The sequence below is a fragment of the Tachysurus fulvidraco genome, chromosome 6 (genome assembly GCF_022655615.1).
Source record: "Tachysurus fulvidraco isolate hzauxx_2018 chromosome 6, HZAU_PFXX_2.0, whole genome shotgun sequence".
In the NCBI taxonomy this organism is placed as follows: Eukaryota; Metazoa; Chordata; class Actinopteri; order Siluriformes; family Bagridae; genus Tachysurus; species Tachysurus fulvidraco.
Genome location: NC_062523.1, coordinates 16,693,828 through 16,820,872, shown reverse-complemented (window position 1 = coordinate 16,820,872; position 127,045 = coordinate 16,693,828). Strand labels below are relative to the sequence as shown.

The following is a 127,045-nucleotide window of genomic DNA, read 5'->3' as shown; positions in this document are numbered from 1 at the left end:
GAGACCTCCAAAGCATGGCAAAAAAAAAAGCCAAAATTGGTCACCTGTCATTTTATAACATGTGTTTTGTCTGAGACCTGTGAAACAAGCAGACTGTATATTTCTGGTAGCATGGTAGCATAATACTATTAGAGGAAAGAGCTATATACTGTACCCTCTTCTACATACATTGGCTACCAGACTTCGTCACTGTCAATGAAAGGACAATTGGTGGCCATTTTTTCCCCTTTGTTTTGTTTTGTTTTGTTTTGTTTTGTTTTGTTTTGTTTTGTTTTGTTTTGTTTTGTTTTGTTTTGTTTTGTTTTGTTTTTGTTTAAATTAGCTCACAATGATGTAGCAAAACACTGTTTCACCCTCAAAATTGATATAACGCTTGTTTTCCTAAAAACCTCATGTTCTTTGAGTTTAAGCCCATAATAAATGCAGTCATTCTACATAAAGATGTCTAAAACCCTTCTATACTGTAGCTAAGCATGGTTTTCTTTAAATTTAAGTTCAGATTTTATAAAAACTATTTGGTCAGTAAATTGCCATTAGCAAAACAGACATAATCCTGATCAGTTCAGTGTGTGTTCAAACACTAACTGTTAAAATGTCAAAACTGTTAAAATGTCAACCAATCTTTGTCAGTATGGTTTTATCATTTTTGTACAAATTTACAATTACGGCACCGATTTCTGTTCAGCAAAAGCTTGTTCCAGAACTACTGTATATTAAAAAATGGCTAAATTTGACCATGTGAAGGGTTTTCCCAGGCCACCAGCCATAAAAGTAAAGCAAGTGTGTGAATATAATGTATTTTATTTCCCTGCATGATTTTAAAACACAAATTCAGCAAACTTTCATATTCTAGGAAAGTACTGGTTGGGTGACACCTGCTAAATGATTTAATTCCAAACTGACTCATTAATGATCACATACAGTCCTCTCAGGGGTCTCATTCACATAATGAGAGCAAAGCACAGAGAAATCTGGATATTACTGCATTCCCAAATAGTCATGGTTCAGATCATGGGTGTCACAGATCCCAGTAAATCAGCCTGACCAGATGGAGCTCCGGGGTGTGTTTTGGGGCCTGGTGCAAAACTCCTCCAGTTCTCTTCCAGGTAGAGCAACATCTGCCTGATGAACTACGTCAGGACTTCACATTCCCAGCCAGGGTATTACAGATTGGGCTGACAACAAAGAACCACATTTATTCCACACTGTTGTGGCCGGATTGTGAAAGTTTATTAATCCTCTGCTGTGCTTTGTTAAAGAGTGAATCAGAGAGGAAGCACTACATGCACTCTTTAATTCAGAATGATCGTTTGTACATGACCTTTTAGTTTCCTGCTTCACTTCTGAGAACAGTTAGTTAGCTCAGTAATTCTGTGCACTGATGATACTTAGCAATCTTGGTCTTCTGAGATGAGGATTACGAATGTAATATATACTTTATGCCACAGCATGGGTCACATCTCTGTTATAATTGGATTGCAAGAGCAGGTCACCATTTTATGAAGTTCACAATCCTACAATCCTGTATTTCTTCCTGTTCTCTCCTTTGTGTATTACAAAAAGTTAGAAAGAACAGTGAATGTTACTGTCCTTTTACAAGGACAATTAGGCTGTAGGTTTAGAAGAAAAAATACAAGATTTTTATATTGATTGTGTTAGCAAAGATAGTGCTGAGTGCACTCTCCCCACTCCTTCGGACTGTGTAACAAAGTCAGTAGGAGTTATCCAATTGAGCAAATATAATTAAAGGCCATTGTGGTTTGTAGTCTTTTTTTTTTTTTTGCTTTTTACTGTGGAAGGATTAGCAATTTATTTGAACTATATTTTTTAAATGAAATTATATATATATACACATATATATATATATATATATATATATATATATATATATATATATATATATATATATATATATATATATATATATATATACACATATATATAAACATCAATAACTCAATAAAATAAAACATTTGAAACTTTCAATTGAAACTTTCAATTTATGTACTCGTGTCCTGTTAGATTAAGTATTAAATGGAGCTTTAACCTTGTAGACTTCTAGAACACAGATGTCATGATGAAAAACTTGTGGTTTATATGAAACACACCTCACCTTCAAATGTACTTTTTCTATAAAAATCTATTTTAAAATGCTTGATATTTTAGACGCTTATTTTTGCTTTCTTTTTTTTTTTTTTAATAAATTCTATTAACAGTTTTTATTGTGTTTTACTGTTAATATAATGACCATTACCATGTATATATAATTAGCCATTTCAGCCCAATATATGTATTTTGAATGATATGGCATTATTTATTTTGTTATTATTATTATTATTATTATTATTATTATTATTATTATTATTATTATTATTATTATTATTATTATTATTACTAGTAGTATTAATATACGTGTTTATATTTAATATTAACGTGATATTAATTTGTAACTTTATAATATGTAGAAAAACATTAGCATGGTAAGAGAACCTGAAGGAAACTCACATATTTTCCTGTTGTGACACCTACTGTTTCTGTGAATAAATTACATCTTAACATTGGGAACACTTCTGTTCTAGTCCTTAATTTAAAGCAATATAAATGTAATTTTGCTGCCCCAATTTTGGTTAATGTTTAACCTGATATAAGATAGAACACTGTGTTGTGCAAAGTAAAAGACCAAATAATATCAGTAGATTAAAAAAGAAAACAGTGTACAATTATGAACATCACTGAATAGAAATGATGAAAAACTAAAACTATTTAAAACTTTTTGGTACGGTGTTAATATTCTATTAAAGATGAAATGTGGAATTTTTATTTTATGAGTCTGGTCTAAAACTTCTGGTCTAAAAAAGATTTCCAGCAAGGGCAATCGATGTGTTTTGTCTGTACACACACAAAAAAAACTGCATTTGTGATCTAAATATGGATATGAAATGAGAGTTTAGGACTATAGCTTTTATTTTCTAGTATTTACATCTAGATATGTTAAATGACGTAGAATATAAAACAGCTTTTGATTAAGACTTCCCAATTTATAGATTGGCAAAAGTAAAGTCTTTAGGTCAAACTTAAAGTCAATAACACTTAATATTTGTTTTAATACCAATTATTAAGTCTACATAGCACCAAGTCTATGAGTCACTGATATCACCCATCTCTTTGTTTCATTTTTTGTGATGTTTCACCAGACTTCAGTCAGCACTTTAGGAGGTGAAATGCTGCTCAATAGGGTTAAGGTCTGGTGATTGACTTGGCCAATCTAAAACCTTACACTTATTTCTCTTGATGAATTGCTTTGTTGTGTTGGCAGTGTGTTTTGTATCATTGACTTGATTCATTTTTGATGCATTTCTCTGTAAATTGTAAGACAGAAAGTTTTTATAGTCTTCTAAATTCATTCTGCTGCTACCATCATTACATCATCAATAAAGTTACATCATCAATAAAGATTAGTGAGTCTGTTCCAAAACCAGTCATGCAAAAACAAATAAACTTGTTTTGGATTATTATTATTTTCAGTTTCTGATCTCAACCCCCAATGTCTTTGCTGTACAGCCAAAATAAATGAATAAATACATAGATTTGTTGTTCCAATATTTTTGGAGGAAACTGTAGAGAAAATTTATTAGTAAAAGTTAATGTTTTATTTATTAATAAAAGTTATATGTAAAGCTTCTTTGGGACAATTTCCACTGTTAAAAGTTTTATACAATTACATTTGAATTGAATTGAAAATGAAATAAGAGGAATAAATGATCCTTTTTTTATAAGCTTTATTTGGGTTTATTAGGATTGTATGTCTAACTTTCCATTAATCTGATTTGTCGTTCATTAACTTCGTCTGAGTGTTAAGTAAACTGTTTTAGAGATGAGAGCTGAGAAACAGGAAGCTTTCAGGTGCCTCACCTGCTTATCCTTTCAGACTGGCTGAATACAGTGGTTTTATTGAGGCAAGTGTTTGCACTGTCAGGTTGTTTATACAGGAATCTGTATTCTTTGAACCTGTAATCTCTTTGGATCAGGTGATGATTTATGACAGGCTGTATTCAGTTTCCACTGAGTTTCAGTAATACTTTGGCAGTAAAATGAACTTGTGAAACACACACAGCTTTGTCTGCTGGCTAATGTCAGCTGCAGATATTGCAAATCTCTTTCACATCTTTCATATAGATTAAACAGTGGCTTCAACACAGTACTCATCTATATTACTCAATTTATTTATTGAGGATTTTTGACTGATCTCTATTCCAATCACTATCGCTGACTTACCGTTTCAGTGTTAAATTGGACATCTGAAATGGCACTAATTTAAATACAGTATATAAAAGTGCACTGGCTAGGGATCAAATTGAAACAGCAGGCAGCACAATTATATAATGCATGAAAAAAAATACATTTAATACATATAAAGTAGATGTCTCTTTACTGTAAGTGTCAAAAAATGTTTTTTGTTTTAAAAAAATCTTATATTAAAAACTGAGCTAGTAACATGATTTGATATATCATGTTGTGTACTTCATATTTAGAACAATAGGTGGCAGATTACAGCAGATTGTGGACTTCCCAGCCCAGGACTTTAGCCAAACAATTGTGACTATAACAAAGAACCTAAAGAATAGCTTATTAAACAACAGTTCACATAAAGAAACCCCATGAAGTCCACATAATAGCATGAGATTCCCAACCTGTACATTTTTAAATAAATCTACTGAATGAAAAAACTATTAATTAAGGCTTTAAAAATTAATCTAAAATATTTTACCCTATAATTATGATAACACCATCATTATACCTTTTCTTTTTCAGGGCAGTATCATTCTGGATAAGTGTTAGGTAGTTCATGGGACACACCCAGATCAGTATTTCTCAGTATTTTCTTCCTCAATACACCATCTGTCATCTGACATAATACTTTCACTCCATTCATCCAAATGAATAATGGAGATTTTACTGTTGATAAATATAGATTTGTATTTACAGAATGAATGGTGTTATCGTGCAGAACAATCAGGTTTAACACTCTGGCATTGTGGAAAACATTCTAGCATCCAACCTGGAGTGTAACACTGTGCCTGAAACAATTTATTTATAATACATTCATGTTCTGTGTTATATTTCTTTTGTTCTGAAACAGCTTTAAAAAGTGGGCACACACACACACACACACACACACACACACACACACACACACACACACACACACACACACACACACACACACACACACACACATACACACATACACACACACATATATACACACAAACGCACACATTTAAATTAAAGCTCAAAATAAAAATGGGTTGGCCATAATTAAATAGATGTAGGTTAGAAATAATATACATAAATAAATACAATAGTTTTTACATATAAGTAAAATGTGTGTGTGTGTGTGTGTGTGTGTGTGTGTGTGTGTGTGTGTGTGTGTGTGTGTGTGTGTGTGTGTGTGTGTGTGTGTGTGTGTGTGTTTGTGTGTGTGTATAAAACATAAACTATTGTGTTATTAATAGCTCCATATCAGTTCCATACTTAGGCTTCATGACTCCAGTGTCTTAATTTTACAGAATGTCTTTCAATTTGCTAATGAGGTTTTGCCTTTAACACATACATTGTCTATGCATTTAAAAATTCCACAGGTTTTTCATCACACCCATGGGCAACAGCAGCAACACAGTCTTCTTAAAGGGTTCTTCTTCCTATATCTGACGGCCGTTTTAAATTTCTCTTTACAAGCCATCACATAGTCCTGAGTCTTCTCTACATTGGCCTGGATATTGTTAATTTGATCTCCTTGCTCTTCCACAAGCATGAAGACATCTAGAAAGAGCTCTCTCAGATCCTTCATGTTGCTCTCAAGGGTGATCAGTTCTTTGTGGCGCTGTTCTATCTCAGATAACTGTGTGCGAGTGATCTTGACATCCACTAAGATGTTCTCATTGAAAACATCCCACTTACCCTGCTCGACCATATTTTCTACTTCTTCCTCTGATACCTCTCGGCCAGAGATTTCCAGCTGCCTGATGATGAACTGCTTGCATTTGGCTTGTTTGCTTAGGAGCGAGTCATTGTAATGACGCATGACCTCCTGGAACCGCCGAAAGAGTGCATCATGCTGAGCACGCTGGATCCTGGCTGTGGCAGCTGATGCCCCCAGTTCAGTCTCAGTGAGCTTTGCCTGCTTTGATAGGGCATCAAGCTTCTTACGTATGTTCTCAGCCTGCAGCTTGATGTCCCGAGTGAGGCTGCTCTCTTTTTTCATGACGCTGAGACGCCGCATGGTGGCCACAAAGTTTCTTTGGTGTTGACTGAACTTCTTAACCTCAGCCTCCAGGTCTTCAAGGCTGTCACGAACACGTTTGGCCTCATCCAGGTAGTTCTCTAGCACAGGCTCGGTCTCAAAAATCACAGCTTGTGGCCAGTGACCAATGAAGGACACTGGCTCATCCTCTTCATTTTGGGTGAAAGAGTGATCTTCATGATTTCCCTGATTTGCTTTGATCTGCAGACGCAGCTCTTCTAAACGATCCTTCATGACTAAAGCTCAGAGAAGAAGACTTTGGACATAACAGGTGATGATGGTGTCGGTGTTCTATAATAGATCAAAGAAGATCTCTGTCAAAGATATGTTCCTGATGATATACATAATATGCAATATATAAATAAAGCAAAGTCTAAACAATATAAACAAATTTTTATATATTTATATGTTTATATTATTGTATTTATGTATTTATATTATTGCATGCATATATATATATGCAAAAGTCTACCGATATTTGTAAAGAAAATTTATATCAAGTCTTTCACTTTCAAAGACTTTTACAAATCTTTTTTTTCCTGTGATGGAATGATTAGAACACATACATTACAACTTATTACAGGTCTTCTAGAAATGTGAAAAAATATGCTAGGTCAAAACACACACACACACACACACACACACACACACACACACACACACACACACACACACACACACACACACACACACACACATTACATACACTCAGGTTTTTCACTGTACAAGCTGTCATCCCATAATAAAAAAAAGGTTGTTTATTTTTGTTTTTGTTTTGTTGCTTAACTCGTTATGCAATCAAAGAACTTTTACTCAAAGCTGTTGTTTCTGGTGACTATAGTGTGTATGCACCATATTTACACATTTAGTTTAGGGGACATTTCTTATTATTTATATTAAAAGAATTTTTTTTTACCTAAAAAGAAACTTCACTGGGATTTTTTTTTCTTACACTTACCTAAGCATTAGTGGTGGAAATCAATAGATTTTTATTACACAACTGAATGGATTATTAGTGAATATTGACTTACTAGAGGGATCTTAAACAGTGAAGACTGATGAATTTTTTCCTGTATGTGTGTAGCTCCTCCAACTGCTTTAGAAGGAATGCTTAGAAACATAAATGTGGGCTTTGTTTTGTTCTCACCTCACGATCTTCCTGTTTAAGAGACCTCCTAATGAACTCTTAAACCACATAAGCCTATTAAAAACATTCTAAAAATTAATGTTCAGTTCTATATTGTTTTGATTAAATTCACTATCACTCTGTCTACAAAGCATTCTTTTGTCAGAGGTAGTGAAAGTACTACAATTCTTTACTCAATTAAATATGCACTTAGGCTTCTTGTCTACAGAAATATACACAGCTTAAATTTCACTCAAGTTAAATTAGAAAACTTTATTCATAAGTGAAAAAAAGTGTATGAAAGGCTATGGCTAAATAACTGAATGTTTATTCCTAATCTTTTGAATGTTAGTTACAACAATAACTCTGCTGAAACCAATGCTAATAGCTAGCTGTTTTAGTTTAGCACAAATAAACGTGTCTTAATAAATATAATATGTAATCATAAAATACAGTCGAAAGTAAAGACTTTTAGGATATATAGTAAACAAATATCAAAAGTATTAGCTGAAAGAAATCTCAAAATACTTTCTCAAAATAACAAACTAATGTACAGTAATAAAATAATTATAGTCTGTCCCAGAGTATATCATCTTCACACTGGTCTGTCGAAATGTTAAAATGTTTGTATTTCAGAACACACATGACATACACATGAAATACAGTATATTTAAATCCTAAATTTTATTTATGGAATAATAAGGTTAAATTCAAGCCTTAAACATAAATTAAAGTGCATGTATATTCTTTTGAATATTTTTGTGGACAAATGAGTTCCTTATCTGTTTAGTATATTTTCTTATTGATTATTTTAATAGAATGAATCAAGAAATTCTCATATAATATGTGTAGCTATTACAATACACCAACATACACAATAGTCTCCCGAAGTAGAAAAAGATATGATGCTTTTGGACATGGTGTTTTGTATTTAATTATATCCTGAATGCCTAGATAAAAAAAATGTCAAAATATAGTTTAATTAATATAATTTAATTGTGTCATATGTATATGATTATATTTAGGATGCAAAATCTTTGTTTCTGCTATGTATCTCTTTTGACAGAAATATTCCCTATCTTTAAACTATTTGGGTTCAATCAGTATTAACTGTATTTGTAAACGTATTTAGTATATAATATTTTATAGGATTTGTTCCTCTCACAGCTTACCTCTTTTGCTGTGCCAGGAGGATTAAATGACGCTGCATCATGAGTCCATAGAGGGAACAGAATATCCTAACACTCTTGATTCTTCAGAGGAATTCAGGCTGAATATAAAGCAACGAACAGGAATAAAACTCCCTCAGCTTCTGTTAGTCTCAGATCCACAGTGCAGACTCCTGGGAATTCTGGCAAAGCTAGTTTGCTACCACACCTACTGTTACAGTTAGAACTTTGTTTGACCAATAGAGAGTGAAGATTTTACCTTGTCTGAAAAAGTAGGAGTGACGTGAATAACACTGCACCGAAAGACCACATGCAGTGTCCTGAACCCAATTCTTGTGCGTAATTTCATTTAAAACAACAAAAAGCTCATTGAACTGATCTGATTACTTCTGACAGCGTCATCAGAATTCCTAGAGGCCGTTGGAGATAGCTGTTGGATTATTCTGTAACAGCCACTAAACACACACTCACACTTTGGGAAGTAGCTTCCACTGATTTCCGTGTTGCTGTATTATTCTGTATTACTGTACTGTAAGTAAATAATAACCCAACATAACCCAAAATAACCCAGTCAGATAGGTTGACTGAGAGTTTGTCTAATCATAACTTTATCTATGATGTGAACCTTTACATAAATTACAATAAGAAAAGAAAAAACACTACAATATGTTGAAAATACTACTGTCATTTTTGTTATTCATTTGGTAAGTAGATCAATTTTAGTTTATTGTTTTTAAAGATTTCTTTCATTAACTATTAGGATTTCTTCAGTAACAACAAAGAAACTAGCAAACTGTAAATGCGAGTGTAAGAAAAGTCTTGTACTACCGTCAGAGCCTTGGGGTTTAAGGAGTGAAAGACCTTGAGAACTCTTTGTCTGATTTGTTCAGGAGTAAAATGTGCTTTCAGAAACATGTTGCTATGTTGTAGTAGGCTGTGGGATTCACACAAGTAAAACTAGCTTTCTAACAATTCAGCAGCCCTAATAAACACAAATAAAATGATGATCCATGCATGATACAGTACATTAGAAAGAAAAAAAAAGCTTTTTCTTTATTCCTGGATAAATGGCAAGAATTAGATTCAAATTCAAAATTCAAATGTATAGCGCTTTTAACAATGGGCATTGTCTCAAAGCAGCTTTACAGAAAAGAAACATAAAACAAAAAGTTAATCTAATGATTAATATAATACAAAAAAAAAATCAAGATTATTATTAGATATATTTAAATGTGTTTGTATTTATCCCAATGAGATCTATCTAATCGTGAATTAGGTCTATCTAAACGCCTGCCTTAGTGCCCCAAAAATATCTTTAAGCTAGTGTTTCAGAATTAGTAATAAACCTAATGGTGCGAGTGTAAATCATATGTGACATTAACAAAATATCCCATGTATTTACAGCTATAAAGTGATATATGAAAGTCTCACTCCTACACACACAGAAAGGCATGAGTCAGAATGGTTTGGGTTAAAAGAACGAAGCGTTTAGAACAAAGACGCAGTATAAGGAAGCAAACAGGAACAAAAAAAGACAGAGGTGATTCAGTCCAAACAAGATATTGTGTATTGTTTCCATCAAATTTCTTATCTTGCCCCAAAAACATGTGTAACAGAATATAATAAGATAAAAATCAGATGTCAGTGCAGTTTGTCTTGAAGACTGTTCTGTAGCTTGCTAAAGATTAAGCATGAAGCGAAGGTAAATAAAGGTGTAACTGAATACAAAACACCATTATAGCACCAACCACAGTGACTCAGTTGTAATCCAAACCTGTAGTCCTCTTTACCTGTTTCCAAGGAATGCAAACAGCAATTTGATCAGGAATATGTATTACTGGGTTGCATTTTAATAAAGACCTTACTAATTTCATATTCAAATCCAAATACCTAATTTGTTTCAAAATTATCATACTGTCCAAATAGCTATAACATTTACGTATGATTGTAATTGTTTCTAAATATTGATATGGAAGGAATACAGTCAGGACAAAAACTTATCTACAGGCTTGGACCCTGGAACCCCACAGAATGAATATTATTCTTAAAACAAAATAATTTTGAATCAGCTGGTTTTATTTTCACTCTGCTGAGTTAATAGAGGAACCTTCATATCTTCTTTCTACAGCACAACACCTCTATATTAATTAGTGATGTATATCTGTTAAGTATATATGCAGTTAATCTTGGGCTGGATATATTTGTATATGAACTGAGTAAACAAAACTCTTTGCGTGACGAAAGTACTGTAGGTATTACACACTGCCCCCTGCTGACCATACTCTAAAAATACCTTGTTAACTCACTGCTGCTGGTTAAAAAAAGATAGAATAGAATAATGATTTTAAGTACATGAGTTCATTTCATTTGTTTATTTTGTAACCCTATATGTGATCTACAATTGACAATATTCAGTCATTCATCTTCAGTATGCACTTCATGTTCAGGATCACAGTGAACGAGGACAAATCACAGGAAGATGGGAAAACATCCTGAAAGACACAACAGTCTATTGTAGGGCAGCACACGGTTTTACACCTTGGGCAGCCTTTCTCCCTATTGTCATGTCTTTTGGAAGTGGGAGGAAACCAGTGAACCAATGGAAACCCATGTAGATATTTTTGAATAAAGAAACAACTAATAGTAATAATCAGTTAATGTATAATGTATAATTTGTAATGTATTCGATCACCACTACACTCCAATATGTTTGAATTCTCAAATCTGATCAATTTTTTTTTATTGTATTCATATGTATAAGACCATAGCTCAGACAATACTTCTAACTTGGGCTCTGCCTCATGTTCTGCTCTTCCTGGGGCAAGTCTTTTTCTCCTCAGACTGGTCCTATTCTAAAAGACACAGAAGCCTGGAATTAAACAGGATTTGTTTTCTTCATAAACTCACTGATATGATGTTATTTACAAAATTCTGTGTTAAAAATAAAAAGTAGAAAAACAGCAATAATAATAAAATAGTAGCAAAAAAAAGCTGATTTATAAGATTATAGTAAAATTATAAAAATTGTACTGGCTGGTCCATTCAGGAAAGGTATTTAGACATGTTACAGGTATACCTGAAGAGATGCTATCTTTTAGACATGGTGTATCAGAGACACAAGATGATAAGCCTGTCAAAGCTTTGGGCTTCCATTTCAGGGTAGTGGTAGTGACAAGTTCCTCCTCTTCTGCATTTCCTTTATCCTGCGGGCCAAAGGTTTAGACTTACACTCTGAACTTAATACAATCCCAAAACTTTCTTTGAAATACATAGATGCTTATGCTTTGACATTATACACACACGCATAATGTTAAAACTTATGAATTTCCAGTGAATGACTACATCTAAACAGATTCACTTAACTCAAACCTTCGAGCAACTAGAGGTTAGTTCTTTCACTTTCACAAGCCCTTCTCAACATGCACGAGGGTAACAGTGCAACTATACTAACGAAAGGCACAGCAACAGACTGTGTTTAAATCATTGCTACAGAACCTTTTCTCCAAAGACTGCAATGGGAATAAAGCGCTCCCCCTTAGGAGGGTAGGAGGAATGCAACTCCATAGTCTTCTTATCCTTAATAGTCCCCTCATTTAGTATTGGCTGGAGTTTCAGCAGGGGGATATGACTTTTATCAATAACATAATAACAGAATCCTTTCACATATTGCATACACACCACTATACCTTCTTTCACTTTAACACACCAAGAACACACACAGGAATTACCTGATCTATCCGCAAATACTCCCCATGCTGCTCACATCCAAAGTCAAATACATACTTCCCTGGACCTGAGGGCTGCAAAAAGCCTTAATAAATAAGAGAAAACGGAAAACAAGTGTGTTCTTTTTAACTAAAGAATTTGCTAAAGAGCCAGAACTTACATGATTGTTTTGAAAGTTGCCTTGGTATCTGTGGTTTAGATGGATGAACTCTCCCACTGACTCCATCTTACCCATAACCCATGTGCCAACATATTTAGAACCTGTATCATGGTATGTGTACACACCTTGCCCATGTCTGTAAAACAAGTAGAGACGGAAATATACTAAAGGTAGCAAATAAATATATTGATTATGCAATTTATAAGAAACTCTTAGGCCAAACTTCACCAAGCAAGTTTTGATATGTCTAAGATAATAATAATATGTTTGAAATCAAGTGTAAATGATAGACCTTTGATGCTGAAGCCACTCCCCATCATAGACATCTCCATTACGGTATGTGTAAACCCCATGACCCTGACGCTTGTCTTCGACCCATGAGCCTAACCCAAAGCAAGACAAACAGACACTTATTGTTCTCCATACATTCACCTTTAAACTCCACACAGGTTTTAAAAAAATAATAGTATAGCAAAGTCTCACCATCATACTTGGAACCATCGGGGTAATAGAAAACCCCTTGTCCATGTTTCATGTTCCTGTAATACTCCCCTATGTATCGAGAGCCATTCTTAAATCTGTAGGTTCCCTGACAAAACAAACGTGCATGCTTACATTTTTTGCACAGACTTTAGATCCGGACAAACGAAATAACATAAATGAACATAAAGAAAGAATTTTTACATACTCTATAAAATATTTGAAATAAAATATTCAAAGAATTCAATGAACATTAATATGCAATATGTATATGTTCGTTTTAAAAAAGATCAAATAGCTGTATTAATACACAGTGCATTTAGTCTGTATGAAACACCTGTCCAGATCTGGTGCCGTGTTCATACATCCCCTGGTAGATGTCTCCATTGGGCAGCACTGCTCTCCCAGCACCATGCCTCTCTCCTGCCTCATTCCGCTCACCTTCATACTCCTTCAAACACACACACACACACACACACACACACACACACACACACACACACACACACACACACACACACACACACACACACACAGAGTTATGCAAACTTTGTGGAGTGTTTGCCTTAATTTCTGTATTATTGTAAGTGAATAATATGAGTCAATGGACAAAATAAAAAACTGGATCTTTTAGTGATGGTCTTCACAAAATAAAAGCTTTTAATTGCAGTTATTTGATTCGAATTCAAATAACTGCAATTAAAAGCTTTTATTTTGTGAAGATCATCAACACATCAGTATCATCACGTTAAGGAGTAGTTTGGTTAAAAAAAAAAAAACACGCTCGCAATGTATGATTAGATTTAATAGAGCACTTTTTCCATAATAACAGGGAAAATGCCCCACGGAACTTGACCTACTTACTCCATGAAAGATTTGCTCGTCTTCAAATTCCTCAGATCCAACCTCCGACATATTTCTCTGTTGCTGTTTTTTAGTTAACAGACTGATATCAGCTAACAAGCTAACCGCAAAGAGCTAGTATTCGTTGCGTCTGCCGTTGCCATGGCAACGTGCGAGGAGCTTTCGAATGTAATAGACATGCGCAATGGCATGGAGACCGTCCTGTTAATTATTTCATATTTATAATCTGCAGTTGGTGGTGCATTAGTGTCAGTTTTGTGTGTTTTTTTTATTTTAGTTTTATTTAAAGCTTCTTCTTCTTCTTCTTCTTCTTCTTCTTATTATTATTATTATTATTATTATTATTATTATTATTATTATCGTCATCATCATCATCATCATCATCATCATCATTATTATTATTATTATTATTATTAATATCGTCATCATCATTCATCATCATCATCATTATTATCATAAAGGTGCAAAGTATTTCAGGAGTGCATTATTTTAGCACTCTAGACAAGTAGTTAATTGCAGAATAGTATAGTTTCGGTAAGTTTAAACATACAAAGGACTTTTACATCTGCCTTCGTCACGGGGCTTGTCATCAGATTTAGAGAACCACGTGACCACAATCATGTGAGGAAATAAGGAAGTGTGAACAAAGTTTCTGCACTGAGAAGTCTAATATGAATCGTGAAACATGACTATCAGATGTTTTTATTTCCTCCCTCTGATCTGTTTCTTCATTTTGAGCAGTTCTGACAATGTTAGTGGAAAGAGCGTTTGGCCTGTTCCTTACAGGTAAGTAACACTGGTTCTGATTCTTATACTGTCTGTTGTTTCCATGGCTACCGCCGTCCCACTGTTTTGCTAAACACATAACGTTTTTTTTTAGACGTGTTTCCAAGGATCTGTCAATACACAGCAAAATATATTTTATATATATTCTATGTTATAGAGTGGAGTGTTCAGAAAAACAAGCAAACAGAAAAAAACTTCCTGAATATTATTATACATTGGATATTAATGTTTGAATTTGTGTGCGTGTGTAAATGACTAGGAGATTCGACCATCGTCCGCCCACTGACCCTTACTGCCAAGCACTTTACCCCTTTTGCCCTACTGGAGACTCAGACGGTCGCATCCCTTCTATGAGAAACAGTGACGTCATTTCCGTGTTTAGACTTCAGACTCCTGTGTGGGAATTCAAATATGGAGATCTTTTGGGGAAATTTGTAAGTTTATTAATAGTTAAAGTGTAATATGATTTATGGTAAAAAAAAAAATGACCATAATAGTGTATTTTAACAGTGTATCTTCTGTTTTCAGCATATAATGCATGATGCCATTGGATTTGCCAACTCAGAAACAGGAAGAAACTATACCATGGAATGGTACGAGCTTTTCCAGCTTGGAAACTGCACTTTTCCCCATGTAAGAGAGAACACAATGGCCCCTTTTTGGTGTAACCAAGGGGCTGCATGCTTCTTTGAGGGAATTGATGATGTGCACTGGAAACAGAATGGAACTCTGGAGAAAGTGGGAGAGATTTCTGGTAAGAAGTTGTACACAGTTTGTGTGAAAATGGTTTTAGTACTATTTTCTAATAATTCTGTGTCACTGTTTTCTGTCATAGGTGAGCAGTTTAATGATCTGGCAAAATGGGTTCAACAGGACAATGACACAGGTATTTACTATGAGACGTGGACTGTGCGGTCAGACCCGGGACCCAACGCAACCACATGGTTCGACTCATATGACTGTTCACAGTTTGTACACCGCACCTATAGGAAATTGGCAGAGCTTGGAGCCAAGCTCTCAAGCAAAACTCAGACAAACTACACAAAAATCTACCTGTATAGTGGTGAACCTATCTACCTTGGAGATGATAGCAGCATCTTTGATCAACCCTCAATGAAAGATCTGGCCACAGCTATCAGAAAGTTTTACCATTCTTTTCAGCCTCACCAGTCAATGCTTCAGTTTATTCTCAGCCTGATGGAAGCCTATAAAAAAGTAGTGCTGGACAAGACTTTCTATTTGTTCTATAACTTTGAGTATTGGCACTTGCCCATGAAGCCTCCATATATCCAAATTACTTATGAAGAAGTTCCTCTGCCATGATGAAGGTGGCCTTGAGTTCTCCTTCCTCATGTAAATGTTATGACAGTTTTGCAGTTATGACTGTGTTACTTGTGATTATAGTCAATGATTTTTTTTACACTTTGACTTGGGTGACAATGAACTCGTGTTCTGTTGTAAATACCACATTGTCTCGATTCAGATTGGTCAGGAAGGGTTCATTTTCTATAAACACACAGCTCAGACAAGTATGCGAGGCAAATCACAGATTTTTATTAATGTGCTCATTTTAATGTTATTGTTTATGTAGCAACAGACTGGGCCTTGTATGGTGGACATTCCATGTTAACACATTTTAAAAATGTCTGCAAGCTTTCTGTAAGGGGAGGTTTAGTTAGCATTTTTGCAAGGAACACACACCCAGTGTAATTGTTTTGAAATTGCCAAGAAGTAAAATTGGGACTAAGCCTTCAGGAAGTTAGGCTTTCTGGTTTCTCAGTAACATAAGCTCCATTTCTTTTGTGTCTTAAAAAGGGATGGTAAGGAATTACATTATTTGTGTTATTGCATTTTCATAACTTTAGCTTTAGAAATAGTAAGTGAATAAGATTACAGTAATACAAAATTAACGTTGGGAGTACAAGAGTTACAGTATCATCCTGTAATAACAATAGAATTTAAGAATGCACAATGAGCCTGAAATTGATGCTAAGACATATCAAGGGACTATCCCACAATTTATGAAATGATTCAGATCTTATAACGTCTTATCAAGGATATCCAATCCTTAATAAGGATCCTTGTCCGGGACTTTCTACATCAGTAGAATTTGAAAGACATCTGAGTAATCCCATAGCGAAGGGGGCAAAATTCCTCATATCCCATGTTTACTGGGTATTTATGGTGATTAAGGTGAGTGATAAACTTGTCACAGACATTCTGCTGCATTAAATGGAACTACAAATACATGAAGTTTGGGGTAATTAATTGATTAATGAATTACAATTTGAATTAAAATACTCCAGAATTAAAAGACTCCAGAAAAATAATGATCTGTGGGCTGTATTACAATGACGGTACACCTAGTATTTTTTTTATTTATTTATGTAACCAATGTAAGCATTTAACTAAAATATAGCCACATTGTACATTAACATTTCAAATAATCTCACAGTGCACAAAAGGACATTTTATATAGTTTATTTTTGTTCAATGCAAAATGTGAAGCAGGTTTGGATGTTGGAATTGACTAAGCACAGGTTCACAACAAAGCCTAGTTTTTATACTGTTTTAGATAAATAGCTTATATACACTGATCAGTCAGAACATTAAATCCACTGACCGGTGAAGTGAATTACACTGATTACACTTGATAATAATGGTCATAACCAGATATCCACAACTGGTGGTCCACTGGGTGGCAATTTATGGCTGATCAGTGTATATATAACCAATGACATCTAATACACTGAATAAGGATATAAGAAACATGAGTCCCTTATATATATCAAAACAGTATTTTGAACAGTAGTTAAATACATACATAATGTTGAGCTTCCCTAATACAAAACAATGAAATCAGGTCAAAGAGCCTGTTAAACTAGTATGTAGGTCTATAAATCTGTTTTGCAAAGTCACAGCTAGAATCTCTATAGGAATCTATAAAACCTGGGTTATGCTCATTTGTTTTTTATACAACAAAAAACAATAACAGATACAATAACACATTTTTATAAGTGCAAACCTTAATTGCTTATCTGCAGCTTACCTCCATCTGTGCTCGCACTTATATTTCTGTAGTTAATGTGATCTCCATCTAAAGTGCCTTTAAACCATTAATACAAACAAATGTCATAATCAATAGGTCCTGATGTTACCCAATAAAAATCTGTTTATGTTATATTATTTAAAAAAGCAGGAAAGTAGTAATTTATCAGACATCACTGCTCGTGTCAGGAAAGTGGCCTCTCACACTGTCTTCAGCACATCTTTAAAACATACACAACTTAACTGACCACATTTCTCTCCTAACATCAACTCAAGATCCAAGTTGTGACTAAAAACCGTAATGACACCTAGTACAAGTAAACATGTCAGGTGAAAAGGAATTTAACAACATAACTGCAGATCAAAAATATTACGTCAAAAATATTGTAAAAATTCCAGACTTGTTTCGGTTAACTGTCACATTTCTCACAGTCTGTGTACAAAGAACAAAACTCATCAGCTTCCTGATTTCCTGTCTCTTAAAAAGAAAGTAGAAAACAATGCTGGGTGATATTATGAGAGAGCCTTAAGATTATGTCACGATGCACTCTTAAAAGATCAGATCACAATAGAATAATATTTATTTATTGCAAACTTACAAAGAAGCAATTTAGTGTTTTTTTCATGTCATTTTTTTTTTCATGTAATGTCATTTTAACAATTATAGATGAATTTTTTTACTTACTTTTCAGTATTTATCTTTTTTATAAATAAAATATTTTAAATATAAAAATATATATTTTATTTTGACATTAAATAAAGTTTAGAGCTAATCAAATGAACTGAAACTCAATGTGAAAGTGTCTTTTGCCTCATGAGACCACTTTTGTTGCCAACAGAATAACTACTACCTTTATCATTTTACATATACCCAGTTTCTATTGTTTATATAAATTAGATTGGATTAGGTTAATAAGATGCAAAGGCAAAATTCCGCATCTAGCATATTACAACAAAATATTAAACATATCTAATGAAATAGTGAAATGTGAAATATCTAATTACATAAATAAACTACAAAGCATTGTACAACTGTTATAGCCATAGTTTCAATAATGATAAAAGCTTATTCTCTTATGATTGTCAGCATATACACAGTGTTAAGTATAGAGAAAAAAAGCCTTATATTTTAATAAAGTGTTTACACCAGTGAAGATGTTTCCTTCCTCAAACTCTTGATTACACTGTAGTTAGGAATACTAAAACACCACTGATAAACCATGCCGTGTTTAATACTACAATATCTCAAATACCAAGGAATCATCTGTAGTACACTTTAGAGTTTTAGAACTGCCTTAAAGGTTAAAGTAATAAGCTTCTTGTGCTGGTAATGAATCCAGTAATCTAATGCTCAAATAAGTCTGCAAGTACCTCACCAGGTAGGCATCATATCTGGGAACCAGACGCGGCCAAGGTGTCTTGAAACCTCCCAGTGAATTTCATCCAGGCTGTACTTGTGGTCAGGGATGAGCACCTCTTCCATGATGGAGAGCTGTGTAAGGCGTCTCCCACACATCCTCACAAACTCCACGAAGGCGCTGCAGGACACCTCACACTCGCCTAGGCCGATGGCCGACAGCTGTGTACAGCGCTCAGCAATGCGAATCAGCTCCTCGTCCAGGGGACGCAAGCCGTTGGCACACACCACCAGCTCCACAAGCCGAGGGCAGTTCATGCCTACGCGCCCGAGCACTTCCTTACTGACCGAACGGCCAAAATAGAGGTGAGTGACGGGAATCTCATCCTGGAAGAAAGGCTCAAACTCATCTTCATACAGGAAGAAGTACATGACCAGGTTGAACTTGGGTGAGTGACGCACCATGGCATCCCAGCTGCTTTTTTTGATGGTGTGAAACTGCTGACCTGGGTTCTCACTCACAACATCGATGCGAAGATGCTCCAGATGCACATGCTTCTCGGAGGAGAGCGCAAGGAGGAGCTCATCACTCAGCAAGTGGTAATTCAATGCCAGCTCCCTCAAGCCATGGCACTGATCTGCGACACACAGGATTCCTGCCCGAGAGGCAGAGTTAAAGGATCATTTTCAAATTCTTTCAACAATCTCTGACATTTTGAAAGGTGAATTAAGTACCTTGTTACATGTAGGGGCCTGTGAAATCCCTTTTACATGGTCAAATTGTGACATATCTATATACTTTTCATCTTTAAAGAAATATAAGCTTCAAGGCACTTCAACAAAAACCTTCAGGTAGAAAACAATGATCAACATTTGATGACAGTAACCACTGTAGCACTAATATTATACTAATATAACAGGAAGTGTAGAAGCCTTTAATTAGAATGACTTGAGTACAGCTGCAGCAGCACATCACTAGTTTCTCACACTGCTCTAGTGTGATCTTTTCCACAGTAACTGTAGTGGGTTTCTCAGCAATAACTTACTTTGGATTTTCCAGAGATTTTCAATTAGATTTAAATAAGGACTCTGGGCTGGCTATTTCATTATTTCAATGTTATTAGCTTCAAGGAACTGCGTTCCCTTGTTTTTTTCAGTGTGACAGGGGGCTTTGCCTAGCAACTGCAGGCTGAATGGGTGATGCATGAAGGGAAAGAACAGATTAATTAAGGTTGATAAACATGTGCATTCACAGTTAGGCCTCGAAGAATACTGAAGTACAGAAATGGCCAGCGCAAAAAAAAAGTTATTGCTAAAAAAAAACCACTACAGTTACTGAACTGTGGAAGAGAGTGAAAGAAGAGTGGACTGAGATCACACCTTTGCAGTGTGAGAAACTAGTGCTGTCCTGTGGCCACAGATGTGCTAAAGTCATTCAAAACAAGGGCCTCTAAACCTCCTTCTCTTTTAGGGCAGCTCTAAACAGTGATCTTGGTTCTTTTGTGCTACAATGGTTACTGTTTTCCACAACATAAAGGTTTTTGATGAGGTGCTTGGTTATTTTGTAAAACTTTCTAGAACAGTGGTATAACCTAATATAGCCTAAATAACTTTGTGGTACTCATCAGGTTCTATAAACAAATAACCTAAGGAAGCTAGGGGAAAAGCCCATTTCGCATAGAAATATGGCAAATGAGCCTCGCAAAATTTGTATGTAAGCAAACCGCTAACGTTTTGGAAAAATATCCTATGGACTAAGGAGACCAAGGTACAGAGTTGTACATGCTTGGTCATTATGCACAGTGGCATGTTGGACAAAAACCAAACACAGAGCAACACCACATACACCTTATAGCAAGTGCCAAAAATTTTATGGAATTATGATGATTTGAGCGTGTTTTGCCAGCGCGGTCCTTTGAAACTTTGAGACAGTGATGAACTCCACTTTATACTAGAATATTCCTGAGACAAATGTGAGGCCATCTGTCCAGCAGCTTAAGCTTGGCTGAAACTGGGTCACACAACAGGACAGTGATCCCAAGCACACCAGCAAACCAACATCTGAATGTCTAAAGAAGGTAAAACTTTAAGGCGTTGAAATCAAAGTCAAAGTCTAGACCACAACCCATAATTACAGGTTGTACTTATTTTTCCCCCTGCTTATGGAATGTTTGTTTACTTTTTGGGGATAATGCTTATGTACTGAAATCATGTTGTGGTTTTTGTTGTCAGCTGAGGTTATTTGTTTTTCAAAGTTGGTAAGGACCACACTTTTCTTATATAATCTGTGGTAAAAAAAAATAGAACTGAAGCAGAGGGAGCAGTTTCTTTTCCACATGACCGTTGGCAATGATTTTTTTAGTTATAATCCAGTATAGTGATGGCCGGTTCGTGAACGAATCGTTCTTTTGAACCGGTTCTTTTTAGTGAACTGGATGAACTAGTTCACCAAATCGGACTGATTCTTTCTAAACAGTTCGTGTCTTGAGTCAGCGCTGATCCACAAGTTACTCACTTTCAGTCATGCCTGACAGCCCCTCCGACTCGAAATAAACTAAAATATCCCGGAGTATATGTAACGCCTATACACTGAACTGAGACATGTTGTGCTGAGAGAACTGTGAGCTCGAGCTGTTGATACTGCGCATGCTTGAATAACTAAACTGATACAGCGAATCATCAGTACACTGAACTGAGAACTGTTTCTTTCGGGCACGTCTGACATACTGAGAACCGAAGAGCTGTTGTTACTGCGGATGCGTAAATCACTGAACTGGTACAGCAACAAACGGAAATGGTTATGATTTAGTGTCTTATCAACGTACGAGTGTTTAACTCAGTTTAAGTTTTTGTAAGTTGATGAAGATTAGTTTATTAACTTTATATCGTTGAGACATCAATTCCTGTACTGGGTGTTTTAGTTGCAATACTTAAATGTAAGAAACGTATTCAACTAAAGTTATGATTACAAAGAACTTTTCAAATGTGTTAAATTGATTGTATTAATATCTGCCGGCAGTGGCGGGATGAAGGAACGTACGTCATGAGTGAATTACGTCATTACGTCAGGACATAAAAGAACTGGTGAGCTGGATTATTGAACTGGTTCATTAAAACGAACTGTCCGAAAGAACGGGTTCTCGGAAAAGAACCGAACTTCCCATCACTAATCCAGTATCATCCATCCATTCAATTCAAATCTTTAAATACATTTATATAAAAAATATGACTACCAGCAGGGGAGACATGGGGGCAGCTGCTCATCTTTAGCAGTTTGAGTGTGTCACTGTTGTTGGCCACCAAGACCTTGAGTGATGGGTCATCAACAGGCGTGTCATCAATCTTGAGTGATGACAGAGACTTGGAGTTGACAAACACAACAGTCAGTGCAGAGATGAAGTGAGACTGTAAAGATTAAAAGAACAAAAATTTAAACATTTTTACAGAGACAAGACATAAAAAACTTCCTTAAGGTTTCTACATGTGTTTACTTTTGTTAACTCCATAAAACTTGGCCGTGCTGTGGAAATGAGACCAAGGGTCTTTATTGAGCAGTTTACAAGCTGAGACAGGATGTTGCAAGCTGCTTCTGCTGATTCTGTACTGCTGTCCACCTGCACACACATTTTGTACAGTGTTACATCGCAAAGCCTAAACAATATCCAGACATCACACCTACAAATTACTTTGTAGTTCCTTTGTTCTAGTATGTCTATGAAGATAAAACTAAATCTGCTAGTCATGATAAAAACACTAAAAGTCTAAACATTCCTCACCTTAAAACTGACATACTGTAAATGATTCGAGTGCTTCTTGATGATCTGCTTGATGAGATCAGGATGAGTGGCCTTCAGGTAAGAGCTTGCAGGTTGGTTGAGCTCAAACTCAAAGCATCTCCAGAGCTCAGGCATGTGAAAAGCTTCATTCCAACCACGGCAAACCTGAGAGGCAAAGGCTCGATCCAGCAAGGGCAAGTACTGAAAGACACGCAGCAGGATCTCCTGTGGTAGCCATGCCCAGGATGAAGCCACATCTTCAAAGTCCTCACTGGGATGTCTAGCTTTCTTACAAACCTCCATACGCTCCTCACAGGATGAGCCACTGGCCTCTTTGTGTCTGATTATTCTTCTTTTCATTCTTAAAATTGAGAACATAAATTAAATGACTCCCACTTTCACTTTAAACAACATCACTGTGCTGCTCAGGTCTGGAACTTGCATGAAGCTTATCCTTCACTACTTTAAATAGATATAGTTGAAGTTAGGTATGAAGTTGTTCCTGTTTGTAAATCGCATCTAGAGAACACTTTGCTGTTATTTTGACACTTAAGTCACACTAAAAAACTTTGGCAAAGCATATCTGGCATTATTGTATTGTACTGTATTATTATGGAATCATTCCACAGCGAATATGAACAGTAATTAAAATGTATATTATGAGAGTCTATTGATTACATTATATGGGTCTATTTATTTATTACTATTGATTAAAATGTATGAGTCTATTTATTACATATATATTATACATATTTATTATAAGGAAAACTGGAATTTTATTATTTAAAATAAAGAAATAAATTTTGCAAATCTCTTCTTTACAATGCAGAACTTACAATGTTGGTCATGTAAAAGATAATGATGGACGTTTAGTCAGCGCGTTAACACCCGACAGCTAACACCCTAATTAATACTTTGACATTTACTCAGTACAAATGTTCCTAGACATTTTGTTGTAGTGCTCGAACTAGCTGGTTACCTGCTTGGTATTTAGTCAGTAGAGAAGAAGTCTTGCTGAATCAGTGAAGATCCGGTGTGATTTAATTCTAAACCCGAGCTCCAAAACATCCAAAACAGCAAGATGTGGCGCATTTGAAGCTAATCATTAGCTAAGATAAATAACTACGTTTTAATTTCTCATTACCGCCTGCAGGTCAGTCTGTCTGTCTCTCGCTCTCTCTCTCTCTGTCTCAGTATGCCTGTGTTTGTCTCTCTCTCTCTCTCACAGAGAGAGAGAGTGTGTGTGTGTGTGTGTGTGTGTGTGTGTGTGTGTGTGTGTTGACCTAATTCCTGCGCTCGACCTACTGTCGCTGTTGATTTTCAGTGGATCACTAAAATGGCGTTGTTGTTGTTTTGTGACGGAGCGCAAGGGATCATGGGAGATGTGTACCTAAATATGAAAATATCCTGCTCAGTTACCGCAACAAACATTTTCAAGTTGTGCTCGTTCAAGTAGAATCAATCAAATACTATAGGAACCATGACGAAGCCATCTGAAAATAAACTATATATTTATATATATGCTTTTATGAACTACTATTCCCACGATGCATTGTAAAGCAATAAGGCATACACATTTAGCATGACAGCGCGCGCACTGATGTAGATTAAATTTGGTTGCATTTTAGCTTATGCTTTGTAAATATATGATGATTATAGTCCTTCTATAGTAGTATGTCTATAATTGTGAATTACTCAATCTTCAAATAAATAAATGTATAATAAATTCTTTACATGTTTAAATGTTCCTCACAATTATATGATGACGTTTTTTGTTTTGTTTGTTTTATTATTACGTTTTTTTTAAAAGACTACAGTAGGGTTCTGTGGCATGGGCTTTACATTGGGTTGTGCAGCAGGAAGTCAGGTTGGCTGCTGCCTGTGTGGTGTTTCACATGTTCTTCATCATGATCTCATGGCAGTAAATAAATGCTACTTTGGCCTAATTCCCTGTCGTCCTGGGCTCCAAGCAGGTTGTAGTAAAGCAATGTTTCATGGTAAAGAATTTCATATACACATATTCCTGCAGCTCCTTGTCAAGTCAAGAAGCTTTTATTGTCATTTCAACCACATATAGCTGTTCTCCAGGATCATGGTGCTACATAAAACAAGGTCCACAAAGCTGCCACTGTTGGGCCCTTGAGCAAGGCCCTTAACCCTCAATTGCATAAATTGAAATAATTTGAGTCTTACTCTGGAAAAGGGTGTCTGCTAAATGCCAGAAATGTATAAGGGCTTAGTAAGTTAATCCTAGCCACATGATGTGCATCTGTGCAATGTTGTATGTCTTGAGATTTTTAGTCCTTTTGTAAATTTCGAAGGAATGTCCTGTTCTTGTTGATTATTTCGGTGTGAACACAGCCACATCCACAATTTAAAAAAAGGTGTTTACTTGTGAATCATTTTTTTTTGTAACTTTTTTTTGTTTTTCTGTTTTTCACATTAAAGGTATAAAAGACTCTGATATGAATTATCTTCATTTTTTACATCACAAATACCTTTTTTAGGCCATTTTAACATGGGCATGTAGACTTTGTTTTTCATATCCATTGTATATTCTGGCTACTAATTAAATTTCTCTAAATATTACACAAAATTGTAACACCTGCATGCCGAGGTTAATTATTTCAGGAGGGGAAAAAAACAGACACATTTGTAATGTACCTTGCAGAACAGAGGATCTGGTTTATTACCACCCAACTCTATCCACCACAGACAATACAGAGCAAATTTACAGGTAGCATTATTTTCTCTTTTACAGCAGCTGTTTTTCACACTTCCACACATTCACACCTCCAAACAAATTCACAATGTCTAATATTCTTTTTAGGTGTGTAGACTGGCCCCATCCCAACGATTTGTGTTCTATTTTTTTACAATACAATAATAGAACATACTCACCTTTTATGGTTTTAAAAAGACAGAAAATGGTTTTGTACCACATTATATCACTGAAGAGTTGAAAGGGTTCCCGTTAACCCCTCACACGTGACAGATGTAGGCCCATCAAATTTTCTGAGCACAAGAATGATGCTATATTTGCCAGGTGAAAACACAGCAGCGTGTCACTGTATAAAAATGTACAGTTGCTTTATTGACATACATTCCATGTTTACAGCTGCAAGATAGGAGGCACACCCAGTATTGCACTTCATTAAAAGTTCTGGCTCAAAACAAAACCCAGAATATCAAACAAAACTGAAGTGTAGAGTAGCAACATCTGAATACACCTATTTTGGATATTATCATTATATACAAGATTAGATAAATCGTACACTATTTTCCTGCCATCATAACATTCTTAACAGTCCATATATATGATCTGAACTGAAGTCTTTTCTGCTAAGCCAAGATGCACTCAACAGAGGAGAATACTGTACAGGATTAGGAAAAGAGTCAGTTTCCATATTGGTACACTTCAGTGATCGGGTGGTGAGCAAAGTTTAAGGGAGCCGAGGGTTACAACGGCTGCATGCAGACACGTCACAAGTTTTATTTTTATTTTTTTTTGTTTTACTATTTCCTGGGTTCTTCAGGGTCTGTTGAGAGAGAGACACAGAATCCCGAAGCACAGTGCTGCATCACTGCTTTATTAAGCCAGACATCCATACATTCCTCTCAGACTGGCTGAAGCAGGAGTCTGCAGTTGCAGGTAAAACAGGGACTCGGACAGTAACGTACAACAAGCCCCATTAGTTTAGAAGGTATGAGCATTTCTGCACACACCACAGCCCAGAGCAAACTCCTCTCCAGTGGGAGGATGCACAACATGCAGGGGACATTCACTCCCCTCCAGCTGTTTACCCTTAGGGCCTGTCAAAGACACAGATATTTCATGACTCAAAATGCAATGAAACTAACAGGTGTACATTTTAAAGGAATTCGAATTTACCTGCAGGGCAATGAGGCAGCTCTTCTTTGGGGATACTGGTCATTCTCTGGAAGTCATCATGACAGGCATTGCAGAAGTGTGTGGTCCCAAAGCAAAAAAACACAGCGACAGAACAGCAGTAACGGCATTTGTATTCAAGAAAGTCTGTTCCATGTTTCGAGCACATCTGCAAAAGTGAAAAGAAAATGAAGGAATCTTCTTAATACAAGTTTGTTCACAGATTCAGGGTGGTCCTTGCATGGTGAATTGCAAAAATTCAGAACCATATATATATATATATATATATATACACTGTATACATATATATCTGTGTGTGTGTATATATGTATATATATATATATATATATATATATATATATATATATATATATATATATATATATATATATATATATATATATATATATATACACTGTATACATATATATCTGTGTGTGTGTATATATGTATATATATATATACACACACACACACATATATGAAACACTAACACGCACACAAAATACTCAACTTACCTGTGCCCTGGACACATCTGAGCATGCGCCACAGATAAGCTCACTGGGGTCATAGTCATCTCCCTGTCCTGCTTCTGCATCACATCGTGCCTCTCCCCCAAAATAAGCCTGCAAAAAAATCAACAGATCAGATTCTGAGCCAACCTGGACAGATGGTTTCTACAATACAAAAATATGAACCTGGACAGGTGACATTAATTTAATTTCATATCTAGCCTTTGTAGAATACTACAAGTCGTGGGGGCAAGTCATGGCCTAATGGTTAGAGAGTCTGACTCGTAATCCTAAGGTTGTGGGTTCGAGTCTCGGGCCGGCCATGACTGAGGTGCCCTTGAGCAAGGCAGTGAACCCCCCAACTGCTCCCCGGGCGCCGCAGCGTAAATGGCTGCCCACTGCTCCGGGTGTGTGTGTTCACTGCTGTGTGTGTGCACTTTGGATGGGTTAAATGCAGAGAATGAATTCTGAGTATGGTTCACCGTATTTAGCCGTATGTCACGTCACTTTCACTTTCACGTATGTCACGTCACTAACTCTGTTCTGTACCTTACACATGTTTTGACTCTGAAAATTGTTCAGTTTTCTACCTTAAAATAATGTGTCTCTGTTTTTACTGTTTTTCCTCGACTGTCAACTTAATTTTGCTACGATGCTGAATGATACATCCACTCAATGACATCAATGGAATGATAAATGAAAGATATTTTTCATTAAAATATTAACTGTATTTTGTAAACTACAAAACAAATCTTGTGAAACTAACCTTTTTGCATTTGTAGCAAACATAGTAAGCATATCTGTTCATAGCGAATCCAGCAGGGTCATTGTAAAAGCGAGCCCCACTCATGGTTATGGCCTCACTCTTGTGCAGCCCTTCATATTCCAGTCTCATTAAAGCTTTTCTCCTCACATCTTCATAGAGCTCTTTAATGGGATCCAGTAGATCTTTGATCACAGAGTGGTTAATTTTGTTCTAGGAATAAAACACATGCAGTAAATGTTAAAGAATAAAGTACACACCACAGAAGACAATAAACTCTTCATACAAACCATGACACTGCTGGTGTGATTACATACCTTACAGATAGGACAGGACATGAAGCCAAATGTTATCCTAGGCCCTAACCAACGGTTTTCCAGAACTCTGCGTGTGCATTGAAGATGAAACACATGACTGCAGTCCAGCTAAAAATAAAGAGATACAAAGAGAGTCATGTTGAGTGTTTAATTTTCAAGAAGAATAAGAACAAACCGCTTGCCATTTGGTGCAATACCTGGATGGCAGGGGCAGCAGACAGAGCCTCGGTGAAACAGATCATGCACATGTCATCAGCGTCCTGTTTCAGACAGCCAGTGTTCTTGTCACAGCCGTGCAAGCAGGGCAAACACAGCTCCTCGTTCTTTACCCCGCCACAAGGGTGACCACACACGTGAGTCTTACTGCAGGCCAGCTTTGCATACTCCTGCACACATAGAAACATGTTGGTTGATAATGTGGTGGTCTTGATGCCTACTGTATATGACAAACACTAGCACAGAAAACTGCCTTCATTATCTTCTGAGAAATGGTCAGATTTACCTGACAGTCTGGGTCTGAGCACACACTCCCCACTGCAGACAACTCCGTGCCATTCCTGGTGCCACAGAAACGACAAGCATCTGAACTGCTTGAAGCCGGTTTACCTGAAACACATGAGCTGGTCAGTTATGGCCACAAGAGTAGATCAAAGAAATGTCCATGAATTAAAAGAAATAGACAAGCTTTTATCAAACAATTTCTATAAATACAGCATAAAACAACAAACAGTATAGGGAGCAGTCACCTGTGTGCTCTCTGAACTCCACCATGGCCTTCATGGTCTTTGAGTCAGCCAGTGCCATGAGCCAGAAGAGTTTGGTTCTTCCACAGCCTTCATGGAGATCAACCTTAATGGCTTCCTCTTCTTCCTTAAACACCTGCAAAAAATTGGATCGACATAGTCTCACAAACAAAGGATTGTAAGAATTCACAGTGTAACTGCACTGTCAGTGTAAGAAATGTAACACATCATTAATATAAAATAAAACTAAATGTTGCTAGATTGTTATGCATCTACACATATTATACACTCGTTTCTCATGTAATTTATGTTCAAAACAAGTCGAGTGACTCAGATTATGTCTGTTAGCAGCTCACAAATGGCTGCTTTGCTAGCATTGTCATATTCACATTTACAGTGCCTTGCAAAAGTATTCATACCCACTGAACTTTTTCACATTTTGACATGTTACAACCACAAACAAAAATGTATTTTATTAGGATTTCATGTGATAGACCAACACAAAGTGGAAGGAAAATGATAAATGTGTCCAATATTTTTTTTACAAATAAATATCTGAATGTGGCATGCATTTGTATTCAGCCCCACTGAGACAATACTTTGTAGAACCACAAGTCTTTTGGGGTATGTCTCTACCAGCTTTGCACATCTAGAGAGTGAAATTTTTGCCAATTCTTCTTTGCAAAATAGCTCAAGCTCAGACAGATTGGATGGCGAACGTCTGTGAACAGCGATTTTCAAGTCTCGCCACAGATTCTCAATTGGATTTAGGTCTGGACTTTGAATGGGCCATTCTAACACATGAATATGCTTTGATCTAAACCACTCCATTGTAGCTCTGACTGTAATGTTTAGGGTCATTGTCTTGCTGGAAGGAGAACCTCCTCCACAGTCTCAAGTCTTTTGCAGACTCTAAAAGGTTTTCATCTAAGATTGCCCTGTATTTGGCTCCATCCATCTTCCCATCAACTCTGACCAACTTCCTTGTCCCTGCTGGAAAAAAGCATCCCCACAACATGATGCTGCCACCACCATGTTTCACGGTAGGGATGGTGTGTTCAGGGTGATGTGTTTGGTTTCCGCCACACATAACGTTTTGAATTTTGGTCTCATCTGACCTGAGCACCTTATTCCACATGCTTGCTGTGTCCCCCACATGGCTTGTCGCAAACTGCAAACAGGATTTCATATGGCTTTCTTCTTGCCACTTTTCATAAAGACCAGACTTGTGGAGTGCATTACTAATAGTTGTCCTGTGGACAGATTATCCCACCTGAGTTACCATGGGCCTCTTAGCCATGTCTTGGTAGGCTTGCAGTTGTGCCATACTCTTTCCGTTTCCGGATGATGGATTGTACAGTGCTCCATGAGATGTTCAAGGCATGGGATATTAATTTATATCCTAACCCTGCTTTAATCTTCTCCACAACTTTATCCCTGACCTGTCTGGTGTGTTATTTGGTCTTCATGATGCTGTTTGTTCACTAATGTTCTCTAACACACTTCTGAGGGCTTCACAAAACAGCTGTACGTATACTGAGATTAAATTACACACAGGTGTACTCTATTTACTAATTAGGTGACTTCTGAAGGCAGTTGTTTTCACTGGATTTTAGTTAGGGATATCAGAGTAAAGGGGGCTGAATACAAATACACACCACACTTTTCAAATATTTATTTGTAAAAAAAAAAATAAAAAAAAATTGACACTTATTGTCAATTGATTTATAATTTTCATTCCACTTCACAATTATGTGCCACTTTCTTTTGGTCTATATCATAAATCCCAATAAAATACATTTTCGTTTGTGGTTGTAACATGTCAAAATGTGGAAAAGTTCAGTGAGTATGAATTCTTTTGCAAGGCACTGTATGTTATAGACTATACTTATAATAAAGTTATAAGTACAATTATGGTCATTAATATCGCTCAAGTTAATATTAGCTTGATGGCAGTCATTAACAAAAATCAAAGTTATCTTCTTAATAGCAATTATCATATATATATATATATGATAATTATCGTTCAAATCCATCAAATTCACATCCAAACCTATTTGCCAGTTTTTAAATATCCATAATAGACGATATAATATTTTTATTTTGAAAGCGTAAGTGTTTATGGGGAATGTGTAGAAAATAGAATTTAAGAAATTGACTTAAGATTGATATGATTTAAAAAAAAATATCAGCTGTATGAGAGCCTATAGCATTTGGTCTTGATTAGCATAAATTCTATGGATCTTCTGCTTCTTGTTATTCATTCCAGTCGTGTTAGCAGGACTGTACCTGTCTCTGGTGGGAGCGAGTACGGCGGTGCAGATGAAGGAAACGGTCACAGTCAGTGCACAGGTTTCCACACACATTACAAAGGATGATGGCTGCAGTTTCACCATCATCGTGATTGTCACACATAGGCTGTGAAAATAAAAAGATTTAGAGTGCTTTAGTAGTATGCAGGATGATAATTACTGCATCTTTGAAGGCTGTTAAAACACAAAGCTTTACCATCTGTTTTTGCTGGCCATCTTTGCCCATCCAGCGGCCTGATGATAGCCGGTCCACATGGTCTTGATCCAGCACACAGAGAGAGGCAAGAGCCAGCCAGAGCTATGCAGAAACAATACACCAGGTATTTTTCACATTTAGTGACTGCTATATAATGAACAGTATTCATATACAGGAAACTCTATGGAGATATTCATTTGAAAATATAGTTTTTCAGGACATATGAGCAGTGAGTCAGAGGGCTCCTTTAAGCCCATGCCTGATGATTCAGTGACCTGGTTTGTGATTAAGTGGTTTAGATGACCTGCTTGCACTGAATAATGAAAGGTTTAGTCATACCCGTGTGGTAGCAATGCAGCGCACTGGTGAGCGGTGCTCTTCCTCCATCTTAGTAAGAGCAATAATGGTCTCAGCAATGGCGTTCTTGGTTACTCTGGACCAGGTGTCTGAGAGATGACCCTAGGGAGGATAATGTATGACTGATGAGCACACAACATCCGAAACCAGTACAATAAAAAAAAAAAAAAAAAATCACAGACAAGAATTGAGTCAAAGAATTTAAAAATGGTTCTTACAGCAGCCATGTCCTTGACCAACTTAATGATGATCTCAGCAATCTGAGGTGGTGTTGAGCCCTTCATCCACCAGTGACTCTCCCCTCGCCTGATGTAACTACTCACCAACAGGCAAACAGCAGGAAAAGGGCACACTTGGCTTACTAAAGCATGAATCAATTATTATTTGACTTTGTTCAGATTTACCATTACAAGCTCACCTGGAGTTGAAAATCATGGGCAATGTAACTGTTGTGACACCTTTGGCTGCTGCCATGCCTGCTATGCCAGCAATTGTGGTGCCCTTGGCCTTGAGTTGTACAGTAAGGGCTTTGGCAATGCATCCCAGGAACATGTCCAGTATCCCCAGCTTGTTCCAGTCACCCTTCTCTGTTGAGTGGATGATGTCACTGATATCTGCTGGTGGCAAAGACTTCACACCAATAACACTGGCCAAGCGCACAGGAGTAACCTCAGGAAGGACCCGTCTGAGCAGTGAGGTCACCTGGGTGATCAAAAGCAGTTATTAGTCACTCTGTTGCAGTGGCTTGCATCATTCTGTGTAAAACAAAGGAACACAAACACATACTATTGTAACATGCTCTCACACAAACATACCTGTCTTTGAACACGTGGCGAGGCTGTATGAAGTAGGGAGAACAGATCCTGTAGTAGGGTGAGTTGCTGAGCCAAGTACTGTCTGCCTACATTGGAGCCACTCAAAGCCAGGACCATTGACAGCAATTCAAAACAGTATGCATCTGAGGAGGCATCATCATCACTGGGCTGCGAGTTGGCATTCTCCTTACTAGAGATGGCATGTTCCCACTCCTCACGCACGCGTGTAGCTTCCATGCGTATCGCCTGCACAATGTGTGCACATACCTAAGGGCAAAAGAACATAAAAGAAACAAAATTTAGCATTTTCTCTTATGTGACAATGCAGCCAAACTGACAAAAGAAAGAATTCAGAATGTTTGTCTATCCACAAATTATATTTCTCATTGGACTCACAAGAGTCATTGTGAGACATTTATCTCTATGATTAATCTCCCTGGATTAGTAAAATGTAATGCATATGTCAATTTTACATCAAATTAATCTTGGCACGCATTACCATAATGCTCAGTCAAATACTGCTGATTGGTTTAACCAGACATCGGCTGCAGGTAGCCCTTTGTCAATTACTAGGGTGGTACAAATTCTGTATATAATTATTATAGAATAAAAATAGTTTTTTGTACTGTTTCTACACTGCTTTCATGCATGACCATAAACGAAAGTGTACAACAGGCTTAGGACTGGCTAAAGATCAGTCATCCTGACATACCTGTTTCTGCAGATTGGTGAGCTTGCTCCTGCTGAATATGATCCCAACCATGTGTTCTTTTAAATCAGCATCAGACGGTGCCTACAAATGATAGTGACAAGAAATCATTAATAAAAGCAACATTGGTGTTTCTTTAATGTAATCTCAAATATTTATTGTCCATGGTAATGGCATAGTATAACGCTTACTTTGTCTTCACCCTCTGGAGATGACAGCAGGTTCTTCTCCTCCTGCTCTGGAGTAGGCTCGGCATCCCCACAAATCAGCTTTCCAAACACCTACACAACAACAGTGCCCTCATTATAAAAATACTGACCCATCTTAAACCCAGGTAGAAAATGTTCTGACATTAACTCAGGAACATGGCATTTCTAAAGAGAATCTCACTAACCTGTGAGGTGATGAGGCGGAAAACACGAAGGGTTTCTGCTTCACAGTTCTTCTGCTGAGCCACGCTAGCTGAGATTTGCCCTGCTATCTTGATGGTGTCCCCCTCCTTCCAGCCAAGCACTTTAACCTGCCTCACCCGCAGTGTGTTCTCAGGACCCTTCATCTCAATCTTGATCACATGGTAGTCCCCACCAGGTAGCTCGCTGGTCACCCAGCCCATGTGCCTCGAGTCCATGTCAATCTGACACAATAAAAATCCCATTGAATAAAACAGGCCTTTAAAAACAGATATCTTACTTTCACGTGAAGCTCTGCTGTCAGTATAACCAGTACAATGCGAGAAGATTGCCTTGGTTATCAGTCACAGAATTAGAGATATTGTTTATGACCTTGGTGGAAGTCATATAAAAGTAGATTCCATCTAAAACAAATGAAATATTTCTGCAGAAGTATTACCAGGATGGTTCATTTTGTGCAGATCGGTATTAGTTACCTGTTTGATTCTGCAGAGGTCTTCCACTGCTTTTCCACAGAGAAATGTAATTGAAGTGACTTTATTCTAAAGGATTTCAAAAGAACAGACAACAAAACTGATAAATGAATGTATCATCTTTATGCTGATTATAACTGTCAATTCTCCAGTCCCACTCACCCCAATGTCACGGGAGTTGTCCACATGCACGGAAACGTAAGTGGCACTGATCCCCTTCACACAGCTGAGGGTGATGCTCTTTGTCTTGTTCTTGTCCTCATCTCCTGACTCCCAAAATGTCTCAGTAGAACCATCTGTCAAGCTGCCAATCATAGCGGGCCGGCTGGATGTTTTTATGTCCATCACACTGGTCAAGTCCTTCAAACAGGTTACCATACACAGCTCCTGCATTCAAAGAAATGGGTTATTACATGTAAACAATATCAGCTTTATTACTGGATTATTATTAGATTTATCTTTGTGTTGAAAATACACCAAATTGTTAACTTCATGTGATACTAAATAAACACAACTCTTGAAGGTGTTACATACAATACAGTTGCAAAAATGGCAAAAGCATAAATGCTTGAAGAGCCCGAGATTGCAAGAATATTATAAGAATATACAGAAAGAATATTACAATAAAATGCTGTTTTGTTACAACCTGACTGATGGCTTCATATCCTGACTGCACGCTGATGTTAAAGCTTTCTTCACTATCTCCATCATCTGATTTGGACAGGATGTTGTTAATGTGATGGAACACATTACTCTGGTGCAGAAACTGATGGTCTGACTGTTTGAATTTGAGACTCCAGCACCTATTTGAAGTTTCAGGATTTTAGTCACACAGAACAACAGATAGGTGCCTGTGTTGCAGTATATTGCGGTGACTCACTTACCTGAGGGCCATTTGCTGAAGGGAACTGCCACCAGGGAGTGACATCATCAGATCAGAGATGGTTTGGAGAAGTCTGTGGAAGGTATGGGGTAGAGGGTGAGCTGCCTCTCCAGCAATGACTATGTCAGAGAGAGGATGCTCGCACACACCCAAATCTTTCTCCTGCAATGAAACAGATCAGGCAGCATTTATACAGTAAGAAAGGTTTGCACTATTCTGGAAAAACATAAGTGCAAGTGAATTCTAAGGCTCTCCTGACATTTGTGCGCTGTAGCCTTACCTGCTCCACTGTGTCTTTACTGCCTTTGTTTTCTTCCTCTTCTTCTTCCTCAGGCTCACATGGAGATGGAGTTAAAGAAGCCACAAAATGCCAGAGGATATCATGGAGAGAGGTGGTTTGAATCACGTTGCAGAGCAGCCAATTAAATGCCTAACAAGAAAGTGATTAAATGAGACTTTGCTAGGAATTCTATTTCATTGCATCATACTATTAATACTGCAAAATAGCAGATAGAAAACAAAATCTTCACCCCCTGTAAAACCAAGATAAATCATTGCAGAACTTGTTTCACCTATGATCAGAAAGGAAGAGTATAAAAAGACCTAATTATAAAGTACTAAGTTGGTAGACTCTTACCAAAGAGAGTGAGTGCTGTAGTTATAGACAAGCAGTTAGCCTCTATATCAGAATAAATGTAAAAAGATCTGACAGCATTTTTCTTGGATTTTATTTTTTACATCACAGAAACCTGTGATGGTTGATAACATGAGTGTGTAGCCTTTTTTTAATATCCATTTTATGTTTTAATCACATATCTGTCTATCACTAACCTCCATAGCAAATACTCTGCAAGCTGATTTGCGCAGAGCGTGTCTCATGGCCACCTCAAGACCCTCTAAATCATGGTGCTGAATGACAAAGGCCAGCACAGGCCACTGGAAATTCCTTTCCCCTTTACTTAGGGAGCCATGCGCTGAGATCAGTCGAGACAGCTCAGGAGAGGGGTGTCTCAGGAGGGAGGAACCCACTTCTATAGAAAACAAAAATACATGTAACACCTATTGCATCAAGAACTACATTTATAGAACATGAATCAGAACGCAGAAGTACCCATAAATGTCTACAAACTCAAAAGGTAATCACAAACTAGAAAGCATTAACAAAGCTTTTTACACCAAATGGCATTTGATGGCACTATAATGTGCACTGTTGGTCAAAGGTGTGTGGATATTTTTTTACTACACAGGAAATGGGTTTATTAAAAAAAAACTCCAATAAAATCGAAGTATGTAATTGGTATTAGTGAAGTTAAAAATTGTTTGTTTCTCTTTATCAGAAAACAAACAAACAAAAAAGAGTAGAGTGAAAAAGGCCTAGATCTCCATCATGAATTAGGCCCTGGCAGCACATTATTATCCCAGTGTCTGAGTCTCTAGATAAAACAAGTGATTCGAGACAAACTCGACAAACTGTTTAGTCCAATCTTAAAGTGACAGACAATATGACAGACAATGAAAACTCTTTCTAAAAACGCTGAAAAAATTATTAATCAATTCAAGACCTTTTGCTTTGTTAAATAACATGTTTATAATTCCATTTATCATTAGTCTTTGATTATGTGAGTATCGCCCACGTGTAAGTTGCTACTCTAAAAAGAATATAGCATAATAGAATAAGGAATATAACCTCTGACTGCCTTACACCAATATCTGAATAATTTTTTAAAGAAAACATTCTTCAAGTTCAAAATTCAGATTCAAATTCAAAGTTCAAACCAGGAGAATGAACACGAAAACTGGTGTTGGTGCTTAGCAAAACTGTACATGTGGCAGAAAGTAAAAGGAGTACCTGCATCTCCACTGTGTACCCTCCGCCTGGGCACTGCCTTAACTCTCGCAGGAGAAGACGAATGCTGTTTATCATACTCCGAAGCCACCACAGAATAAGAGCGTTGGAACACTGTCCGTTTGGCTGTGTCACTGTCCGTGATGGGACTTGTCTCCAGGCTATGAAAACAGTACATGATTTAAACACTCATTTCTGCCTCTGGCAAAACTAGCATAATCATTACCCTAGCTGAAGTTTAAGAAAGCGGCAGTAAAGAAATGTGCTGTTACCTAGGTGGCATGGACTTCATATTACTCTCTGGTTCCTCAAAGACATTGGGACAAGCATCAGGTGTGACAGAGATATAAGGAGCTGGTACTGATGTTGATCTCAGGTAGCGCATCTCATCCTGGAACAGGTTTTCATCCTGGTAGCCTCCAAAATTCTCTGTATGTTGACTGAAACAGAAGTACATTAGATGTTTTAATACATTTTTTTATCAATCAGCAGTTTTTAAGTATATTAAGTGTGAGGGTACAGAGAAAATACAAAAATCTCTCTGGCTGGCTAATTAAAAAAGCAAACAGTGCTGGATGTACCGAGCCAGGGTCTGCAGATACAAGCAGCCAATTTTATTTGGCAGCTCTTCAGAAACTCCCTCCTTCAGGCTAGGTAGGTGTGTGTGGAAGGGTTTGGGTGGGTGATGGCATAACAGGCTTGGCTCGGCTGCGCTGCTCAGGGATAACAGGAACAGGGCATTGGCACGGATCACCTGGTGCGCCTCCATAGTGGGAAGTGCTCGAGGTGTTTTCACCTGCAAAGGCTTCTTCCTGGACTGCTTTACCTGATCCACACAGAAATATGCGCAAAGGTAAAATGTAATTCACAATCATTTGCAAGAGAATAATTGTGCAAACATGTACATATTCAAAAAAATGAAGTTATACCTTTTCTCTAGCTGCGGTTTGTTTCTCTCTCAGGTACTTCTCTCTGCAACGATCACAAACCAGATACCAGGTACTCCCTCCTATGCCACCATCACCACAATTCCCAGCCCATCCCCCACAGAAGTGGCCGATGCTGTTATAGCCCTGACCTCCAGCATAACGCCCACATCCTGAATGAATGGGGAACAAAACACTCACCATATCGCCGTTCAAAGTTTCAAAACAATAATGTACTTAGCCCTCGTAAATACAAAAAAAAAAGAGAGAGACAGAAAGAGAAATATGTACCTGGGTGGGCCTGCCTCATGTGGTAGGTAACAGGGTAAGGATGAGACTCTCCACAAAGCTCACAGATTGTGTCTTTCTCTGGGCCTCCCATAGCCAGCTGCGCCATTTCCCCAAACAGGTTCCCTCTGGGGCGAACCTCGGCTTTCTCCTTCTTTTTCTTCTCCTTCTTTGCCTTCTTGCTGTCTTTCTCACTCTCCTTCTTTTTCAGTATGGCACTAGAACCAGGACTGGGGAAAATCATGTTCTGTGTGGCAGCTTTGATAGTTGCCATAGAGATGTCCTCCCAAAAAGCAACAAGGTGTTGGAGAGTGAGGGGTAGGAGAGACTTTGACCTCATTGTGGAGTGGCTGGTCACTTCATAGGAAGCCTGCTCACCTTTCCCATCCTCACATTTCTCGGGCAAGGGTGGCTCTTTAAGCATAGAGAGAACCTTGTTCTTATTGATGCTGCCCATCTTGGAGATGTCTGGGCCATGAGGTGAGATGTTAAACATGTTGAGGGCAGAGGAGATTTCAAGTGAGTGACGGTTTTTCAGCTTGCTTTCCTTCTCATCAAGGCTCTGCTGGCAGCTGAGCGAGTTGCGTATGGGTGCATGCTCTTTGGTCAGTTCAGGGTTGAACTTTAGGAAGGAGGAGCATGCCATTGCATCATGAACAATGCCCTCATGCCATAGGAAAGCTGCAAAAACGGCACGAGCACATTCAGCCACAGAAGGTGACATGGCCTGCTTGGCAGGCTCAGCATGCCGGGTACTCTCGCCCTTAAAGAGAGGCCCTGATTTGTCCTTTTTGGGCCGCACATGCCTACTTGAGGTCTTGCGGCTGACTTTAGGTGAGGAACGGCTTTCTAATTCCTCTTTGACAGGAGCCTTTCCAATGCTGAAATGCACTTTGGAGGAGCCCTCGTCAGCATTATAAAATTCTGCATTTTCATCATTGGGTTCATCGTTGGACAGCAGAGCAATGGAAGAGCATACTTCAACAACTTCACTGTGAAGGTTCTCCTGAACAACATGAGGAGATGGGGAACAGTTTTCAGAATTGCTGATTCCTGCTTTAGCCTCCTTTAAAAGTTGTTTCTGTTTGGGAGAAGTAGACCTGCCTCTCAGAGGCTCTGTCAGTGGTATTTTTTTCTTTCTCAAACAATCTGGGTCCAGGGTATAGGAGTCAGATTTGGATCGCTCACGAGGAGGGTCTAGATGAGCCTTTGAAGAGGGACAAACTTTCATTGGTAGGTTCTTATCATGTGGAGAGGAGGAGCGTGGGGAGCTGCTGCTAGAGGGACTTGACCTGCCTGAGGTGACAGTCTTCTGTTTCGGTGAGGAAGACCGTGACCCTGGATTTGGAGACTCAGACCGAAGGCCTGGGTTTTTCCCATCAGCCTTTAGAGCCTGCAAGGTGTTGTGGTTGGGTGAATGAGAACGGCTGTGCGAGTCAGAGCGTAATTTACCAGTGTCCGATTTGAGGATAAGAGCCTCGCTGGCAGACAGGCTTTCAATAGTCTTGATCTTGCCCTGTTCAGCAGAGCGGTTGGAGCGGCTGTCAGCTTTAGTTGTGCGGCTTTCCTGATGGTGCTTGCTTGCTGGAGACATTGACCGAGTCACATTTCCTCTTTCACCTGAGTATCATAATAGAATAATAATTACTCAGTTTATGAGCATCCCCAAAAAAGTTTAAGAGTTTAGAGATTTAAGATTTCTGTCTAGAAGGAAATATATAGATTCAATATAAATATGATGCCTGAAAATTAAAAGTGAAAAGAAAGTCAGAAATGACATGGGGGAGGAAATAAAATTTTGTGTTATGATGCACAGGGAACACAACAAAGAATGCACTTCTAATTTGCTCGGCCAGATTTCATTAGGCCAAAGTACTGCAGTCGATCTTACAGTACCAAACCTATTAACTACCTATTCTAGCCCATACCTATAGGGAAACTACATTGTTCATCAAGCAGTGGATGAGACAAAGCCCGTCTCAGAAGTAAGTCTTCAGGTGCTCCTAAAAGGAGGCATGCATTACCCACCCTTTTGTCTGAGAGCAAGAGATGAGAGAGCGGTGCCAGGCCCAGCCACACTGCTTTTGTGCACACGCTCACTTGAAGCAAGGCTGCGAGATGAAGCATCTACAGCGGAAAACAGTTGCAAGGAGAGTAAGCAACAAGATTTAAACCAAAGAAAACAGAGAAGGAGAGATGGATGGGGAGAGAGAGAGAGAGAGAGAGAGAGAGAGAGAGAGAGAGAGAGAGAGAGAGAGAGAGAAGAATCAACAGAAAATGCATGCAAAGAGAAGTATAGAACACTAGGGGAGCGAAAGAATACAGCCACTAGACAAAAAAAAGAACTGATCCCTGGACTGTGAATGACATTCAAGGAAACTGGAAACAAAGTTAAAAAGTAACAAAGCCACTGTTTTACAACAGAATCGATAGTGGCATTTTACTTTAAACTAAATTGCAGAATAATCCTGCCCTGTTAAAACTTGCATTTAAAACATGTTGTTCATGAAAGCAACTGGGGAAAAATGAGACAGGAAAATGAGACAAAGACAGAAAATTTATCATATATTGTGGGAAAACGCAATATGAGGAGCAAAAAAATTATTGTTAGAGCATGACTTGCTAAAGCTAAAAAGGCTATAGGACACGTAGGAAGAAAAATGGCACTTATTGGCATAAACAGCAAGCGGGTATGATGGAAAAGAGGCAGAAGTGCAATGAGCCTAAGCCTGAGTGGAACACAGACATTTAAAAAAAAAAATACAAAAAATATATATGTTATATAACAAAAACAAATACAAAGCCCTGTGCACCTGTACAAGCAAGCACCACCACTGTCATACAGAGGGCCAGACTTACTCAGAAGCTGTGGTTGTGGCTGATGCTGCTGGGAAAGGGAGTGTCCAAATACAAAAGGGCTGTGGACAAGGGAAGAGGGAGGTTTGGCGGCTTGCTCAAATATGGAGGGAGCTGGGAGGAAAGGCCCAGACTGAATGGAATTCAGTATGGCACTCAGGCGGTCACCTGTAATGTGGAAGACAATGGGAATACTATAGCTTTTACGATTGGAACCATATAAAATGTTAAGACTCATCAATGCCCCACACAGGCACATTCACTGGCAAAACAAAAGGGGTGTCAGTGGATTAGTTCAATTATGGGGGATAAGTAGATTCTTTGGGGACAGTAAGTCTGTTTTGTTTTTTTAATCCACACCTCATTTAGTCAGGCCATAGGTAAGGTGCTGGCTTTGGCAACATTGCCTTGGCTGTTCTTTCATCACTCCCAGGGTGAGCACAAATCATGATTGGTTTATACTTATTGGTTCCATTATTGTTATCAGTCTTCAAATAAGACTTTAGAAGCGTTTTATTATAGTCATAGCCTAGATTAACTTTAACTGACAAAAATCTCACCATAAAGTATAATTATGAATGTGCATAAGGCAGTGATGAAGAGTCCATAACACACCATGCCTCTCAGCAAAGGTGTATGGACGCACCACTCAGCAGCAGTGACTGAAAGAAGCACAGCAGGACTCAGGCTTTAACTAAAGTCCTCCACTGAGAGCAAAAGTAGGACACAACTTGGTAGAACCAGACACGCTAAGTGTGCAGCACACAGAATCTTTCCCGTGCATGCAAGGACAATATTTTTTGGCACTGATGTTAGCCACACACAGTAAACATATAAGCATGCAGAACACAGAAAGAAAAGCTAAGACAATGAATGTATTAATGGATCTGAACTCTATTCCCCGAATGTGGCATGACAGTATTCGAGAGTAGCTAGGCTATGTAGTACAAAAACACAGTAACTGTAGGTGACAGTAGGTGATGGTCAGCTGAGATATAAAAGTTGAAGTTGGTTACAGAAGAGAATAAACACTAATTCAAGGTCTCATAGGGAAAAAGACCAATCCTCATTCTGAAGCTCAACATGTACATTATAAACCAAAGACAACAGATTTCTAGTATTGGTAGCTGGTGATGACTGGTGAAGATCCGATCAAAGACTCATTGTAACTGAAGTAATTCTTAAATCTTTATAGCATGTTGATGTAGGCAAACATTAAATTAACAGACAATTGTCCAGATTACTGAGATGTGTTTTGATGAGAAGTAGCTTTGTTCCCAGTGAAATGCAAAACACATGAAAAGACAAAAAAATGTTTAGACCAATACAATATCACAAACTGTTGGCTGTCAAATGAATACAATTTTGGTCTCATTTATCAACCTTTAATTAAAGTAGAGTCTATTTTTTTGTAGGCCCTCTATTCTAAAATATACGGCCAATAAGTTTAGGTAATGCTGATTTTCTTGTGTATGTCGATGAATACCAATTACCTGTAAAGTGTAAAGTGAATTCATAGCACAGCTGATTTATAATTGCTGACAGAAATCCACAAAGGCAACACATACAGAAAGAAATGATAAAATGACTAAAAAGTGCAAGAGCTCCACGTAACAAGATTACTTACTGCAGATCCTTTAATAGTGTGATATATTCTGAGTACTGTATCATATATTTTGCCCTAACTTGTCTTAATTTATGGGTTTGTTGTGGATTGTAGTCATTTTCAGTAATAATGACTGTCTTTTACAAAATGTTTATTTAATGTGTGTGCATTATTGCACTAAACAAACCATTTCAATTTGTCAACGTGATCAGCAGATACATTTGCAGTATTATATTCCAATTTTACACCTCAGTTAGGTTCAAATTGTGAGTCGTTTCATATGTACATATCAACAAATTCTGGAGAATATACAGGATGTATATAATCCAGAATTTATATATCTTTTGTAGAATAAATGATTTACAAATATACGTGTTTGTATCCAGCTTGATAAATGAGGCCCAATGTTTGACAAGAGTGGAAAGTTTTAAAACTTGGTAAATCCTGAAATGTAATGTATTATTTGAAGACAATGTTGGCAGATGACCACATAGTGACACACATGTAATGTAATGGGTGGTATGGGTGGAAGTGTGTTGAATACAAAGCGAGGATTTTCTTGCATACAAGTCCTCATCTAAGCTCACCTTTGTTGTTGGAGAGGCCATAATCAAAGCCTTGTGCCCCACTGCCCATAGTTCTGCTAAAGGCCTGCACTGAGAAGGGGCTGGGGGGAGGAGTCTGAGCACCATGCTCAAGGATAGCTGGCTCTGTTGGAGGAAAAAAAAAAGCCAAAACAGACTCTATTCATCAGCATTCCATGTGACAGATACTTTAATCATTTACAATGGTTCCTTGGACAAGCAAGAATGGGAACTTATTTCTCAACGTCTTGCTTGTGGGTGTGGTTTTACCTTCATCATGACGCAGGTATTGGTTTCCGCCTCTGTCTCTGGCTAGGGACCAAGCCTCTCCCTCATCGCTCTCGCAGAACTCAACCACGCTGTTCTTATCCAGCTGCACCCATGTTCCTTCTGGGTTAACCACCTGGCAGACCAACAACATTATTTCTCTCATCACACACAATGCTCCTGGCCATTACATTGATTGTTGTCACATTGCACTATATATAAAATGATTTACAATAAAGTGATTCATGATTCCACCGGCAGTTAATGTTAAAGGAACTGATGTGCCATTCACTTAGTATCATATCAGCATAGAGCATGCTGTTCTGTTTGGCAAGTGACTGTGGAAGTGCACACTGGAGCAGCAGTGCTAAGTGCACAGTAGTAACTAAAATTTGAAGGGCACTCTGGGACAGCATGACACACCACACCCTTTAGAAAGACTGAGCAGGAAGAGCACATTCAGCCACCTCAAACCATGGAGAATATTTTATATGTTTATAAAGGTAGAAAGAAATACTCCAAGTGGACAGAGGAGGACACTTTAGAAATGACTTTGTGTTTATGAACTTCACGTTCCAGGAGACATTTCTTTTTTTCTTTTCACTTATAGAAGTGATTCAAGTCCATATACTGTCATATATTATATACTGAGCATTCAAAATAGTTGAACTAAAATGTTATTCATTCAGAGCAAGGGCAAATGCTGAAGCCATGCAGGTTTTACTTCTACTTTTATGTGTAAGAATTTCAATATACACAGAATGACCACACATCCACACCAGGAGCTTATTATATATTGTTTCTTTAAAAGGAAATAACAATTTTGAGGGACACGAAGAAGAAAAGGAAAATGCTATTACAGTGACCGCAGCACTGGAAATAAGGCAAGAAATCTGGCAACGTAGTGATTTACTAGCAGCCAAAAGAACACAGGTGGGAGTCCATACCTCGCCTACCGCCTTGACTTTGTTCCCCAGTACTAACATCCCAATGGGGATACCTCTAAGGTTTGGGCAGCTTCTGATGTTGTGACCCGAGGGTCCCGTCTTCACTACCTTATAAAGACCTGGTCCGCCACCCAGGCCAGCCCTGTCCACACTGCACATGGGGGATTCATGGGAAGGGTGGCCATTGGTCTCGCTTATACACTCATCTGACTGGCGCCTGGCCTCCTGCAAAACCAAAGGTGATAAGTCAATCTATGAAGCAAAAAAAAAACATGTACATTACATCACGCTACTTTAAATGGATCTGAATGAAGTGTCTGCATTTAGGCAGGAGTCATATCACTTACAATACTTGCATTGTATGCACTGTAATGAGCATCTACCCATGACATATATGCAAAAAATATCATTAATAGGTAGTCTGTACTGATTAAGTTAAACTAAAATGCAAATTCTGACTTGAACTGAATAAGAACAATGTGTACAAAACATGACTGGCATACCAGATAGTGAGGATGACTATGCACCAGGCATGCCAATCAGCTCCTTTTATATGTAAGACAAAGTGAAATCATGCCAAAATAAAATCATGCCAATGACTTGTGAAATATTAAATCATAATATGTATGTGTTTCTTATGAAACCATCATGTAAATGCAAAATATAGATAACTAGACACACACATTTATTCAACATAGTCTAGTTTGCCATATAAATTATGTTGAATCTTCCTAAACACATACTTCACAAAAATATTCATGCATCTGTGGGACGGCACATTAAATTAACATGATTTTGAGCAGACAAATAAAGACACACAAAAACTGGTGGAAAGCAAAGAAGCAGCAAAGCCAAACACGTGTCCCTCCTTTTTACAACTCACCTGAGGGAAACAAGATAAGGTCGTCCAAGACAAAAAGTCGATATCCCTGACTCCTTGGCTAGCACTAAAGGTATTCTGAGCAACAGATTGTAAGAAAATCAAATCACGTCGGGAATTACTTAAGACAGAAAAGGTGCCGACAGTATGGGTTTTCTTTTTTGGAAAACCGCCTGTTTCCGATGACGTTCCTGAAATTCCCTGCGTTAGGGCTTGTAAGCTATAGGAGTTCAATAATGATCATCTCAAGCTGAATCTAAAAGCTAATTTTAATACATGGAAATTATGAAAATATTTTTAAAAACACATTCTTAACAATCTTCCAAAAAAAGCTGTGGTGTGTCATGCTGTTTAAAATGAGGCTCCTCAAATCCATTAGCAAATGTCCTTTAAGGTAATGACATATTTTCCAGTAAAGCAAGGTTCTGAAAAACAACCATTTCATGGCAGAAAGCCTTCTTTAACTTGAAGTCCCTTTAGCACTTCTCAGTGACCAACCCAGGCTCCTAATCAGTATTTTTCATTTGAAAGTTGACCCAAATATAATTGTCAAAAATACTGAAAAATAATTTAAAGAGCTACCTCAATATTTTCAATGCCTATAGTTTTAATGACAGTTTTTGCAACATCGTTTGTCCAGGCAACATTTTCAGTACACAATCATGTATAATTTACAGTAGAAGCACTCTCCATTTTCAGATCAAAGCTTTATATGCTGCATGCAGTCCCATAATTGTATAGTCCTATAATATAATAGTATGGTCATATAGCAGTATAATATAATTGTATAGCCCTATAATATGTGTATAGTGCTATAATATAATTATATAGCCCTATAGCACTATAATGTAATTGTACAGTCCTGTAATGTAATTGTACAGTCCTATAGCACTATAATGTAATTGTACAGTCCTATAGCACTATAATGTAATTGTACAGTCCTGTAATGTAATTGTACAGTCCTATAGCACTATAATGTAATTGTACAGTCCTATAGCACTATAATGTAATTGTACAGTCCTGTAATGTAATTGTACAGTCCTATAGCAATATAATGTAATTGTACAGTCCTATAGCACTATAATGTAATTGTACAGTCCTGTAATGTAACTGTAGAGTCCTATAGCACTATAATGTAATTGTACAGTCCTATAGCACTATAATGTAATTGTACAGTCCTATAGCACTATAATGTAATTGTACAGTCCTATAGCACTATAATATAATTGTATAGTCCTGTAATGTAATTGTACAGTCCTATAGCACTATAATGTAATTGTACAGTCCTATAGCACTATAATGTAATTGTACAGTCCTATAGCACTATAATGTAATTGTACAGTCCTGTAATGTAACTGTATAGTCCTATAGCACTATAATGTAATTGTACAGTCCTATAGCACTATAATGTAATTGTACAGTCCTGTAATGTAATTGTACAGTCCTATAGCAATATAATGTAATTGTACAGTCCTATAGCACTATAATGTAATTGTACAGTCCTGTAATGTAACTGTAGAGTCCTATAGCACTATAATGTAATTGTACAGTCCTATAGCACTATAATGTAATTGTACAGTCCTATAGCACTATAATGTAATTGTACAGTCCTATAGCACTATAATATAATTGTATAGTCCTGTAATGTAATTGTACAGTCCTATAAGCACTATAATGTAATTGTACAGTCCTATAGCACTATAATGTAATTGTACAGTCCTATAGCACTATAATGTAATTGTACAGTCCTGTAATGTAACTGTATAGTCCTATAGAACTATAATGTAATTGTACAGTCCTATAGCACTATAATGTAATTGTACAGTCCTGTAATGTAACTGTATAGTCCTATAGCACTATAATGTAATTGTACAGTCCTATAGCACTATAATGTAATTGTACAGTCCTATAGCACTATAATGTAATTGTACAGTCCTATAGCACTATAATGTAATTGTACAGTCCTGTAATGTAACTGTAGAGTCCTATAGCACTATAATGTAATTGTACAGTCCTATAGCACTATAATGTAATTGTACAGTCCTGTAATGTAACTGTATAGTCCTATAGCACTATAATGTAATTGTACAGTCCTATAGCACTATAATGTAATTGTACAGTCCTATAGCACTATACTGTACAATTACATTATAGTGCTATAGGACTGTACAATTACATTATAGTCCTATAGCACTATAATGTAATTGTACAGTCCTATAGCACTATAATATAATTGTATAGTCCTGTAATGTAACTGTAGAGTCCTATAGCACTATAATGTAATTGTATAGTCCTATAGCACTATAATATATTTGTACAGTCCTATAGCACTATAATGTAATTGTATAGTCCTGTAATTTAACTGTAGAGTCCTATAGCACTATAATGTAATTGTACAGTCCTGTAATGTAATTGTACAGTCCTATAGCACTATAATGTAACTGTAGAGTAATAGCACTATAATGTAATTGTACAGTCCTGTAATGTAACTGTATAGTCCTATAGCACTATAATGTAATTGTACAGTCCTATAGCACTATAATGTAATTGTATAGTCCAATAATGTAATTGCACAGTCCTATAGCACTATAATGTAATTGCACAGTCCTATAGCACTATAATGTAATTGTACAGTCCTATAGCACTATAATGTAATTGTATAGTCCTGTAATGTAATTGCACAGTCCTATAGCACTATAATGTAATTGCACAGTCCTATAGCACTATAATGTAATTGTACAGTCCTATAGCACTATAATGTAATTGTATAGTCCTGTAATGTAACTGTACAGTCCTATAGCACTATAATGTAATTGCACAGTCCTATAGCACTATAATGTAATTGTACAGTCCTATAGCACTATAATGTAATTGCACAGTCCTATAGCACTATAATGTAATTGTATAGTCCTGTAATGTAACTGTACAGTCCTATAGCACTATAATATAAATGCTACCGCAGTATGTAAGTGTTCTCACAAACACTACCAAAACTCAAGAAATTAGCTCCCTCTAGTGTCTCACTGTTTTTATAAAATTCCAGATTTTTACCTTTGCGGTTCCAATATAACAAATTATAAAATATAAACTATTTTTTGCTTCATCAATATAATTTTGATGCATCATTTCTTTCATGAACCCCCCTTAATACATGACAAGATGTTTTTACACAAGTCACATGTTAATATCTTGAATCAGTCTTAAATGCTTCACAAAGAAACCTCAAACTATTTTCACATAGGAAAAGAAAACCAAGAGACCAATCATTTCACAAGTATATTCCTGTGTTTTTTTTTTGCTTTGACCAATTCCAAGGAAAATAATGCCCTGCAATCTAGCAAAGCATTGTTGCTGCTAACTAAAAAACAGCACTTTATGTTTGTATTTAAATAAAAGATTTCCTTTGACACACATTGATTTTAAGTATGAATGCTTAATAGTGAACCAGTGATTAAAGAGTTAAACATTTTGTTTAACACAAAATAACGTTAAAATACATTTAAAAATATATTACATAGAAACCTAAACACTATTTAAATAATATATGTTTCCCAGACACAGATAATTAATGTTGCTGCAGGATGTCAGCTTCGATTAGACGTGATACATGATGTCTGATCACTGTGTGTACACATAGCTCAGAGATACATCTCATAATGTACACACAGCCATGACATCATGATAGCTGTGCATGATCATAATCAGGGCACTTGTGTAAAACAAGTATGTAAGATATACCTGTGCATGAAGATCAATAAAATGTGTCGCTTCTCTAACAGTCCTTTTAAACGTCATCTTTATTGTTCTAACTGTTTTAATCCTGAACTGATTTGGGTTCATTAGGCAAGGACAGAAACCTTTTCTCTCAGAGAATATGGCAAAACCTTTAACAATAGTGTTTACGAGGAAATTTGGAAGAGATATTTACTATCTTGGTTTATTTTTACAGCCATTTATAATAGATTTATCCTGTCGAAAAAGAACATCCCGGTCTGTAAAAAACAGACTAGACACGTTTAGATGGGGATAAAATCCCAGAAATAAACCAGTAATCATTAAATCACCCACCTCCCCTATGTAGAACTAATGCACACTGAACAGGGCTTTTAACTGCTTCCCCCTAGACAAGTACAGGCCATTACAAGCCCACAACAAGGTTTTAGTGTTAAAACCACTGGAACAAACATTCAATAAATTATTTAGCTGATCTCAAAGTAATCAACATACAATGCTTTTAGGCATTATGTTACTGGATGCACATCAGGCAGAGAACATCACTGTAAACACTGGCACAGTGGTCTAACCTCGAAGGCTTTAAAGCATAACTTCCCATGTGAAATAAATGCCATGGGGCTCCTGCTGTTCTACAAACGGGAGACCTATACTTACATCAACAGGAACCAGGAGGTTTCTGCCCAGATGCTGGTTAAAAGAGAGGCACCAGGCTTCAGTGTACCCATTCATATTGGGAACATACTTCTTTACAGTCTCATCATTCAGTCTGAGCCACACACCATCATCATTGTGGATCTATGGGAAACAAGCAACAGAGCAGAGCCATGCCTTCCTGTAACTGCTAAGAGGCCATTGCGTGATCTTCAGAGGCTGCAAATTGTAAGTGCAATAGGTGCTAGAGTTCTGTGTACACACTATCCTACAGCAGATGGCAGTGAAGAGTTACTATGTATATGAATTTGAAACATTTGCATATATATTGCAAATGCTATTGTGTTCTGTGAAAGCAGAGAGTATCGAGGGTGATTCCTAATTAACATTAAAGAAGGTGCCTTTGGTTAAAGCTGTGGATTAAACTGCAGCCTGAAAGTCACTTGCATGTGTTGAAGCAAAGGAAATGCAAAGAAATGTTTTCACCCAAATTAAAAAATGTAAGCTTTAAAAAGCTGCAGCAATGATTACAGTAGCCTTAATGCTATTTCTGATTTAAGATAAAAGGAGCAAAACATGAACTGAACTGTTATTGTTACTGGTTCATTCTGATTAAAAGAAGATGAAATACAAGAGGGGAAAAAGAAATAAAACATTACAGATAGATTATGTGTCCCTAATCTAGAGTGGTTTACCTCGTCAATGAAAGTGATGGTGCCATTGACTTGGACTATGCCTATTTGTTCGCTCTGCAGAGAGGGGTGACTACGCACACGCAGCCCTGCGCTGTCCTTGGCGACAAATTTGCGCACCTGAAAGGAGCAGACAGGGAGAGAGACGGGGAGAGAGTGAGACAAGCAAGCAGACGACAGGAGAAAGCAAAGCACCTTAGATCACAAGAGTGACAGACAAGAACACAGCAGGGGTATTTAGCAGAGAAAGTGTAGGAAAAGGTTCATTGTCAACACAATATATCATGTTTGAATAAAGATAAAAATCTCAAGCCATGACACCAAGCCTTTTTTAGAGGTTTTAGGAAGAAGTGGGACGCCTAGCAGCAAGGCACAAAAACGATTCTGCTCAGCTGTGTAGCTTGTTTCCCAGTTTAAATTTAATGAAGAAAAAAAAAAAACATTTAAAAATATGTGAAGATATTATTAAGTTTGTAAGACGGTCAAGTATCACTCACCAGTAAGGAATTCATACAAAGAATAAAAAATAGCTATCTAAACAACATTTTGTCTCTATGTGGCCAAACTGATCAGGTCAAGAACTCCTTTGGTTTAACTGCTCTGCTGTTTGAAAGCGGGAATCTCACCTTGTTTGGCTGTGGTTCAGCTTTGGGTTTAATCATCTGTGTCCCAGGAGGAATCATGCCTTTCGGTGGGTCTTTCACTTCAACCTCTAAACCAGCATCTGAATAAAAAACCTCTATTGTCAACACTCACATAAATCTTTTAATGACTGTATAAAGCACTGAGGACATGGACTTAGTACTGTAAAATAGCAAACCAGATTATTCAGAAAATGCCTTTACAGAGCCAGGGTGGGGTGAGGAGGAGGTCAAACTGTACTCGATATCATTGCAGTGGCAACCAAATTGTAACCCCACCAAAGCCTGAATGCACTAATATTTACTAAACTACAAACGCACAAATGACTGGAATTAAAAAAATAATTAAATAATATTTAATCATCCACAATTTATAGGTTGAAGTAAATAAATAAATTAGAGTGGTGACTTTCCCCTTAAGTAAATAAATAAGGAGTGGTGACTTTCCCCTTAAAGTGTCTCATTTTATAACAGGAAAAGCATGGACTGGAAAAGCCAAAAAAAACAGTGTTGTTTAACTTCAACACAGAATAAGTTTTCCATCTGCCTTAAATGCTTGGACTCTGTCATCTAGGGATTCTAAGGAAATGCTGATGTGGCAAAAAATATCAAAGAGGCTCATACCAATTTCAATGCCATCTATGGTGACATGTATGGTGTAAAGCCCAACAGCACCAGGGGTCCAGTTGGCACTGTAGGTGCCATCTGTGTTAGCACGGATGAGCATGTTCTCACTAGGCCTGTTGAGACAAATGCCATCAAAAACGGTACACGATTCAATTAAGAAAGACCTAAATTTTGCATATATTTACCTCTTTGGAGTGGGTGAGGCAAAGCGCAGCTCCTCAAACGAATAATTCTCAAATGCCTATGGATAAAAAGATTCAAATATGAAATATAATGACATACATCTGTTTATGTATTTATTAGTCTTTATATAAACAAAACTGAAGCAGCGAACCTTCATCATGGTGATAGCAATGTAGCGAGCCTCCTTAATGATCATGGGCTCATAAGTGCTTTCCAGTTTTGGTGCTGGCAGGCCACCAAAAGTGAGATCCATGCCTGATGTTGAGTTAGAGGGGCTTCCTGGGAGGCGCTGCAACTTCTTCATGTTGTCCTGCTGAATAGATTTCTTCTGAGACACAGGCACGGCCTTCACCTCCACCTGCCGATCACACAAACAATGTTAATTCCTGAAAAAACTCAAAACCGAAAAATACTCTACTTTTTTTGCATATGGAAGTCCTACCTTCATATTTGGCACATGCACTACATCTCCATATTGGTCTTTGGTCTGCACTACAACAGTCGTTGGCCAGCCACAGCGGATATCATCTTTGTTGAGGATAAGTGATGTCTTCTGAGGGTCTGCATATGAATCGGGCTGAAGCCACCTAAAAATGCAAGGAAAAAGTTTTCATTCTTTCTTCTATCCATTGTATCATTCCTATAATCTCCAGGGCCTCAAGCACTTATTTTTTTTCTGTTGCAAGAAACCAACATTAACAAACCTTTTTTTGTAAATTTTTTAATAATGGGGCATTTGGAAAAAAAAATCTTGCATTGATAGTTTTCTGTTCCAGTTGTTTTAAGATGCTAATTTAAGTTACACAAGGAAAAAGTGATAGAGGAGTGATAGTTTTGCATCATAAAACATGCTCTGATATAACAAAGCAAAATAAGTACGATACATGCTTCGGATATGACCAACCACAAGCACACTAATAAACACTGTACACACTGTTCTTTGCAAGGTGATGTACATTTAAGTACATTTACAGAATTTAGCAGACACGCTTATCCAGAGTGACTTACATTTTTATTTCAGTTTATACACCTGAGCAATTGAGAGTTAAGTGCCTTGCTCAGGGACCCTGCAGTGGCAACTTCGTGGACCTGGGACTCAAACCAATGACCTTCCGATTAGCAGTCGAACACCTTAAACACTGAGCTACCTCATCGCCACGTCCCCATGATGTGCACCCCTAAAGATGCATGCTGATCCCATGAAGCTCATTTATGGCAGAAAAAACCCTGTTTTCTGTAATTTCCTCCAATAGCTCAGTTTAATAGTAATGTAGCTGTGACTGAGGATCAAGTCTCTCCAGTTCCTACTTCACTACCAGGCTGCTCTCAGATGAATGCCATTCACCAATCAGGTCATAACCTGAAGTTACTTTGCCTAAATGTCATCCTTGCCACCTACTCTCACAGATAGAGTTTTTGTTGTACAGAAACCTAGATTTATTTTTTCTCTTATTCCAACACACCCGATCCACCTCATGAGATGCTTGTTTCAGTTTAACAGTGCCTGTTATTATGGCAGCAGTAGGTCTGTTCATTACATAGAGGTGGTGTTTTTGGTTACATAAAGAGTACCATCTTTTAGTGAAGTTTAAAGCTGACCTTGCTAGACGTCCTCCACTTGAATTGGGCACGCAAGTTATGAAGTCTTCCAGAAAGGAGTGTTCATTGCTTTGTAGGTGCAGGGGCAGGTTGCCCTCCAATGCCTCCAGAATAGTGGGTGAGTGGGACAGAGCCAGTCCCTTCCCCAAGATCCCTGAATGTGCTTTGCATACCTGAAGATCAGGGGGGGGGATATATATATATATTATATTATATGGAAAAATGATCAAATTAATTGCAAATGCTGCTATTGAAATACCTGAAGAGATGCTTCCTCAAGAATCTCCAAATCTTCCTCCAGTTCATTTCCTTAAGAACAAGGAGAAATGTACAGCATTTAGAATAAGAATATTGTCTAAAAGGCTAAAATACTAATGCCCTATTCAATTCCCCATCAGTTATATTCTTTCTACCTATAGGTAAAGCTAGGTCCTTCTTCATAAGCGCAGCAGCACAAACACTTCCCAAATAAGCAAGTTCCTTCTCCAGCTGAATGATGCCCTGAAATGCAAGTGTCAAGAGTTTTCATATATATATTTTTGTAATAACATTTATTGTATTTCATATTTAAATTTATTTCATATTACAGATTTGGATTTTCTTTTGAAAATGTACTTAGTAACAGGCTTATAAGAATCCATTACCTCTTCAGAGCCAGGGTTAAACTCGTACCCCACAGCCACACATTTAAATCCATAGAAGCAAGCTTTCTCATCTTTCACATAATCAGATGCTGTTTCCAAGGAGAAGAGGGCCTCATTTCCTTGTATTACAAATGAAAAAAAAACAAAAAACACTTGAGATAATGGTAGCAAACAATTGTTCACAACTATTAACAATTCACAATTGTGAGGCCTATAACATTTTTGAACAAATTTCGAACGTCATGTCATTTAAATTATATTATAATACAAAATAATAGCCCCAAAAAAGGCTACCGCAACACATTCTCTTAAGTATTTTATTAACACCCAGTACATCACACTTATAGGCTTACAAATCAATGTTTTAACAGCTGTAAAATGCTGCACATTTTATTCATTATCTGCACAGTAGCCTTAGGATGAAAACATCTTTTTGAATTGAACACATGAACTCACAGAGAGCAGGAAGGATAGCCTACATCTGAACAACAACATCAAAAACAACAGAATAGCAATCCAACTTACTCTCTGATATTATTTGGTAACAAAATAAAACCCAACCTATCAAATTGATAGGGATCAAGAGCAGCTCCCTTCTTATTTACAATATTGCCAGCAGTAGTTCTAATAGTTTTTAACAGTTTACACACTTCTACTGTGACTTTACTGCTTGTTCTATGTCATGAGTATTTTTAGAGAGCTGTCCTCAAGTGAAAGTTTATTATTTTATGATTTTATTTTTAATTCCTAAATCCAAAAATTACTTACTGATATATTATATTGTTATGTTGTATTGTTATGTTGTATTGTTAATTATACACACATTAGACACATGCCATTAGCTGCACTGTTCTTGCTTTTAAAACCAAAACATTAATAGTGGAGCTGAACTCCTACCTGGAAGTACAAGGACACTACTGGGCCAACCACTGGATCCAGAGAACTTCTTTAGCTCGGTCCAGGCATTGATGGTCTCGTGGGCAAGCGCTTTGACACTTGGGATGGAGAAATGCAGAGTTCGGGTGGGAATAAGAACCCTCAGGACATCTTCTGGCTGAGCTGTTCCACACTGCTGGTCAAATTCAATGGTGATCCAGCGAACACAGTCAGGGAAAGATACCTAAAAAATAAAAAGGCAGGATTTCAAAAGACATAAAAACCTTTTATCTGATCATTATTTTTAACTTTACAAATTTAGATGTGCAAAACTAAAATATATACATTTTCTGAGGCACCATACTTTTTAAATCCCCATTCCAATTTAAAGGAACTCATATCCTTACCTTGTATTGAGTGACAGCAGCCTGCTTGTATGGATGATCGCTCTCCAAGACAGCATAATGATTGGAGGTTGTACAAGCAGACAGGCCCTGCTCAGGTTGGTTTCCAGTGGTGCTATCTGTAGACTGATTTGGATTAAAGGCAGGTGGGGCATACTTCTGGTTCAGCGCAGACACAGCAGGAAGAAGCTCCTGCACCAAACCAAACACCTCCACAGCAGCCTAAGCAGAGCAGGCAGCAATTACAAGAGACACTATGCATCAAAATATAAAATTCCATCTCAAAAAATGTATAATGATGCATCAGTTAGCAAAGGAAATGCTTGCTTGATATTACAAAGTCAATGTATTTCAAACAAAGTCTGTAATTTTCTTACCTTTGGTACAGATGCAGCCACTGGGCCGATGTATGCCAGAATAAGGGGAAGCAGCATGGAAAACAGACTGGAGGAGCTCAGCAACTCTGGAATGTCCTCAGCTGCAAAGTAAAATGGAATAAGTCATAATGATTTACGAAATTTATGTACAAGATATTGACAAAGATTTATCCTTACCATCCACAGCGAAGGCTCTGTGCAGGAGGTCCTTAGCTGCCCGTACCACAGCACTGACCACTGAGAGAGCACGGCTACAGTTTTTATCCTCCTCATTGGCTTTGATTAGCAGCTGTGACTGCAAATCCCCATCATATTCACTTCTGTGACACAGAAAATTAAAGATATTAGCAACAACATATTAAATGTTCAATAAAGTGATATTTTGCTGTTAAATGAGTTATTTAAACTGTCATGAAAACTGAAACGGAAATATCTAACCTGTAGTATAGAACCTGGGGAATCTGGCCTCTGGTCTGGTTAGTGCCATTACTACTAAGACTACAGGTGCTAAAGGTGAAGGTCACGCCATCAGAACACTGCACTGTGGTCATCCCTCCGTCTCCATTAGCTGTACGACTGCCATAGTTGCGCAGACGGACTGCATATTTCACATTTTCCTTACAAAGACAGATATAAAGGGGAAGAAAAAAATGAAGGAAAAATATGAATGAATGCAGAACACGTGACATGTGAGGCTTACGGCTGAGATTAATCCAGCAATGAATTTACTTTCAGAGGCACTGCTTTGTCAAGTCGAATCTCAGCAATGTCACTAGGGCTGTCATCAGTGCTGTAGGTTCCTTTAATCAGCTCCAATGATGTCCATCTGTGGGAATGGGCAGAATCTCCATGGTGCTCCGTCTGCGCCTGAAAGATGCGTCAAAAACGCATTACATAACAGGCTATTTTTACAATCTTAATCTTTCTTAAGCACATCCATTAAAAAAAACAAGAAGATATAAAATTCAAGCCAGGTTTCTGCTACTTCTACTCATTAATTCAAAACAGAAAATCCCTGACATCATCCCGACATTTCAAATTTTTTCATTGAATTTTAAAGATTGACTGATGCAAAGCTCTTACGTCGTCTGCAAGAACTTCCAGTTCGTACTCATGGATGCCTCCTCCCCCATAGACGCAGAAGCCCACCAGCACCACACCTGGCTTGTCCACACTAAAGCAGATGGCATCAGGGGAGCCGTTACCTGTGTTCCAGCTGCGACCCTGGCTGGTCTTTGTGAAACGATTGGGAGTGGACTTCACTGAGTGAAGCGAGTTCAGCCCGTCTACCTGAACGAGGGGAATGCAACAGAGAAATTTAACACAATATTTCTGTACTAAAAGTGCACAGAAGTTTGTTTCATCATTTAATAATAGGTGCACAACAAGTTCTATAATAAATATGAACTTGCAGTGAAGTTACACTTTATTTCCTTTGGGTGGCAGAAGTGTAGTTAGGAAATCTAAGGGAAGGGTAGTGCTGTTGTCTGCATAAGTGATGATTACAGAACAATACAAAAGGAAAATGAGACTCCTGTATTGTGGTCATTCAGCTCAGTTTATATGTTTTGGAAAACACAATAAAATGGTGAAAATAGCTACCAAAACCAATAATGCACCATTAATTCTATAAAGCCAGTAGTGGGGGAAAAAATAAAAGAAAAAAAATAAAACACATTGTGGTCAACCAGTTTCCATGACAACAAGCCACTGACAGAGACGGGGAGAGATACTGCAAAAAGACCTAAGACTAGATTGCAATTACAGTCACAACTATACTGTACCCATGACTAAGCTTTCTACAACATCTAAAAGATGAGAAGAGAAATGGAGAGGCAGGGTATCTGTAATGAACAAAATGCTATCATCTCTCCAGAACTGCCAAAGGCTGTTTATGACCATGAGGCTGCTGTAATAAGATAAGAGGAGTGATGCAGAGCTCAGCTGAATCCCAAGAGACTAAGGAAGCATGCTTGTGTGTTTCTGGAAATGAGAGAAGAGGGAATAAAAATGGACAAAAAGGACAAAGGAGAGAATAAAGAGCAGGATAGAAAGACGAGACAGACAGTAAGAGAGGTGGGTGAGAGAGATACGCGTTTCTAACCTCAGAGCCAAGTGCAGAGGCGGTGAGTTCGCTGACGATGCTGGCCAGAAGTCCGCAAGTATTGGATACTAAATGTGGGGAAAAAAGCTCCATCTCTTTCCTCAGACTTTTTCTCACCGGCAGTACCACTATCACCAGCATTTTTTCCAGAACCTCCCGGAAACTCGTCATCCCCATTAGGTTTTCTTCCGTCTAGATAAGATCACACAAGGCATAGAATTTTTATGTTAAGGAAGATGTTAGGAAAATTTTATATCAGCTCATAAACCATGTTGAGGAAAAATTTTATCTACATTCTAAATATTATCATCATTCCAAGTGTATAATAGAATCTGCATTCAACTGCAGAGACTTTAATTAAGATGTCATGTAAGATGTGATCTGGGGCACTGCATTACCTTACAGTGAATAAAAACCAGAGCAGGCACTTGTGTACTATTCAATAAAAACCGACACTTACATGACTGAGTTTCTCCATGTGCGCCACCAGCAGGGGGAAACGGTGAGCAAGAGCTGAGTCGTTCTCAGTGCTGACCTGTTTGACAAGTGAGCGCAGCAGCACCTCCCCATCATATGCAATGGGCAGGATGGAAGTCAGCTTCACCGATGTGTTACACAGCGCAGACATTACAGCAGCCAGCAGACGACTGCTTGAAGTGCGTAAGTTTGCCTCTTGGATGTCCTAGAAGATCAGAGGTAAATTTAATGCATGAGTAAAGCTAGTCTTGAGTGAAAAGAAGGACAGTTATGATCATATTAAACGGAATTGGGTAGATTATAACCATCTAACCACCAAAATATTCATAGATATTCAGTTCGTCTTTCTGATTTCCGCATAAAAAATTTCAGAAATCAATTTTGAAACCTAAATTTGTACATCATGTATGTCACTGATGATATATCAAGAGTCAAGTCAAGAAGCTTTTATTGTCATTTCAACTATATATAACATTTCAACTATATATGTTGCAGTACACAGTGAAATGAGACAACGTTTCTCCAGGATCATGGTGCGACATAAAACAAAGACAGGGCTAAGGACTTGTAAGTAGTCTTAGCCACATAAAGTGCAACTGTGCAACCTGGTGTAAACAGTGCAGGACAAGACAAACAAGACAAACAAGACAGTGCAGGACAAAAGGCAGTGCAGGACAAAAAGTTACAAGACAATACAAAACGTACCAAAAATACAATACACAATATCTGAACAGATCGGAAACCTAAATCTGTAAAGAAGCCTGTATTCCCTGGCCTGAAAATAATTCAGCTTCTGACTGACAGAGAAAACTTTAAAACAATTAACTAAAAGAGTGCAAAGCTTTAAACAATGGAAATATTGCTTGAGGCTATTAACCAAAATGATTACCTGGTCAAGGCAGTTGAGCAAGTCACAGAGGCAGGCCCATTGTAGGGCAGGAGTAGGGTAAAAAGAGTGGAAACAGGCTGTGAATGTGTTGTGGCATTCCTGCAACACTGCTTCAAGCAAGGTAAGAGGCTGGCTGAGGTAGCCCTGAGGATCGTTGTCTAACTTGGTCAGGCAGTTGTCCATGCCCTCTGAAAGAATCTTCTTCAGTAAGCTGCGTGTCTTACCCACACACTCTGCCAACTTGCTTGACTCCTCAACAACTACTTTGGTGCTGGCTGAGGAGGAGAGAGCACAAGCAGAGCAACAAAGAGTTAGGAATAAATATTTATAAAAACACAAGTTTACAATTTGTGTGCCTCTGAACTCATTTGACCTCATTTGAATTATGACATAAGACTTCAAATGCTAAAGCTAATGGAGAGAGACCAGAGATCTTTAACTTAAATCTTGTGCTTTAACTTAAATCTCGTCCATTCTGTTGCTCACTCAATCATAGCAATAAACTATAATGCTTATGCACAGTATGGCCATGCTGAAGTGTGTAGATAGTACATGTTAATATGAATAGCTTTACAGATATTTTGTATGGATAGCTTTACAGATATTTTGCTGTACACATTTACATGCATTCTCTTATCAATCTTTCTGCAGAATTTATAATCATACCAGAGATTGGGTAGATTTCACAGATATAGACACGGAGCAGGCGCAGACAGCAGGTTCCCACAAAGCGCAGGCGCTCCAAGTCCAGCAAGGTGGCAGTGTATTGAAACCCTTTTAGTCCTCTCAGTTCCTCCACCCCAAGCACAAGAGTGGTCCAACTCCAGTGAAGGATACTCAGCAGAGACTCAAAACACTCCTGATAGGAAACATTTGACCAATAAGTTAGAAAATTACTACAGTATGATATCTGATTTGCTAAAACATTGAATTTCACCAAGAGTGAAGAATAATTAAGACACAGTCCTGCATTCAATAAAGAAAGGTCAATTTGGAATATTGATGAAATTTTAGGGGAGGCTCGATTTCTCTTACAGCAGTCGCTTGTGTTGCCCTCTAATAATTACCATATTTAACACCCTATAGTATATTTACTCAGCTGAGCTGTCGAGCCTGTTCTGTGAAGTTACACAAGTTTATACTAAGCCGGAGTCTAATAAAGTTTAAGCAAACCAAATCTAATATTTAAATAATAATGAATCCAAAACTGTGATCATACGTTTGACAAATTAAGTGTCTGGCTACTAAAGTAATATCCAATCACTATGCCTGTTCTTGTACATAACATAATAAACATACCACTGAGACAGTCCTGGCAAAGGAGCGCTTCAGGATGTGAACTGGTTCACTGGTCTGCAGTTTTCCTTTTGATGCATTACCGTCATTAGATGGCAACCTGGAAGCATAGTGCAGCTGATCAGTTAAGTACATTAGGAGTACATATTGTCAGTTTAAAGGAGCCAAATATCACTTACCTGTATAATAATTGGGGTATCTGACCAGCATTTACATCAGTACCATTGTTTGATTTCTTGGAGCCCTTAAACTGAAACACCACACTGCAAAAGCAAACAAGCAATGTTTGACAATGTTAAAAAATATCACATTTTTAACGCTGATACACAGATGTAATGATGAGAAATCTGCATTTTTGTGAGAAATTAAGATGTACCCATCATCAGTGGTAATAGTTGCCTGTCCATGTGAGCCACAGTCACTGCTGGGTCCTGACACCCTTCCCCAGGCAACATACCACCAGCCCAGCTGAAGCAACACTGGCTCGTCAAACATCATGGCATATTTTTCCCTGGAAAAACAATGTATGATCGTACTTATTTTTCTCATAATGACAAATCTAGTGTTTACACGTCTACGTCATGGACGCAATCACATTTCTGTGCATAAATCGTACCTAGAAGTAAAAGCATGTTTAGATTTGTAAACATATCCTATAGCCTCGAACACGGCTACATCTCATTAAAGATGACAAATATTAATGAGGGCAGACTGGGGAGATAATTCTGATAGCATAGTAAAAATAACAGATACTTTTCTGTTAGGCGTACCTAGCAGCACAATCATAGGCCAGAACATCTGTCTCAGCCAATAGATCTCCATCTGTCTCATGATCACCTCCATCTGGTCCCAGCTCAAACAGCTACAAGAAAACAACCAACCATCAACCACAGGACTTGCACAATATGGTATATTTAAAAAAAAAAAAAAAAAAAAACATTGACATTGTATTTGTGTCCAAAACAACAATCGTTTTGCTAACGTCACATATAATCTAAACAGCACTGTGCATCATTTGGACAGTACCTTTTAGGGTTCATTGTATGATTTTAAGTGCATATTAGAATGATGGTTTAAATTCCAAATGGGTCGCAGTAAAGCACAACACAACTTGTGCACTAAATAGTGAATAAGGTGCTGCTTTGGACATATGATTATTTGCTAGCATGATAAGGGATGCAGCTCTGATCGTAAATACTAACATACCTTAATTTTAGCAGTGTATTCTCCACGGCCTCCAAATAGCCCCAGACCACCCAGTAGGATATCAGCATCAGCGCAGAAGCGAATGGCCTCTACAGAATGAGCAGAGTAACCCCAACCTCCACCATGACCTAAACACACAACATCACTAACAAACTGCAACATTCTCTTCGTCTGTACTATTAAAAATATTCTGTGGATTGTGATGTAGATGCACAAATAAAATTATATTAGCTATTTATGGAAACACTTTCAGCATCTAAGTGTTGTATCTGTTTAAGGGATTGTGTACTCACTCTCAAAGCGGTTGACCACACTGTAATCCTCCTTTGAATAAACTTTCATCACAGCCTGGGTTTCCTCTTCGGCACTAGCCACACCCATTTTCAGCTCCTGCATGGCTGCAAGTGTATCCAGACAACCTACAAGAAAGTGTCCCATGAGAATTAGGAAAAGTATCAGAACCTACACAAGTACCAATTATAATAGAAAGGTTTCTTAGTTTGTACTGTAATCATTTGGTTGAGGCTTCATCTACTTTAAACTAATTATATCAAATAAGCAAATACAGGTGCTGATTTATTCTTAATTTGGTCACAATCAGCCCATCCTAGACTGAACCTTTGCCATTTCAGCCAGCTGAACTCTAAACCAAATATGAGGACAGAAATTCTTGGAATATTCTGAAAAAGTGCATTTAGCAAATGACATGACAATGACAAATAAATAAATACAAAAAAATTAAGAAACGCAGGGGGAAAAGTACAAAAGATATTTATGTGCACTCAATAATGAGAAAAATAGAAGTCTGGTCTTCAAAGGCACAAGGAGGCCTAAAAATAGATAATTGCACAGCAATTGTACTCTGACTGCAGTCAGACTATATTGAGATCATGTGTGCAAACAGATTCTTATAGGGAATGTTTTTATTCCCTATAAGTCATTTTTTCATCTATATGCAATACGCCCCAAATGCTGCAGCGTCATGCCAGTTTTAAAGAGCTTGAAGAGCATAAACGTACAGTAGTTTCTTACAATCTTTGATCTAGATAGTTCTAATGGTTGGCCCATTATTTACATTCCAGGTATAAAAGGAAAGCAATGTGCTGTTTCGCATCTACTACTGTCACTATCAATCTAGTCTATGAAAAGTATAAGGGAATAAAAATAATAATAACAATAATAATAATGAAGGAATGAAACAAAAGGAATGGTTGTGTCATGGACAACAGAATACAATGTGGAAAGAGAGAGTGTATAAGGAGTCTGATTGATGAGGTTATTGGTGTACCCAGGACATGAAGGGCTCCGTGGGAGCGTGTGGTGGTAGCGTGGGATCCTGAGGGCAGTGCCAGCTCTGGGCTCAGGATGCTGCAACGTGACTGGATATCCGTGGCTGTAGGCATGCGGGCATCTGCTATTACAGAATTATAGCACCACATCTCTCGAGTGCTGGGTAGGAACCTGGAGGAAAAAAAGTTGATTGTGAATTATGAAGATGAAAAAACACGTGCAGCCTGAGAGATATACTGACTCATGTTAACTAAAAAACATATACTCATCAAACTGATATCATGCTTGATGGATATGTAGTAATGACATTTTTCATTTCTCATCTAACATCAGCATATTCTTAATAAGAAAGCTAGCTCAGCCCAGAGAATGTAATCAGATCCTTACCGCCAGATGACATCATATACGGGGTCTAGGCAGAGGCCGAAGCCTTGTAGATCTTCCTGCTCTGAGTCATTGAATGTCCGGCAGCTTCCATCCATTTTGTTGATCAGCAGGCATCTGAAGGGAGGGGGCTCGGATATAGAGGTAGGAACCAAACCTAAGCAGATCAAATAATATATCAGTTTATTCCAGGACAAGCAGGAGCATTTTTATTAGAACCAATTTCTTGGAACAGTCCCTCAAATTCCAGAAATGATGTACCAATTATGTGTTTGCTGGCAAAGATCTCCGAGGTGGCCAAGACGTGAGAGTTGATTAGTGCTTCATCAATCCTCAAAAAGGTCTGGTCGCCACTGGCTCCAATCCAAGTGGCTTTGCGACCATATCTAGCTCCGATGTTGGGCATGGGCGAAGGTTTGGCATTCCAGTAGGGCATGTCCACAATGGGCCGACCAAGCTGTCCTTTCTGGTGAGAGAATGGTAAAACCATCAGGGTTTTATTTTTGTGTAGGCACAAAATTTGCTGTAGCAACCCCAACATGCTGCTAATTTGGTTGGGTAGAAGTCTTTATTTGACCCATTTTTCCCTTTTGGTCATAAATCAATTAACCTGTGATGATGATAGTGGATTTTTGGATCATGGCATTATGTTTAATTATATTTGCTTGTACAGATGGACTTTGTCACTTTGCTACTTACATTACTACTGAGACCCTATTTTAGCCTCTAAACTTTCGCCTCAGCTCTTACAATCCTTCCTCTGTACAGACTGTCATCATAGAAACTAAAAGTATTAGCGCTGCCCTGCAATAATACACAACACTGTGACAGTATGTAATCTTATTTTTGTGCTTTTGCCATAACCATGAAAACAAAATCCTTACTGTTTTTTTAGCATGACTCATGATTTAAGACATGACACACCTTAACATGGAGTACTAGGAATAGGTGCACATGAAAAACTGTGACTGATCAACATACCGAAAAGCTCCCAAAAGTGAAGACCTGTCCATCCATGAGGAGCACTGCTGTGTGGTTACTGCCTGCGGTAACCTGCACACTGGGGCCTGGGAGAGCTTGCACTAGAGTCGGAGACCCCCTTTGCAGAACAAAAAAGCCACAGGTCAACAAGCTGACCAGTTTGTCTTATATTTACAAGATTTACCCCAAAATACCATACGGTATCAAATTAAAGCCTCATTATTATTACCTAGAATTCACATCGCCATGTCCAAGCTGTCCATGCTGCCCATAGCCAAATGTGTACACATCCCCATTCTCCATTAGCACCACTGTGAAAGAGAGATTAGCATACAGTTAAAAGCATATGAGTGGTATTTATTATGCATTGAGCTCTGTATATACAAGTAAGGTGATTTGTAACTAGTAAATAATGTGATACAATGGAAACACAACAAAGAGCACTGTGTAATTCTATTCTATTCTATATTACAAAGGTAATCAATAGAATTGTTGTATTAGCATCTGTTTGCCTAGTCAGCTGTAGTTCTAGCTTACCAGAGTGGTGGAAGCCGCAGCTGACCTGCACCGCACGGAGCTCACAGTCAAAGCGCACTGCTCCAGGAGGATAGGTAGTGATCTTACTTGCATCTTTGTCACCACGCTCACTGCTACCATCTGTAAAGAAAAGCACAGTTTGATGATGCTGGGAACCACCTCACATATACGAGCGAGAAAGACCAAGGCAATCAGTCACCTGAAAAGTGATTCAGAACTGGAGCTTCAAGATTAACAATGAAATGAATGATTAAAGGCACACATAGAGAATCGAAAGCAAATAAATACAGAAAAAGATGCTAGATGAGACCACAACAATAAAACATATGTAAAGTTACACCTAATTAGGTGGGTTTCTTTTAGAAGGCGTTTCAAACATCAAAAAAAAAAATTATGACAGGTTGCTTATTAAAACTAAGAGAGAAGCCCAGAATAAAGCATGTCACAGTCCTAATCAAACCAGCGAGGTGAACAAATTCTCAGTAAATAACTAACTAATTAAGTGAACAGGCAAAACAGTGTGCCTTAAGTGTGAACATGGAGGCAGACATGCTCCCCCTCAAACTCAGGGCTAATACACATCGCGGTCACATATTTTATCCACCACCAGCAGGCGTGTGAAACAGTATTTGTATTTTAATAAACTGTTCCCTATATAGACGTATTGTATTACTTCTCATAGTCATGATGAAGAAATTTATTTTATGAAATGTGATGAAACGCCTCCTACTGATTTCACAAGTCAAATGCACCTGCAATAATAACACCATCTGCTTTTGTGAACTCTGTTGTGCACATATTAGCCAGACTCTGCAAACACTACTGCATCATGTTTGAACACATTTTTTATATTAACCAAGCAGAAATATGCAAATATTGAGTGATATTCAAGTCAAATTTATTTAACAAACATGGAGAGCAGAGTGAACATTTCCTTCAAAAAGAGGAAAACAGAATATAATTAACATACAATTTATTTATGTAGTTCTACCATAGTGAACATAAACTAGTGAGATAAAAAGAATAGGGAAAGAAAGGGAAAGAAAAGGTAAAATTATTATTTTTTTAAAGAAAGCAAGTGTGAGAATAATAAAAAAGGGAACAAGAAGGTAAAGAAGACTAGTGTGCTAAATGAGGGAAAAGAGCAGGAAGCTGGGCTCCAAGCAGAATCTTTAGTGAAGACCATAGTACCTTTGAGTTTGTCCCGCATTAGCTTAAAGGCTTGAATGGGTCTTAGCCTGGCTAGGGCCTGCTCACGCTGGTTCATAAAAAGGGGGCCGGGGAATACAAGGGGGCCTATGAGGGGGAGAAAGAAACTTTCACATGCATGGGCAAAGCATTTCACAAATGGAAACACATGGCAAACCATAAAACACAAGCAAGGGGGGCACTTCCACAAGAAAGTCACTATCACATGTAAAGGTTGAATCTATCCGTAGTAGCTCTTTGGGTTACATTTTATTTTATGTAGATTTAATAAATCAATAGTGAAAGATTTCTTTTCAAAACATAATCAAATTTATTGTATGTGGACCAACGCAAGCCCCAGCAACAACACAAAAAAAATTAGCTGCATGTGAAAAAGATTATAGGACCCAAGAGAAGTGATGCCCTGATTCAATAACTCCACAAAGCTCCAGTTCTTAAATACTTAAGAGGTATTAGCAAGGTGTCATAGCCTTGAGAATCTGAAGAACTGGGATGAGTCTGTGGTAGACTGTGTATGTGTGTGTGATGTCATGACTGCATCTTACCTCTGCCCTCTTCTAGCCTGTGGCGGCGATTGACGCGCTGTCTCTTCTCTTCCTGTCGGATCTGGATGTGTTCCTCTATATTAACGCCTGGAGGGGGAGGGACAGGCACAGCTAAAATAAAAACGACCCAGAAGCACCAGGGAAGAAAAAAAGGGGGCAAACAAGAGACAACATGAAGACGGTGAATGATGAGCATGAAAAGGAAATGCCAGTCAGTGCCGCGCACACACGTATACACATGCACAATGCTAACAGGCAAACTGTGACAAAAAAAATAGATAAAAGTAGCTCTTCAACATGAAATGAATATGCTAGAGATGGTAGTGGATGGTTTGAAAACCAGTTGTAAGTTGGTGCTGTACCTAACAGCAGGTCTAGTGGTATCATCTCCTTTACAGCATCAAAGATCCCTCTCTGCCTGGCCTCTTGGCCATCCAGCTCACGAGCACAAGCCTTGCAACAGCCACACGAAGAGCAGCCCGACTCGCCAGAACCACAACCACAAATTCTAAAGAGAATACGCATACACACCCATAGACATACATTAGACACACATACACAAACACAGCACACACAAACAACAAATCTAAAGACATAACAGCACACTGGCTAGCAATGTGAGTTCCTGCTGCGTTACTTACCCTCCAGGCACTCTGTCTGGCCTTCCACTGCTCACACAGCTAGCTCCATATCCAGTGCAGTCTCCACATACAGTGCAAACCATACACTGGTCCAGCTTCCACTTGTGCATGCCTGGCTGGCACATCATAGACTTTTCCTCCTTCTCATCCAGCTCATCTTCCAAATCTTCATCCATTGCTGTAGCCATGTTCTCCACCCCAAAAGCTTTAAACAGTAAAAGCAGAAAATCAAGAAAAAGAATCTTCTTCAAATTACCAAGGCAGAAAACATGATGTCCAAAAAAAATCAAGCAATTTCTAATATCTAAATATCTGCATTACTACAAAGTTGAACTTATGGAAAGCTGACTGTTACCTTTCCCTCCCTGACTCATGGCTCCTGTGTCTCGGCCACACTGGCCTTTGTTGTTCACTCCAAATGTCCACACCTCTCCGTTTTTAGTCAGCACACACGTATGGGCTTTCCCCATGGCTACCTGAGTTACAAAGTGCCCCTTCAAATCTGATACCTGACCTGAGAAAAGAGGAAAAACTTTCATTCTACCAAAGATTACAACCACAATATTAGTCAGAACCATTGCAACACATGTACAGGCATCACTTCAATTCATCAGCAAATCATCCTCTGATAACCGTTATCTTAATCAACTTAAATTAAGATAATGTTAACCATTGTTTGGCTCATACAGTATAGCAGTGGCAACAGACAGAAACATCGAATGATGCTGTCAGGGATATATTATAGATAAGTTCCACACAGACAACTAACTGCCAGTCAATCCTTTATAAAGACTTTAGTGACAATCCCAGAGATAAGCACTTACAGGTGCTGTCACTGTAAATGGCATCCTTGCCAAACATGTAGAGTTCTCCATCCTTAGTGACTATGCTGCTGCTGCCATTGTTGCAGGCTGTGTATACCGCCGTCTTTGTCTCCAGCTTGATTATCTTCTTAGGCTTGTAGGGCTTTGGTTGTCTGCGACTCTTTGCTGAAAAGGAGCAAGTATCAAAAGATCAACCAAATAGCTATCCAAGATCTTAGACCTGTATATTATAGGCCTGTATGTAATAAATATTAATAAATATTCCTGTAGCTTTGTTGTTTTTTGTTTTCAAATAATAGAGGTCCATTTCAAATCTTGGTTTAGTTTCTATTAAAAGATAATTCTAAGACAAATATGTGAGCATGATAAACTGGACTCTACTTCACAAAGTTTATTCACTAGTGAATAAATAGTTATACTGAATTAACCTGAAAGTGAAACCTCAATTAATATGACTATATATGAATGAAACTGTTTAAAACAAGATTGTAAAAGATATGGAATAAAGGACAACAGCAGCTTACTTGACTCTCCATCTTCTCCTTTGCTGGCAGATCCAGTGAAGAAAACACTGCCATCTTCAGCCACCAAAAGGGCATGGGAGCCATCATGGCCCACTGAAAACTGTGCAATCTTAGGTGATTTTGTAATGGGCAGTTCAACCCATTTCCCCGCTGATGGTCCACCCTGCTTAATGCCAAGACTTTGGTACTTTCCAGTGTAGTAGATCTACAAGAAAGGTGAAGAAAGGTAAATAATCAAATGTAAACCTTTATGCAGCTTTACGGTTTTCTCAGGCGGCTTTAAGGATGTTTTTTTATCCTGTGTAATGTATAAAGAGCGATTTATGATTTGTAGCAACTGCAGTTATGCGACCAGAAGGCCAAATTAACTGTTATAACCAGAGGACTCTTTCACATTTGCAGCTGCTGCTGCATAAAAAAAATCTAAAGGAACAAACAAAAGTGACAAAAAAAGGCAGCATACATTAGGGCCACAAAAAGCATGGCTGATGCTTTAACATTTATATGATATCCACACAGTTGTAACAGGCAATTTGTAATGGTAAGGTGGTGAGAAAGTCCTGTGGTGAGGAAATGGTTGGATGGATATACCATATTACTGCAATAGAAACTCAATTTCAATTGAATGTCTGCTAAGAATGTGAGGATTATATGACAGTGTAATGAGATGATAAAGCTTGAAATTTTGTTAGAAAAAATAAACCTGTAGTACTAAATTGTTTTGACAAAACAGTCTAGTTTCATACATGTACAGTTACTGCAGTGTTTGCTGGCATTTAACTAATTTCAAAAGCTGTGAATTCCAAACAATGTTTACTTGTTAATTCTGAATAGAAATCTTGAATATGCTATTCAAATCTAAGTTTTAAATCAAATCCAACCTTAAAAGGTGCCCTTCCACACAAAACCGTTTTTACTTGTATTTTTTGATACGTGTTAAGTCCATATGTGTTTGTGTTGTGTCGGGAATGTGAAAATGAACTGCTACCTCCCCTGTCAGTTCTAGCTACTTAAAAGAAATAAGTGGAGAAATCAGGTCAGTTAGAAAAGCTGCTCAGAGTGACGTAGAAATGATCGAGCTCATTACTATTCATGAGCTCTCCCACTTGAGACCACGCCCACAGAATTGAAGCCTGGAGCAGTACCATCGCGGCAGTCTATGGCCAGTGCCCAGCCTGTAAGTAAAACAATTAACTCAAGGAAATGCTATGTTATACAGGTAAAATGCACTCGCTAGCCTAGCAGGTTGGATGTTCATCTGGACAATGCTAGCACTCGCTAGCCAAGCTAAGTTCATCCGATAAAGCTAAAATTAGTTGATAACAGCTGTTGCCAAGCTGTAATGTTATGGACGAAACCGACGCAAAGCATATTTTTGCGAATGATATTATGAAATAAACGTTTAGAACTTATTGCGCTGGGTGAATGAATAGTCATGCTCTCATATCCTAGCGGTTAGCCAATCGGAGCCAAGCAGCATAGCTCATTGATTATTAATGAGAACTGGCACAAATCTAGCTGAGTCTTCCTACAGGCTTTCTATACCACACTAGAATGGCTTGAAACAAGGTAACCAAGGCATTTTTCCAGGGTTTCTGCAGGGTTTAATCAGTCAAATTTAAGACTTTTTAAGACCTTTTTATGACCATAATGATTTGAATTTATGACCTACCCGAATTACGATAAATAACTTCAGTCATTAAAATTCCTTTCAAAAGTCTTTATTATTTTAGCAACTATATGCTTTTCTGACTTTGCATGCAACTTCAAGGCTTTTATGCCTAAACTAGACAGCTCCAAAGTCTTCTTACACAGAGTGCAATAGGCTTGATACCGATTGTTAGTGACGGGCTTGAGCCAGCTACTGAACGCACCATCTTCGAGCCACAGATCGTTAAAGGTACATTTTCCCATTGTGATAGCCAGGATGATTTCAATTAAACTAAGCAGTGACTCAGTATGATACAGTATGTTCGGAGTTCGCACGGGTTTCTGTGAAAGTCCTTCTGACAAGTCTGTATGCTGCCACATGGACCTTGTAGTTCTGGAACGCTGTGATACTAGTGTGATACCACCTAGATTCCTCATACAGAACTACAACAGGCAAAACAAATGAATGCCATTACCGCTGTGAGCGCATTTTGATTGAAGAACAAATTAATGGACGAGCATATCAATTTAAGACGTGGCTAAATGTTTTTTATGACCTTGTATGGAAAATCCGTCTTTTTTTATGTCTTTATATGGCCTTAAATTTATGACCCGCGGAAACCCTGTTTTTTCCACAAAAAATGTTACAGAGTCCATGGTAAACTTCAGACATTACCACAAAAGTAATGAAATACGTGTGGCAGGGCATCTTTAATCTCTAAATATCCCTGTCACCAATATATTAGTTTGCAAGCTATCCTGCTAATCGTTATTAGCTTCTAGTGTTTACAAAGTGGTTTTATGAAGATTGACAAAGCCTTAAAGTTTGTTCGCTTAATTATTTAAAAGTGTAGAATAGTACAGTTTATTCCTGTTACTTAACATTTTAAATGGATTTATGAACTGAGTGCATTTTCTTGCTTTAATGTAGGCACCATGTATGCTCTGTGAAGTGTCGGCAGTTAAAAACACAGTGCTAAATGACAGTGACACCCTCAATGCCAGAAGTGCTTGTGTGCAAACACTCACAGGAAGAGATTGATGTACATTCACAAAACAATTAAGCAAAATAGTTGTTACCAATATCTTCTAACTTAAGTGCAATATCATAATTATACAACACTGATCTTATGTAACACATGGCATGAAATTCCTTATTTACAACCATTACTAGCAAAAAGGCATTATATTGCAAACACTGACCTTCCCAGAAGCTGTTTTCATCAAAGCAAACTCTCTACCAGCTCCAAGCAGCGCTGCTTCTTCATCAAACCCTGTGCCTGAGGATGTGACCACAAACACGTTAAAACGTGCAGGATAAATTCACGTGACTTGGGTGATTTGTTTTCTATTAACAGGTAAATGTGAGATTAAGTGATATGCTAAGCAACAATTTCTAAAACCATGATGGAACACGGAAACAAGTGTCCTCACTGATGATGTGCAGGTCTTTTTCCAAATCGAAGAGAGAGATGCCACAGGCATGGAGACACTTTCTAGCCAGCTTGAGCTGCAACTCCTGCTGCAAGGCCGGGTCTGTACTTGTGGCATAGATTCGCACCACAAAGCCATCCTATATCAAATGTTACACACATTAGTGTTGGCAATTTTATAAATATGAATGTATGCAATAGGTTGGTTCACAAGATTCATACAGCATCTGGAAAGAATTATAATAATATAATTATAACAGCTGTTGTGCTATAAATCAAGCATGCAACCTATTCGCTGTACGTGACAAACCAAATACCCCAGAATCTCAAGGCAAAAATACAGAGTAAAAATGTCCAGCAAGTCAGATTCTCCACTCTTAATTAGCCAGCAAGACAGCGTAATCACTACTTAAAACTCAGCATTTTAAAATAAGTCTTTAACATAATTGATGCATAATGCTTCCTAACCCTGTGGCACTGAATTTGGGTTGCAAGGTAAGTCTGTTAACATGCGATAACGTAGATAAACATGTCATCAAATAGCTAAGATTCAGCCAAACTTACTGTACCACTCAATAATGGGAAAACCACTAGTGCTGCTGTAAAAACGTTCAAACTGAAGTTTTTTTGCAAATCTGACACTTGTTTATTACATTTATCAAGATAAACTACAGCAATCTGAATGTGTGCAACTGAACAATGCTGAGAATTTTCCTCCTGGCCACAAACCAATGAACACCAACCAGCAGCTTCAATAGACAATTTGTCACAGACAAGCGCACACAGCCACATCCGCCTCAGACAGCATGCCACTACAACTGAAGTGTGATATCCTGTTTGTATCACTGAGTCTGTATCACTGGGGTGAAGGAGGAAGTTAACTGGGTATTGGAGTTTATTCTTTCTGTAATTCTCCTGTGCTTAAACATGGCAGAATGCACATGCTCCTCCTCCAGGATATCCGTGGTAGCTGCCTAAATTCTGCTGATGGAAACATTTATGCATACAAACAAACCATCTGTCTGACTGTCTGTATGTAACACTCCTGTGACACAATACCATTCATATCTCATCTCTTCTACACCGGCACCATGTAATCAAGGACTAGGTGTAACTCTGAGAAAATGGCCAGATGACACACTGCAAGGTTTCTTATTATGCTTATGGGGCAGGCTTATAATTCAAAATTCAAAAAAAGTCCTGCAAAGAAGATCTCTACACAATTAACACGCTTAGACATGAAGCACAAAAGCTTAAAAAATGCTTTGGTGAGTTTGAAAAAAAAATAAGTACTTACATCCTTGCAGGCTGCTATCTGGTTGATATATTCTCCATCTGTAAAGATTATGTTCTGTCCCTCTGCTTGGAGACCTTAGGACAAAAAATGTACATCATTTAAATGACAAAATCCCCAACACTAAACAAAGTCACTCTTTAAATTAGCAACTGTTTCCACCAGCATGTACTTCCATAAGAGCAGTTGTTTGTACCAGGCATTGTAATAGTGCCCTCCTGCTCCAGGGTCTCTGGGTTGATCTTGATGGCTGCCATGCTGTGACTGTTCATGTCCCGATATAACAGAAAGCCCTATCAAACAACACATAACAAATTTATAGCTCTTTGCTCCTGCGTGTGGCATTCATCATCAGCTCTATGTGGAAGATAGGTAAGGGGTCTGTTACCTGAGCAAATCCCAACCACGACCTCTTCTCCTTTCGGTTCCTGATGCGAGATGTGGAGTTATACACATGGCCCTGCAATAACAGACTCATTTTTTAAATAATCTCATTTTACCTTTATAATATAATATTGTGTTACCAAAACTAATTCATAAACATTTCAGAAGGACATGGGCTTACCCGAACAGTGCCACTGTACCCTGAGCCGATTTTGTAGAGACCATCCTTACAGAGCAGGTAAAGGAAGGATCCATCCGTTTGGAGCAGGCAGTGCTCATCCTCATCAATGCTCACCTCTTTTAGAACCCATTTGTTCATCAGTGCCGCTCGTTTGATGCCATTCCCAAACCAGTCCTGAATCTGGACCTTCCCTACTAACACTGCTTGTACACTCCTCTGTAGAGCATTCAGGATTGTTGGAACCTAAACAGCACATGCACACAAGACCAAAAATGGAGTCTAATTTACATCTCAAAATGTCTGTGCCAACAGTGTCCATTTTTCTGGGCTTTTTAACAGAGCAATCAGTGTCTGAAACCAGAATAATAAGATACAGCCAGCATACAAGGAAGGACAAGTGTTTTTATTTGTCTGGTATACAAGTAACTCGTAACTTGTGTTATTTTGTTCATCAGAAATCAAGCAGTGCATTTCTCAGTCCAACATCATTTTAGGCAAATCATACTAAGACATGTTCTACAGCAAACAGATTCATTATGTTTTCTAATGTAATATCATACCTGAATTACCTGTGAGCTGTCTGCCAACAAAACTCCATACTTTTAAAGATTTTTACACAGATTCCACATATGACAATTAAACTAAAGAGAATTCACTCAATATCGCTTCAATCAAACAATGATGTAATAAACTATTATTATTATTATTATTATTATTATTATTAGCCACAACAGACAGACGCTTTATGGCAACTTACATTAAAAACAAGCATTACTAACACATGTGGGAGATATTTTGGGCTTGAAAAACTTTCAAAAGAAAAATGTTGAAAATGTCCATCAGTTATTATATTCTGAAGCCTGCCATGGAGTAAATAACAACTTCTAATAGTTTTAAAACCCGACACCAAAAAAATCAATAAACCTGTGTGCAATTCTGTTATTCTGCTGTGATAAAATATACTCACGCAGCTCTTCCTATTATTATGGGTCCGACTAAGCCTAATAGATTTTTTAATTGCTTACGTCTTTTATACATCCTTTACAATCAATGTTGCATAGCAATTGCTTTTGTGTCCAAATGATGGATAGTGACTTAAGATATAATTTCTTTTGGATATGAGGACAGTAATTCTGGAGCTGACTATAATATTCTCACTGCTCAGACAAGAACAGCACTGCAAATGCTCGAAGGAATGCTGTAAGAAATATATTTCATCAATACTTTATAAATCTAAACAATCTTTTCAGATGATATCTCAAGATCTACTGATGTAGTCATGTCTCATTCAGAAAGCTCCTTTTGTATTCAGACAACAAGCAGGTAAAAAGCTCCTCTAACCTGGATAGTCTGGCAGGCATGGCTGCCATTATTCGTGAGAATAGCAGATACAGCCTGCAGGATTTTCCCAGTGTCTCCCCAGGCCACCACCAAGCTGAACAGGCAGGCACAGGATAGGGCGGTCAGTGCTTGACCAGTGGGGTCATTCATTCCTGTACTCCGTACTGTGGTCTCCAGCAGCAGGTGGAACAGAGATTCTGTACACATAAGAACACCCACAGAAAAATTCATTTTGTTTGTGTGAGTGAGTGAGTGAGTGAGTGAGTGAGTGTGTGTGTATGTGTGTGTGTGTATGTGTGTGTGTGTGTGTGTGTGTGTGTGTGTGTGTGTGTGTGTGTGTGTGTGTGTGTGTGTGAGAGACAGAGAGAGGACAAGAGCTAGAATAAGAGACAGACAGAAACACACCCAGCACATCTGGTGGTTCTGTCTGGAAGCTCTCAGGCTGTTGGCCCTGTAGCATGTCCAGCAGCGCCTGCAGGCTCCTCAGACACAGTGAGGGGTGTGAGAACCGCGTCTCCTTTATAAGCTCAAACACTCCACACAGTCCAATGCCAATGATCTGACGAAAACAAGAACAAGCCATGAGTGTTACTGCACTAAGCAGAGAGAAACCAAGAACTGTTGCTTTTCTGATAAGTGTTTATTAACTACACAAATAAATACTGACAAAAGCAAAGTCAAGCCTCTAAAATATGGTTATTTGAATCCAGACATCCACTTACTACTAGCAAAATCACTGAGTGAATAGATTTGCTTGTTGAAAATGTGTTTTAGGAAACATGAGACAGCACTATCGTTAGAACAGGTGTGTAATAATACAGCATACTATTTGTATCAACTGATATGAGACAATTCAATACGTCCATGTGTTAAAAAAATTATTTAACAATGTACTTATCAAGACGCCACTGTTAATTGAGCCAATTTGCTAAGATAAGCAATGTCAGCCATCACTAAAGTCAGTTCATCCCACTGAACCTAAGACGTGTGAAAGCACAGTGCTGAAAAAGCCACCCCGTGTTGCAGGCTGTACTGCTTTCTGTTCACATAGCAACTACGCAGATGGCCTGTTTCTATGTGAGTCTAAATAAATCTACAATAACACGTTAATGTTAGGTATGCACTAGAGGTCTTATCAACAATGTTGTGATCCACTAACCTTGGGTAGTTTGACAGCAGGTTCACGATACTCCTCCTCTTCCTCACTGTCCGAGTCACCACTCTGAACAGAGTTCCGGGAAGCCAGGGCCAGGGAGGTCTCCTTCTGCTGCCAGTCCAGTACACACCGCCGAACATTACAGTACACATTAAATGCAGATGGATTACTGTGGAGCTTGATGTCTGGGACTGGGAAGGCCCCATCAAGATTCTCTGTCTGCAAGAGGGAGAGAAAAGAGAGGTAGAGAGACAAAGCGAGAAGAGGTAGAAGAGACGGGGTGGGTAAGAAAGGCTGTGTGAGATGGGTTTTATACATAGTGAACATCATGAATAAGACATAAGCAAATAAGCACAACAAGGAAAGAGGATTAGATCAAAATCTGTTTTTGCAAATTATTGTTCAGACAGGAAGCTCAAATGTGATTTGTAATATGTACAAAGTTGGGCGATATGGCTGAAAACTGTACCACAATATCAGTGTTTCATGTCGGTCGATATCGATAAATATTGATCTTTTTTATGACCCCTTTAAAATAAGGACCAGGAGAAAAATATATTACATTTAAACATTTTTATTTTCAACGTAATCTTCCTCTGATCATAATACCCTCAGTTATTAAGATAGAAATTTCAACAACCAGGAAAACTCAAATAATTATAATGTAAACACAAGTCAAAAATCACAATGAACACTTAACAATTATCTCATAACATTTAAGGTGCAAAATGAAAGAAAATGTAAGAAATGCTTAATAAAGTGTAATAAACTAGTGCAAAAGGTTACCAGAAAGGGAGTGCCTTTGTTAACGCAATCAAACTTGCATCGCAACCTCTGTTTTCTTCCGACAAAGAATAAAATGTCCAATCAAGAACTTAAAAGAATGGTAATAAAAATTACATTTCCTTTTTTCTGCAAAAAATAAATAAATAAATAAATAAATAATTGAACGTTTTATCGAACACATTTTTTATTGATATTGATCACGTGTCTATCGCGATACATCGTTTATCGCCCAGGCCTAGTACAAAGTGAGCAGGATGGCAGGGACGGGTTCTCCCAAGTGACTAAACAGAAAAGCTTGACCTGTCACACAGAGGTTGTGAGTTATAATCCACTGCTATGGAAGGCCAGTAGTCCAAGAGTGCAAAACTAGTCATACACTCTCCCTTGTCGGGAATCTGGAAGCTCATGCATGTAGAAGTAGACAGATATTCTATTCCCTCGAGGGTATTACATCATCCCCTGACATTGCATGAGCAGTAGTTCAAAATGATGTGATCAGCTGGCTGTTCATGCTTCCTCTGAGGCCAGCTGAGAAGGCAGCCAAGCACATCTATTCAAACTGCTTCTAGCAGATATTAGTCTTAGTTAGTTGAGTTTCCAGACAACACGGCTACACATCGGAGAGGTCACTAACCTAGTTGAGTACCAAACAAATTTACCCCTGCAGAAAAAAACTAAGTACTATCGAGTGCAGTGATAATTTTACCTCTGTGACCTGCGTCTTTAATGCATGGTTTTCATCATGGACGCATTCTTTGAGCAAATGTGCATCCCGGGGACCTTTTCTCTGATAATTTACAACATTAAACGGAAAATTAACATTAACAGTTGCAGCATACTGCATATTTCAGCAGCCATATTTTATATTACCTCTCACTAAATCACACAATATCATAGTTGCACTCTATTTTGACCAAAACCAAATAGTCTAAAATGACTGCGGTTTCAAAGCATACATCACAACTGTCAAACAATTGAATAATGATTAAAATGACAAAGGACATTCCAGCCACTGTGGACAAAGTTGTACTCATGGCCGAGGTATGACAATTCGAAAGGAGAGGGAGCTGATTGTGATTTTTGTGTGATGCAATGTGAAGCATGTACCACACATATTAAGGTAAACAGGATGATAAAACAGAAATTTCCGAGACACAACCATGGTTATACCTGCTGATGTGCCTGCACATAACCTGGCTCTGGCGACTCCACTTCTGCAGCCGAATAAACAAAAATGTATGACCAAAGCTGAAGCAAAACAAGACAAGAAGATCTCTGAACTACTGAAAATCATACAGCCAATGCCGATCAAAGAAACTTAATTCTCAAATTCAACTTTGACATGAATACATCTGCAAGTTGCTGTGTTGTAATTCATGTTAATCAGAATGTAATAATGCTTTTTGTTTCATTAATAACTTTATGGGATTTGTTTGAGAGCTGAGATTCTTTCGTTTTTTGCTCCTGAGCCCCAGGACACATTAAAATGTAAAATGATCACTAAGTCTGGTGATTGTTTATTGGGTAACTGTACATATGTCCTGTAAAACGGTCAGTCATCACATCACCTGTACAGTGTTATTTATGGCTATACTTGAGAGTCACAAACAGCTGGAACCAAATTTCTTGTGTGTGTCAACACATTTGGCCAATAAACCTGATTCTGATCCTGGTTCCGATTCTGATCAACAGATATTATTTAGAAATGATCACAAATGCAGAATATTACAAAAATATGCAACATCATAATATTTTTGGCCATATAGCCTAGCTCTATGGTACACACAGCAAAAAAAAAATCTCTTCCCACACTCACTCAACCAGAAAGTCATAAACAAAATCACATCTATCTGTCACACCGTGTCTGATAGGGCAAGCTGTTACATGCTGCAATTTATAACAGCAATACCTTCAGTCCTCAGGTAGCCCTTGATTTGTGAAATCTCACCCATATTTGTTTGGGAGCACAAATAGAATGCCGTAGCATCCAGAGAGACACAGATAAAGATACGGAGAAAGGAGAAATGTAGAGATCGAAGCAGACTGCAGTAAACTGACAGAACATTAGGGGGGATAATTGCTGCTTATGCTCCTCTCTGCTACGGTCACGTTAATTGTTCTTATCCATGCCCAGGAACCATTCCTATTCACTAGGGAAAATAAATCTGATGCATGAAGAATATCCAAACACAGGCAGGAATTGCCCTCCAAAGACTGGTGTTCAGTTCAGGATGTGAGGAACGCTGTTGCTGTGGAGACGTGCAACACGGGTCGTCTAGCAACAGCCAATCGTGACCCAGCCACTCCCCAAATCTCTTCTATGTGTGCAAGTGTTTACTGGCATGTACTCAGCTCTAAGAGCCTAGTAAATTTGTATTCCTGGCATTGCAAACACATCAGCTATACAAGGATTAATATTGATAATGATGTTAAATCACTGACCTGTAAGGTCTTTCTCAGAACAGTGATGACTATAAAGCCGAACTCCTAAGCAGTCAATACAAATACCCAGTGTTATGAAACTGCTTGAGCAACACATAAGAAAATGTCTCTTCTGATCAATTTATTTACCAGCAAAAAAAAAGCATGGAATTATTTTTTTTTAAACAAACCCTGATCTTATGACGTATTGACGACTTGACAGCAGAAGTCATGTTACCTGGTATCTCTTAAAACTAGGACACAGCTTATTTGCTTGAGAAGCCTTTAAATGCTTCACTGTTATCTCTCAGACACATACGTAGTTCAGTATCTGACACGAGCTAGTCAGACAACAGCCTCATAAATGTACAGATTTAATGTGTGAGGTAGAAGTGTGACACATACCTGTGTAACAGGCAAACCGTAGTAAATGCTTGGATGTCTTTTTATACCCTAGTAAAGAAAGACTACAAATGCAATTCATGTATCTGTCTTCACGTTACCTCCATTAGGTCCATGTTCTCAAAGCAGAACTTTTGCATTATGAAATGTAAGTTTTAATTCATGAAATTTATCCCTTCCATGTGTTTTGCACGTACACTAGACGGTATCTAAATGTTAAATCATTTTAACTCACTGTTCCCTGATGTGGTATCGGTATTCCCCCAACAGAATCCATTTCTCTATACACTTCTAATTTCTCTATACTTGGTTTGATTTCCTTGCTATCCGTGCTCAGGTAACCAGTGTCTGAATCTCCTGAAAGGTGAAGATATGCCTCTCAGAATTTACTGTCTCAAAATTGAGCATAATAGTCACATCTATGCATGTTATCCCATCGCTGTTGCTGTCACAATTATATTATGAGATTTAGACATTCTAACCAGGTCACCAAATCAGAAACTGAGGACTGATCCAGCAATACAGGAAACACTTCTGAATGCAAGAGTTCCTCGTGCACGGGGCACTATGACATTAACCAGAGATTGTTCTGTAAACGGTGTTCAGATCAGCTGAACCCATTGTACTGTCCTATTTCTAGACTATTCCTGACTTTCCCACAAGGACTGCTAAAGAGCAGCAAGTCCACGTACCTGATCACAAAATACAACTTAGTGTATTATATGAATAAGACTGCAGCCAAACAATCCTCAGTTTAAGGCTGCATCACTAAATAATAGTTATCACACCTTGGTCTGTAGATAAACTGGACACCCCAGACACTACTCAGACATGTCACTCAATGAGGAATATCATAGTATCATGGGCATAATTTAGAAATGTATCACCCCACTACAGGAAATCAGTTAATACTATCTGGCCATCACTACACAATTTCTCCAGGTTCTTCAGGTTCTAATATGTTAACAACTCTGGACACTAATCAGGGCATTGCTAACACAAATCATGTTCCTCATAAAAATTGTTACCAGATCACTGGTAACAATCACTGATTGTTTTACTCTGCCAAATACTGGCAGAGTAAAACAGAACATTTGTCAAATAGATTTGTAAAGAGAGATGTGACAAGTATTTGAATGTCATTTGAGTCATTAGTATTCAAATACTGAAATCATTGTTCAGGTATTGATTATGCCCTAAAACTAAATTCTCTAACATAGGGTTGTTGAGGACATATGAAGCCAGCACCATTTTCTTTTTCAAACTGCTGCTCACTCTATATCACAGGGCAGCTGAACACAAGTACACACCTGGAGGAAATTGCCATCTACCCTCTTCCACATATGTGATCGCACAGACAGATATGATTGTCTAGTATGACTCAGGGAAGATTAAGTGTGCCATCCTTCCCACACAGAGGGCTCGCTTTGACAGCTATGGCAGCTTTGGAATTCAAAATCAAACTTCTAACAACAGTGCAAGCATTTTTCTGTTGTACCATGAGAGAGCCTCATTTGCTAATATTTTATACAGAGAAGATGGGATACGTGTATTGTAACTAAATATATTGACTGCAGGATGATTTAACACTTATTAAGCTTTATAAAATAGAGACTATTCATTTCACAAAACCTGTTTTTTACCTATTCAAGTACAATGGGCACACCAGACTTTAAACATTACAGTGCATGAATCATGCCTCGTTGCACCAAAGGGAATTAATTTTATATCAGCCAAGGTTCTAATATTGAGCATTCAATAATATTTCCTTCACTGGTAAAGTAAATATCTGTACTAACCAGTTAATACAGACATGAATTCCCATTGTGATCACATACACTTTGACAGTTACATCTTTAACAAATTTTAACTCTTTAACTAGTTCATCATCATGTGAAAACCCACACACTTCAGCCAAAAAAACATAACTAACAGTCAACAAATGCTGTGGATTTTGGACAAGGTACAAGATTAGCAGAATTATTTTTTTAAATGCTCCTTTCATCTATGAAGTGCCTGAATTCACAAAATGAGTGAAATGCGCAATATGTTCTACGGGCAAAAGTCTCTTTCTGTGGTGGATCACCATGTAATTACGACATCCAACAGCAGATGACACTAAAAGGATCTGACAAAGGTGGGCACACTAAGAATGTAGGTCATTAGAGTTGCCTTTTTAAAGTAAAGGGTGGCAAAATAATGCTTCTTGTACTGAAATGGAAAAGGAATCTGGGATTTTAATCAATACATAACTCATTCATTCATAGCTTGTACAAATTTGGTAAATTCTACAAAGTGTTATCACATTACCTTTGTTCTTGTTCTGACTTTTGATCTGATTTTTTGCCGCCTCTTCAGTTTCTTCTTAGTCAAAGCCTTCTTTCCCCTAAAAAACAATTTCAAAAATTAAACATTCACACAAATCGAATTTTACAGAGAGAAAATAAAGTGTAATAAATATTTTAAAGTTTTAAAATCCTTGCACCCAGAAATACACCGATACATAAAATAACACAGGCATGTCATTGTGACTCACCAGTTCTATATAAGTTCTATAAGTATGCTTACATTTTTAAAATACTAACATCATCAATACAAATAAGCGGATTTTGATAAATACTTTGATCGGCCCATTTTAATGCACTCGGTAAATTTATTTCTAAATGAATATTTTTCTAAATAATGTCTCCACCTGTGTTGAGTAATATCTGAAAATCACACCTGTTCGCAATCAAGAAATCACTTCAATAAGACCTGACTGACAAAGTGAAGTAGACAAAAAGCTACACATCATGCAGAGATCCAAAGAAATTCAGGAAAAAATTGAGAAAGAAAGTAATTGGGATCTATCAGTCTCCAAAAGGATATAAAGCCATTTCTAAAGCTTTGGGACACCAGCGAACCACAGTGAGAGCCATTATCCACAAATGGCGAAAACATACTGTACATTGGTGTTCTAAAACCTGACATTAACCACTGATCCAACTTGCATGAAATTCATCACAACGTTCAAGTCAACAATATTATGTGGAATACGCAGCTTATTGAGTCTAAATTCACTTTAGACACTTCGCATGTAAATCTGATAAGAGCATATTTAATATGCTGTTTATAAAACCACCGAAAAAGATCTAGTATTGTGCATGTAAATACACTCACTGTAATATTAAGGATGCAATATTAAAACCTAATTTATCACTTATTGAGGAAACCTCTCAGTAGAAAAACCTCTGAGCAAAAACAGTCAGTCCTTGATATTTTACTATCATTTAAACGTGCTTACACCAACATGGTACCTTTAATGACAAATGTTAATTTGCTTGGATGCCAGCACAAGGACAATCTCCAGTGAGATTACAATCTCACATAATAATTTTCTGTGATTGTTATTCACATAACATGTTTTCCCGTATAAGGCAGTATAGTGTTTCGTACTAAGATTACTAGGCTTGAGTTTTTAAATAATTGGAAATGACAAAATTTGTCATTGTCAGTAATGACAAGCAAAGCACAAACTTAAGCACCGGTTGCACTTATTAAAAAATAGATATCTCTTTAATACAAGACTGATATCAGAGCTCAGCTGCAAGCAAAACATCAGTGGCATGACCCGGGCATGGTTTAAGGTGTACAGTGTGTTCATGGGCATGAGCTAGGTCATATAATGTACATACCTACCTAGTGAGACATCTGTGATCATGCTGCCTTGTTTATCTTGGGAACACACAAGCCACCATCATCACAAACGAATAACAGGGGCAGTGCCGATAGTTTAAAGTGACTATTTAACGACTGGGCGTGTTAAATGTCACGCATATCTACGTGTCAATGTGCTATGCCTTACTAAATTCTGACAGTAACACAAATGAACGCAGAAGACATCGCTAATAGAGATTAAAAGGCGAACTTGTGTAAATAAGCTCAGTGAAGCCGGAGATGCAGCAGCGCTTGGGTTATGGACAGGGTGACGTAAGGCACAATGCTGCTCCAGCCTGCGCAGGCTAACCAATGAACAGGGGCCTATGCGCATTACAAACAAGAATCCTTGGGTCAGGGTTCATTATTACATTTACCAATGAATTAGATCATGCTTTTTCCTAAATAACTTCTGTCTTATGAAAGATAAAGACGGCTTTATACAAATACTTGGCCTGTATAACTGTTATCTAACTGCATTCCTGTAATTACATTACGAGCTAGTCAGGCGCACCCACCAAACGTTCAGGAATTGAACAGAAAATGAAACACAAACACGATTTTAGCATTGTGTTATCATCTTTGCGCTAATCCGGCAAACGCAATGTGTTTAATAATTATAAACGTAGCTTGGAGCCTGCTATGCAGCATCGGCTACACTGTCATCATATTATAGTAATAACGCAAATAGTTAACTAGTCAGCTAATTATACAAAACAACAAGATATCATGTGTGTTCAGACTGAATAAAAAAAACATTTGTAGTAAGACAGACCAGAGTTTAACACATGCTAGACAAAAACAAGCCAGTGTGCTAGTTTATGCAGAATTTCTCTTGCTAGCTAGCTTCTAAATTAACCGTTAGTGGTTAGTAACTGCTAGCCTAGCATGCTCGGTCCTGGTTTCAATAACGCTATAGCACCAACTGTCATTATGTCAGCATACACTAGTCGTAACTGTATTTAAGAGTGTTTTATCAGCTAAAGAAATATAAAAATGCTAGCTAACATTGCTTAGCATAACATACGGAAGTTAGCAAACACTAGCTAGTGCTAGCAACACAATGCTAGCTTGTGTTGACTGGTCAATTAGCTCTATAGCTTTGCTATGTTAATATATGTTTGCCATTTTTGTTTACATAGAACACACAGCTATCCAATTTAACTGGACAACACGTACCTGCCGAGGGTTATGCCTTGTTCTTTATCGCTGACAGTGCTTGTGTATATCCTCCTGTACTTCTCCGCCAAAGCTCTCCCCGACAGGAGTAGTTGGTATCGGCTCCGACAGTCCGGTTGGGACCCTGAGGTGGAACAGGAGCTCATTCCGGGACCGGCAGAATTAAACTCGGCCCCAGCTCCAGGTAAAGCTCCGGGAAAGACCCTCACACCCAGCCCCATGGACGGGGATAAAGACAGAATCCCGCCGCCGGCTCCAGCTGCCGCAGCAGCAGCGCACATCATCGTTTTGGGGAACAATGCATATATTACATCAATATGTCACTAGCTGGCGATCAATAGGTACTTCAACCCGTCGTAAAGCGTACAGTAGGCTTCCCCCCCATGTATCCGCCACGAAAATGCAAACGAGCACAAGAGCAGCTTGGTAGCTCCGGTATCTCCAATCCGGTAATAATGTCGGCGTAACGCCGCTGGTGCAACTGCGAAATAAGCCGCTCTTTCTCTCGGAACACAATATTAAAGCCCGTCTTGTGCAAAACAGCGCTTGAAGTCAAACCGAGTATACATTTTCTTACACCGAATTCTCTCAAACACGTGAGCTGACGTCCTCGTTTTTTTATTTGTTTTTGTTTATTCCTTGTATTTTTCTCGAGGTCGGCCAAGTAACAGCCCTAGCAGCGCTGCCATCTTAACTTCACCCTCACCCTCACCCTCCTCCTCCTCCTCCTCCTCCTCCCCCTCCCCCGTCCGCTTGTGTCAGGCATGCCGGGATACGCTCACACCCAGTCAGCTTCACCACATCACATCACTCCGGACTGCACTGCACTGGACATGCAATACTCACATTTACTGCACAATCATTCCATGCCTTTTTGTTTTGGCTTCTTTTCTTCGCTCGAATCGAAACATCTAACAATAAAGCTTATAAATCACGTGTCAGCTCGTGCATGGCTCCAGCACACGATATGCACAAATAGCAATAAATGAAATACATATTGCATTATGGTTAGCTTTTATATTGAGAGTTGTACCCATATATGACAGAACAATAACTGTCCCGATGTTGGGGTTTGGTCTACAATGTTTCATAAACGGGCCCTTGCTCAAATAGATGCTTCAATGGTATGTAATTAAACTGTTTATCTGATGTTATGTAATTATTCTTTCTCTCTCTCTCTCTCTCTCTCTCTCTCTCTCTCTCTCTCTCTCTCTCTCTCTCTCTCTCTCTCTGTGTGTGTGTGTGTGTGTGTGTGTGTGTGTGTGTGTGTGTGCGTGTGTGTACTAGCTTTGCTAAAGGATTCTAGGATCATCATGACACACAGATCTCCCTGGTTTTCCTGAAGGATTTTTAGATTTCAATCTAAAATTACTGTTCCTAAATGCATGTCCTGTAAAGTAACCGTGTGAGTAAAAACTCCTAATTGACCTTGACTACCCTGATTGTAATGACTACGTATAATGATGTCGAATTAGGACATTTAGAGCTTTACATAGATGTTTATGCAGCACTGCTACAGGGTTGGAAAAAAGATTTAAAAATTTTAATATCCAAGACAAAATTTGTTGGTGGATGAAATAATCAAAAGCATATGAAATGTGAGAAACAGAACATGAAATAAAACCGTTCACATCTGACTGGTTGTTTAATGTGAAATTTGCAGAAAGGAAACAATAAGCATTAATCCAGACTTGGTGAAAAGACGAGGGAGATTATTTTCCCCTTGTATGCTCCATATGCAGAAGAGAATTTTTCATGGGTAAAAGCCTCACCCATCACACAATCAGTCCTCTCTCAGCCTGAGAGACCAGAGAAAATGTGAAAGCAGAGCAACACTGACATCTGCTGTTCAAAGTAGCTAAGTGCAATGACTCATAGAGAGAGATGAGATAATGTAAAAGACATGACAGCCCTTTGAGCCAAGAGAACAAACAGCCTGGTGCTGCATTACTCAGAGTGTCACCGGGATTAGAATCATGTTGAAGAACTATCTAAGCCCTTTGTATGGCAATTACAGATTATAGGCAGTCTAGGCAGTCAGAACAGCATAGAGCTAAACACCTTCAAAACTATGAAGATAATAGTAGACTTTAGGAAAGACCCCTCAACACTACTCCCCCTCACAGTATCCAACAGCCCAGTGTCATCTGTGGAGTCCTTCAAGTTTCTGGGCACTACCATTTTCCAAGAACTGAAATGGGAGTGCATCATAAACTAATTAATCAAAAAGGCCCAGCAGATGATGTACTTTCTACGCCAATTATGGAAATATGGTTTGCCACAGGAGCTGTTGATGCTGTTCTACATTGTAGTCATTGAATCTGTCCTGTGCACATCCATCACCATCTGGTTTGGTGCAGAAACAGACTGAAACGCACAGTTTAAACAGCAGAAAAAATAATTGGTGCCCCCCTGCCCACTCCCCAGGACTTGTACGACACAAGAACCAGAAACCGGGCAGGAAAAATCACCACTGACCGTTCGCACCCTGGACACAACCTCTTTCAGCTCCTCCCTTCTGGCAGGCGCTACAGAACTTTAACAAAATTGCCAGACACAGGAACAGTTTCTTTCCCCAGGCAATCACCCTGATCAACAGCTCACCATCATTATATTCCCTTCTTTATATCTATAAGTACTGCATTATCAGAACTGTCAGTCATCACATCATCCGTAAATGTTACACACACTACTGTATATTGTACAAAAGCATAATATCGCACAATATTGTTATTTGCACTACCATGCACTTCTCACACTTTATGTACATAACTGATCAGTCATGTATTCTGTTATTCCTATTTAATACTCATACTGTCTTTACTGTATCACATTGTCTGTATTGTCTTGTATAGTCTGTATTATCTTGTATAGTCCAAGCTACAAGTATAGTGAATACAGACTATAGTGTTATTTATGTCTATACTTTTTAGAGTCACAAACAGCTGGAACCAAATTCCTTGTGTGTGTCAACACACTTGGCCAATAAACCTGATTGTGATTCTGATATTTTCTCCACAATTTTAGACTTGTTAACATGGCTTGCCAGAATTTTTGTGGCTGTATCAGTTACAGAAGCTCCAGACACTCAATTAGCTTCAACTCTTCATACTAATTATGGTCTGAGACTGAAAGTCAATGTACACTGACTCCAACAACAATGTTCAGGCAAAAAGTAATAATGTAATCGATCAATTGATTAAGTGATTTATTAATCAATTAATTAATTAATTAGGAGGTGTTAATTGTAGTGTGTTAATTATAAATTCATCAATGTTTGTACCCATGTTATGAGCTGACATGAATATATTCAGTATTTCTAATAGAGGCACAAAGTAGGAGATACCCTGGATGACACAGTTGTACACACACTGACAATTTAGAGATGCCAGTCTGTGCCTACTGTGCATGGGGAGGAAACCAGAGTACCTGGAGAAAACCCCCAAAGCACAGGCAGAGCATGCAAGCTCTGGGTAGACAGGGCAGAGGTAGGAACCAAACTCCTACACTAGTAGATACATTAGTAACACCTGAACAGTAAGACAATGACATGTGACTGAACATATGTATCAGTGCATCAAGACTCGCTCACATTCACTCACATTCAGTAAGCAATGTATCCTGATCAGGGTCATCTCAGGAACATTGTGTGAAAGCTAATCTTAAAAGTTCCAGTATGGCTGCATGTTTTCTTTTCAACTAAAAGGAAGCCACACCTGATTTCACCTGTAACTGAAAAAGTGCAGCCAGGCCAGCCCTTTGCCGAAACGAGACATCCCTGTTTTAGAACAAAGATTAGATGACAAATTCAAATTTATGCTTAATGCTAATAACACCAATTCAAAATCAAATGTGTAAAAGCATATACAAAATGAAATGAAATACACTGTCACACCTAAAAAGATCATATTTCAGTGCTTGGAATTTGTCCCAAATCACTGAAAGGTTTCCATTTCCCATGAGCCAAAATAAACTAAGGTATTCTCAGAAACTCGAAAACCTCTACTAAAAGAAGCACATTAACATTGTTCATGGAATTCTCAGAAACTCGAATACCTCTACTGAAAAAAAAGCACATTAACATTGTTCATAGTATGATTCCCAGAGAGAAAATGATCTTACTGAGCAAAGTCTGTTGTGGTGTGAAGAGATAAGAAGCAAAATTCAGTCGATCTTATGTGGACTTTAGTTAAGTTTGACAATTAAGTTTAAGATGTTTCTAAGAGCTACAGACAGTTTTGTTGTTTCAATCAATATTAAAAGTGTAGGAGATCCATTTTAAAATGTTGTAAGATTAGTAGAGCAGTTCAAAGGTTACAGCAGCAGAATATTCATACTTCACCTCTTAAAACCAAAACCCCCACATTGTTATAATGTTTCACTGACATTTTGTTTAAATGTGTACTAACGGGATGTTTTCGAGTTTTAACCAATAATGGTTCTTGAATGCCCAAGTGCAAAAATGTATAAAATAGTTAGTGTCACTGTATGCTTAAGAATGCCTCATCCTCTAAATAGTTTCGACCTTTCCTGTGTATCCTGATCTTACCTTTACTGATCACATGAACACATTACGTTACTAATCATACTGTAGGTTGAGAAATATGCACGTTGCTTAGCATTCAGGTTGAGGGACTGGTTATTTACAGTGTAGAGCCACACCTTCAGCCGCCCTGCTCAGGTGTTCCCAGCAAGTGAAACTCAGTCAGGGAAAGCTCAGGAAACGTATTCACATTCCAGCATCAGACACTGACACATTAAGGTAAGTAGGCGCTCATCAATCTCGAGCCATCAATATTTCTTCTTTTGTTTTTTTCTGAAATGTTGACATAAATTATAGTTAAATTACAGTTGTGGTATAGATATGACATCTGTGTCGATGACACGGTTTAATAAAACAGAGGAATCGGTGAATGAATGAAATAGACGGATAGCAAAAACTCAAGTATGGCATTCACAACTAGATTTTCAATGATTTAGGACAGCGTCCTACTGCGCTGTAAGTGTTTTGTGCATGGAAATGTGAGGCTCATACACTCTATGTGTGTGTTGTGATTAAACAACAGAAAACACTGCTTCCTTTCACCTGCATGTTTGTGTAAGGTGTGTCTGATGAAGATCAAGACAGACAAGTTTTCTTTCCTGAAAATATTGTATGAAAATAAAAAAAAAGATAAAAAGATACCTAACTGAGTTATAAGTCTGCAAAAGCAGAATAATTATGTCTTTTATGGTCCTGTGGAGTCTGAGATTATCGTTGTTACAAAACATTGCCAGTAATGTGTGCTTACATAGACCAAAACTGTAGCACTATCTTATCAAACTTATCAATATTTTATATTTTTCTAGCATAAACCATGACTTCCACATTCACCAGGAAATCATACCCTCGTGGCACAGGTAAGATGATATGTTATGGTTATAATATTAACTGCAGTCACAGTCTTAAATTAACGTGGGAGAATCAATGCACTGGCACATTGCTCAGTGTCACTACTATTATTGTACATTAGAGGAACTAAATGTTCATTGTTTATTTTGAGCTGGTTATGGAGCTCATTAAAAAGAAATGAATGTAAATTATAATGTTTTACTCAGGTGTCAATGTGGTGAACAATCCATTCAGTAGCATGTTTTTCACCAAACAACTCAATATGTATCATGTATTGCATATTTCACCAATAGATGAGCTAATGAATGATACATAAACTACACTTTGTAACTGCAGGCAAGTCCAGTGTGGTAGATGACAGCAAAAAGAAGACATCCCTGCTGCAGGACAACAGCTGGATCAAGAAAGAACCGATTGATGATAAAGTAGTGGAGTGAGTAAACACCGAGGCAATAGCCATATAAACAAATACATTATCTTTTATCATGGGGTGGAAAGAGTCAGACGTTTTTACATTGTAGTTTGGTACCCTGACTAATTTTTCATATTGAGAATGCAAAATGTACAGATTATAATTATTGCTGAACTCTGCTAGAACAGTGACCTTTACTGTCTTTTGATAGCCAAACTTCAAACTATGGGAGAAGTGTCCTGGGCCGGTATAAATCCAATGAAAATCTTACCAGGTATACATCTGGATCCAATAATGGATAAATGTATTTAGAAATGGCCATCCATTTTCATTAATGGATACGTATTTGCATATTATTTTCTTTAGCACTTCAGAAACTAAGACCAGCACCGTCTTCACCAGCTCCTCCACAGTCACTGACTCGGGTTCATCAAGAACATCTGTCCAGTCCCTGACTAAAAGGTAATGCAATCTACAAAGTACATATGGAAAAAAGATTTTAAAAAAATGCAATGAGAAAATTGATATTTCTCATCATATTTCTAATCAGGTCATATTTGTATATTGTAGATTCAGTACAAGTCAGGATGAACTGGATTCATTCAGGTAATATTTAAAATGTATTAAAAAAATTTAAGCTTGGTCCATTTATTAAAATATAAATCTAACATATAATTCGTATTTTTGTTAAAGTCCTGCATCTAAATTTATACACTTGCTCTTATAACATTGCAGAACCCCAGCTTACTTTATTTAATTGAATTTATCTGGTAATCGTTTAGAATACCTGGTCATACCCACAATTTCCAACATTTAAAGTATGTGTACCCCACCCATCATTTTCCAGCTTTACCACATCAATAAAGCTGATGATGAGATAAAACACACCCTGAAAGCACACACCTAGTGGAATACCACATTCTTTTGCAGAATTATGTTTAAACATTCCATGTCACTTTCAGCACTCCTACTACTCCTACTTCATCTTTCAAAGATGGCGCAAAGACAACTGTGACCACGAGCAGGTAGAGCATTGTTTAAAAACAAAACACATTGCTCATTAAGTGATTGACAGCACATGCAACTTTGCTCTGAATTCAACGTGTCTTCTCATATTTCTTCAGGACATCTGTGTTGAATTCACCAACCAAAACGAAAACATTCAGTGAAAAGATCTTCACAAACTCCAAGACTACTACTAGGTAAATGCTGTTAGTGCTATTTCACCACACCTACTGTAGAGGTCATTGTCTTTGCTAATCTTGTCTTTAGGTCTGTGTTATTTAGTCTTGCGTGCCTGGAAGGTCGACAGCTACACTGATAAGATTGTGCTATTTACGTGTCTCATTTATGGCAACTTACCTCCCCAGGATATGTTTTCCTGTGTACAATTTAGTGACTTCAATTGATTTCCATCTCTCATTTTAAATGTAATTTCTAACTATTGCCTATTTTTGTTTCATTCTTCTTAAATTCACATAACTCTACAAAACCTTCTTTTTATGTTCAGTGAAGAAATAAAAACGATCAAACCAGTGAGAACACCAACCTCACCCACCAAGACTACCAAGCAAGAGACTTTCACTGTGACTACTTCTAAGGATAGCCCAGTGCAGTAAGTGGGGAAATTTTGTAATAAGCATTGCTTATTCTGCATTTTCTGAGGCATATAACTTTTTGTCTTTTCACAGAAAAGACATCAAAACAGTCAAGTCAGTGACAACACCAACCTCACCCACCAAGTCTTCCAAGACAGAGACTGTAACAGTGACTACTTTTAAGGATAACACAGTGCAGTAAGTGGGGAAATCTGTGTATGATTTATTGCTTATTCTGTTTTATTTTCTGCTGAATATAACTTCCTTTTTTCTCAGAGATGGCACCAAAACAGTCAAATCAGTGACAATACCAAGCTCACCCACCAAGAATACCAAAACAGAGACTGTCACTGTGACTACTTTTCAGGACACCATAGTCAAGTGAGTTGTGAACCATCCCTGTATAATGCTTGGCTTATTCTAATTAATTTATTAATGCACATAACTCTATATAACTCTACACAACATTTTCATTTTCAGAGATGACATCAAATCAGTCAAATCAACACCACCGTCCTCACAGACCAAGTTTATTTCAGAGTAAATGCAAATCTCATTCACAGACTTTTAGCTGTATTGTTTACATCTTATCACCCTGACATTCCGATAAACACTTATTCTTATCTATTTCAGCACAACCTATACAAGTACTACTCCAACTTCAAAGACATCATCCTATTCTTTCAGTTCCAAATCCAGGTGATTTCTCAGCTCAACCTTTTAATAGCACATAGATTAACAAAAATACTGGAATAATGACACGCATAAAGAAATCCATTATTACAGCAGAAAGAGCAAAGGTTAATTTAATGATTTCTTACAGTACTGATGACCAGTTTTTTGATACCCTCATACCCTCATCCATCAAGGACACTTATGCTTCTGACATCAGGTATGGAATGTAGGGTGTAACCCATAAATGGTATTTTTCTTCGTAGTTTCTTTGTACATGATTCGTGCTACCTTTGAACTGTGTGTATGTCTATCGGATCTGTTAACAGGAATGATAAAAGCAGTGAAACCAGATCTACAGCATATACCAGAATGTCTTCCAAAGACAGCAGGTATGCATTTGCTTTTAGACTCCAGATCTGCATGATCATTTGAGACCTGCAGACGTCTTACAATGGCGCTGTATTATTCTTACAGGCCCGAAGAGTACAGTGAAAATGTGTACACAGAATACGTGAAGACATCATCTGCAATGTCTGACAGGTACGTTACAGTACATTTCACTAAGATTAAGCACTATATGTTGATGAAGTGTTACAGATGCTTTAATTTGTGGGTCTTTTTATGCACAGTCATGTATTCGACAGTCGTCGGGGCACCACAAAGACCTACACTGCTACAACTTACTCAGACAGCAGGTACAATGAGAGCACACAAATGCATTAGTTTAACTAATGATGCATTTTTTTTTTTTTGCTACATACTGGATGTAAAATTTGCATTTGTATGTAATTGTACTGTTGTATAATTTCTCCACAGACCTGAAATTCTCTTAGACACCTACAAATCAAGTAGGTCAAGTATGGAAATGCTTTACACAACACCTGAAAGGTAATTCAACCTAACTTTACATGTTTTTACTTTATATCTGTGACAGAATATATACATTTACAGCACTTTTTTTGTAGGAAAATATATGCTGAGAAGGATATTTGCACATATTGCCAGAAACCAATTCTCTATGATACAAAGATGATACTAGAGGAAATGGATATAAAGTGCCATGCCAATTGTTTCAAGGTAAATGATTTTTTTTCTACATATTTCTGCAATTTTAAAAAAAAAAAATTTTATTGTAAGACCAATTCATGTATTTATTTATAAGAACCCATTTTACACACTATATTATAAGAACATATTATATATTAAAATAGAAAACTTTTAATACTTTTAAAGAATGTATTTATTTTTTGTTTGTTTGTTTATTTAAGAGCAACTCGTCATTTAAACCATTAATAATTACATTTTAATGTTGTGTATTGTCTGTGAAACCATTTAGTTTTATTAACACAGATAATAAAAAGCAATGCCACCAAACAGACATCCCTCAAGGCACAAATTCTTCTTTCCTGATTTCCCTAAATTCCATAGCGGAAAACTTAAAGAAACAGGTTTATGACAAAAAAGTGCTGGTGCTGACTGTAGCCTCGATTTCTATAAAAATGTAAATTAAATGTCTCCGAAAAAAACAGAGAAATGTTTATTGTTATACATAAATTATGGGAGCCCTGTGAACGAGCTCTTACTACAGAAACTTAAAGAGGAACATATGATGAAGCTGTGATATTAAATCTTTATTGTTTTAAAAATTGATCAACACCTTCTAACCAATTGGAGTGGAAAATTCAACTGTGTAGTGCTATAATGTAATATTACAATTATTACAATAATATTACAATTTAAAGATCATTTAGGTTTTTTTAATTCAAACTTAGAACTGGATTGTGTTTAAAACAGCATCTTATATGCCAGTTAAAACTTAAGCGTGCTCTCACTCTCTCTGTTCCTACTCCAGTGTCAGGTGTGTAACAGTAATCTTGGACACCTGAAAGCAGGGGACAGCATGTGGGTGTACCAGCGCAATGTGCACTGTGAGGCCTGCTTTGGTGTCATTAAAGGTAAGACTGATGATGATTACACTGAAATTATTACACTGAAATTATAAGTGCAGTGTTTAAAACAAACATGTTTTTGTCTTACAGGTAAATGGCATCGCTGAAGACAAAACTACTGAAAATCCATGAAGTACACGGACATAAAGGAATGTCAAATAATGTTAAAGTAGTTTGATATGGTGAAGGAAAGAAAACAGTTCTGTATGCATATCAAAGATTCATTCATAGGTTTTATTAAAAAATAACATTCATTGTGGGTGGTGGATCTGTTGACAATACATACTGTATGGGAGGATATTTGGCTCTTTATTTTATTTTATTCAATATAAAGCATATATATTTTTGCTAAATGTATACGTTTGCTAAATGAAGTGAATTACTGACATAATTAACGAGTGAAGTAATCTGTTAGGAGCTACTATAGTTTAATAGATTATGTCAGTGAAGTGTTTTTTTTTTGTTTTTTTTTTGGGCTTCTGTTTAATTTTTGTTTAAAAATTAAATATTAACCCATGTTGGTTTGACCCACAATAAAATCTATTTTTGGTTGGTGTAACGTGTCTCACATACTGTATTTAATTAGATAATCCTTACCACAAAGAATCAGGGCTGTTATAAGAGCCACATGCCCACTGTATACTGGAACACATCTGCTCAGCTGAGCCATTATCCAATAAAACAGGTGAATTTCTTCTTATAATTAAACATCAAAACAAGGGTAAATGTGATCTATTTCAGACATCTAGCAGGTGGCAGTTCTATGGGTGTAAACACGTTGTTGATGAGAGACCAGACTGAGCTGACAGGAAGGGTGCACTGACTCAAATAACTACTTTTACAAGCATAGGGACCAGACAAACGTCTCACACAACACATCTGAGGTATAGCATACCCAGTTCCACTCCTGTAAACCAAGCACAGGCTCATTTAAACTCGATAGTTGAATGTTGGAAACAGACCAAGCAATGTTTTTCTAGTTGAGGGTGATCAGACTAGTCAAGGCATTCTAGCCAACAGAATTTAAATTAAAATTGTGTTGGTCAGTTCCACAACCATACACAGTACAATACATAGTGAAATGCCTTTTTTTTTCCAAGGGCCTGTAACAAAAAAAATGAATTCAATTAAATAGAATTTACATAAACCAGAAGTTATTTTTAGTCAGCAATATAAATGGTGGCAGAATCAGTGTGACTACAAATGTTAGGGGCGTTTACGCAACATATTCTGTGCAATATCAGGCTGAGGTACTGGGTGTTGTGCAGACCAAGTCCAAGTTTTATGACATATTAGGACAGGGATCATTAGACTTTGTACAGCCAGGGAGTGTGAGATCCCTTCCAGTAGAAAAGATAAATGTATGAGACTTGCATAATTTTTAAACATATTCAATTCAAAAGTTCATACCCTAACTTTTATAGTGACATTTATGGATATCAATGTCAGCCCAGTTTGGATCTTTACTGAAGTCAGAAACAGATGAAAACTGCCAGTAAATAAATGCGGTAACTGTATTAAAATGAGTACATTTACATTTAGGTAACGTAGAAATAACATTTTATATTTTAGATAATGAAACTAGGGTATTATTAGGTTATGTTGTAAAGAGAAGTTGCTAGTTGTCCCTCAAAAAACTCTTTAATAAACATGTGATTTGTGAAAGCAGTATTTTGATTTCTCACAAATATTTAGTGCTATTGTGATGATGATGTTTGTGATGTTTGTTTGTGTGTGTGTGTGTGTTTGTGTGTGTATGTGTGTTTGTATGTGCGTGTTTGTGTGTGTGTTTGTACGTGCGTGTATGTGTGTGTTTGTGTGTGTATGTATTTGTGTGTATTTGTGTGTGTGTGCGTGTATGTCTGTGTACTGTATTTGTGTGTGTGGTGTTTGTGTATGTGTGTGTTTGTGTGTGCGTGTATGTGTGTGTTTGTGTGTGTATTTGTGTGTGTGTGTATGTGTTTGTGTGTATTTGTGTGTGTGTTTGTGTGTGCGTGTATGTGTGTGTGTGTATGAGTGTGTGTATATGTGTGCGTGGTGTGTGGGTATGTGTGTGTGTTTGTGTGTGCATGTATGTGTGTGCATGTATGTGTGTGTATTTATGTGTTTGTGTGTGTGTGTGTGTGTGTGTGTGTGTGTGTGTGTGTGTGTGTGTGTGTGTGTGTGTGTGTGTGTGCGTGTATGTGTGTGTATTTATGTGTTTGCGTGTGTATGTTTTTGTGTGTGTATGTTTTTGTGTGTGTGTGTGTGTGTGTGTGTGTGTGTGTGTGTGTGTGTGTGTGTGTGTGTGTGTGTGTGTGTGTGTGTGTGTGTGTGTGCTGCTTTAGTGTGGTGCTGTTTTTAACAGAGAGGAAGGAGAAAGGAGGCACCGAGCAGCACATCAGCATCTGAAAGAAGCAGCATGTCGCCTCGAGCTGAACAGACCTACCACATGCACTCGCTGCAAGCTGTGTCCACAGACTAAAACATTGCCATCTCTTTATCGTTGTATAAAATATTTCTCCTTGATTTGAATTTTTTATTTTCTGCTCAATGGAGGCGGCCGTGATGAAGCTGCACGCGATGGCGGACGTTAACGGGAACAGTGCTGTTATGGATGCAGAGCTCGAGGTGAAAAAGCTGCAGGAGCTCGTGCGCAAATTGGAGCGACAAAACGAGCAGCTAAGGACAAGGGCTGCAAATAACTACAGCCACAGCGGACATTTATTCCCAAACCAGAACTTCGCTGGAAACACGGCCAGTGGTCATGTTTATTCAGGAAACCATTGCCTTTCAGCTCAGCCCACACAAATGGAAGTGCACAATAGAGATGAACAGTACGCGTGTTTTCAGGTTGAGAGCTTACTGCTGAACGAGCTGGAAATCTTAGATATCTTTTCTCTCCTAAACATCGACCGAGAGTCTGAGGAGAGCTGGTACTGCAACCCTGCTGCAACCCTTTTGACATCTCACTAGTCTGCATTATTTGTTTGCATTCCAAATGTATCCAATTTCATAGCACTTCATTTTCACATTGTCTCAAATCAAGCTCATGCAGCTCTTCTGTTCTATTTGGTAGGAAACAGTGAGGGGGATTTTGGCATTGCTGACCCAATACTGTGATATTTGCAGTTATGTCCTAGTTAGCAGGGAAATGTGCAGGTCCTGTTGCAGCAATAGCACAAGTGATCTGGTAGATGTCTTTTGTTACAGTATAGCTGTGTACAGAACAAAACCCAGACTCAAAGCTTCTGCTGGAGAATATATATATATATATATATATATATATATATATATATATATATATATATATATATATATATATATGTTTTATTGTAATGATTTGATTTCTTAGTCTTAAAGGTTGCATCCGTTTATTCGGATGCACCAATGCATAATATGATCCGGTGCTAATAATGACCTTTTTAACATGTGTCACTTTTTAATACCTCATTTTTAAATGCTCTCATTGAGTTCCATCCTACATCATACAGTACATGAAGTAGAGACATTCTGTAATACACTCATAGAGTTGCATGCCAGCATGTTGACATCGTGGCTTTTATCTTCAGGTTGTATGCATCTCCAAAAGCAAAGCTGTTCCCCCGGTCACCTCTCAGCCCTCTGCAGTGGTGTAGACATGTATTCGACAACCCTGGGCCTGAGGTGGAGTCAGCTAAGCGCACCTTATGCTATCGACTAGACCAGGGTACGGTATTCTTGATTTTACATTACAAACATTGAACCTACAGGAAAAGGAAAAGCTGGTCATATGAGTGAACAGTGGCATGCAGTGTTTAAACAATTAAAAAAGCTAAGATTTTTAGAGAATATTTGGAAATGTGTAAATGCTTTTCAGTTTGATTTGATTTGAAACTCATTATCAGAGTGATATTAGTGAATAAAACTGCCACATTTACCTTGAATTGGTATTGGTACATCAGAGAGCAATCATTATCCTGTACAATAATACGGGCGGTTTTATGGTTTTAAAAAGAGCATGACTAGTGAGAGAAATGTAATATGAGAACTGTAAGAAATGTAAAGTAATAAACTTGGATAAGTGGGTAATACTTGCATATAATTACATGATTATGAATAATATAATACTGCACGATTTACTGAAATAAGACAAGTGTATGTTGCAAATACATCATGATTAGAGTATATTTTAAGTCTTGTAATACATCTGAGATTTGTATGTTGCTCAGCATAATGCCTCATGTGAGGCCATAACTATTGGACTTACACTCATTTTAGAGCATTTACATCAGCATGTGTAACATTTTAAAATGGTTTCTGTCAGTGAAAACCCATATAAGAAGTAATAATAATAATAATAATAATAATATTAATCCCTATAAATGTTAATATATTACTCTATGTCTAAAGCAGAGAAACCAAACTCTAAACCTTTTTCCTTTTCTTAACTCTCTTTCATCCTGAAATATCCGACAGTGTTTTGCAGCCATGGTGGAGAGGACGGTTACCATAGAGACTATGACTATATTAACCCTTTCGGCTAATCTGGATGGAAACAGTGTGCTAGCTACATTTCCACACTCAGCCTGGACAGGCACGGCATTACGATCAGTTTGGATGTGTGCATGTATAAATCTGAGATTTGTATACAGAGGATTCTGCTGTTCAGCTTTGAGCTCTTGTTGCTGTTGAAAGGCCAGATTGAGCAAAGGTTGGCTGTGTGTTGGAAGGTTATGAATACAGCTTTGTTTAGCCACTCTCTAAAAAAGCTTTGTTCTTTGTGGGTGGCTGTGAATGCTCGTTTTCATACAGACAGTGGCAAGGCTAATTTTTAGGTACAACAAAAGCACAGTGCTCTGGTGGCTGATCAGTGAATCAGATTTTTGTATGTAAAATGTGTGCTATTGCATTTGAGCATTTTTCAGTTGAGTAATCAGCAGAGATGGAAGGGCAGGAAATTTATCCTCATTCCTTCAAAACAGTTAAAAAAAAAAAAAAGCTAAAACTATGTGATCTAACCACAGCCCTGTTCACTTAATGTTCAGCTTAATGTTCTCATTTCTCACCTTTACATGAATGAAAGTATCCTCCACAAACTGAACACTAACTAATATAACGTCCATTCTTTTCCTAGCCAAACGATGGAGAGGAGCTCTTTCTGGCAGTTCACCATCCTTATCATACAGACCTTTAGATGGACTCTCCTTTTTAAGCACCTCAGTTAAATCTCTTACTAAACCTGCACTAACTGAACAAACAGGTAACACTATCACTACAGCTGTACTAACAGGCTCAGAAAGTAATAGAAATAATCATTTTATGCTTTAACTTTCTCTTTACATACTGACAGTAGAAATACAGCATCACATGCCATTTTTAAATTACAGGAACCTTTTTACATAATGCGTATATTTGAGGAAAATGGACAGATGGCAAAGCTCAAAGCATTACTGTGCTTATTGATTTGTGCTCTAAAAAAAAGATATCATACGATGTTCTGTACTACTCAGCATATTTCTGCCAGGCTTGGGGAAATGTGAGACTTATTGATTGGACCTGGTGACACCCTTTATGGAAGTAGCTCAATCGGAAAGCATTTATATGTTATACTATATTAGATTTTATACTGTGTCATCAGAGACATAAACATAGACCTCAAATAAAATGATTTCTCATATTACTTTAACAAAGCATGATGGCCATATTATCACATTATCATCACCTGAGTTGAAATCTGGTAAATCCATTACAATGAATCATGTCTCATGTGTCTGTTGATCTAGTTCCATCTCCTCAATCCAGCCACTGCTCTCTCCAGTCACCTCTCATTGGGAGGAGTTGTGGTGACCTGGCCGAGAGATCGCCCTCATTCCTCTATCACACGGCTACTCACAGTAAGCCTCATCATACTCATTCATCTTCCATTTTTCTATGAGGCACAACAGCTTAGCTACTTTGGAACTGAGTCAGTAACAGAAGACATCTTAGCTAGTATAAAAGGCATGTATAGTACTTTATTCAGTAGTAAGGTCTTTGTTTTCATAGTCTAAATGTAGCCCAACTGACATAATGCCTACACACACAATGATGAAAGCTTATTCCAATAAGTGTAATAAGTGCTGGGCCATTAACATGATAAAAACTTTAATGAGGTCCACATTAAAACACCACAATGTCGAATGTTTACTACCACCAACAGCACATTTTTAATCGATTATTTCTATGCTTTCATTCCTCCATAAACTGATCAGAATCATGTTAAAAGGATCAGAATCATGAGAGATGGTGTAATTTTAATAAGCTTAACATTTTGTTAATTATCTCTATCTCTCTTTCTCACTATATGTTGATCTTCCTTTCCTCTCTTAATTCTCTTGGCTCATTACTGAAAAGGTATAGACCTGTACCGTGCAAATTAAATCTATAGGCAAACCTAAAGAGTCCTTCTCAGGTGCTCTGAGGTCAGTTGAGGCCAACTCATCACTGTTTTTCCACATAGTAGGCTACATTCCATTACCATAAGGATATTCCTGTTTACATAGCATCACCCTTATATGGACTTGACATACTAGAAGTCCACTGAGCTTAAAAGTCTTTAAATTTGTCATAACACTGAAAAAAGCAGTCGCTAATACAGAAATGGCAATTGGAATAAGCATTTTTTAATGTTTATGTAGGTTTATGTCAGTTGTCATAAAGGTGTCACATAGCCCTATTATAATCACCCTTAAGTAAATTGTTAACGGTTTAGTAAATACCTAGTTTGCTCCCAATCGTAATGCTATTTTTTCACTAGATTACAGTCGTCCACATGCTGCCGTCAGTCCACAGTCTTCCATGAACAATGAGTTCAACATCTCAGAGATGGATGATGATTCAGTCTCTATGGACTACAAACTTCATGACATGACAGATGTCCAGGTCATGGCCCGGCTACAGGAGGAGAGTATGTACATTTTAACTCAATAATCAGCTTTAATATATAAATACACAAATATGTCAGAACAAGAAAGACAGTATATGAGGTTAAACCAGTATTTGGAGCCATCTTGAATGCCTGTTCATATATTCAGGTCTGCGTCAGGAGTACGCCACTACCTCGGCCACAGGTGCCCGCCGGAGCTCCAGCTTCTCTGTGCATTCAGGATTGTGTCGCCCAGAGCGGACTGATTTGAGGATGGAGGAAGATGAGGAGGATTTTGATGATTTGCCACCTCCCCAGCCACGACTTTTTCGTACAGGGTCCATGCAGCGGAGTGTGTCCCACTCACACAACTTGTCAAGTCTCAGAGAGCCACGACGCTGCAGCTCCTCCAGCACACAGTACCTCAGCAGCCCTACTTCCAGCACAAGCAGCTACACAAGCACCGAAACACAGGGTTACCGCACCAGCACAGGTCAGCACTCGGTTACTGATATACTAATGGAAATTATTTTATAATAAAGCCCAGTGAAGGAATGTAGATGTAAAGCATACACAGTCATGTGAAAAAATTAGGACACCCCATTAAATAAAATATTCGGCTCTATATTAAAAAATGTCAACATATCAATTTCTGATCTTGTTTTGTGGATGAAAGTGTGGTAATTGCATGTAAACAAGAAATAAATCACACTGTTTTCACTTGCCCCCTGTCCACCAGAAAAGAAAGAACCGGGTGCTGTTTCAGAGTGCTGGTTCGAATTTGGTTCTGTTGGCAAGCCTTCTAAGAACCGGTTTGCCTGTCCATGGGCTAGAGAGCCATCACAGAGCCAAGTCTTATGTCACCGTATACAACATTATAACAATGGTGGATGTTGTTTTACTGTAAATGCTCATGGCTTTGCGAGCCTACATTGGCATCCAAACGCCAGTGAACGCCAATTTAATAAGATTTAAAAATGCTACGCTAACGACGTTCGCTTTTGTCTTGTTAGTCACAGTAACCCTGCCCCCAGCCCCTGATACAAGCGGTTCTGAAGTCTAGACCAGCAATGTTTTGGTGGTACTTAAGAGCCACTTTTTACTGGTTCAGAGCCAGTGCTTTGGGTGTCGAAAAAGAAAGAACTGATTTTAAATTAGGCTCTGGCTCTGAACCAACACTCAAACTGCCTCGGTGGAAAAGGAGCACCTGTGTCCTAATAGATAGTTTTTCTCTGTTTGGCTGATATAACCTCAATGAGACGTTTCTTGTTGCCATTTTCCAGTTTCTGACATCGACTGGAAGAAAGGTTCCCCTACTCTTTAATGCAGAATTCTTTAGCTGTGTGATGTTTGAGGGGTTCTTGCATGTGCAGTCCAGTTCAAATCATCCCACAGGATCTCAATAGGATTTAGATCTGGGCTTTGAATTGGCCATTCTAGAATTCTCTGTTTTTTTACATTTCAGTGAGTCCTTGGTGGATTTACTGATATGTTATGTTTTAGGTCATGGTCATGATGCAAGGTCCACTTCTGCTTCTCCACTTTTTGGATTTTCCAGGCAGTGGAATGGCTGATTACAAATTATTTTGAGATCGTTTTATATCCCTTACCAGACTCATAAGCATCAACTATCTTCTTTTTGAAGGCCTCATAGAGTACTTTGGATCTCACCATAGTAACAATTAAGAGCAAACCAAACTAAATATATAAATTATGTACTAAATATATAAAATATGTAAATAAGGCAAGCCATCTTCAAAATGCTCTGTAATATGTTCTAATAATTTGCACCAGATGTGATTCACCTGTAGGTAATTTTATCCAATTTAAGTACAAATAAATGTGGGGGTGTCCTTACATTGGATTTTTTTTAAGTACATTTTACAGATCTTTTTTTTTTCTCTCTCTCTATCTTAATCCTACATAAATTGTATGTTCACCCCCTAGGTGTACTGCTGCTGGCAGTGATAGGAAAGTGGTGACTATTTTTGCACATACTGCATGCAGTACAGCCCATATGTTATTATGCTGGTCTTACAACCCCCCTAACCCCCGCCCCTAACCCAAGCTACCGATCCTATATTTCACTGAAAAGAGAACATCATAAAACCACCACTGACCAAATATTATTTGGATTGTGTATCATTCTCAGCATAGTGGCAGTATTAACACGGTGGTGGATTGAGTGTGTGTGTGTGTGTGTGTGTGTGTGTGTGTGTGTGTGTGTGTGTGTGTGTGTGTGTGTGTGTGTGTGTGTGTGTGTGTGTGAGTTATTGATATACGTTTATTGAACTATTGGGATTTTTAAACACCCTGACTGTGGCAGTCAAGTGTTATTGGCCATGGGCTACAATCAGTATGCATACATGCAGCATGCACTTGTAAGACAAGAGTAACTGATCAAACTGGCCTGTCTACAGTAAATATAAAGAATATACAGTATTGTATGGTAGCTCTTTTTAAATATAGCCACTACATGTTGTTTGTGTCCAGTTTTACTGATTATGCGCGGTTGAATGGCAGTTTATGGCAGCCTTTGGCCTAGACAGCATATGTTTTTCTTATTATGCCAGATTGGGTGGGGTGGAACAGGACATTCTGGATGAGGTGGTAGGGGTGTGGACTGTTTGTATAAAATATACTCTTTGTATAAATATAAATATACTGTTTGTGTATATATAAATTATACATTTACTGTTTATATATATATATATATATATATATATATATATATATATATATATATATATATATATATATATATATATATATGTGTGTGTGTGTGTGTGTGTGTGTGTGTGTGTGTGTGTGTGTGTGTGTGTGTGTATATAGATAGATATATATATAGATATATAGATATATATATAGATATATATATATATATATATATATATATGTTTTGGGTGTTTTTAATTTAATAGTTAAGGTATTCCACTTGATGTTTTTTGTATGGTGTACTTTCAGACATGCTGCGGAAAAGCATGCCAAATCTGATACGAGCTCCCAGCATGCTATCTGTGCCAAGTGTGACAAGTATTGCAGCTCCAGCCAGTCACACACCCTTCTCTTCATTTCAATCTTCACCATCAACCCTACGCAACAGTCAGAGCTTTGACTCTTCAAGCGGCCTTGCCAGGCTTCAGTCTGCAAGTAAGGCACAAAAGCAAGCCTGTCTAAGAAGGCAACACAACAGTATCACATACAGACAACATACAGACACACGATATAACAAAATACAAATGAAAACTCAAGCAAAAAATCAATCAGCTTAAAATCTAATAGAGAGATTCATACGTTTCCGGTGTTTCATTTATATAAGTCATTTAATGATAATAGGGAATAACAGAACTAAAAGCTATATTACCAAATGTAGATGTCACTCACTGAACATCAATATTTTTGTGAATATACAAAAAGAATGGATTTTATTTGCAAAAATACAGGCACATAGTATGTACTTTAATGTACTTTAAATACATAAAATAGGTACTGAATTGTACTTAGAATACAATACAATTAATAAAATGCAGTTCATTACAATATATGTTATACTTTTGATGTAATTAACTCAGTTATTATATACCAAAACATTGACCTGTATATTGCTTTAGCCCGTAGTTTATATATTCTGTAATGTTAGTTCCATCACCAGGTCAGCTGCAGCAGCGGGTACAGAGTATCGGCACCTTTTCCACGGCAACACGACAACCAGTGAAAGCCACTGCCTACGTCAGTCCTACCATACAGGGTCCCATCACAATGCCTTCATCTGTTAGCTTAAACTCACTCTCCAGCAATAGTGTTAGTAAACCCAATAAAGCCAGCGTTCCATCCTCTACAAGTCGCAGTGCTCTACCTCGACCAGCCTCCTTTATTGGCACAAGTGGGACAACACGGAGCAAGATCGCTCAGCCTGCACGCAGGTAAACACAGCCTCAAACAATCCATATTAGCTGGCTTAAATCCATATTTAACTATTGATAACATAAAGTCTAAATACCTACTGAATAATAATTTTAGCATATTTTATAGATCTATAATACAGCAATGCCTGTGTTGTTGTTTTTTATCAGCTTACTGACTCCTCCAAAGAGTATGGCATCCCTGAGTGCTCTGCGTGATGCAAGCTGGAGGGATGGATGTTATTGATGCTAGACATGCACTGATCTTCACAAACGGCCTACAGTGTTTCAGGCCCAGCTGGCTGGGTAAAGCTGTTGTTTAGAGGCAACAGAAAAAGAATAAAGTGTAATCACTGATATGTGATCATTGATGGTATAAGACAGTTAGCACAGCTAATTTCATTTATGCCATGTACATACAGAAATCTGCAATATGCCCCAGTGACCAAAAACTTTGATTAGAAAATTATGCAAATGATTGTTTACATGTAAGATATTCCCCCATAATTAAAAAGAACTGTTTGTTATTTAATTCTTTATACTTACAGAAAACTGGTAATGTCAAGTACAACTACATAAGACAGATATTGTTAGCTCATAGTGCCTCATGGTAAGTGTTTTAAGGTTTTACTGTAAGTTATTTCCTGACTGCCAAATGGCATTTTACTGTTCATTGTTTAAGAACTCTTAGACCAGTTAAGTTTCATTTCACAAACCACATTTAGTACAACTGAACTCGAACTGTTTCTAAGGAAGCACCTTGATGAGTACTTTAGTGTCAAAAACAAGATAACATTGAAACTGTGAATTTCAGTAACTAAAAATGTAAAGCTTGGCTTTGACACTATTAAAAACATTTTAACACACTGATCTTGTTCTTTTAGCAAATTGGCTTTAAAAATGTAACATAAGTACAAATGCCTCTTAATGCGATTGCAACAAGCATTATTGTGTGTTTACAAGTTGCTCATGTTAAAGAGCCTTGCTGATGGATTGCACATCTTGGTAGAAACATGAAAGAAAATTCAAATAAGTGTATTTTAACATTAAAATAAAGGTTTTTCAACTGTCTACTTGAACTTGATATTTGGTGTCTGAGGAATTGCTACACTGTTTGTCTGTAGATGGCACTATGTCCAAGCCTTATATGTGGAATACACTTTTGATCATTTGGAATAGACTTTGATTATTTTGATTACTACTACTGAGTAGTAGTAGGCAGGATATATTGTCATAAGCAGGAAAATGAGGAAGAACATGTGTATGTTCCCTGGGAAATATTTTTAGAATGCCAATTCTGGACGTTTGGTAAATTGTTTACAAGTTTACATATAGTTTTTAACAGTTTAAACAGGTATATGTTCAGCTGGAATCATACTGTAAGATGGATCTTTATTAAGTGTTAGTTGGAAAAAAAATATTTCACAATGCAATGATCTAATAAAAGTGACAACCTGGCATTATTTACATTTACATAGCTGAGAATGTCCTAGGAACTAAATGGATTAGTCCTGGTATAAACACTACACAGGTGCATAAGCATTATCAGAAGTATATATAATCAATTGTACACTGGATTGCTATAAAAGATTCTGAGATCATGGTTATTAAGTTTAAAGAGGTGAGTTACATGAGTGCAGATGTGACAGGGAAGAATACTAAAGCAATGAAGGCTTGGATTTTAGGAGATTTAAGCTTTGGTTGTATTTGAGGACATACAGCTCTCTCTCTCTCTCTCTCTCTGTTCATGTACCGTGTGATAATTCAGACGTATTGTTGCTTTTGAGCTAAGGGGAATTACCAAAAGAGCTGTGTGCAACATCATTTTCAATATCTTTTTTCTTGTACTACTTGTGTTGTTGTGCTTTTCCCTGCCCCCTTATCATCTAATTATAAGCATTAGTCTAATCATCTAATGAAGTCTTGGTACACCATCCTGAACCTGAGATACAGATCATTTTGTACATCTGGGATTGAGCTATTTGTAAGGACTTTTATTTCCAGCCTTTTGTTCAAAAATGTACAATGAAAATGAGAGTCACATGGCATAGCAATAGCCATGACTGGCTGAACACAGCTTAAATGTAACCTTAATTTCTAACAGAGCAGATTTGTATTGGACAATCTCCATGGTGAATCCAAGCCAGTGCAAAATCATCACTGACTGATATACAGCTACAAAAGTAAGTGCTTCAACAAATTCTCTTTCGCTAATACATATAATTTCAGAATTTTAAAAATGTGTTTAATGTGTGTCTTTTTATTTAATGATAATATTTCAAACTGCTAATGCAACAGAATGGAATTGAAACATGTGACAAGTGTATTGATAATATTACGACAGCAGAGCAGCTGACTTTTGTTATTGTTCATTGAAAAATAATGGATCAGCAGGAACTGGAAGCAAGGAACCACGTGGATAAAAAGACAAAATGCCAAGCAAAGCTCAAGAGGTGAGCTGTGTAAAGACGACTGAAAATTAAGGGAGAAATTAATAGTGAAGTGCAGATGTAAATTTGATACAAAACTTGTGTCTCCCAGGATGCTGTGATCAACATGAAGTCTATACAGGACATCTCAAAACAGCTTGGCTTTGAGTGGCCAGTTCTTGCATATGAGCTGGGCTTCACAAGAACTGAAGTCAGGCAGTTTCACGCCACATCGAAGGAGAAGAGGGATCAGGCCAAGTGCATGTTGGAGTCCTGGTAGGTAAAACTATTAACAGAATCTGTTAACTAACAAACTGTTATTGAAATTTGAAAGCTGTATTATTTTATGCAGGTGGTTTTATCTCACAGGTACGAGAGGTGTTGGGATAAGCCTAATAAGACTAAAATGCTGCAGGATGGACTAGAGCGTGCTGGACGTAGAGACCTGGCTGAGAGACTGCGCTGTCTTCACTGGGGCCATCAGAAACTCAGCCGGAGGGTTGAACTGCCTAAAGCCTTCCCCTTTCTCATAACTGTTCACAAGACAATAGATAACAAGGAGGGTCTGAGGAGAATTAATGAGCTTAATCGCAGTTACAACTAATATCATTGCTGTTAAAGAATAATACACAATTCAGCTCTTGGATGTTCTGGAGATTTTTTTTTTAAGGATTGAAGGTTGTTAATTATATTATTGCAGTTTTAACTTTGCATAGTTTTAGCTTTTGTATTGTGTACTAAATATATTTAAAACAGTAATCTTGCATGAATTCCAGGATTTTAATAGATTATTTTAAACTCACTGGTAACTAAACAAGTAAATACACAAACCAGGCCACGTGATAATAATTAGGCTACAGCTATTTGTACAGCTATTTCCTATCCAATAACATACGGTAAAAAGACCAACACGTTGGTCGACTAAATTATTAATGCAATATCTATTTCTTACTATTGTTTCTATTGATTGATTAAAATGCCCGAATAACGATTGGTCGAGTCAACCAAACCCGATGACACAGTGCTTACTGTGTGTAGCCAATCAGCATCGTGTGCTTCCATGTTGGATGTGTTGCCATGACCCTGAAATTCCCTCATAGTAGGGGGAATAATACAAATGCTCATGGGTTGCTTTTATTATTATTATTATTCCATTGTGAAGATTGGGCGTTTTGAATAAACTACGACATTTATTTATACCCGAATCGTATATCAGGCTCACACAAATATTAATACAGCAAGTAATATTAAGCTAATATTTTATGCCAATATATAATCATGACATTTGTAGATATCATATTTATAGACAAATGTGTTACATTACAATAATTTTGCACATGACATTGAACAATAAAAGTCAATCATATGCTGGGTTTTTAAATTAGTTACTTACTGGGAAAAGGATCATCACCATTTGGGATTGAGGCTATAATAAATGAAATACGTTTGCTGTACATACCTGGCAACCATGTTTGACGCTATCTAAAGACCAAGATGAGTCAACCGACAAGCGGCTCGTTTTTCTCGGTTATAATGAAAAATGTAACGCCGCCGTCACCAGAACCTCGTTTTGATTCGATTTATTTGGCTGCGCTGTAAGAAAAATAAACATTGTCTCTTTCTAGCTTTGAGAGCTTGTTATAGTGTCACAGCTGGGAATGTGAATGAATGAGAAAGCTGAATCCTAAACCGGCGACAGCGGGGGAATCGGTTCAGAGTCAGAATCTACAAATATTGTGGACGTTGTTGTTATTGTTGCTCTGAGATAACTGGATGTCGTATAAGCTCCAAATGGCTACAGTAAACTGTTTTAGTGGTCCGGAAGAGCTCGAGGATTTAAGCCATGCACGGAATTTGATGAGAGAACTGAAAATGTTTTACGACTCCCAACTTCTGGTTGATGTTAGTATTGAAGTGGAAGCAGGACAGGACACGTCAGGATGCTCCTCTATAACAGAGACACGGACGTTTTTCCAGTGTAACCGTAATATTCTGGCAGCAGCCAGTCCATATTTTAGGAGTATGTTTACAGGAGGACTGTACGAAAGCACTCAGAGTAAGATTACAATTCACGACGTGGATGCAGAGTCCATGGCGCTTATTGTTGATTACTGCTACACAGGCAAAGTGACCATCACTGAAGCCAACGTGCAAAAGCTCTATTCAGCTGCCAATATGCTGCAGGTGGAGTACATCAGACATGCCTGTGCTGATTTCATGACCAGAAGGCTGGACCTGTGTAACTGTACAGGGATCTTGAAATTTGCAGACACCTTTGACAACATGGACCTGAAAAGCAAAGCTCAAGTCTTCATAGCAAAGCACTTTGCTCAGCTCAGTGATAGTGAAAAGGAGCTGTGTGAACTGGACATGAAACAAATGAAAGAGATCCTCACTTTGGATTCCCTCGATATTGACTGTGAGAGGAAAGTGTGTGCGGTTGCAATACACTGGATCGAACATAATCTACCTCTGGAAACGGAGGACGCGTTGCAAATCCTTAAATGTGTCCGATGGTCACTGTTCACAGAGAAGGACCGGTTCTATTTAGACAGCCTTAAATCAAAGCCTTTTATTAAAAAACACCTTCCGAGTTTGCCAGATTTGGCTAGTACGGGAGAGAGCAGTGTGATTTCAATGAACAATACAAAACAGAGAATTGGTAAAAGTGCAAAAGAAATGGTTCTGTTTTTTGGCCGACCAAATGAACCGTTCATGTGTTATGATCCCTACACTGAAGAGATCTACTCCATGTCATCTCCTATCATAAATCTCAGCAATCAGAATTTTAAACGTTCTCCTATGGAAACATTTTTAGTCTGTGCCACACCAGAAAACAACCTGTACATAGCCTCACACCTGTCAAAGCACTTCTGGGTGTATAATCCTTTGCTGAATTGCTGGCAGGAGCTGGCTGAAAGACTGCTATGGAGAATGCATTCATACATTGGCTACCTCAGTGGGCACATGTACATTCTCGGTGGCAGGGACCCTGTATCTGATGGCAGGCTCAAGGAGGTTGAGTGCTATAGCATTCAGAGGAACCAGTGGATGTTTGTCGCCCCTTTGCCCCATTCCTTAGGCAAGATGCAAGTTGTGACAGTCAATGAGCAACTATATGTAGTGAACAAGAGAAGAATATTGTGCTACGAGCCCAAGAGAAACCATTGGCTTCAGCGTGGCTCTTTAAAACGCAACAAGCTCCACAAGGCCTGTGTCTTTCAGGATCAGATCATCTGCCTTTGTGATATCCCAGTAGTGAAAGTGTATAACCCAGTCCGGGGGGAATGGAGACGCATCGCAGACATACCCATCGATAGCAGTGCTCTCAACTACCAAGTGGTACAACACAAAAACAAACTGCTCCTGCTTACTCTTGCCATTGTCCATCACAACAAAAACAGGCTTGTCATACATGAGTATGATTCTTCTAGGGACACATGGAAAAACGTGGTCACCATGTTCGGGTCCTCATTTGGCTCGATAAGTCTCTCTGCGCGCATTTATACAGCTTGCCTTAGTTCAGGACAGAACTTCATTACTGAGGAGGATGATGACAGTGGCTCCAGTGTAGACTGGGACTTTGGACTGACTGATGCAGACTCAGATTCTGGCAGCTCAAGCTCTTTTTCTGATGAGAATTGGTAGTCTGGAAATCTCAGTGTTTGTTCATGGCTGTTTTGTAGGAGACAAAAATGTCTTAAACTCCATCTGACGATAAGAACTGCAGAATTGTCCTGATAATACTATATGTGGCTGGCAATAAGTGACTTAATTTTTGCTTTTACTTGAATTTACATGTTTTTTTTATATATATAGTATTATTGAGTTAAAAGGTACTGTGATAATGAACATCAGAAGATGATAAATTATTTTTTCTGATTAATATTGCCAATTTGGTGCTGTTACACTAATAAGTGTATTGTTTTCTCAACATTTGACAGATAAACACAAGTGTTAATATATTTTTGAGTTATTAAACACCTTATACGTTTTAGTTTTATTTATTACATATTATAAGATGCATGTCTGTAGAAAGGATGCCTCATGTTTTCCCATGTCTGAGTTGTGTGTGTTTTCTTCCCACCTTCCTTCCAATACATTTCATTATGAAGGTTGTCAATGCTAATGCTAAGTGTGGAAGTGTTTGTGCGTCCTCATATGAACTGGCAGCTCATCCACGGTGTATTCCTTCCTCCCTGATTACTCTGCAACCCTATATGTCGAACCAAAATGTTTCATTTCTGCAATGTAAACGTTTGTCCCTAATCAAGTTATTTTACAACTTCACACTTGTAACTTATTTATCGTGTGTGTGTGTGTGTGTGTGTGTGTGTGTGTGTGTGTGTGTGATCCCCTGATTCCTGATTGGTCGGATGTGTTCTCACGCTCATTTCAGACGTCTCTTTGTGTTCTCGCGATACTTCACGGGAACTCGTACTGTTATGGCAGCTGGAGACGAAAACGCTAATCCTGATTCCGCTACAGTTTGGGACAGAAACAGTCTCGCAAATGATTCGTTTCAAGACAGTTTCCAAACAAGGGTGTTTAAAATAATTGTCATCGGGGACTCGAATGTTGGAAAAACGTGTTTAACCTACAGGTTCTGTGAAGCTAAGTTCCTTAAAAACCCAGAAGCCACAATCGGAGTTGACTTCAGAGAAAAGACCCTGGAGCTGAATGGAGAAAATATCAAGGTAAGAAAGACAGTTATATCGTGTGGTGTTTGTCCACACAACATGTTCTAAAAGACACTTTTTTTTAAACCGTTATTCTGCGGTTACTGTGTTATAACATCGTTATTACAACGTTATTACTGCTCAGTCGTGGTGTCTTTTACAGAATGTTCTTGACGTTACTGTGTGTTTACCTCAGAGTTTAACAATAACACGTTATTTAACACGCCTTAATCAACTCCACTTATCTTACAGAGAATATAAAACTGGGTGTTTTGGGCCCTGGAGATCATATTGTACATTGTTAAAGGTTTTCTGGCTAGTAGAAATAATTAAATTCAAATTCATTTATTTGTATAGCGCTCTTAACAATGGACATTGTTTCAAAGCAGCTTTACAGAACATAAACATAAAACAAAAGGTTATTATGAAGATTAATATAATACAAAAATTCAAGATTAATATTAGATATATTTAAATGTGTTTGTATTTATCACCAATGAGCAAGTCTGAGGTGACTCGGGTGACTGTAGGGAGGAAAAACTCCCTTAGATGGTAAAGGAAGAAACCTTGCAGGAACCAAAGGACTCAAAGGGGAACCTCATCCTCATGTGGGTGACACCGGAGGGTGTGATTGTAAATACACAGTCTGACAAATGTTGTATTTGTATTTGAGGAGATTGTTGACAAGACCGCATGGAGTTAGATCTCCTCTTTAGTATAGCAGAGTCTAACTGGAGCTGGTAAATCTCTAGATGACTCAGGATTCTCACAGATTTGGCCGCATTTTATTGGAGGTCCAACATCTTCGTCGCAAGGAAGACAGTCGGAGCTGGTACAATTTATGGATGCCTCGGGACGGGTAGAAAGAGAGAAGCAGTGGAGAGAAATTAACATAGCTGCTGTTCAGAATATTAGCAAGCACTAGATGATAATGTGCAAATAACCTAGAATATATGTTGAACATGTTAAACATGATTATATTCAAATATCTAATCATTTGAGTGTATTTTATGGCTGGGAAACCTCATTTTAAAAGTTATTTAACTATCTGCTTTACACACCCTGACAAAAGTCTTGTGACCTATCCTAGTTGTAGGAACAAATAATAACTTGACTTCTAGTTGATCATTTGGAATCAGAAGTGGCTTATATGAAAGGCAAAGGCCTCTAGATTAAGCTGATTTTACTAAAATAAAATCTTAATAAAATCAAAATAAAATGCCTTGATTTTAACTATTTAATTAGGACAGAAAGGTCAGACTTTACTTAGACAAAAGTCTCGTCACATCTTTGAAGGATTCAACCAATCACAGATTAGAGCGTCACCTGTGAGAAATACTGTAATTAACACAGTCCCAGTCGTGTAGAAGAAGAACCCCAGCACACCCAACCTTCATTTGAAATGCATCCTGGCCTCTGACAGCATGTCAGAGATTCAACCACAGACCAAAGTGCTGATCATCAAGAGCCTGAAGACCAAGTCTCCTGCTGAGGTGGCAGACATCTTTAATGTATCTAAACGTCAAATGGAGAGGATAAGAAAAAGATTGGAAGAAACCAGTGAAGTTCATGACAGGCCCAGGTCAGGCAGACCCCGTAAGACAACTTTTCTGCAGCAGAGCTACATAACAACTGGTCACCAGAAAACAGCATTAAATAGAAGCCAACTAAAAATCATATTGCATTTGCCAAAGCCCACAGCCTGCAGGAAGGATGGACTGTGGAAAAGTGGAAGAAGTTTGATTTTTCCGATGAATCATCTATTGAACAGCGTCCCAGTCATCGCAAATACTGCAGAAGACCTCTTGGAACCCGCATGGACCCAAGATTCACACAGAAAACAGTCAAGTTTGGTGGAGGAAAAATCAGGGCGTGCGAGAGGTCTGCAGAGTGGATGGCAACATCAAAAGCCTGAGGTATGAAGACATTTTTGCTGCCCATTACATACCACAGGAGAGGGCAAATTCTTCAGCAGGATGGCGCTCCTTCTCATACTTCAGCCTCCACATCAAAGTTCCTGAAAACAAAGAAGGTCAAAGTGCCCCTTTTCCACCGAGGCAGTTCGAGTGCTGGTTCGGAGCCAGAGCCTAATTTAGAACCAGTTCTTTCTGTTTCGACCGCCAAAGCACCGGCTCCGAACCAGGAAAAGTGGTTCTTAAGTAGCACCAAAACGTTGCTGGTCTAGACTTAAGAACCGCTTGGGGCGGGGCTACTGTTAGCGCATTTGATAATGTACCTTATGTATACTAATGTTTAATACACTTTTACTTTACCACGATATGATACATTATCAGCACAAATGATATTAGATAGCTACATGCTAAGGCTAACGTTTTTTTGTGTTAACGATAAAATAACATTATGTACTTTATCGATTACAACCTCCGTTTATACAGATTACCCATGCGTTTGGATGCCAATGTAGGTTCGCAAAGCCATGAGCATTAACAGGAAAGCAACATCCGCCATTGTTGTTGTGTTTGTGTTTGCCGCTGCTGCGCTAACGTTGCTGGGACACGTGACACGTCACACTCGGCGCTGTGATGGCTCTCTAGCCGGTGGAAAGGCAAACTGGTTCTTAGAAGTTTCGCCAGTGGAACCAACTTTGAACCAGAACTAGTGCTAGCTCTGAACCAGCACCTGGTTCTTTCCGGGGGAAAAGAGGCAGGGTGTGCCAGGATTGGCCAACCCAGTCACCAGGCATGAACATTATTGAGCATGTCTGGGGTAAGATGAAGGAGGAGGCATTAAAGATGAAACTAAAGAATCCTGTTGAACTCTGGGAGTCCTGCAACAATGCTTTCTTTGCCATTCCAGATGACTTTATTGATGTTATTTGAGTCATTGCCAAGAAGAATGGATGCAGTCCTCCAAGCTCATGGGAGTCATATTAATATTAATTATTTTTCCACTGCACCATGACTTTGTGTTCTGTACTGTACACTGTTTCTGTTAAGTGACAAGACTTTTGTCTAAGTAAAGTCTGACCTTTCTGTCCTAATTAAATAATTAAAAATCAAGGCATGATAAGATTTTATTTTGGTAAAAAAAAAAAAAAAGAAGCTTAATCTAGAGGCCTTTGCCTTTCATATAAGCCACCTCTGATTCCAAATGATAGACTAGAAGTCAAGTTATTATTTGTTGTTCCTACATCTTTTGTTGACAAGACTTTTGTCAGAGTTTATAGCAGACTACAGTCATTTAATAGACTCGTGTGTAAATGTAATCGGTATAGAAGAATGCAAATGCCTGACATTCTAGAACAAATGAAGCACATACATTTTTTATTTCACTCAGTCATGTAAGTTTATGAGCTTTTAATGAACCTCCTTCATAGAAATGTATGTTAGTTATCGAACTTCAGTAGTGACAGACAGTTTAAAAATTCCTTTGCCCTCATTACAAAGAAAAGCAAAGATACTTTGGAGTCTTCCTGCAGCAGCATTACATTTATGTCAATCACGTGACGGCAACACAGTGCATAAAATCACACGGATACAGGTCGATACTTCAGTGTACATTCAGATCAAACCTCACAGAGGGGAAAATGCACTCTAAAATAATTTAGACATGACATGGATGTCAGTACCAGATGGACTGGTTTATTTCAGAACCTGCTCATATACTAGGAATTTCACAGAACATTCTCTATCAACACTCTGCACAGAATTGTGTGGGGCGAAAAACATTAGACAACTGAATGGTTTTCAGCACATGTAGGTATACAGGTGATCCTGGAAAGTGGATGATGAGTGTACTTATGCACCGTACTTCATACTACACACTTAATAAACAGCATATATCAATATTTAAAATCGATGGCATAGCAATACTTGGTAACTAAACTCTGTTGGCTTTGTATACAGGAGCAGGACTGGGAGGTGGGTTCAAGAAGTGAAAAAATCTTTCTTTACCACTAGTTTTAGTCTTGACTAATGTATGTTTAACAGTAGGCCCCAGTTTCCCCAACGCATTGTGTTGTCATTAAAATCATCACAACTAGTTGGAATGAAGGTCATGCTACCGTTTAACAGTAAGTTTGAGGTGTGATTATTTTAGGAATCTGATTCAAACAGTATGTTTGCTTTTAGTTGCAGATTTGGGATACAGCAGGACAGGAGCGATTCAGAAAGAGTATGGTGGATCATTACTACCGCAGCGTTCACGCTGTGATCTTTGTTTATGATGTAAGCAACCTGGCATCCTTCGAAAGTCTGCCCGAGTGGATTGAGGAGTGTAGGCGGCACTCAGTTCCACTGAACGTGCCCCACATCTTAGTGGGGAACAAATGTGACTTAGGAAGAGGAGAGGTTCCCACCTCACTGGCTCAGCGGCTAGCTGATAGCTATAATTTCCCCCTCTTTGAGACGTCTGCCAAGGACCCTGCTGAGAAGGAGCATGTGGACGCCATTTTCCTCACCCTGGCCCACAAGCTGAAGAATCACAAGCCTCTGAGGCTGAAACAACTAAGTGGAAGCATTGCAACACCTCTGACCAGTGAGCAGGAAGAGAAGAAGCTCTGTTACTGCTGAAAGACTGTGGCCTTGTATAACCCAGTTCAAATGATGATGATATGGAAAAATGGTCATGCTAGATTTTGAAAGTTTTGCTGTTCTTCAATGGAATGGAAAGGGCTTGCATTATTAACTATGTGTAATTATCAAAGAGAAGCCAGTATTAGTGCTTACCAATAAATCAGTACAGTGATTAAGAGGAACAACATGGCAGTATTAATGAAGCAAACAACTGCAAAAGGTTTGCTAAAGAAAATGATCAAATACTTACATTTGAGTTATATTAAAAATGCCTTCGATGAAGAAAACATACTGTCAAGCATATCACTTATTGTTAATATTTCACATATCCATGCTAAGCAAACTTGAGTTGCTGTGTGTGAAAATGTTGCATTTGTGTTCATGTTTGTTGTCACTTAATGTTGTGAAAATTTATCTGAGCCATAATTCAGCAATTTTAAAGTGATATTTCAGGAGATCAAATGGGAACCAACTGAGTGTGTTAATTATTTGTTGATAACACACTATATATTACAGATATTTGAACACTTCATAATTCATCCCTATTTATAAATAATCACTATTTTACATGAATGAGCTGCATCTGTTCAATGGTACTTAAGAAAATTTGCTCTGATTATCTTGCATGATTGAAACCATGCTAACTATGGATTTTTGATTAATTACACTATTTCATAGAGTTAAACTGATGTCAGTCAACACTATATAGTGAAATTTAGTAGATTGATCACAGTTGTATCAGTGAATAATACCAGCTTGCTGGTTTTATACAGTAGTTTAGAATGAAGAATGCCATTAAAATATTCTCAAAGCTTGCTCTTTACATGGATTATACTCACAGCACAGCTTGATTAATGAACTAATCCCTCCCACCATGCGAATTAAAAAAACAGACTCTTAGTTTAAAATTGCCTTATAGAATTGAAAGATTAAAAAAAAGAGCTAGTTTCTGTTCCACTAGGGGCAAAAATGAGCAATAACCTCAGAGACAAAAGTTACTGTCTTCCCAGATGTTTTTTCCACCCACATTTGTTCTGAGCTGTGTGAACCAAAATTTTTATTCATTCTTTAAAAGTCCATCTTGACCAATTTTTACCTTCTCGCCTTAATCCTGAACAGCTGATAAGGAACTGTTTTTGTGTTATAAGCTTGTAATTGGTTGTGTTTGAAGAATGTGATGTTTCTGTGAATCGTTATTGATTGTTCACACTGAGATATAAGGCACTTTGGATGCAAATATGAACCTTAAAGGCAGCACGATTGGATCTGAACGTTAAGGTTTGTAATGTGACTGCACACTTAGTCTTCTCTTAAGTTAGTAATTTCCTAAAATGATGCCTCTGTTGCTGCTGATGTCATTTCATATGACTGTAACTACACAACAAACTTGTTTAAATCATTTATTTAAATGGTTATAAAATCATCAGCACAAGGTCTATTAGTTCATGTGAACGCATGGTGTTATTTGAGAAAAAAAAATACATGATTCTGAATCCTGAGTGCGAAAGCTTCTGTAATTCAATGAAAATAATCCGTTTTTGTTTTTGTCATTTTAGGATGTTTTTAGTAATATAAACAAAATGCTCTGTTTTGTATAACCCATGGTTTTTTGTTGTGATTTATGCAATAAAACAGACTTAAATGCTTTAGTCAATACATAAAATAAATTAAATATATATAGTTTCCTGTTTATTTTGCTATTTCTTTTGATGACAATTGGGCATGAATATTATTATGTGTTATGTATCATATTCTTATGAATAATAAATACAAACATTGCATTACAATGGCTGTAGAAATAATGTCACAGCATTCAATTAACAATGTCTGAATACATGTATATAGGAATTTGTTGAAGATTAGAAATTCTGTGTAAACATGTTCTAAAATATATATATATATATTTTAGAACATGTTTACACAGAATTTCTAATCTTCAACAAATTATAATTATGTAATTATATATATATATATACATATATATACATATATAATACATATTAAAACATATTATAATAAACAATTATTATGGAAATAAATTTGCACAACATCTAATCCCCTCCTAGTGTTGGAACACAAGGTTGTAGTTGCTGTACACTGAAGATATTTCAACTAAAGTTGAATATGACATAATAGATTAGAGTTTCACTTTTCATTTTCTGATATTTACAGTTAAATGTGCAGATCAACACAGACACGTACATTAGACAACCAATTCAGTTTATTAAAAAGCTGCTTACGTTCGTCCATGCAAGTACTAAAACCAGCGTGTAATTTTTGATCTTGACCACCAGGTGTCGCTACAAACTCAACATTTACAACAAACATCTCACATCTTTGGAGCGGTTTTACTAAAGTTTTATTAATGCTTTTCACAGAGTGTTATGCAAAATCGACCACATCTCTGCATGTGTTGTGTTGGTGAATTTTACAGATCTGTATTTAAAAAGGTAACTGTATATAGTCTACAGCAGCAGTTCTCAAATGATTTGTTCTTGTTACAATTGAGGGCATCAGGTGTTGACATGAAGAATAAAAAGCTTTATGGCTGAAATAGACAGGCTATATAAACATACTATGGATGACTAAATCAGAGAAACATTTACTGAAAAAAACTGTGTTGTAAAGTTGCATGTTTAGCCTTTAGGTGTCCCTCAGAGGGACAGCAGAAGAAGGTGAAGGTGCTAAACATAGAGTGGGTGATGAAAATGGGAAATGATTCAAGTACACTAATGGTATAAGCATGGTTAAAAATAAATAGGAAATGTGTTAAAGTCATGTGCTTCTGCTGTTTACAAACACATGGTTTAACAGGGATGACGCCAATCGGTGTAACTGAGTCGGAAAGCTAAAAAAAGCATGGCGACCGATAGCAGTTTAATAGTAAGTTCTAAATGCTAGGGTGTGTGTCGCTCATTAGTACAGCAGAAGCCTATGCAGCATGGCACGTAGCCACGAGCGCTGCTGCGCTGACTCCGCCCCCGGACACGCCCCCTGGAGCAGACGGGGAATATTTAAAAGCAAAGTCGCGCTCCTCAGTCATGAGAGAGAGAGAGAGAGAGAGAGAGAGAGAGAGAGAGAGAGAGAGAGAGAGAGAACGAACACGAGCCTTTACACACTTTCGGAATAATTTAGGCTTGTGCTGGGATACGACACCGGAATGAAGTCACCAAAGTGTCAGAGTAAGTGTAAGTTCTCCTTCATGCTTCAGAAACAGCTAGTTTACCTGTACAGGTAAATCCTGAGGGTTTGTGTTTGTGTCATACTGCAGAATGTCACGTTTAAAATTCCACTCTTTCAGGCTTCCCTGAGGGTGACGACGACCTGAACGCGGTGCTGTGCGAGTTCGACGCGGTCATTGAGGATTTCACGTCGCCTTTAGAGAAGAGACATTTCCGATATGACGAACACTTAAAGACTATGAAGAGGCGGAGCAGCGCGAGCGTCAGCGACAGCGGCATCAGCGACTCAGACAGTGAGTGTGTGTGTGTGTGTGTGTGTGTGTGTGTGTGTGTGTGTGTGTGTGTGTGTGTGTGTGTGTGTGTGTGTGAGAGAGTGAGAGAGAGAGAGAGAGAGAGAGAGAGAGAGAGAGAGAGCTGGGAGCTCACATTTAATAATAACTATATTCAATATGATTGCGATCACTAATACTACACGAAGGACATCCGGATCATGTCATGTGTCTAATAGTAGTAACCTCTTAAAGTCACGTGCTTTTTAAAGCCTCAAACTTGCATCTGTATGTATGGTTATGAACTCTGGCACTAAACTGTAAAGGCACATGACATGACAAGGCTGCATCTGAAGATTTCTGAAACCTGACAGGGTTAATTGTCAGTGCTGATGTTGGGGTTTCTGATACATGGAAAGTAATGTGCAATGTAAGGAGCCATAAAACAAAGTATTTATTTAATGCATAACCTTACAAAAAAGACAAAGTGTATCTAGGACAACACTTTATAATGTTTCTCTACAGTGGCATTTATTGTCTAGAACATTCCTAACATGGGTTTTAAATGTGTCAAACATAGATACTGACTAAACTCCAGCCGTTGATATTTAGTATTTTCCGTTTATGAATCCTTACAGAGTCATTAAGTGCTTAGTAACATTGAACTGGAGGGAGGTCACTCTAGATAAAAGCATTTACCAAATGAATTTAACTACAGCTAAAGAGTCTTCTATAGCTTCATAACCAAATAGGTTCTACAATAAATATGCACACATTTCTGAGCCACATTCCTTCATGTAAATTAATGCATATTATTTGCATTGAATAACTTTTCATCACATTACATCCTTGAAAATGTAGTCAAATTTTGTGACTGGCCAAAATATCTCTAGGCAAAATCAAAGCCATCATTATGTCACTGTCAGTTCTTCACTACACAGCATGGAATGCAGGTGATCTGTGCTTCTGTGGTACTTCTGCTTCTGTTTTAAAGCTGTGGTGCGAATGAGAGAGAAAACACAGGACTCGGTGGAGCCTAACACACAGGATCAAAACCAAACGCATCGCACACTTCCTGTAGCAACATGCCTGTGTGTGCACTCTGAGCGGGGATAAGAATAGATAAATATGAAGTTACGGGAGTGCTGTTTCTCACACTGAAAAGACCTTGCTCACTGGGGCCTTTGACTTTCAGTTATCTTGCATGTGGTTGGGATTCTAAAATGTGATGCACAGGAAGGAATTGCAGTCGAATGTTTTTGGTCACTCTCATGTTCTCTGTCTCTCTGGAACAGGTGCAGAGTCTCTCAACAGAAACAGCTTCAGCTTTAGTGACGAGAGGCTCAACTCTCCCGTGTTCTTGCCTTCACCAACCAGCCCTTCAGTATCATCACCCAAACGTGAGTGCCTAAATGTTTACATTTGTCCAGTGTTTCTGATTCAGACCGACTTTATGAATAAATAGAGCAAGTAAATTGTCATTTTTATTTAGTCTCAATTTAAGAACAGGTGATATATAAACGCCTATTATATTTTGACTCATTCGATGATATGCTCATTACAGCAAAACTTGGTGACACAAAGGAACTGGAAGATTTCATCGCTGACCTTGATAAGACATTAGCAAGTAAGTGATTCAATGCTAAATGAGGGCGTGATCTATGAAACTATACATACGTCACTGAATCAGTGGAGCTCTGTTGTTTTTGAAGGTGACGTCTCAGAGATGAAACGTGTGTTTAATATACGGAATGAACACTGTAAATTTCAGTAAGGGGAAAGGCTTCATGGAAAGGCTTTGCACTGTTACACTGTACATGTTGTTTTGTTTCGCCGCTCGTAACTGAACGGCACAGTTACAGAATGATAGACAGTTGAGGTTTTGTAAGACCACAATCCTCACAAGCATGATTGTTTATTCAAAGCAAACCTCGAAACCTAAGAAAAACCTTTACAGCTAATAACCATTGGAGCTTCACTAACTGTGGCCTCTGTGTACTTTCTTCTCTAGGCATGTGACCTGAAAGAGCAAGCAGTCACGGGCACCAACACCATGATGACAACATCTCTCTGTTACATTCGTAAACACCTACACTATAAGGACTCATTGTGCTTCCTCTGGAAGACTTGATCTGGAAGATTATTTAAATGGCTTTTTATAGAAATTATTATTTGTAAGAATTTGTAATAATGTAGAGCTGGTTAATGTAAATTTTATCAGTCTTTTGTGAATATATATTTTTGTATTTTTATGTAAATAGTAATTGTTTCAAAGTCTATCCCTTTGTTATAAGAAGCTTTTGCATTTAAGATATTGCGTTATTAATTAAGCTTAACAGAAATGCACACTTAATTCAAAACTGGAAAGCATCATTAAGTGTACTTAATATGACTACCTGAAATTAAAATGAAAAACTGTGACTTTTAAGTGTGTCCTTGTGCGTTGTTCTGTTTTTCTTCAGTTTTCGCTGATCAGAACACCCCCCCCCCAAGCAAAATTTCAGATAGTTGCTCATGTAAAAATTGATGCTGTATATACAATATTGGAGTTTGTTGAGTAGAGCTGTTCTGAGTCATTCAGTGCAGTTAATTAAATTAGCCATGGACTGTAGGCAGTCTGTAGATGGTTTACCACACAGGAGGGGTCTCAGCTTGTGAGCAGTTGTCCTGCAGAACCTTCGACAGCTGGACACCAACTCAGTGCTTTAAGACAGTCTATAGGCAGAAGAGCTGGTGATTCCTGTAAAATCACACAATAATTTTGACACATAAACCCCATGATACCTAAAGGGAAACATCAACTTCTGCTTTGTCTATTACAAGAAATGAGATTTACTAATAAGTAAAAGAGTTAAAAAGCAGAACAAGACAGGTATTGTTATTTATGAATCAGTGCATAACCCTAGCACAGTCCAGATGAACTTTTATTTGCTGTGTTTATCATATCTAAAGCAGAACTGGATTTTTTTATTTTACATAAAAAAATTTGACATAAACCGCAAGCTCTATTATAGCAGGTGTCAGTCACTGTGGACCAGGGAGTAGCCAGTGTGTTTGTGCTACTGGCCTGAAGCGACCCAGTGTCAAATATACTGACATAACAGATTAATGTTCCTGAGCTGGAGTCTGTCATTTTTAAAAACTGAATTCCCACTTGGCAGCAGCATGCACCGTTTTGGCAGCACTGTCCGTGTGAGTTTGGCAGACAGCAGAGAGCCAGTGGTCTGGAAGTGTGGGAAAGTGCAAATAGCAGGTGACAACTGTGTCTCCAACCCTGTGGGAGTGAGGAACACAGGAGGAGGGCATCACCATCCAACTCAATATCACAGCGAGAAGCATGGCTGTACTCCAGTGGGCAAAACAAAGTTACATAATACATCATGGCATAACAGGATATTTGCCTCCCTATTCCATGTCCCTTCACAATGTACATAAATAGACTGTTGGCATAAAAAGTGATTTGACTTGCAGTAGGAATTCAAAAAGGAAATGTACATAAAGCACTCAGGCCCAAAACAAAATAGGTAAAGTTTCATCTGTTTATACAGTATATAAAAAGTATAAGATTCTATGACAAGAAAGAAAAAAGTTTATAGGAGCTCATGTTCATTTGAGTTAAAATAAGAAATATTGCCTTGTGACAACAACTGAGGGGGAAATGAGTTATAGTTTAAATTAATGAACCTTACAACCTTTAATGCTCATCTTCTGGCCAGATTTCACCTTTGAAAGCAATAATTGGAAAATAAATACAATAGGAGTTGACAAGCGATCAGTAAAACGTGGCCAGATTGTTCATGCATATAGCTTGCAGGTAGAGAGCTGCTGTGGGCAATTCAGCAAATTGGCCTCTATACATCATGCTCATGAAAAGCATTTTCATTTTTCTTTTCTGTCAACGATTAGGTTCCCCAAGCTCAGTGGATGACAAAATAAAAAAGCGTACAAACAGAACACATTTGTAAAAGATAATTGTACAAAGAAATTGTAATTGTCACATCTCCATGGGTTATCCTCTCAATAAATTCAATTTCAATTCACATTTGACATAAAAGATATAAGTAGATGTTATAACATTCATAAACAATTTGCTATTAACAGCTTAGAGTGTTGTAATACAGTCATGTCTGTTCTATCAGAAGGCTCAAGAAAGCAGTAGTTCTGCATCAGCAGCTCCTTCACTGACCATTCCCCAAGTGTAGCTACCAAAACCAAGGCCCCGGGACCTAAGGCCAAGCTAAGCAGCCCAGGATTTCAGCCCCGTTAAGTCAGTCAGGATATTTAGCTTGGAAGAATGTATCTTCTTTTTATGCTTCTTTATAAAATGTGGTGTTTGGCTTAACACAGCGATGTAGAATGTTCTCATTTCCCACAAATGATGAAAGACCAATGTTAAAGCAATCATTTCTACGAGTCCCAGTCTGGGGGAGGGGAAGAAAGAATCGCTTGACTCAGTGGGAGAATCGAACAAATACAGTGGGATATAAATGAACTCAGTAGTTTGCTCTAATAATAAAGAGTTAACCTTGATGTTGAAGTGACAGTGGACTTCTGAGATAGTAAACACAGCCAAAGTATGCACTTAAATATAGAATAGTGGAAAATCCAAGGAAAGCACATTCATCTCTCATACAGTCTCGGTATTGTCTCTGTCCTTCCTCTGAACTCTGTATCATCAGCTACCTTTCACCCACACACACAGAAAAGGAGGCTTGTGTCAAAGGTCACAACAAAGCATGAGAGCGAGTCTAAAATCAGACACAAATAGCTATTAGATTGTTGTTTTGTTTAAAGGAAATTCAGCACTTAATAGTATAAAAGTATAAAACAGAATATGGATTTAATCATTTACTGTATGAAGTGTTCTTATTACACTATATATGAGCTCTTGTTCTGATCTGATGTGTTAATTAAATCTAATCTGATCTGTATAGAGCAAATCTAGAAAGATTTGTTGACCAGAGCGCATAAAACTCTTCTTCTCCACTTCTCTGTGCAGAAGCAGGATCCAGATGGCCTGCTTCGATCAGCGCTCCTATTGAGCAGAACGTCTCGTCTGCTGTGGGACGCGGTCTGACGCATACTGATCACTCGTCTCAGGGGAGAGGCCATATCCTGTCTGATGAACGTGATGCTTTGGAAAAGGAATCTGGTCATAAACAACGAATCATTTAATTTTTTTTTGGAGGGAGACATTTAAAATCTTCTGTGTCTCAATCATGTGAAAAACTCAAATTTTCTATTATCAGATTACTTGTGCAGATTATATGTGACATCTTGGATGAATAACGATAAACTTTCCATGCAAACACACTCTATGTTTTACAGAGAGTCTGTGTGAAGGACCTCGGATGAGTTGTGCTTTGATCATGCGATGAGTACGAGAGTGAAAGCACAGTAAACAGTAAAAATGGCATTATCAAGGAAGTAAATCCTTGCAGATCCTAATCAAAACTGGAGAATAGGAGGTCATTAGCTTGATTGGCAGCTGAATTACCCTCTGTTTAGTAATGATTCTGATAAGATCACACTGTAACCCAGTATTCAGCTGGTAAACGCAAGTTAACTGCATTCAGAAGAGCTGCTGCTGTGCTGATATTGTAGGAAAACAATCTAATAATAAAGAGGGACAGAGAGAGGACAAGACTTTGGGAAGTGTAATCCACAGTGCTAAACAATTTGTTCCTTTTCATCCTTCAGTGCGTCTCTCAGCACAGCTCACTTATCTGCTTGCAGCAGGGCAGGCTCTGCCAGCAGAGGAAAGAAAGGCCACTTTGAAATGCATGAATGAGAATCAGGCAGAAGGCTGCCAGTGACATGAAGGGGCTCAATTTAGCATTCTGTGAGCCGGGTCATAAAAAACAAGCCGCCTTTTACAAATAGCACAATTCAGTCCTTCATGTGGCAAAATGATTCGAGTCTTTGTTGTGAAATCTCATAAACCACATGAACATCTTCTGAAGAAGGTGAACCTGCATTTTACTCCGATACTCTGTGTCGCAAATGCAAATTATTTAACAAAGCTTGCTGTTAGAAAGCCGGGAAAAGAAAACAACCTTTGAAATAAATTAGGCAAGAAATGCAACCATTTTTATTCACTCTATTCTTGAATCTTGTAGAATTGTAGTGAGATTAAATGCACCGAGAAGGAAACATACTGCTAGGCAGATGGTGATTAAAATGACCAGGTTCTTTGAACCTTTTCTCAGGTTCTCAAAACAAAAAGAGTAACCATTAAAGTAATCCTTCACATCTGCCCTTCTGGTCTCTTGCCCCTCTGGCCAGGTCAGATTTGTGGGTGGATAACAGCTTAATTTAGCATCGACACCCTCTCATTTAGTCTCGCAGGTTTTGCATGACATCCCTTTCACCTGGAGGCTAGAGACTGACACGCTGCATCAGCCACACCTTCTGTAGAGGAGACACTTTCTCTGTGGGTTTCTCTGTGGGTTTCAACTAATCAAAGAGCCACATGTAATCTGTCAACATCATTTCTCCATGACATCTCACCAATAACAGGGCTA

At 38.0% G+C, this 127,045-nt stretch overlaps 11 protein-coding genes across 34 annotated transcripts; 7 read left to right on the top strand and 4 right to left on the bottom strand.

The window, feature by feature from the left end:
• Window positions 1-5,385: 5,385 nt before the first annotated feature.
• On the bottom strand, window positions 5,386-9,425 carry stx19 (syntaxin 19). Its single transcript, XM_027164715.2, has 2 exons — window positions 8,603-9,425; window positions 5,386-6,595 (listed from the first exon to the last, which is right to left on the bottom strand). The coding sequence occupies exon 2, from the start codon at window positions 6,536-6,538 to the stop codon at window positions 5,651-5,653; it is 888 nt and encodes a 295-aa protein (XP_027020516.1). The 5' UTR covers window positions 6,539-6,595; window positions 8,603-9,425; the 3' UTR covers window positions 5,386-5,650.
• Window positions 9,426-10,956: 1,531 nt separating this feature from the next.
• On the bottom strand, window positions 10,957-13,987 carry rsph1 (radial spoke head component 1). Its single transcript, XM_027164440.2, has 8 exons — window positions 13,830-13,987; window positions 13,303-13,416; window positions 12,969-13,074; window positions 12,778-12,868; window positions 12,486-12,621; window positions 12,328-12,399; window positions 11,676-11,802; window positions 10,957-11,451 (listed from the first exon to the last, which is right to left on the bottom strand). The coding sequence occupies exons 1-8, from the start codon at window positions 13,878-13,880 to the stop codon at window positions 11,447-11,449; spliced, it is 702 nt and encodes a 233-aa protein (XP_027020241.1). The 5' UTR covers window positions 13,881-13,987; the 3' UTR covers window positions 10,957-11,446.
• Window positions 13,988-14,431: 444 nt separating this feature from the next.
• On the top strand, window positions 14,432-16,862 carry cln5 (CLN5 intracellular trafficking protein). Its single transcript, XM_027164439.2, has 4 exons — window positions 14,432-14,615; window positions 14,875-15,049; window positions 15,144-15,369; window positions 15,451-16,862. Exons 1-4 carry the CDS (start codon window positions 14,515-14,517, stop codon window positions 15,936-15,938), a joined length of 990 nt encoding a protein of 329 aa, XP_027020240.1. The 5' UTR covers window positions 14,432-14,514; the 3' UTR covers window positions 15,939-16,862.
• A 218-nt stretch (window positions 16,863-17,080) lies between these two features.
• fbxl3a (F-box and leucine-rich repeat protein 3a) lies at window positions 17,081-24,117 on the bottom strand. The gene is made up of 5 exons (XM_027164438.2): window positions 23,776-24,117; window positions 22,797-23,157; window positions 22,512-22,634; window positions 22,254-22,425; window positions 17,081-19,676 (listed from the first exon to the last, which is right to left on the bottom strand). Exons 2-5 carry the CDS (start codon window positions 23,154-23,156, stop codon window positions 19,036-19,038), a joined length of 1,296 nt encoding a protein of 431 aa, XP_027020239.1. The 5' UTR covers window position 23,157; window positions 23,776-24,117; the 3' UTR covers window positions 17,081-19,035.
• Window positions 24,118-25,452: 1,335 nt separating this feature from the next.
• Window positions 25,453-85,349, bottom strand: mycbp2 (MYC binding protein 2). 19 transcript variants are annotated; one of them, XM_047815358.1, is made up of 85 exons: window positions 84,635-85,349; window positions 82,070-82,145; window positions 76,154-76,369; window positions 75,400-75,553; window positions 74,995-75,191; window positions 73,654-73,896; window positions 73,477-73,548; window positions 73,285-73,381; window positions 73,092-73,165; window positions 71,796-71,934; window positions 71,565-71,641; window positions 68,712-68,916; window positions 68,188-68,352; window positions 67,719-67,877; window positions 67,364-67,568; window positions 67,085-67,230; window positions 66,723-66,833; window positions 66,160-66,264; window positions 64,969-65,088; window positions 64,661-64,742; window positions 64,432-64,549; window positions 63,712-63,916; window positions 63,454-63,607; window positions 63,065-63,237; window positions 62,070-62,195; window positions 61,777-61,904; window positions 61,341-61,432; window positions 60,947-61,081; window positions 60,750-60,833; window positions 60,574-60,670; window positions 59,941-60,133; window positions 59,275-59,549; window positions 58,369-58,590; window positions 57,909-58,100; window positions 56,888-57,094; window positions 56,534-56,671; window positions 56,243-56,421; window positions 55,982-56,124; window positions 55,805-55,905; window positions 55,431-55,649; window positions 55,045-55,267; window positions 54,148-54,266; window positions 53,917-54,004; window positions 53,763-53,812; window positions 53,504-53,676; window positions 52,347-52,491; window positions 52,056-52,262; window positions 51,907-51,962; window positions 51,719-51,834; window positions 51,080-51,177; window positions 50,457-50,573; window positions 49,765-49,905; window positions 44,496-44,720; window positions 43,552-43,684; window positions 43,285-43,407; window positions 41,095-41,259; window positions 40,264-40,362; window positions 38,239-39,855; window positions 37,951-38,120; window positions 37,603-37,847; window positions 37,294-37,461; window positions 37,025-37,182; window positions 36,007-36,203; window positions 35,456-35,605; window positions 35,177-35,337; window positions 34,939-35,095; window positions 34,455-34,679; window positions 34,296-34,361; window positions 33,804-34,043; window positions 33,601-33,690; window positions 33,413-33,493; window positions 32,701-32,967; window positions 32,304-32,587; window positions 32,104-32,200; window positions 31,868-31,987; window positions 31,529-31,630; window positions 31,310-31,438; window positions 29,024-29,156; window positions 28,780-28,883; window positions 28,475-28,663; window positions 28,278-28,385; window positions 27,964-28,173; window positions 27,204-27,311; window positions 26,689-26,854; window positions 25,453-26,609 (listed from the first exon to the last, which is right to left on the bottom strand). In XM_047815358.1, exons 1-85 carry the CDS (start codon window positions 84,916-84,918, stop codon window positions 26,494-26,496), a joined length of 14,244 nt encoding a protein of 4,747 aa, XP_047671314.1. In that variant the 5' UTR covers window positions 84,919-85,349; the 3' UTR covers window positions 25,453-26,493. The 19 variants fall into 19 exon arrangements, with proteins under 19 accessions (XP_047671314.1, XP_047671312.1, XP_047671319.1 ...); XM_047815356.1 differs by having other exon boundaries at window positions 36,007-36,206; window positions 84,635-85,348; XM_047815363.1 differs by having other exon boundaries at window positions 36,007-36,206; window positions 44,604-44,720; window positions 84,635-85,348.
• A 3,918-nt stretch (window positions 85,350-89,267) lies between these two features.
• scel (sciellin) lies at window positions 89,268-95,219 on the top strand. Its single transcript, XM_027164145.2, has 21 exons — window positions 89,268-89,396; window positions 89,984-90,034; window positions 90,363-90,459; window positions 90,650-90,712; window positions 90,805-90,900; window positions 91,009-91,044; window positions 91,401-91,463; window positions 91,563-91,640; window positions 91,949-92,053; window positions 92,130-92,234; window positions 92,313-92,417; window positions 92,517-92,576; window positions 92,670-92,735; window positions 92,860-92,928; window positions 93,038-93,100; window positions 93,186-93,251; window positions 93,341-93,406; window positions 93,528-93,599; window positions 93,677-93,788; window positions 94,564-94,666; window positions 94,751-95,219. The coding sequence occupies exons 2-21, from the start codon at window positions 89,992-89,994 to the stop codon at window positions 94,765-94,767; spliced, it is 1,485 nt and encodes a 494-aa protein (XP_027019946.1). The 5' UTR covers window positions 89,268-89,396; window positions 89,984-89,991; the 3' UTR covers window positions 94,768-95,219.
• Window positions 95,220-96,898: 1,679 nt separating this feature from the next.
• slain1a (SLAIN motif family, member 1a) lies at window positions 96,899-106,456 on the top strand. 4 transcript variants are annotated; one of them, XM_027164690.2, is made up of 9 exons: window positions 96,899-97,575; window positions 98,212-98,348; window positions 99,756-99,881; window positions 100,405-100,515; window positions 101,418-101,567; window positions 101,695-102,018; window positions 104,490-104,675; window positions 105,178-105,448; window positions 105,599-106,456. In XM_027164690.2, the coding sequence occupies exons 1-9, from the start codon at window positions 97,193-97,195 to the stop codon at window positions 105,672-105,674; spliced, it is 1,764 nt and encodes a 587-aa protein (XP_027020491.1). In that variant the 5' UTR covers window positions 96,899-97,192; the 3' UTR covers window positions 105,675-106,456. The 4 variants fall into 4 exon arrangements, with proteins under 4 accessions (XP_027020491.1, XP_027020493.1, XP_027020492.1 ...); XM_027164689.2 differs by having other exon boundaries at window positions 96,901-97,575; window positions 105,166-105,448; window positions 105,599-106,452; XM_027164692.2 differs by lacking the exon at window positions 99,756-99,881 and having other exon boundaries at window positions 96,900-97,575; window positions 105,166-105,448; window positions 105,599-106,454.
• A 307-nt stretch (window positions 106,457-106,763) lies between these two features.
• On the top strand, window positions 106,764-109,084 carry wu:fc50b12 (uncharacterized protein LOC103911624 homolog). Of its 2 annotated transcripts, none has more exons than XM_047815167.1 (4): window positions 106,764-107,610; window positions 107,822-107,880; window positions 107,969-108,132; window positions 108,226-109,084. In XM_047815167.1, the coding sequence occupies exons 2-4, from the start codon at window positions 107,860-107,862 to the stop codon at window positions 108,458-108,460; spliced, it is 420 nt and encodes a 139-aa protein (XP_047671123.1). In that variant the 5' UTR covers window positions 106,764-107,610; window positions 107,822-107,859; the 3' UTR covers window positions 108,461-109,084. The 2 variants fall into 2 exon arrangements, with proteins under 2 accessions (XP_047671123.1, XP_047671122.1); XM_047815166.1 differs by having other exon boundaries at window positions 106,765-107,610; window positions 107,819-107,880; window positions 108,226-109,083.
• A 248-nt stretch (window positions 109,085-109,332) lies between these two features.
• kbtbd7 (kelch repeat and BTB (POZ) domain containing 7) lies at window positions 109,333-112,133 on the top strand. The gene has a single exon (XM_027164688.2). It carries the CDS (start codon window positions 109,630-109,632, stop codon window positions 111,502-111,504), a length of 1,875 nt encoding a protein of 624 aa, XP_027020489.1. The 5' UTR covers window positions 109,333-109,629; the 3' UTR covers window positions 111,505-112,133.
• Window positions 112,134-112,261: 128 nt separating this feature from the next.
• On the top strand, window positions 112,262-118,811 carry zgc:101559 (Ras-related protein Rab-33B-like). The gene is made up of 2 exons (XM_027164693.2): window positions 112,262-112,553; window positions 116,627-118,811. The coding sequence occupies exons 1-2, from the start codon at window positions 112,302-112,304 to the stop codon at window positions 117,065-117,067; spliced, it is 693 nt and encodes a 230-aa protein (XP_027020494.1). The 5' UTR covers window positions 112,262-112,301; the 3' UTR covers window positions 117,068-118,811.
• Window positions 118,812-120,087: 1,276 nt separating this feature from the next.
• rgcc (regulator of cell cycle) lies at window positions 120,088-122,949 on the top strand. Of its 2 annotated transcripts, none has more exons than XM_027164094.2 (5): window positions 120,088-120,252; window positions 120,372-120,545; window positions 121,817-121,921; window positions 122,086-122,148; window positions 122,533-122,949. In XM_027164094.2, exons 1-5 carry the CDS (start codon window positions 120,231-120,233, stop codon window positions 122,538-122,540), a joined length of 372 nt encoding a protein of 123 aa, XP_027019895.1. In that variant the 5' UTR covers window positions 120,088-120,230; the 3' UTR covers window positions 122,541-122,949. The 2 variants fall into 2 exon arrangements, with proteins under 2 accessions (XP_027019895.1, XP_027019894.1); XM_027164093.2 differs by having other exon boundaries at window positions 120,099-120,258.
• The last annotated feature ends 4,096 nt before the right edge of the window (window positions 122,950-127,045 follow it).

What these genes read in the sequence shown, in the direction of transcription:
- rgcc (XM_027164093.2), top strand. Translation starts at nt 120,231, where the DNA reads ATGAAGTCACCAAAGTGTCAGAGTAAGT. An exon ending in CGGCATCAGCGACTCAGACA is followed by an intron (nt 120,546 to 121,816) that starts GTGAGTGTGTGT and finishes TCTCTGGAACAG; the next exon opens with GTGCAGAGTCTCTCAACAGA. An exon ending in TTCAGTATCATCACCCAAAC is followed by an intron (nt 121,922 to 122,085) that starts GTGAGTGCCTAA and finishes TGCTCATTACAG; the next exon opens with CAAAACTTGGTGACACAAAG.
- zgc:101559 (XM_027164693.2), top strand. Translation starts at nt 112,302, where the DNA reads ATGGCAGCTGGAGACGAAAACGCTAATCCTGATTCCGCTACAGTTTGG. An exon ending in TGAATGGAGAAAATATCAAG is followed by an intron (nt 112,554 to 116,626) that starts GTAAGAAAGACA and finishes GTTTGCTTTTAG; the next exon opens with TTGCAGATTTGGGATACAGC.
- cln5 (XM_027164439.2), top strand. Translation starts at nt 14,515, where the DNA reads ATGACTATCAGATGTTTTTATTTCCTCCCTCTGATCTGTTTCTTCATT. An exon ending in GTTTGGCCTGTTCCTTACAG is followed by an intron (nt 14,616 to 14,874) that starts GTAAGTAACACT and finishes GTAAATGACTAG; the next exon opens with GAGATTCGACCATCGTCCGC. An exon ending in GAGATCTTTTGGGGAAATTT is followed by an intron (nt 15,050 to 15,143) that starts GTAAGTTTATTA and finishes TTCTGTTTTCAG; the next exon opens with CATATAATGCATGATGCCAT.
- slain1a (XM_027164689.2), top strand. Translation starts at nt 97,193, where the DNA reads ATGGAGGCGGCCGTGATGAAGCTGCACGCGATGGCGGACGTTAACGGG. An exon ending in ATGCTATCGACTAGACCAGG is followed by an intron (nt 98,349 to 99,755) that starts GTACGGTATTCT and finishes TTCTTTTCCTAG; the next exon opens with CCAAACGATGGAGAGGAGCT. An exon ending in CTATCACACGGCTACTCACA is followed by an intron (nt 100,516 to 101,417) that starts GTAAGCCTCATC and finishes TTTTTTCACTAG; the next exon opens with ATTACAGTCGTCCACATGCT.
- fbxl3a (XM_027164438.2), bottom strand. Translation starts at nt 23,156, where the DNA reads ATGAAAAGAAGAATAATCAGACACAAAGAGGCCAGTGGCTCATCCTGT. An exon ending in GTTTTATGGAGTTAACAAAA is followed by an intron (nt 22,426 to 22,511) that starts GTAAACACATGT and finishes TAATCTTTACAG; the next exon opens with TCTCACTTCATCTCTGCACT. An exon ending in CCCCCATGTCTCCCCTGCTG is followed by an intron (nt 19,677 to 22,253) that starts GTAGTCATATTT and finishes CCTCTCGGGCAG; the next exon opens with GAATCCTGTGTGTCGCAGAT.
- mycbp2 (XM_047815356.1), bottom strand. Translation starts at nt 84,918, where the DNA reads ATGATGTGCGCTGCTGCTGCGGCAGCTGGAGCCGGCGGCGGGATTCTG. An exon ending in ATACCTGCGTCATGATGAAG is followed by an intron (nt 43,408 to 43,551) that starts GTAAAACCACAC and finishes TTCCTCCAACAG; the next exon opens with AGCCAGCTATCCTTGAGCAT. An exon ending in GCTGCCTCATTGCCCTGCAG is followed by an intron (nt 26,610 to 26,688) that starts GTAAATTCGAAT and finishes TGTCTTTGACAG; the next exon opens with GCCCTAAGGGTAAACAGCTG.
- kbtbd7 (XM_027164688.2), top strand. Translation starts at nt 109,630, where the DNA reads ATGTCGTATAAGCTCCAAATGGCTACAGTAAACTGTTTTAGTGGTCCG.
- wu:fc50b12 (XM_047815167.1), top strand. Translation starts at nt 107,860, where the DNA reads ATGCCAAGCAAAGCTCAAGAG. An exon ending in TGCCAAGCAAAGCTCAAGAG is followed by an intron (nt 107,881 to 107,968) that starts GTGAGCTGTGTA and finishes TGTGTCTCCCAG; the next exon opens with GATGCTGTGATCAACATGAA. An exon ending in AAGTGCATGTTGGAGTCCTG is followed by an intron (nt 108,133 to 108,225) that starts GTAGGTAAAACT and finishes TTTATCTCACAG; the next exon opens with GTACGAGAGGTGTTGGGATA.
- stx19 (XM_027164715.2), bottom strand. Translation starts at nt 6,538, where the DNA reads ATGAAGGATCGTTTAGAAGAGCTGCGTCTGCAGATCAAAGCAAATCAG.
- rsph1 (XM_027164440.2), bottom strand. Translation starts at nt 13,880, where the DNA reads ATGTCGGAGGTTGGATCTGAGGAATTTGAAGACGAGCAAATCTTTCAT. An exon ending in CGATGGTTCCAAGTATGATG is followed by an intron (nt 12,869 to 12,968) that starts GTGAGACTTTGC and finishes GCTTTGGGTTAG; the next exon opens with GCTCATGGGTCGAAGACAAG. An exon ending in GAGTGGCTTCAGCATCAAAG is followed by an intron (nt 12,622 to 12,777) that starts GTCTATCATTTA and finishes CTTGTTTTACAG; the next exon opens with ACATGGGCAAGGTGTGTACA.
- scel (XM_027164145.2), top strand. Translation starts at nt 89,992, where the DNA reads ATGACTTCCACATTCACCAGGAAATCATACCCTCGTGGCACAG. An exon ending in GATGAACTGGATTCATTCAG is followed by an intron (nt 91,045 to 91,400) that starts GTAATATTTAAA and finishes TGTCACTTTCAG; the next exon opens with CACTCCTACTACTCCTACTT. An exon ending in TTTCAGGACACCATAGTCAA is followed by an intron (nt 92,418 to 92,516) that starts GTGAGTTGTGAA and finishes TTTCATTTTCAG; the next exon opens with AGATGACATCAAATCAGTCA.